General features: G+C 40.5%; 2 protein-coding genes and 1 long non-coding RNA gene across 7 annotated transcripts; 1 reads left to right on the forward strand and 2 right to left on the reverse strand.

Annotated features, from left to right (window-relative positions):
- The first annotated feature begins 4,443 nt into the window (after positions 1 to 4,443).
- Positions 4,444 to 31,868, forward strand: LOC141563749 (CYFIP-related Rac1 interactor A-like). Of its 2 annotated transcripts, none has more exons than XR_012488502.1 (12): positions 4,444 to 4,570; positions 11,929 to 12,017; positions 16,940 to 17,020; positions 22,161 to 22,282; positions 22,432 to 22,537; positions 25,687 to 25,823; positions 27,095 to 27,172; positions 27,781 to 27,897; positions 28,551 to 28,631; positions 29,635 to 29,761; positions 29,931 to 30,001; positions 31,096 to 31,868. XR_012488502.1 is itself a non-coding variant. In XM_074305243.1 (12 exons), exons 3-12 carry the CDS (start codon positions 16,951 to 16,953, stop codon positions 31,157 to 31,159), a joined length of 969 nt encoding a protein of 322 aa, XP_074161344.1. In that variant the 5' UTR covers positions 4,444 to 4,570; positions 11,929 to 12,017; positions 16,940 to 16,950; the 3' UTR covers positions 31,160 to 31,868. The 2 variants fall into 2 exon arrangements, 1 of the variants encoding a protein (XP_074161344.1); XM_074305243.1 differs by having other exon boundaries at positions 29,639 to 29,761.
- On the reverse strand, positions 29,511 to 49,732 carry LOC141563750 (uncharacterized). Its single transcript, XR_012488503.1, has 2 exons — positions 32,172 to 49,732; positions 29,511 to 31,217 (listed from the first exon to the last, which is right to left on the reverse strand). It is a non-coding gene; the product is annotated as an uncharacterized LOC141563750 (long non-coding RNA).
- Positions 49,733 to 54,263: 4,531 nt separating this feature from the next.
- On the reverse strand, positions 54,264 to 120,626 carry TRIT1 (tRNA isopentenyltransferase 1). 4 transcript variants are annotated; one of them, XM_074305245.1, is made up of 12 exons: positions 120,413 to 120,549; positions 119,169 to 119,377; positions 99,035 to 99,093; positions 85,931 to 86,073; positions 82,940 to 83,036; positions 81,704 to 81,870; positions 75,863 to 76,005; positions 66,977 to 67,088; positions 65,718 to 65,830; positions 59,578 to 59,687; positions 57,861 to 57,978; positions 54,264 to 55,363 (listed from the first exon to the last, which is right to left on the reverse strand). In XM_074305245.1, exons 4-12 carry the CDS (start codon positions 86,002 to 86,004, stop codon positions 55,242 to 55,244), a joined length of 1,056 nt encoding a protein of 351 aa, XP_074161346.1. In that variant the 5' UTR covers positions 86,005 to 86,073; positions 99,035 to 99,093; positions 119,169 to 119,377; positions 120,413 to 120,549; the 3' UTR covers positions 54,264 to 55,241. The 4 variants fall into 4 exon arrangements, 3 of the variants coding, with proteins under 3 accessions (XP_074161346.1, XP_074161347.1, XP_074161345.1); XM_074305246.1 differs by lacking the exon at positions 99,035 to 99,093 and having other exon boundaries at positions 120,413 to 120,607; XR_012488504.1 differs by lacking the exons at positions 99,035 to 99,093; positions 119,169 to 119,377 and having other exon boundaries at positions 59,567 to 59,687; positions 120,413 to 120,626.
- Positions 120,627 to 142,234: the final 21,608 nt, after the last annotated feature.

Raw genomic sequence — 142,234 nt, forward strand, 5'->3', positions numbered from 1 at the left:
ATACAGATATCAAAAGGTAAACTATGAATAAGTAAATAAAGAAATATGATTGAGATTAGAAGGCAGTACTCTAACAACGAGGAAATTGGGAAAGTCCATCGTAAGAAATGGTACCCGAGATGAGCTTTCAAGGAAACTATTTCTTTTCTTTTTTTTTTTTTTTTTTTTTTTTTTTCTTTTTCCTGAGGCTGGGGTTAAGTGACTTGCCCAGGGTCACACAGCTAGGAAGTGTTAAATGTCTGAGATCACATTTGAACTCCAGTCCTCCTGAATTCAAGGCTGGTGCTCTATCCACTGCGCCACCTAGCTGCCCCCCAAGGAAACTATTTCAACAGTTAATATTTATATTATATAATAATTGTGTAATAACAATCAAAGTTAATATTGTTTTTTGTGATTTAAGGTTTATAAGGCACCTTTATGCATCATCCTGTTTGATCATCAAATCAACTCTCAGAGGTAGGTATTATAATTTCTCCCATTTTACAGAAGAGAAAAATGAGGCTAAGAGAGGAGGAACTTGCTCAGAATCACATAGTGAATAATGTCTGAGGTGAGAGTGCATTCCAGATGGAGTGCCCAAGCAAAGGCTTGGCAATTGGAGATGGGATGTTACAGAATGGGAAAAGGGAATAGCCCAGTTTGATTGGCACATGGAGTAGGAAATGATTTCCACAGTCCTAGCTCAGGGCTCTGAGCAAAACAAATGTTTGTTGGATTATATAAGATTATAGGAGGTTCTTAGGGGGAAGGAGAAATGCTCTTCAGGGAAGGATACTTTCACTTTAGCAAATAATTTTAAATCTCTGATTATGTGCTCCATAGACAAAGCTTTTTCAGAGGTACTAACTGGGGGCAGCTCTAAAACATGGCTACTTAAGGGGCCCTGCTCAGAGAGATGCCATTTTAATTAGGAAGAGAGGGCAAATACTTGGTAATTCCAAAAACTTGGTAATCCCAAAGAATCTAGGATTTCCATTTCTGTAGATTCTCTTTCCATTTATGATGCAGAGTATGACTCTTCCCATTGGGAGCCATGAAAATATAATGGAAAGAGAGGGAAAGGCTATCCAGCCTCTGGGGAATGGCTGAACGAGCTTTGGTATATGAATGGGATGGAATAAGTTGTGTCATGAGAAATGATGAGGGGGATGGCTTCAGAGAAGCTTGGGATAAAGAGTGAAGTAAGCACAATGAGGAGAACAATTCATACAACGACAATAGTTTGAGATAAACAACTTTGGTTTTTGTTTTTGTTTTTTTACTCAATAGCATTTTATTTTTTCAAATACATGTAAAAATGGTTTTCAAATTCATTCTTGTAAGATTGTGCTCCAAACATTTTCTCCCTCACTCCCTTACCCCACCCCCTCCCCAAGATCACAAACAATCCTAAATAGGTTATACATGTGCCCTTCTAGTAAACATATTTCCATATTGGTCATGTTGTGCAAGAAAAATCAGACCAAAAGGGGAAAAAAAAAGAGACAGAAAAAGCAAACAAACAAAAAAGGTAAAAATAGTATGCTTTGATCCACCAGCGGTCTCAGTAATGCTCTCTCTGGATGTGGATGGTTTTTCCACCCCCAGTCTATTGAAAATGAGTTAGGAATTCTAATCGTCACGGTGACCAGCCACTCTTGTGATGAAACGCACTATCCATCTCCAACAGAAGGCTGATGGATAGGAAATGCAGATTGAGATTGATGTTTTTTCAGATATGACCGATGGTTTATTTTGCTTGACTATGCATATTTATTTGTTAGAATGTGTTTTCTTTTTCTTTTCTTTTTTTTTTTTTTCCAGTTGGACTGAAAGTGGAAGGGAGAGAAAGTAGGGGTTTTTTTATTAAAAAATTAGGGGCAGCCAGGTGGTGCAACACTTAACCCTTCCTGGCTGTGTGACCCTGGGCAAGTCACTTAACCCCAGCCTCAGGTGAAAAAAGAAAAATGTGAAAAGAGGATCTGGGCTCAAACCCTGCCTCCAATGTTTGGCATCTGTATGATCTTGGTCAAGCTTGCTTCTCTGTGCCTCAGTTTCTTCATCTGTACGAATACGGGGGTTGAACTGGATGGCTCTGCCGTCCCTTCCAGCTCGAGCTCTGGGATCCATCCATTCGTGTCCCTCCCATGTGATGCTTGTTTACATCATCGGAGCCATAACTAGGGCAGAGCATCTTGGTCTTTGCCCCAGGGGGCCGAATTTAGAAATCTCTAATAGTACTTGCAGTCACTTGGGGGGTGCAGAAAACAGAAGAGCTCCTACCAGCTGGGAGGCAGACATTGCTTTTTAGTCTGAACCTGTGATTTCGTCAGAGCAGAGAACTCTGCAGAAGAAAAGCTTCCACCACCAAAGCTGACTGACTGACAAGGTTCTGTGCCCGCGGAGTGGTTCAGACTCACACAGCCGGATGTGTCAGAACTTGAACTCAGGTCTTCCTAACTCTCAGGCTGCCTCTGTCCTCATACTCCCTTGTGAGTTCCTCTTAGCTGGATGGCTCAGTGGAGAGAACACCGCACTCGGAGTCAGAAAGGCGCTGCTTAACTGTGCGGCCTGGGGGAATCACTTACCCTCTCCCTACCTCAGTCTCCTCAACTGTAAAATGGGATAATACACCACCCACCCTCTAGAGTTGTGAGAATCAACTAAGATCAAAGTGCAAAGTACTTGCAAACTTTAAAATGCTATGTAAGTGTTAGCTGTCTTCTAGTCCAATCCCCTCTGTGCCCGCTGGGCCCGAAGAGTGGCCCACGACACTTCTGGGCGCTGCCCGAGCCAGATTAAAATGCAATTGGGAACGTTCTGTGGGCCTCAGCTGCTCATCTGTAAAATGGGAGATCAGACAAGATGGCCTCTGAGGTCCTGCCCACTGATGCTGTGCTCCGGGGCATGGGCCAGTGAAAGCTGCAGTGGAAGGGGCTGGATCCTTGGGGCCATCTCTCCTCTCCACCTTGGCCACTTCTGTATCTGGGCCCTTATGGAAAGGTTTCATGCAGGAGGAGCCCCCAGGGCCCGTGTTAAAGGAAGGAAGAGCTGGCAGGGGGTGCAGCCTCCGTCGGCCCCCCGGTGCTTGTAGGAGGCTGGCGTGGATTGGGGGGTCCACAAAAAGAGGGGCAGTGTGGGGGAGGGGTAGTTAAGCCTGCCGCCCGCAAAGGAGCTTTCCCCTCGGGGAGTGAGGTGGCAGGCCAGCTGGGACGCACTGGGCTTGTTCTCTCGGACCCCGCCTCCCGGTCCCCCTGGATGTGGGATTCTTAGCCCAACGTCCAGTCCCTGCTCTCTCAGGCCCCTCATGCCATAACTCTTCACACACACCCTTCCTCCTCCCCCCCGCCCTTCCTCTGGGATAGCAACAGAGGGAAGCCGAGATGAGCAGTGATTGGTTTCAGCATTGATGTAGACGGCCAAAAGCCTCTCAATTGCCTCTCTGATTGGATATCTCCATGGCAACAAAACTAGTATAGCGATGATTGGCAGAAGGGGCTGACCAATGACAACTTTCCTCCGGCCAGTCGCTGGGAAGAGGCTGAGAGATTCCTTCGGCAGACTAAGATTTCAGCTAGTGACAGGAGCCGAGGTTGGGGGCTTCACGTATCCCCACCTAGAACCATGGGTTTGGGGCGGAGGAGAGAACGCGAGACCGGGTGGTCTCTCCAGCCCAATCCCCTCGAAGGACTGAGGTCCGGAGGGGCCTTCCGCTGCCCCGGCCGGAGCGCTGACTTCCCGAAGCCCGGACACTGGGCCGGGCCCTGCAGCGGGAGTCCGAGGCTCTGTGCAGACTCTGAGAACCTGACACCCCCAGCAAACCAGAGGCGTCTCATCCAGAGGCCTCCGGAAAATCCATCCCAGGACAAAGGACGAGGGGCTGGGCGCGGGACACAATAGGTAGCGGAGTCAGGGAGACCTGAATTCGAATTCTGCGTCAGACACTTGCTAGCCACGTGACTCGGGACACGTAGCGGCCTCGGTTTCCCGTCCGTTCCCTCCCAGAGCCGAGATTAGGTGGTTTCCGTAGGGGTCTGTTAGCTTGTGTGATTATCAGTGTGATTAGGCCCTCCCCAATGAGTGCGAGGAGCGATCCCTCGTGCACATCTCTGCATCTCCCAGAGCGGGAAGCCGAGGCTCAGGGAGGTTACGGGCACGCGGGCCGGAGCGGGGACCCCCGAGCGCGCCAGCCGCCCCCACGTCTCCCGGGCCCTGGGCGCCCTCGGCACCGCGAGAGTTAAGCAGCCAGCGCCGCGGCCGGCTGTTTTGGGGAGGGGGTGGGGAGCCGCGGTCTATGGGGGGCTTTGTGAGGCGTCTTCCAGGGAGGGCAGCAGCTGCGCGCGAGGCTGCCGTCAGTGGGGAGAGGAGGGAGCCCTCTCCCTGCGCGCGGCGGGCGCTCGCTCAGCCGGCGCGCGCACACACGCGCACACACGCGCGCACACGTGCACTCACTCACACATACGCGCGCTCGGCGGCGCTGCCATTCCCAGACACTCCTAGCAGGATCTGCAGAGGGGCTGGAGGAGAGCGGCTGCAGCCTCCGTCTTCCCCGCCCGGTCCGGAGGCTGCCCATCCCCGGGACAACGCGGTGAGGGGCTCACCTTTCGCTGGGGAGGGGGGGACGGAAGCAGGGCAGGAGCCGGGAAGGGGGAGAGGGTCCCGGGCTCCGGGGGGGAGGTCTGCCGGTGCCCAAAGCTTGGGGCTGGGTGAGAAATGGGGCCGTTGGGAGCCCGGAGCTGCGGAAAATCGCTTCTCTGTTCTAGAAAGAGAAACATGCTGCTGCATCCCTGGGACTCAACATCGAGCTTTTCCATTCATGATCTGTAGCAGTCTGCCTCTCCGTCCGTCCGTCCGTCCGTGCATCCCTCTCTCCGTGCACCCATCTCTCCATCCACCCATCTCTTCCTCCGTGCATGCATCCATCTATCCGCCCACCCATCCACCTAGCCACCCACCCACTGGTCCCGCTGCTATATTTAGCTCCCTGAGACAACTCTTAGCACTTACTTGGAAGGGCTTGGCTCCGATTCACTGGGAACAGTGACCAGCCATGCTTTCTGCCCCAAGCCAAAAGAAGCTTGGTCCTACCGCAGGTCCTGAAGGTGACTGAAGGTGCATGAAGAGCTACGAGTGTCCAGAGGCAGGCAGGAAGAAGGGATGGAAGGGTGCAGGGATAAAGGATGGATAAAAGGGAGAGGGATGAGGGTGGAGGATAGAGGAATGGAGGAATGAGGGATGAAGGATGAAGGAGAGGGATAGAAAGGGGTGGAGGGATGGAGGACTGAAGGCACATAGGGATGAGGGATGGAAGGATAGAGGAGTATAAGAATAGAGGGATGAAGGGGAGGGATTGGAAGGGCGGAGGGATAGAGAAGTTAGGAAGAAGGGATGAAGAAAATGAGCATGGATGAATGAAAGAATGAGGAATGGAAGAATGAAGGGTGGAGGGATGAAGAGTAGAGGGATGATGGATGGAGGGTGGAGGGATAAGGGATGCAGTGATGGAGGGATAAAGATTGGAGGGTGGAATGTGAAGGGATAAAGGTGGATAGAGGTTGAGTCCTGCTCCAGAGGCACAGAGAAAGGGCCCTCAATCATGTCTCCCTAAAGCAGTCATCCCCAGGGGTTCTTCTGTCTCTCTCCAGTACCGGTGCTGGTTCCCCCTTCTCTCTGCCATCTAAGGCTGCGTCCTCACCCCACTGCCTGCTCTGAGCTGACATTTCAGCTACAATTCCCTTAGCTTAGAGGCCATCTGCCTACTTACTTACCTACCCATCTAGCTGTGTTTGGGCTCAGGCAAGGTCTTTCCTGGGAGTAGGAGAGGGCCCCAGCTGCGTCGAGTGACTGAGGGGTGGGAGGTGCCCAAATTCAACGGGAGCCATCCAGTCCCCACCTCCACCCAACACCTCCAGGTGGAGTCTACAGTCATAGCATTCCTCCTCGGAAGATTATCTTTACAGATTGCTAATTCCCTAGGTGTGGTGTCTGATCCTGCACCCTCAGGGGATGTTCAGGAGAAAAAAAAAAAAAAAAGAAAAAAAAAGGAATTTCTTTTGCACTTTAAGATTTATCAAGTACATTTCCCCCACAACAGCCTTGATGGGGGAGAATAGCATAAAATAGTATTATCCCATTTTACAGATAAGTAAACCAATGCTAGAATGAATGCCTCTTGCAAGTTCACCCAGCTTGGAAGTATCAGAGACAAGATTTGAACCTCAGTCTCTTGAAAGAGCAACAAAATGTACTAAAAAGAAGCTCTAGAAATCATTAGATCTTCCTGGGTTATCTCAACACTGCTATTTACTTCTGGTGTGACCTTGAACACATCACCCGACCTCTCAGAGTCTCAGTTTTCTCCTCTGTAAAATGGGAGGATGGGCTATCTAAGGACTCTTAAAATTGTGAAATCTATGACTCTAAGCCAAGGTTCTGACCATTACATGATGTCTCATCAGAAGAGGATTTATAAACCTTCAAATGCTTTAGAAAAGAGTTCTTCTCATTATTATTAGGTGGCTGAAGGAGAAGTTGCCTTTCAGCTAACCTCCTCCAGAAGGTTGCTTCCTGTCTGGAGGGGGGGTGGTCTTGGTCTCCACAGGTGGCAGAGAGGAGTCAGAGACCATCACTGTTGCCTTTTGCCCCCACAGAACAGTGATGGAAGCAGAGCTCTAGGGAGAGGCTGAGGCTGGCAAGATGAGAGACTGGAAGGTCTTTCACCCAGCCAATCTAGCCCGAGACTGGGTTCTGAGACCAAATGCCTCTTGGGAGCCCTGGGTTCCCTCTGGCATTCTCTAACAACTTTGCTCCATACTTCAGGGCAACTGAAGATTCACCCCATCTCAGATACCAGGGTCCCTATCCTCAAACTAACCCCATCTTCCACTGATTTGATCCAAGAGTCAATATTCTCAATTTCATAGTTTCTCTGGCAAAAATGAGAGGTGAACCAGGTAGACTCTAAGTTCCCTTCCAGGTCTATATTCATTATCCAAGACTGTCCTCACACTGTTCCTCTTTCCTAATGAATAGAAGGAATCTCTGACTCCAGTGACCCAGAAAAAGGACTCTCCCTACCCCGACAATGAACCAGCACAATTGGACTAGAGAGGAAAGGGTCCAAGATTGGATGTCAAGTGGCCTGATTCAAATCATGTGCAATATTGAACATGTTTCTTCCTCTTTCTGGACCTCAATATCCTATTCAATTTAAAAAAGTGGGGGAATAATCTTTGAGATTCTTTCATTTGATCAGTACAAAAGGTTTGTTTCTAATTACCCAGTATTAGAGATCCTGCCCTTCATTATATATGTCCCCTTCTCCAAACTGATAATTTCCCACTGTAACAGTCAGAAGTCTCTAACCTAAGAAACTAATCAGCTGTGTGATCTTGGGTAAATCGTTTAATCTCTGCCTCAGTTTTCTCAACTGTAAAATAGGAATAATAGCATCTATCTAGAAGGGTTGTTGTAAAGAGTATACAAGGCAATGTCTGTAAAGCACGTAACACGGTGCCTGGCATATAGTAGGAGTTATATAAATGTTTATTCTCTTTCCTGCTTTTCCTTCTTCAAACTGACTTTGGTGATGAATGACAAAAGAATGAATGAATGAATGAATGAATGAATGAAATGGGGGTGAGGTGGGGTATTGCAATATGGCATACACACATAAGTATGATGGGAGGCAGATTGTGATAGTGGCAAAGGAATGATCCTGATGAACTGCTCTAAGCAAATCTGAGGAAGATTGCAATAAGATTCTAGGATATGATTTTAAAAGGATTGTTTGTGAATCTTTGGAAAGGGAAACCATGATCACTAAGAGTCTTCATCAGGAAAAGGTCATCCCCAAATAACCACACTCCTTTTTTTTTTTTTTTTTTTTTTTTTTTAATTTTACAGGATTTGTGGAATGATTGATGAGAGAATAACATTAGATAGAGTGTATGTGGATTTCAATGTCATTTGACAAAATCTCTCATGATGGTACCTTTGTGGACAACATGGAGCAGATGGGAAACAGATGATGGTCTAATTAGGTGAACTGGAAGCTGAGTGAATGACTAGCAAAAGAAATAGTAATTAATGGGTAACAACTCACATTCATATCATGCATTAAGATTTATAAAAAAAATCCTTTCATGAGTCAGAGGGATGTTTCTCATGTGGTACTCCAGCAATGTGTCCCTTGCCTTGTGTTAGTCAATATTTTTATCAGTGACTTAGATAAAAGTATAAATGACATGTCAAATTTTCAGAGAATATTGAACTGGGAAGGGTAGCTAACTCACTGGGAGATGACTGAGTCAGGTCTAGAAATACTCAATAGGCAAGAGCAGGGAGCAGGGAGAAGAAATGTACAAATGTCAAGTCCACTTGTGGGTTTAAAAAAATCAACCACCAAGCACAGACTCACAGAGATGTGGCTAGACAGGAACTGAGAGAAAGATCAAAGAGTCCCAGTGTCCTGTAGGCAACAGGGTAACACAGCAGATAAAATTGGTAATTAAATGTAGTGGGCTACATTAATAGAGACATAGTATCCCAGATCAGGGAAATGAAAAACCTCTAGCCCTTTGTCCTAGCCAGACCCCATCTGGAGCATTAATTATTTTCCCATTCTTCACCTTTAATATGGGAATAATTAAACTTATATTATCACTCGCAAAACTGTTGTGGGAAAAGTGTTACAAAGTGTCTCAATGCACAAAGAAATTATTATTTCATTGTTATTAGAATATCAGCTTCCAAAAAGAGAGAATCTGGTCTTAACTTCTCAGTCCTCAGCCAACATAAGACTTTGCATGCAATAGGGAGTCAGTGTTTGTTATATGAATACACAATCATACTTCCTCTCCCTATGGTTAGTTAGTTATTAAGCACCTACTATGTGCCAGGCACCAAACTAAGTGGTATGAATATGAAGAAAGAAAAAAGACAATCCCTGTCTTCTAAAAGCTCCCCATCTAATGGGGAAGAGAGAGACAGACAACATGGAAATAACTATATACAAAGAAGATATGCTGAGGGCAAATTGGAAAGAATCATGAAGGGAAAGCTTCTTATAGAAGGTGGGATTTTATCTAGGTCCTGAAGAAAACCAGAAAAAAGGAGAGGAGAGGACCAAGGATTGAGGAAGCCAGAAAAACTAGGGAATGGGACAAAGATAAAGGCCCCTCACTCCAGAAAAGTTCCTTCTATGACTGACTCAGATCTATCACATGGCACCCTCCCTCACCTTCTCTACCACAAGCCCTTTCATCTACTTAGAACATCTTTGGTTCCTTCAACTGATTGTCCTGTGACCTCTTTTCCAGTCCCTTCATCGATGGAATGGAGTAAATCTGAAATCCAAGGGCTTGGGTGGAATTCTGGCTCTTCTTAATAGCGATGTGATTTGCTCTAGAATTATAAAACCCCCTTCAAACTGTAAATGTTATCTGATCCATCCTGGCGACCCTCCCCAGAACATGTTCAGGTCAATATCCCACATCGAGGTGCAAGGTGATGAGAACCTGAGATGGGGTGCTGCTCACAGGTACAGAGAGGAAGAGATGGAGACAAGAACCTTGTGGAGAAGAAATCAGATTTAGAATAGGGATTTTTTAAAAAATATTTTCCTTCAAAAAATTTTCAGCATTCATTTTTATAAAACTTTTTGTAGAACAGGGATTCTTAAGCATTTGAGAGTACTTTCCAGAATCGCATGTTTAAATCAGTGAAGGAAATTTCAGTTGGAGATTTGTGAAAATAAAGATGTCATTTTTTTCCCATCCACACAAATCTATTCATGGGCCATTTAGGTGTCTGTGGACCCCATAATGTAGAGGCTACTTGGATGATGGGAGAGGATTTGTAAAGTTGAAGAAAACGGCAGAATTAATTAGTAATCAGCCTATGACCTTTTAGTCCCCTCCCCCAAGCAGGGGCAGTAACTTTCATCTCCCGGTTTTGGCTCCCTATCAAGGCTGACCCATCCCAACCTAAATCTGGGGTGGGTGATGAAGAACCAAGGAAACTTGGCCGAGGTGACAATCTGGGGAGGAGCAGTTAAAACCTTTCTATTTTCAAGGTTCAGATTTCCCCCTCTCTGTGAAAGTTTCCCAGTTCTACACCCCAGCCCCTCAGGCGGCAGTATTCCCATAGCACAGAGTACCTTTTCAATTCCCTTGCTACATACCAAAAGAAGTAGTTTTGGAAGAGGAAAGATCATGAGACCTGGGAAGACAAGGGAAGATCCAGGACGTATGTGGATGATGGGAAGAAGGCTAATTTCATTGGCCAAGGAGGTTCCTCTACATAGAGAAAGAGAATCATTCATTAGATCCATTTTACGGAGGAGAAAAACTGAGGCTTTATGTCCCAGTTTAGAGCACTGACTCAAGGTTTTTCTAGCATTAAAAAAAAAAAAAAGTCACTCTCCTCCTTCTATGATACTTCATTATGGTATGGAGATGATCCTGGGTTCTCTTGTTCTGCTAGGGGAACCCAAGTCTAGTCAGGTCCTACCTTGCTGTAAAGACTTTTAGCTCAGGAACCAGGGTCCTGAGAGGTACCTAAGCCAAAGGCTGCTCACTGTGGGACTTAGACAACTGAAAGACACAGAGGATAGATTACTAGCTGAATGACCATGGGCAAATCATTGTCTCACTTACCTTATCTGAAAAATGGGAAGCAATTGCCTCTCAAGGATTATGTAAGGATCAATTGAGATGATGATATCTTAAAGAAATATATATGTATACATATTTATTAATATTAATATTTCATTATAGAATATATTAATAATATTAATGTATCAATAAATATTGTTAGAATATATTATGTATTATAATATGTATGGTGATTAGTTATATATTATATCATATAATAATATTAATAATAATAAGTATTATTGTTGTTAATAATCGGTGCTTCCTTCCACTGTTATTCATAAAGCTCATCTGCCAAGTCCCAAGACTGGTGCAGGTGGGGAATGCACATTCCTGAACCTCTGGAAGCCAAGTAGGGGAATAGGTCAGAAAGACCAGACCCTGGGACTCCAAGAACTTCAGAGCTGGAGGGATCTTTAGGCAACATTTTATTCTCCAACTTACCCTTTTTCTTTATCTTTTAAAATTTGCCTCTGTCTTTTGGTTTTATATCAGCGGTGTCTTCTTGTTATATCCATCTCCTTTTTCTAAGGAAAAAAAAAAAACCCAATAAACTTATCTGGCACTGTATGTGACATGGATTCCCACCTTCCTTTAAAAAAAAAATTAGGTATTGACTCAGTGACAGAGCCGGCACTAGAATCAGAATCTCAGAGTTGGACGAGACCTCAGAGGCTGTCTAATCCAGCCCATCCCCGATCAGGGATCCCCTCCTCAATATCTCTGACAAGTATTCCCCCAGCTTTTCCCATATGAGATCCCCAGAACACCTGGCCCTGGCAGATGGATGGGGGATGCCTTGGGTCTGGAAACACTCCCCATCCCCCTTCCCAGCATGGGTCCTCAGGCCAGCAGGCTTTTTAGCTCCCACGGAATATGACAGATCTTAATCTTGCCTCTATTATTTCCTAACTGTACAAGCCTGGAGGCCAGTGCTTAGTAAAGGCAAAAGAGCTTTAGAAACTACTTATGTGTGTATACATGTGAATGTACATATATGTATTGTGCATGTAGGTATATATGCACGTCGATAAATCTCTATAAATATAAATAAATGTCCCCAAAGTCTTAGTGCAGTTTTAAGCTTTAAGAATTTAAGCTATTTGATAGCTTTCAAAGTGCATTAAGACTTTTGGAACACCGTGCATGTGTATACAAATAAATATGTAATTATTTTTACACACATTATACACGTGCATATATACGTGGGTATCGTAGGGGGTGTCTGTGTGTGGACATATATAAGTGGGATGACCTGTCATGATGTCTTGCTGCTCTGCTCTTTCCCCAGCCCCCTGCCAACTGAGGAACTAGTGGATGCTGAGAATACAGCTGGATTCTCTGTCTCCGAAGTCTCTCTGTGAAGTGTCTTTCATTGAGGTAAGGTCTGAATGAGGAGCAGGCAGCAGAGCGGACTACAGGGAAGGAGGGGCCCAAGGCATGCTCTGTCTTTCCAGGGAGGGAAGTAGGAATCAGGATAGAAGAAAACAACAAATAATTTGATGTCTTAACATACACTGGGGCCCTGATATACCAGGAACAGGGGACAAAGTGGCAGGAAGAGGTGATTAGCCAAGAGGGGCAGAGACCATCCAGGAGCAGGCCCAGGGAGAAGGGCAACCAAGGGGAAAGGGACCAGCTAGGAAGAGAGACAGATTACGAGGCAGGGACTGCCCAGGAGGGTCAGAGACTGGCCAGGAGGCAGAGAAAAGCCAGGAGATATGCTGGCTCAGAGGGAGGACTGCCTAAGAGAAGAGATTAGTAAGGGGAAAGTTCAGAGATGAACTAGGAGAGCCCAGCCAGGAGACATAGAGGAGACTGGTCCAGAGGAAGAACTAACCAGGAACAAGCCCACAAAGTCAAGCGCTGAGTCTGGGTGGTAAGGGCAGAGAGCAGCCAGGTAAGAGGGGAGCCTGGAAATCAATGAGGAGGGAATACTGATTGATTAGGAATGACAGCTAGGAAGAATTACCCAGGGGCAGCTGGGTGACACAGTGGTCAGCACAACGGAGAGTTCAATCCAGCCTCAGACATTTACTAACTGGCTTAACTAGACAAGGACCTAAACTAAAATGTTTCCAAAACCATAGAAAAGAATCGTCTGAGAGGGACCAGACATAAGAAGGAACTAGGCAAGATGAAGGAATTAATAAAGCCTAAATATATTCCCCTTCCCTTAACTGCAGAGATGGAGGAAGAGACAGAATAAGCCTTCTCTAAAACTCTCATTTATGAGGGGTAGTGTGGTGCAATGGAAAGAACCCTGGGCTTGGAGTGAGAAGACCTGAGTTCCATTGTCACTTATTAGCCAAAGCATCATTAGCAAGTCATTTTAGTCTTGTGTCTTCATCTATAAAATGAGAACTTGAGTGACCCCTAAACCTCTCCTTGTTCTAACTCAAGGGATTTCAATCTTGTGTTGGAGTGCCATGGACCCCTTCAGCCTTCTGAGGGAATCTATGAATCCATTCTGAGAAAAATTTTTAAATAAATTTTATTTATTTATTTTCTAATTACTAGAGCCACACAGCTAATAAATGTCTGACGCTGGATTTGAACTCAGGTCCTCCTGGCTCCATGGCCACTGCTCTACCTACTGTAGCACCTGGTTGCCCCCAATTCTCAGAAGTTTTAAATGTACAAAATTTTAAAACTAGCACGAGAAAGGAAGCCAAATCTATTGAAATATAATGACCCAAATACTTTTTTTTTAAGTTCACAAAGCCAGGTATAAGACCCTATTCTGTATCCTATACTCATTCATTACTTTAGTTTTTCACAACAGCCCTGTGAGGGAGACCAGGAAGGGATTATTCTCCCTCCATTTTATAACTGAGGAGATTGAATTCCAATGAGAAGATGTGATTTATACAAACAGTAAATGGCAGAGCTGGTCCTCAAATTGTTTAGGCTCTGAGGAAGAAAAATCAAGATTTGGGATTGGGATTCCTTGATATCAGAGCAGCAGGCAGAAATCCAATTCTTCATTTTCTAGAGGGGAAGTTTCTGCAACCCAGAGAAGATGGTCTTGGTCCACAGTCATACAGTGGGTGAGTGGCAAGCCTAGGATTCAAAAGCAAGCAGAAAGTATACCCCAAAATTTAAGCAAAAATTTAAATTAGGGCAGAGAATCAGGCTTCTGTCTGAAATGTTAGGAATTTTCCTAACTGGGGGCCTGTAGTTATTGTGATTGTATCAGTCACTTTTGGTCTGACAGAAACTTCATAGAATAGAGGAAGGAACCACCGTGAACCTGAGAATCATCATCTTGTCCTTGGCTAAAAAGCAAGCTAATTGCCATAACTAAGTCTGGCTGGCTAAATCTCCAAGGAGAGCAAGGAGGGAAAGGATAGTCCAAGGATAGAGAAAAAAATCTACACTAAAATCTGAACTCAGAAACTTCCATTTAACATTTTATCTCAGTTTCCTCAATTGTAAAAAGGGGATAATAATAGCACCTACCTCCCAGAGTTATGAGGATCAAATGACACAATATTTATAAAGCCTTTACCACAATGATTGGCACATGGTAGTTATTTAATAATTGCTTTCCCCCCCCCTGAGGTAATTGGAGTTAAGTGACTTGCCCAGGGTCACACAGCTAGGAAGAGTTAAGTGTCTGATACCAGATTTGAACTCAGGTCCTCCTGACTTCAGGGCCTGTGCTCTACCCACTGTGCCATCTAGCTGCCCCCTAATAATTGCTTTTTTTAAAAAAAATCATTTCCTAAACCATGCCCTAAACCAAGCAGGAAATAGGAAAGGTCCGTGGGAAGCATTCAGTTCTGTTTGCCTCCAATTTTACAATCCACAGTGATCTTGGAGATCTAGTGGTTCCACAATCCCTAGTGATCCAGGAGTCTGTTGCTTCCTGGAAAGGCAGCCCACTAGCATGAGAGGAGACAGAAGGAAACCAGACCAGGATTCAAAATATTTTATCTATCATGTTTTCATGTAGATGTGGGCAATTAAAGGTGGACATATTTCTGTTTCCAGATCTTCCAGCCATTTCTTATTACCAACAGCTCCTGATGATACTGTGGACAGGTGCACATGCAGGTACACACACACACAGACACACACAGACACACACAGACACACACACACACAGACACACACACACACACACACACACACACACACACACACTTACAATTTTGCTATTCAACGTCTCACACCTGAGAGGGAGAAATAGTAACCTAGGTGTTGTTATGAGAAGTAGTAATTGTCATGAATACTAATCAACTCTCATTTGCAGTGATTTGCCACCTCCAGTGGTAATGATTTACTACTGAAAAAAAACTCATTTTCCCACAACAGCCTCAAAAGATAGAGTGTGCAAAGATTATTATTGTCCCTCTTGAAATATGAGGAAACTGAGGAAGCAGAACAGGACTGTTATCCAGTCTCTTAAGACTCCTAGCCCACGGCTCCTACCACTAAACTGTCCTGCTTCTGCAATGCTAGGAAAATCAGGAAGCTAAAGCAGAAGCTTCTCAAAGACAGGGATGTTTTTAAAACATTATTTTTCAGTTCAATTAAAATCAACAAGTATTTACTGTTGAGTTATACCAGACTCTTTGTGACCCTATTTGGGATTTTCGTGACAAGGATAGTGATTTGACATTTCCTTTTCTAAATCATTTTACAGCTTAGTAAACTGAGGTAAACAGAGATAAATATATACAAAAAATATATACAAAGAATATCTATATAAGTTACGTATACATATACATATATATTTATAAATAAGGAAACTGAGGGGTGAGCTGGAGAAGATCAAGAAAAGACCTGAACCGAGACTGGGTTTTGGATGGAACTGGGGGTTCCAAGAGATAGAAGGGAGAAGCCTGAGCCCTTCAAGTATGGGAGTCAGCCTACACAAAGGCTTGGGAAATGCAACGTTGTATTCTGGGAATAGCAAATAGGCTACATTGCTGTTATGATGGAGGGGGAGTGATGAAAAGGGATGGAACATAAGTCTAGAAAGATGGGTGGGGCAAGATGGTGAATGTTTTAAACACTGATTCTCTCCTAGAAGCCATAGGGAGTCACTGAAGTTGTTTGGTCAGTGGGATGACACAGTGAGGCCTTTATGTTCTTTGCATCTTGCACATAGTAGGTGTTTAATAAATGTAGAAATTTAAGTTCATGTTGAGAATAGGGTCACAGAATGTGGAAGGACCATCTCTCTAGTCCAGCTGTCCCATTCCATAGATGGGAAAAGATTTGCTCACCATCATATGGTGAATGATCAATGGCAGAACCAGCCCTAAATCCCAGGTTTTGGGCTTTCTGGTTCGGAGGCTCTTTTCCTTGAATCTTGAACTGCTGGATTATGAAAATGCAAAAACCGGTTTCCTATTAAAAGGACTCAGGAGGCTCTTGGAACAAGGACAGAGAGAGCAAGAGAGAGCAGAGTCCCTCTCTCAGCCCCCTTCCCCATCTCTTTCAGCCCTTACTCGGTAGCTGGAAGGAAACCCCAAGGTCCCCCTTGGGGGGACTGCTCTCTCCCTCCTGAGGGCTTTCTCCCCAAATCTCTTTGGCCCCAGGTGTCTGAGAGCCAAGGGAAGCAAGAACAGCCCAGGGGGTCTGAGGAAGAAAGGGCTGGCAGTCAGAGCTGGAGGAACCATCTCAATTCGGCCAGGAGGAAGTGGGGAGGGAGGGACCAGTCGCTGGAGGGAAGGGGGAAGAGACAGTCACACAGGAAATGCCCAGCGACTCCCTGGGCATTCAGCTTCCCTTCCCAGCAGGGCAGGCTGGTACTGGGAGCCACTCCCTCCCATCCCCAGCCCAGGGCAGGGCAGGTTGGTTCTTGGGGACACAGAAGCCCTGGGGGGTGACCCCCAAAGGGCCTGGCAGGTGGGTACAGGAGGCCAAAGCACGTAAGTCAGAGACATATAGGATTTATCACTGAAGGGACTCTGGGTGTTCTGGTCCAGCCCTTCCATTTTATAATGGGAAAGCTGAGTGACCAAAGTGACTTGCCTCAGTTCATCAGCAGAGATTCAAATATCAGAGATGATGGACCTTAGAGATGACCCTGTCCGACTCTCCTCCCTTTACATATGGGGAAACTGAGGCTGTATTACACAGGAGGTTCATGAGTGCACTAGGATACAATTACAACTCGTCTCCTGTCCAGGGCTTGGAGTTGTATCCTTGGCCCTATTATGGTAGAGTGAATGTGGTTGAAATAGGGAGTGGGATGTGGGAGTGGGGAGCATGGGGGGGCCAGGGAGGAAGAAGAGGACAGCATTGACCATGGCTGTGTCCCACTCTGTTCTGTTTTTATCCCTCAGGTGTTCGGGCCATGGGCAACCTTATAAAGGTATTGGGCAAAGATTTTGAAAACTGTCCCCACTTTTTCCTGGATTTTGAAAGTAAGTTTGAGAGGTCCCTCGGTGGGGGGAGGGAGGAGGAGAGGAATCCCAGCTGCATGGCAGGGCCTGAAGCTCTGGGGGTTTGTCCTCCTCTGCCAGGATCAGCTCGACCTGGGGCTGGTCCCTGTTTTTGAGGATCTCAGGGTTATTGGGAGGCTGACCCAAGATCTTAAGGGGAAGGCAGTCTGCAACCTCCGGATCGCTCCAATTGTTATGAGCTCATCTCTCCTGAGGAAGCTTTGGAGACAGCTCTGACAGGTCCTAGGATCCTCCATCTAGAACTTGTCTCACCCCTCCCCCATTTTACAGAGGAGGAGAGTAGTGTAAAGTAGAGAGAATGAGGAATTTACCCAGCATCCTCTAAGTAGTTAAGTGGTGGGTCTAGGATTCGAACTCAGGCCTCTTTGGTCTTTCCACTGTACCATTATGCCCTGATGGTAGTTAAGTTTGTGCTAATAATTTACAAAAGTTTCTTTTTTACCCAACTCTTCATGACCCCATTTGGGATTTTCCTGGTAAAGATACTAAACTGGCTTACAATTTCCTTCTCCAGCTCATTTTACAGATAAGGAAACTGAGGTAAACAAGGTTAAGTGACTTGCTCAGGGTCACACAGATCTGAACTCAGGTCATCCTGCCCCCTGGTCCAGAGCTTTGTCCGTTGAGCCACCTAGCTGCCTCCTACCTTTTTTCTATATTGCAGCAACTTTGTTCAAAATAAGACAAACAAAGTTGCTGAGGACTTTGGGGAGGAGAGGGACTTGGACCCCAGTACCTTGGATGCTCAGCCACCAGGTCTTTATAATACTAGAATGCTAAGGGGGGTGGGGAGATTCTGGATGTTAGCTGACGAAAGAACTGGAGAAAAACAGTCCATTCTCATCACCCATTCCCAGGATGATAACAACATGAAGACCAGATCCCTTCCTCCTCTTCTTTCTGATTCTCTCTTTTCCCCAAACTAGAGGCTAGTCAGAGTCCTGAGAGCCACAGTCTTGTGTGTGTATGGGGGGAATCAGGAAGGGACTCAAAGTGGGCAGGAGACAAAGAGGAAGAAGAAAGAAGGAACTGGGAACAAAGAAAGCAGCTGACATCACCCTGAGTCCTGCAGAGAGGTTCCCACCCCTGTCAGCCTGCTCCATCTTTCCTCCTCTTGTACATTAGACTCGCTAGCTTGTAGTATTATAGAGTTAGAGGTAGAAGGCGTCATCCAGACCAATCCCTTGTTCCACAGAGGAGGAGGCTGAAAGGGACTGAGCCAAGGTCATGAAGCCAGAGCATCTCAGAGACAGGATTACTGTATCTGAATCTTTGCCCAAGACTCTGCAGGACCTCCAGGGAAATGGGTATTCTCAGTGGCAGCAGGTCTTCATCTTTGAAGGGTGGATCTGATTCTGGGGAAGGTCCCAAAGCCATTTCTAAGCATTTTGTTTTATGCATTTAAAGTTGCATAAATTCCATTTATTTATTTATTTATATTATTTTTAAAATTAATTTTATAATTATAACATTTTTGACAGTACCTACGCATAGGTAATTTTTTTTTACAACATTATCCCTTGTACTCCCTTCTGTTCCAAATTTTTCCCCTCCTTCCCTCCACCCTCTTCCCTAAATGGCAGGCATTCCCATACATATTAAATATCTTATAGTATATTCTAGGTACAATATATATGTGCAGAACCGAATTTCGTTGTTGTTGTTGTTAAGTTGCATAAATTTTAATATAAATTTATATAAAATATTAACATTTCTATAAATACATTTTATATAAATATAATATCTATATAAATCTAAAAAATTGTCCACTAGACATACAAATCTTCCCAAAAAGGTCTCAAGACTAAATGTCAGTCCAGACAAATCAAGGCTGAGCTTTGCTTCCAACCACAGCTCTGGTTAAATAATAAAGACAAAGCCTTGGACTTTTTGTTGGAAACTCAGGGCATCAGGATTTGATAGAGCCCATGTGCTAGAAAAGGGCATCTGGTCTGACCCCAACATTGGTCAGAACTGGACACAGAAGACCAAAGAGGGGAAGGAATTTGCTCGATGTGTCACAATGAATGAAGAGCCGAGCCAAGACCAGAAACCCAGAATCAATGGAGGACTTTAACAGAACCTTCTAGTCCAGACCTCACATTTTGTAACGGTAGATTGAGAACCAGACCAGGATCTACCTGCCCAGGGACCTCCACTGAGTCAGAGGCAAAGCTGGGCTAAACCCCAGGCACCCCAGCTCCTGCCTCATGTTCTTTCCCTTTTTCCCCCTAACATGGCTTCCTCCCCCCCCCCCCACTCATTAGTTTAGCACACCCACTGCAGGGAGAGGTCAGAGCATCACAGCCAGGCTTTTAGGCCCTCCTGCCTCCTAAGGCCTCACCCAGCAATCAAGTCTTAAGGGAGAGGAAGCTAGAATAAAAGGGCTGACAGTGGGGAGCCATGGAGAAGCCCTGGCCCTGATCTCTGGCCCCCAGCCTCTGAATAAAAACAAATAACCACATATTTCCATAGCACTTTTAAGATTTACAAAGCTCTTTATTTCTTAACACCAAAAGGTAGGTAAGATAAGAGTTTTTAGCCCCATTTTACAGATGAGAAAACTAAGTCACAGAAGGAAATCACTTCCATAAATTCATACAGATTTCTTTCTTTTTAAAAAAATTTGAATTTTATTTTGGTTTTGTTTAGGATTTTTTTTGGCAAGACAATTGGGGTGAAGGGACTTGTCCAGGATCACACAGCTAGTAAGTGTTAAGTGTCTGAGGTCATACTTGAATTTGGGTCCTCCTGAGTCAAGAGCCAGGGCTCTATCCACTGTGCCATCTAGATGCTCCTTTAATTTATTTTTAATAGTATTTTATTTTTCCAAATATATGCAAAGATAGTTTTCAACATTTACCTTTGCAAAATGATCTTTCTAATGATCCAGAAGTGTGTCATTAATAACAATAACAAAAACAAGTCCCTTTTTCTTTAGCCCTTTTAAAATTTATAAAAATAATTATTTTCCCCATAACTCTGTAAGACAGAAAATACAATGGGTTTGTCCCCATTTTACAGGGTCGGAGCTGAGGCACAGTGAGGGGAAGGCAGGTCCACAATCATTGGCAAGGGCAGGACTCTGGTCTCCCTTCAGCTTCCCTCTCCAGGCTTTGGGCCAGAGCCATCCCATTTCCCCTGCTCATGGTGGGGATTTGGGGTCTTCAGGAGGGCCACAGGGAAGAAGGGGAGAAGGGAAGGCCTCTCACTGCTTCCATCTGCTGATGCCCACCGCCCTCCCAGGGCCAGGGAGAAAGTGCAGGGCATCACCCGCCACCCAGGTGAGCAGGCAGACAGATGGATCCAATGCCAGCCCCCTCAGGCCTCTGCAATGCCAGCAGCGCCCCAGAGCCACCCTGTTCAGGGCCACTTTGTAAACAGGCTCCTCAGTGCCCGGAGCCACGAAGAGGGACCCTGGGGTGGCCTTTTTGCTCCACTAAGGCAACAGCTACCAGCAGATCAAGTGCACCACTGTCAGGAGTGGCAGCTGGCCCCAGCCTCTGAATAAAAACAAAGGAGCACAGCACTTACTCCTATAGAACTTTTAAGATTTTCAAAGCTCTTTATGGCTATTTAATAGGGTCATCCTTCCTTGCAATTCCCAAATTTCCAAGCCCCTGTTTCATAGTGATGACTTTAATTGTCTTCCAACAACCTTGTGAGTGGGCAGGGACTATTATATCCTTTTCAGATGGAAAAACTGAGGCCCAGAAAGAGGAAGTGACTTGGTCACTGTGGTCCAAGTGTGGCAAGGACTCTCCCATTCCCAGATGGGGACTCTTCTCCCTTCCTGACTCTAGCTCCAGATATAGATCAGCTAGATTTTCTAGATCCAGACCAGGATTGTCTCTATCTAATTGGGAGCCAAACTAGTAGGGTGTAAGATGTTAGAGTTTGGAGGGCCCTTAAAACCCAAGATGTCAGAGCTGGGAGGGCCCTTAAAACAAGGGATGTCAGAGCTGGGAGGGCCCTTAGAACCCAGGATGTCAGAGCTGAGAGGGCCCTTAGAACCCAGGAGGTCAGAGCAGGGAGGGCCCTTAGAACCCAGGAGGTCAGAGCTGGGAGGGCCCTTAGAACCCAGGAGGTCAGAGCTGGGAGGGCCCTTAAAACAAGGGATGTCAGAGCTGGGAGGGCCCTTAAAACAAGGGATGTCAGAGCTGGGAGGGCCCTTAGAACCCGGGAGGTCAGAGATGGGAGGGCCCTTAGAACCCGGGAGGTCAGAGATGGGAGAGAAGTTAGACTACAAAGTTACAGCTGGGAAAGACCTTAGAGACCAAATAGTCCAAGCTCCTTTTTGCAAAAAAGAAAATGGAGACTCGATGGAGAAAAGGTTTATCCCACACCATGAAGCTTATCAGAACTGGGACTGGAACCCAGGTCCCCAGACCCCTAGGGCTGCATACTTTCTGCTGCCTGGCACTACCCCTGAAGAAGATTAGCCAGGGAAGATGCTATCCTTCCATGGGGAACTCTGAGTTCCTGTGGAGAGGTTCTGGATCCTTTAATTCTTCACTTAATACTCTATGTGGGAGCCTGGGAGGCAGACAACCACTTCAGGCCTCGAGGCTACTCCAGAGTGGGGAGCCAGGGTTGGGCAGGAAGTGATGATTACAGCAAGGCAGGGATGGGGGCTGAAAGCAAGGGAGGCAGACAGAGCTCAAACTGCACAGAGAGGCAGGCCAGGGCAGAAGATCCATTCCAAGCACGCAAGCTCCTTCTACCAGGAGAGATCTGTTCCATTGATGAGGTTTCCTTTCTCATTTTTGGCCACAGGCCGCAGGCAAGGACAGGGGAGGGAAGGGATGGAGCGACAGAGGTGGGGGTCTGGAAGAAATGGTTCCCTCACTTTCCGGCAAGAAGCCTCGGAGGAGGCGCTGCCCCCGTTCTTGGAAGATAAGAGCAGGGGGCTCAGCTCTGGACAGGGGGTGAGCCGCCAGGCTCCCAGAACTGCTTCCCGCCCGAGGGAGGCGTGGGAAGGCTCAGGCATGAGGGTGTCGAGAGAAGGAAGGAGGCTGGGGGGGGGCCCAGTGACTGACCTGCCGGGCCCCCCCGAGCCCAGGACCAAGACTAAGCAGCCCTTTCCGCCCGTTCCTCACAGATGCGCAGCCCACAGAAGCTGAGACGGCCGTGTGGAACCAGGTCAGCGCCGTGCTGGAGGAGGCCCAAGGCATTCTGGCGGAACTGCAGTCCTACACTGGGGCCGGCCAGGAGATTCGGGAGGTAGGGGTCTCGGGCTCCCCGCAGCCGGTCTTGGATCCGGTCGTTCAGGATGTACCCGGAGCTGATGGAGAGGGACGTCAGCTTCCTCCCATGGCGGCAGGTACCGACGGGATCAGGGCCGGCCTCAAGCTCTCCCTTTCCATCCACAGGCCATCCAAAACCCAACTGACCTCCCGCTTCAGGAGAAGGCATGGAACGCAGTGTGCCCGCTAGTGGTCAAGCTCAAGCGCTTCTACGAATTCTCCCTTCGACTGGGTAAGGGTGCCCCCCACCCCCCCAAGAGGCTGCCCCTGACCCCGAGCCCCTCTCCAAGCTGCCTTGCCCTGGCTCCCGGGCCTGCCAGTTCCTCCGAGTCACTGCCATCCCTCACTCAGCCAGCACACGGCTAAGTTGCACTAACTCCTGAACCGTGAGCTCCTTCCGGGTGCGATGCTGTGGACTGAGGAGGGGCTGGGGGTCCCAGAAAGACACAACCACACTTGAATGTGATCAAAGTCACGAGAGAGGCAAGCTCCTGCTACGGGTGGTCAGGGGGAGGGGATGTCACCACCTCAAACTCCCCAAGACCAGGGGCTCCTTCACCCCCAGCTCTGTCATTTCCCAGAGAGTGGCTTTGGGGAAGGGCGCCTCCCCCCTCTCCAAGTCTTAATATTCATCGTCTGTAGAGTGAAGGGATCGTCCCTAAAGTCCCCAATAGTTTCTAACACGAAGATCTATGAGTCCCAACTTTTTAGGGGAGAGCACAGGAAAAGGTTCCTGAGAATGTAGCTTTTGACATGAACCTCAACGGATAAAGAGAATTTCTCTGAGCACAAATGGAGTATAGGGAAAGGACTTTCCTTTTAATAACAGCAGCATTTATATGGTGCTTTTAGGTCAGCAAAGTGCTTTAGAAATTTTATCTCATTTGATTTTTCACAACAACCCTGGTAGGCAGATGCTCTTATGATTCCCCATTTTACAGTTGAAGAAACTGAGGCAAGCAGGTTAAGCGACTTGACCAGGATTACATAGCTAGTGAGTGTCTGAGGCACAATTTGAACTCAGTTCTTCCTGACTTCAACTCTATGGCTCTACCTACTGCACTACCTTGTTACCTCCATTTGAAGAACAGAATGAGTGAAAGGAAGTATATGGACAGAAAGGCCTGAAGTGTGTTTTAGGGACCGACGTGTTGTTCAATCTGACTTTCCTTTGATGGAAACCTGTTTTTTCTCTAATCATATTCTACCCTGTAAGAGACCACTCCTCCTATCATGGCACCCCACCCCCCATTACGGTCACGTGAACAGGCCATTTGTCCACTTCCCTTTCTCCTTCAAACCTTTCTCCTTTCAAAGACCTCTTTTAGCATCTCATTCTGGCAGCTGCCCTTCCTCCAGGTCAACTTTCTCAATGACTCTCTGCCCTCTCCCCCATCATTATACTTGGGACTTCAGGATTTGTTTGGACAGCTCACTGAACAATCTGAAATCCCAATTCCCCAGCCTCTTTAATCTCCTGCTCTGCCCCATTTCAGCAATATGTCTGCCAGCTTTCAGACTTGGGTCACCTCCAAGACTGAGGCCTTGGAAACTCCATTCCCATCACAGCCTCCCTTCTCCTACCTCTCTCACTCCTTGTCTCTCTGGCCTTGCCCACCTTGCTCTGATTGATTTGTCATGCTCCCATGCCTGTCTGGGCTCCACCAGCTTCCATACCTACATCACTTCTTGTGAGCTCATGTACTCTTCTTTTTTTGGGATTAAGAAGCTTTCTCTAGTTTCCCTTGGTAACCCTAACCCTCTCCAACCTCACAAATACTTCATTTACACTTCTCTAGTGTAATTATCAGAATTTTTTTCCTTTAATTTTTTTTTTTACATTTTTCTCTTTGTTCCAAATTCTTATCCTCCCACCCCATTGAGAAGACAAGCCATATAATATCCATTATACATGTGAAATCATGCAAAACATATTTTCCTATTAGTCATATTCCTCCCCAAAAGCAATACAAATAAATTAAGAAAGTCATAGATCTTTTTTGCACTCAGAGTTCATCAATTCTTTCATTTTACATCATGAATCTTTTGGAATTGTCTGAGATCATTGCATTGGTCACAGTAGCTGAGTCTCTTGTACTTGATTATCATTTGCACATTGCAGTTATTGTGACAAATGATCTCCTTGTTCTTCTCACTTCACTTTGTATCAGTTCATATAAGTCTTCCCAAGGTTTTTCTGAAACCATCCTGCTATAATTTCTTATAGCACAATCGTATAACCACAATCATCCATCACAATTTGTTCATCCTTTCTCCCAACTGATGGCCATCTCCTTCACATCCAATTCATCACCCCCACAAAAAGAACTAGTATAAATATCCTTTGTACACATATGTCATTTTCCTTTTTCTATGGTCTCTTGGGGGGATATGGATATAGCAGTGGTTTGCCAAATATTGAGTTTTATAACCCTTTGGTCATAATTCTAAATTGTTCTCCAGAATAGTTGGATAGGTTGACAACTTTACCAATAGCATTAGTGAACTTATTTCCCCTCATCCCCTCCAGTATTTCTCATTTCTGATAGGTATGAAGTAGTATCTCTACTGCCTTTCTCTAACAATGGTTTAGAGCATTTTTTCATATGACTATAGATAGCTTTGATTTTTTTTCTTCTGAAAAATGCCTGCTCACACATATCCTTTGACTATTTATCAATTGGAGAATAGCTCTTATTTTTTATCAATTTGACTCAATTCTATATACAGTATATATTTCAAAAATGAGATCTTTATTAGGGAAATTTGCTGTAATCTTTTAATATCACTTGTCTATAGTTTGCAAAATATAGTTCTGATTATCCCTTTTAATTTAGTCTATTTTTGCTTTTGCTTTGTCTAAGATCATGATTGCCACTCCGCCTTTCTAAAAAAATTCACCTAATGTTGCATATTAGCACTTTCTACATATGTATCATGTATGGGGGATAGAGTGCTAGACCTCAAGTCTAAATTTTAAATATGGGCTTAGACACTTACTAGTTGTATGACGCCGAGCAAGTCAGCTTCAGTTTCCTCATCTATAAAATGGGGCTAATAAGAGCATTTATTTTTCCAGAGTTGTAAGAATCCAACAATATGACATATGTAAAATATTTTGCAAACCTTAAAACACCATATAAACGCTAACAAATCTATATAAAAGCAAGCACAGTCCTCAAAGGGAAAGTCCATCGGCCTAGGCCCAGGGTTCTGCCCACCCCATTTGAGGCAGACGGCCTTGACAGATTTCTGCTCAGGCCCTCTAGGACCCTCCCAGGTTCCACAGGGCTTCGGAGTTGGGAGAGGGAAATAATGCCTTGGGGCTGTCAGGGCCTGACCCAGGTATGTGCTCCTTTCTCCCCACACTCCCACCTCCAGAGAACGCCCTGAGGAGCCTCCTAGAAGCCCTCACCAGCCCCCCTTACGCCCCGACGCAGCACCTAGAGAGAGAGCAAGCCCTCGCCAAGCAGTTTGCTGAAATCCTCCACTTCACGCTCAGTTTCGATGAGCTCAAGGTAACCTGATCATGGGGGAAGAAGAGGAAGAGAGGGAGGGGCAGAGTTTTCCAGATCAGGGCTTCTTCAACATTTTCTACTCGAGACCCATTTTCTCCTGAGAAATGACATCCTATGTTTTAAGGCCCTCCCAGCTCTGACCTCCTGGGCTCTAAGGCTCCTCCCAGCTCTGACCTCCTGGGCTCTAAGGCTCCTCCCAGCTCTGACCTCCTGGGCTCTAAGGCTCCTCCCAGCTCTGACCTCCTGGGCTCTAAGGCTCCTCCCAGCTCTGACCTCCTGGGCTCTAAGGGCCCTCCCAGCTCTGACCTCCTGGGCTCTAAGGCTCCTCCCAGCTCTGACCTCCTGGGCTCTAAGGGCCCTCCCAGCTCTGACCTCCTGGGCTCTAAGGGCCCTCCCAGCTCTGACCTCCCGGGTTCTAAGGGCCCTCCCAGCTCTGACCTCCTGGGCTCTAAGGCTCCTCCCAGCTCTGACCTCCTGGGCTCTAAGGCTCCTCCCAGCTCTGACCTCCTGGGCTCTAAGGGCCCTCCCAGCTCTGACCTCCTGGGCTCTAAGGCTCCTCCCAGCTCTGACCTCCTGGGCTCTAAGGGCCCTCCCAGCTCTGACCTCCTGGGCTCTAAGGCTCCTCCCAGCTCTGACCTCCTGGGTTCTAAGGGCCCTCCCAGCTCTGACATCCTGGGTTCTAAGAGCCCTCTCAGCTCTGACCTCCTGGGCTCTAAGGATCCTGCCAGCTCTGACCTCTTGGGCTCTAAGGGCCCTCCCAGCTCTGACATCCCGGGTTCTAAGATCCTTTCCAGAAACAATCACCTATGTTTGAAAGTCCCTCCTAGCTTATGTTAGATGTGATCCTCTAATACAATCTTAGATGCAAGCTTCCTGGCCCTGCCCATCTGATACCTGTTGGACACACATAATGTTTCTGCTTATTTTTCACCTTAAAAATTAGACTCTGACCTGCTGACCTCATGTATGTTCTTCACTGCCTTCTCCACTCTGGTCCCAAGCCTGTTGAGTGTTTTGTCTGAGCAAAATGGTACTTTAGCTTCTTAAACTGTGGTATGTGACTCCATATGGGGCCCCATAATTAAATGTAGGAGTTGCAAAATTACAACTGATTATCAAAAAATGTTGGCTTTGCATGCCTGTTTTACATACATTCATACCCAAGGTCATGTAAAAATTTCTCAGGAGAAAAGCAGTCATGAGTCTAGCCCTGGTCTAGGAAAGGCAGGACGAGGGCTCCAGTAGCCATTAAGGTTTCCTTTTCCTTTCAGATGACGAACCCTGCCATTCAGAATGACTTCAGTTACTATAGAAGAACTATCAGCCGAAACCGTATAAATAACTTACAGGTGAGACAGTGGGTGAGCATGGAAGGAAATGATGGAATGAGTCTTCAGGGAGCTGTCAAGCTGCTAGGAAATTCAGAGACCACCATGATGATTCTACTCTTAGCTTTGTCACTGTGTGGGGGGGTGACTTTGGATAAGTCAGTTTCCCTCCCTAGGCCTGGTGTTCTCATCTGAAAAATGAAGGAGTTGGACTAGATAATCTCCAGGCTTCTTACAGTGTTGACATTCTATGTTCCAAGGGCCCTTCCAGCTGGGAAATTGTGTTCTAAGTTTTCTTCTATCATTGACCTTTGTGTTCTAAGTCCCAGTTCAGATATTCTGTGTTCTAAGGTCCATTCAGTCCTGACATCCTGGATTCTAAAGGCCCTCCCAGCTCTGACATTCTTTGCTAGTCTAAGGCCTCTCTTAGCTCCAATGTTTTGTGGTTCTAAGTCACAAAATGAACCTTGCACTCAGCCCCTCCTTGGTTCCTTTCTCAGTCAGGGCTGGACAGAGTACCAAGGGCCGCTGAGGAGGATGGGGGTGTGGAAGTGGAGGATCTGGGTGGTTTCTCATACTTAGGCCAATTTCTCGGTTGACCTGTACCTAGCACCATTCCCTTTTTGCAGCTGGATGCTGAAAGCGAAGTCAACAATGAAATGGCCAACCGAATGTCCCTCTTCTATGCAGAAGCCACCCCCATGCTCAAGACCCTAAGCAATGCAACCACCAAGTTTGTCTCTGAGGTAAGGACTCCACTGGGGCAGCTGGAGAAATCTGCAATCTCTGTCCAAGAGGAAAGTCTCTGGAGCAGGGCAGGCCCCTAGGAAAGGCTACAGGTCCAGGGTAGGCGTGAGGGTCCCTGGGGGGAAGTGTGAGAGATTTCCCCCTAACTGTCCCTTTTTGAATAGTTTACACACACACACACACACACACACACACACCACACAACACCACACCTTCCTCATCTTTTATCTCCTTCCAATGAGGCAGCGACAGCCCATCTCTAGGGAGGAGTGAGTAGGAGTCCACTTGAGGTTACAGGACAAAATCTATAGTGGGACAAAGCAGCCAGATTTTGTGACTTTCTCCAGAGAAATGTGGGAGCACTGTGAGTAAAGGCAAAAAGGCTGGTGAGAAAGCTCCTCTGAAGTCGTCATCAGGGTGCCATTGAAGTCCCAGCTGTGCCAGGCCCCACATTAACTGCTGGGCACTCAAAACAGGGCGCTCTGGGTGCTCAAGACCTAATGGATTCATTGCTCCCTTCCGAGGAGGGATGGGCTTCTACTGAGAAGGAGCCTATCTTAGTAGACCCAGCCTCGGCAGGGGGCAACGGTGTAGTGGGAATAGGAGGGACCCAAGTCAGGAGAGTGGTGGGATCCCCCTCATCTCTTCCCAGAACAAGACACTCCCCATTGAGGACACTACAGACTGCCTGAGCACCATGGCCTGTGTCTGCCGAGTGATGCTGGAGGACGCCGTGAGTAGAGCCAGCACCTGATCTCCCTCCCCACTTCTCCAGCCTTGGTCAGCCTGCCGTGGGCGAGGCCCTCCAGGAGCCAAGAAGGAGAAGATCTTTAGTAGGGCTCCCACCCCCAAATTTGACTCTCAAGGGTCCCTAAATTTCAGACCATCTGAACTGAGTGGGACCTTAGAACCTAGAACATTAAAAAGACTTCAGAATACAGAGGTCAAGAACTGGCAGAAACCTTGAAAATCAGAGCCATACTGGTTCTGATGATCTTGTGATGACGAGAGCCATCCACACCGAGAGAGGACTACGGGAACTGAGTGTGAATCACAATTTAGCATTCTCACTCTTTTTGATGTTGTTTGCTTCCATTTTGTTTCCTTTCTCATTTTGTCCTTTTTGATTTGATTTTTCTTGAGCAGAATTTGCATGCATATATTGGATTTAATATATATTTCTACCATGTTTAACATATATTGGACTGCTTGCCATCTAGGGGAGAGCATGGGGGAAGGGAGGGAAAATTGGAACACAAGGTTTTGCAAAAGCTGATGTAGAAAAATTATCCATGCATGTGTTCCAAAAATAAAAAAAAAAAAAAAGAAGAAAAAAAAACATTAGAGCTATAAGGAATCTTAGAACCTTCACCAGGCAGTACAGCAGATCAGAGTGTTGGATCACACTAGCTGTGTGATGTTAAGTAAATCATCCTCAGGGTTCTCTTCTAGAAGACGAGGATAACAATAACCTACCTTACCCAGCTGTTGTGGTGGCCCAGTAAGATAGTGCTGAAAGCAGCATGTAAAAACTGTTCTTCCTATTAAAGTTGTTATATATAATATCATAATGTTATTACTCTCCTAGCACCTAGACTGTTAAGACAGAGAATGACTAAGAGAATATTTTAGAATTCAGAGACATTAGAACACAGGACATGGTAGAACCTAAGAGCTGGGAAATCAAGGTCGGGCCAGGGCTCCGGAGTCACCAGTCCTTGTCTCTCGGGGCACAGGGAGTACAGGAGCCGCTTCACCAACACAGAGACTCTGCTCTTCTGTATGCGCGTCATGGTGGGCGTCATCATCCTCTACGACCACGTGCACCCAGTGGGGGCCTTTGCCAAGACATCCAAAATTGACGTGAGCCCGTCTGGCCAGGGATCCCAAAGGGAGCGGGGGTGGAGGCCTCAGGGGATGCTGGGAGCAGGGGGCCCCCAACCTGAGAACCGAAGGGGAGCTTTGAGCAGTGAGTGTGGCCGGGCCTGGTCTCCCCTGCTGGGGCCTGACTGGTTGTCGCTTTCCTCCTCAGATGAAGGGCTGCATTAAAGTTCTAAAGGACCAACCTTCCAACAGCACCGAAGGGCTGCTGAATGCACTCAGGTGAGTCCTGGCCAGGCAGGCAGATGGGGCTGGGAAAGGGAATTCTCAGGAGCTCCCCTCAGGTCGTGACACTTGAGCCAACTCTTCCTTCCCCTACAACATACCTTTAGGTGCCCCCAAACTGCTGCTCCAGCATGCGGCTCTTTGTGAATCCCCATGTGCTCATTCTAGCCAATGGGCTAGTTTGTTTTTCTAGTCATCTAGAAGACATAAGCTGTTCCCAGCAAAAATATTTAATAAAACAGCAAAGATGGGGTATGATGTAGTCCCTCTCCTCTCCCCCAACAGTCCCCCCAAGAGAGGGAATAGAGATCTGGTGAAAGGGAATAGGGAGGTCCTGAGAGGCCGTGGGAGACAATGGAATGAGTGGTGGACTAAGAACCAGGACCGGGACAAGCAAGTCCACTCCCCTTCTGGGGCTGAATTTCTTCTGTCTGTAAAAATGACAGAGTTATCTTAAGGTCCCTCCCAGCTCTTGGAGGACTTTTCCCAACCTAGCAGAGAAGGAAACTGAGGCTGGTAGAAAGGGGTTTTGCCAAAGGTCACGTGCGGCTGGACTAGAAACTTCACCCCCTCTCTCCCAGACCACATGGCCTACTAGACTCTTAGAGGAGAAGCCCAGAAAAAAACCATGGAGGAGAGGCAGAGGCAGTACAAAACAGACTCCCTCCCTACAGCCTGTGGGGGAAGGAATAAGCATTTATAGAGCTCCTACTATGTACCAGGTCGGGATATCTCCTTTGATCCTCAGAACCACCCTGGGAGGGAGGGACTAGTACTGTCCTCATCTTGAGAAACTGAGGCAGAGGCCAAGTCACTTGCCCCAGATCACACAGCTGGCAGGTACCCGAAGGGAGACTTGAACTCAGATCTTCCTGACTCCTGGCACGCTACCCACCAGAGCCCCTAGTTGTCCAGAATTGATATAGAGTCTAGGGACTGATGACAAGAAGACATGAATTCTGAGGTCAGTTCTGAGGCCTCCCTTTCACATGATATTGGGCAAGGTGCTTCCTCTTTGGGCCTCAGTTTCCCTATGTGAAGAATGACCAGGCTGGACTCCAGGGCATCTCAGATCCGCGGTTTTTCCCCAGGTACACCACCAGGCACCTGAACGACGACACCACCTCCAAACAGGTCCGAGCCCTGCTGCAGTGAGGCGCTTCTGGGGAGTGGGTCTGGATTCCAAAGCCACAGACTTCATCTTGACCTTCAGCTGAGTTATAATGTTGCCATAATGTGAATATAAAAAATCATGACCATATTTCTCATTTTATAAAGGGAAAAATTTTAAAAAGCCAACACAAAAGCGGTTCACCACCACCACTACCACCACCACCACCACCTCCAGCTTCTCTTGACCGCCTCCCCTCCTGCCTGTCTCCCCCAGTCCTGATCCCACTGAACTCCAGGGGTGGACAGCCGGCCCCCACCCCTTTCCCCCATGAAGATGATATGACTAGTTTTTGCCTGCTTTTCCAGGAAACTGAGGGAAGGTGGTCTGCCGGCCTCCGCTTGGCCTTTCCCAGTTCTCCTGGACCCATGATGGTGATTTCCACGTTATAAAAGGCCTGGGTGCTCTCTCACATTTGGACTGGTACTGTCCAGGGCCTGGGCAGTGGACCTAGCAAGACTCTGGCCTTGAGGCTTTGGGACTCTGGTCTGGGCTTAAGTTGAAGTGTGTGTGGGAGGGGAAAAAAGTCTTCCTTATTAAGCCCAAGAGATGCTCATGTAAATAAGGTAAGAGAGTCCTCGATGGGGGTCAGCCTAACGATAACCAGCCTTGTCTTTAAAAACTCCTACCTGGACTCCAGGGGAAATGGTTCAGCTACATCTTTTAGATTTTTAATATAAACTATTAAAATCACTCACCTGTTGTTTTGTACATTTTTGTGTGAAATAAAATGACATTTAATCTGTTCCTATGGAATGGGGATAGCCTTTTCAAGCACATTTTCCAACAGCTATGACCCATGGAGGGACCATCCAGTGGGTTAAGAAATAGTCCCTGAGGAAGTAAAGGATTGTTCCCAAAGAGCAAAGGGGAATAGCCCTTTGTTTGAGGCGATTCATTAAGGTTGGCCTTATAAGCCAAGTTCCAGGTCAGTTCCTCTCCCATATTCATTCATACATTCCTTCCTACATTTCACAAACATTTATTATGCTTTACCTCCAAATGGCTGCCATCAAGGAAACAGTGCTTTACGGTCCTCGAAGTAATGTTCCTCCAGGTAGTACTTCAAGGAAATGATCCACTTGCTTTTTCTTTTCACGGACCCTCTTTCCCCAATGATTTTTTAATTAAAAGAATAACATGTCTTGATAAATAGCCACATTTTCTTATAGATGTTGTTCTTCTAACCCAAGTTAAAGACATAAATGTAAATGAGTACAATGCACTGATCAGTAGCCACTACTTAACTAAATTTGGTTTTATTTTCCACTGTGAAGAAAATCTTTACTTTTTTTCTCACTTCCAGTATTATCCCAGACACTTACTTGGCTGCTCATCAGTATAAAGATTCTTAATTGCCTTCATTTTAACTGTGAGAGGTTCCTGTCCTATTTATAGCTTTTTCTGCTTTCTATGCACATTTAAAAACACCATTTGAAAAAGAAAAACAACCCTGAATATTATTCAGTGATTTCCTCCCCCTGACCACTTTCTTCTCTGCTACTATTCCCCAATGAGAAAGTTTAAAAAGCAGCTCAGTTTAGAGACAGTGTGATAAATAAGATGGAGCTGTTTTTCCTTCTCAGCCAGTTATCATTTCTCGTAGTAATTCTTTCACAGATTCAGCTCCCCCCTGTCTCATGCACCTCTATCATGGGAGGCCATTTCCCATATGAGGAAGAATTTTAACCCCATTTTACAGATGAGGATATTAAGGCTCAGAAGGTTGAAGCAGACTGCCCAAAGTCACAGAGCCAATCAGTGGAGAACCTTTTCTAACTAGGCCTAGATGCTGGATTTTGTTTTATCTGGAAGTTGGGGGTGGGGAGTGCAGAGGGGATTGGTGATTGGGCTACCTCAGGAAAATAGTATGTCATATTTTACTTGTCTTAAACCTCACCAACCTTCCCTCAAAATCTAGGAAAACTCTAGACACCTCATGTGGTGTGGTGGTAACAACGCCATACTGGGAGTCAAAGGATGAGAGCTCAAGTCACAAGTCTGCCAACAGGTTGCCTTCTCTGTCACCCATTTCTTTATCTATAAAATGAGGGGGTTGGACTGGATTAATGTAAGGTTCAGTTTCATTCAGTATACATTTATTAATGTAAATCTATCAGTCAGCTGTGCACCAGACACTGTACTTGAGAATGCTGTCTTAGGGATACAAAGGCAAGAGAAGCTCTGAGGCTCACTCTCCCAAGCTCCACTAGTCCTGGAGATCCAAGTCCCCAGAGGGTGACTGCAACTTTCCTCCTCAATATTCAAGTAGATGACTAGGAAAATGTCTTTATTATGCTATAGCTCATAAGTCCCCACAGGTACTCTTTTTTTCTCCCATAGCCATATCAATTATTCAGCTAGACTTAATCCACTTTGAGAAAGCTATATTTACTAAGATGATATTATAAATAATTGGTACAAAACATCCCCTTAAGTGTCTGTGACACACTCTCCCACAAGCCCAGAAAATGGGTTCAAGGTTAAAAAGTACTTGGGGTAAAGGGTCAACTCTTAGCTTTTGACTACTGAAAAACCTTTTTTCCACCTGAAGGGTATTCATAAAGTTCTCTTTAAACACAGGTTAGGTTGCCTTTTTTTTTTTTTTTTTTTTTTTAGTTGAATAGTTTTATTTTCTATCCAACTGCTTTCTAGTTTTTCCAGATGTTGTCTTTCTAAAAATTTTTAGTATGAAATTTCTCTCTTCCCCTTTATTTCCCCCATTGAAAAAAAATTTTTTTAAAGATCAAATTTCTTTAAAAGATAAGCAAAGTTTGTCACAAACATATATAATCAAGAAAAAGATAGCTTTCTTCTTGGCTCCTTCTAGAGTCCTTGAAGCTGCTGTTTCTTATTTTCCCCTAAGCTTCTACATACTACAGTCAACTATTCCAGGGATATTACTAGAAAGTCTAAATCCTTTTGGTCATCTGAAGTACACAAATTCATCCTTTAGAAGAAGGGGAAGGAGACTAAAAGGAAAGGTTTCCTCCCTCCATTTCTTCCTTTCACTACAAACGATTCCCTTTGGGCACTTGCCTGGAATTGCTTTCTTCTGTCTTTCCATTGAAATCTCCTAGGTTCAGAATTGGTCTGCTAACTAAAACTTTTTAATTAGTAAGTCTGTTTTCTCTCTGTGTCTCCCTCTATCACTCTCCCCCCATTGAGAAAGAAAGCAAAACTGTAACAAATATGAATCATGAAATAATAAATGTCCACATTGGTCATGTTAAAAAAAAATAAAGTCTCATTCTGTGCTCTGAATCCACCTCATATAATGCAAAATCTTTAATTTCCTTAACAACGATCCCCTGGAATCATGGTAGGCCATTTTGTTGATGAGGGTTCCCAAGTTTTTCATAGTTTTTTTTTTTGTTTGTTTGTTTTTTACAATACTATTGTCATTGTTCTAATCCTCCTCACTTTATTCCGTACCAATTCATACTAAATTTCTAAGATTTCTCTGAAACCAACCTCTTTGCCATTTCTTACAACTGTATTGCATCACATTTATATCCAATAATTTGTTCGGCCATTTCCCATTTAATGGATACCCCTTTATTTTCTAATTATTTGCCAGCACAAAGAGTTGTGTTTTTGTACATCCTTAGAGTATGTATGCTTAGGACTAATCCTTTGATTTTTCCCAGAGAGCTAAGTGGTTCAATAGAGCAATAGTCCAGAGACTCTTGAATTCAAATTGGACCTCAGACACTTGACACTTACTAGTTGTATGACCCTGAGAAGTCATTATCCTTGATTGCCTTACTAAAAGAAATAACTTCTTTCCCTTTCCTTTTCTCCTTTCCCTCCTATTTCCCTATTGAATCAAATATATTTGTGTACCCACCTGTGTGTAGGTATGTAAGCATTCTTTCTTCCTTTGACCAATTCGGACGAGAAGGAAGTTCAAGTATCAACTCCTCCTCCCTCCCCGCATCCAGTTCTTTTTGGTAGACTTCTACCTGCCCACCCCAATTTTGTGACATAATTTCCTCTAATTTTCCTCTCCCTTCCCCAGCCATCTAGTATATTCCTCTCTCAGACCCTCTGATTAGTTCCCTTCTATGACTCTGATGATAGTAAGAGCCAGAGATAACAAAGGTTTCTTCTCCTCATATGAGAATGCAAAAAGTTTATACTTGTTTAGTCTCTTATGACTCCTGTGTATGCACTTCTAAAAATCCATGTAGCTCTAGTTTTTTCATCAGGAATGTTTGGAAGTCCTTTATTTCATCAAAGATTTATTTTTCCCCTTCTAAGATTCTATTCAGCTTTGTTGAATGCTATTCTTTATTGTAAGTTTATATCCTTTGCTTTTGGGAATATTGTATTGCAAGCTTTATTCTTTTTTTTTTTTTTTTTAAATAGTGGTAGCTATTAAACTCTGTGTGATCCTAACTGTGGATCCTCAGTACTTGAATTCTTTCTTTCTGGCTGCTTATAATATTAATTTGATCTAGATGGAAGCTCTGGATTTTGACTTTGATGTTCCTGGGAGTTTTCATTTTGGGTTTTCTTTCAGATAAGGTTCTTTTTATTTCCACCTTGCCCTTGAATTCTATGAGATTTATATAATTTTCTTTAAATATTTCTTGAAATTCAATACCTAGCCTTTTTGTTTTTTTCTGGTCATGGCTTTCGATGATCCTTAAATTTTTCTCCTTGAACTGTCTTCCAGGTTGCTTTTGCTTTTAGATACCTTAAATTTTCTTTTTTCCCCCCCCTTTGTTTCTTAATTTTTAAAACATTTCTTGCTGTCTTATTAAAAAGTCATTGGCTTCTATTTGTTCCATTCAAATTTTCAGGGAGTTTGTTCTAAAGCTAGGTTTTATACTTATGCCAAGATGTGAATTCCTCTTCCAATTTTTTTCTTCTATAGCTCTCATTTCTTTTCCTCTTTTTCTATTTACGCTTTCTTTTTCATTTATGGAAACCCCCCAAAATAAACAAAAAAACCCACCCAACTTTAACTTCTTATTTCATCATTTCTGAGAATTCTAGTTGAATCCATGTTTAAACTGTGTTTTGTTTGTTTGTGGGAGGTTTTTTTTGAGACTTTGCTTGTAGATATTTTAAAATAATTTTCTTTTTTCCCCTGAATATTCCTAATAGCTTTTTAGGATAGAATTGTTATTTTGTTTGTTCTAGCCTCCTTCCTGACTTAAGACTTTGTATTAGAATCTATCTCTGTGGCATATATGGAAAGAAGTGTTTGTGGGGGGGGAAACTGATCCTGCTACTGCTTTTTTTTTTTTTTTTAAACAAAGAAAGGGGGAAACATCCCTATCCTCAAGGAGGTGACATTCTAATATATAATTAGGTACAAACAAGACATATATGTGTATCTGTGGAAAGGGGGGGAGGAAGAGACAGATACTATCAGACTGAAGCTAACTGCTAAGAGGAAAGCATAAGCAGCTGGCAAAGTGGGAAAATTCTCCTGCAAAAGGTTCCATTTTGAGCTGAGTTTGAAGAAAGCCAGAGACATCAGGAAGAGACCATTCCAAGCATGGAGAACACCTAGTAGAGTAAGGAAATAGTGAATTTGCAAGGAACAAGACCTAGGTCAGTGTGGCTGGATCACAGCATGCCTTTGCTTTCTGTTTGGATAGCCCTTAACAAATATTATCTCACTGATCCTCACCAGAACCCTGGGAGGAAGGTACTATTCCGATGTCCAATTTATAGTTAAGGAAACTGAGGCAAATCAGTAAAATGACTAGCCTGGGATCACACAACTAGTAACTGCCAGAGTCTGATTTGAACTCCAAGTCTTCCCAATTCCATTTCCAAGAGCACAATTCACTGAACCACCCAGCACGAATAAATTACAAGATTGTTAGGGTAGTAAGTGGGCAAGCTATGAAAGGTTTTAAAAGGTAGGGGATTAAATGAAAGGCCTTGTGCTAAAAACAGGCAGCCTGGTGGTGCAGTAGGTAGAGCACTGGGCTTCTGGTCAGATAGATGTAAATTTAAATCCATCCTCAGATACTAATTGTTTGATCTTGGACAAATCACTTCATCTTGTTCTGTTTCCTCAGCTCTAAAATGGGGATAAGAACAGCACTTTCCTCCCCATTGTGAGAATCACAAGAAGCACTTGTAGACACCTTCCTGCCAGTCCTCCCACTTCCCAGCTGGGACATTTAAGGGCCCTCAGGCTCTCACACCCTGAGTTCTTTGATTCCAATCCCCCGTTACATAAATTGACTTGTTCCTCCCATTGGGGGCAGGGGGAAGCTGACTGGAGAAGTTCCGAGTGGTCTTAGGACAGCTGAATGAATTGTTGACTGCGTGCTATCTGCACATGTGGCTCAGGACCACCAGGGGGCAGAGTGAGCCTGTGGCACTCAACCTCCCCTTGCAGAGACCATTTCCCTTTGGAGAGCTTTGTCCGGAGCCCAGGGGCGTAAGCTACACAGCTGAGCTAGACCCGGACCACTGAGGGAAGCCAGTTCAGAAGCTTCACAGCATTCAGAGATGGAGAAGAGAGGGGCAAAAGGGGGATGCGAGGGAAAGAGACCCAGAGTCAAATCCGGGTTCTTTTCCCTGCCAAGAGCTTTGTATGGAAAGTTTTGTAGCTGAACCTCCCCCACTGACTCTCAAAGGAGATTCAGCCTTGGCAGGGACTTTAATTGGTCCAATACCATTTTACAGATGAACAAATTGAGGCCCAGAGAGCAGGGGTGATTTCCCCAGCCACACAGCTGGTGATTCTACTTCTATTGCTCATTACATCTCTCCGTTTCTTTCGGTGGGAGATCTTCAATAGCTAGGGAGTGAATTAGAAGGGTGAGGGTCCCTGAATCAGGAAGACTCAGCTTCCTGAGTTCAAATCCGGCCTAGTGTGTGAGCTTGGGGTCGTGTGAGACACAACCAAACAATTCTTTCCTTATACAAATGAAGAAACTGAAGCCCAGGGAGATTTAAGCAGTTTTGCCAGGATAGTAGCACTTGAACCTAGATCCTTTGACTCCAGAAGGGAAAAAAATTTAAGACCACTCCTATTTGTAAAGCATTTTTCAATTGTGTCTGACTCTATGACCTCACTGGGGTTTTCTTGGCAGAGATATGGCAGTAATTTTCCATTTCCTTCTCCAACTCATTTTACAGATGAGGAAACTGAGACAAACAGGGTTAAGTGGCTAACCCAATGGGGTCACCCAGCTAGTCAGTGTCTGAGGCTGAACTTGGACTCACGTCTTCCTAACTAGACTGGCCACTCTATCCATTGCCTCACCTAGCTGCTAGGTCCCTTGCTTTGGGAGGGGAAGGGACTGGGATTCCATTAGGCCATTTTTACAGATTAGGAAACTTGAGGCGCAATGAGGAGCTGTGCCCGAAGCATTGGGCATCATACAAAACTGGGGTTATATAACCCAGGTCTCTAGCACCTTCCCCAGCCCCACAAAAGATAATGAAATGGGGTGGGGAAGGGTGGGGAGCACCACCTCTTTGCCCAGGGGTGGAGGAGGAGCTGAATGAGTCCAGAGCTCTGTCAGCCCCAGCCTTAGGAAAAAAAGAGTTCCATCCCTTCCCCAGTAGCTGCCTACTCATTAAGCAGCTCCAACTTGGACTTGGCCACCCAGAGAATAGGGGCTCCCACAATGGTCTCCTCCCTCTAGGGTCCATGGGAGTCATGGGAGTCCATTTGGAGTCAAAACCCATTGTCTCCCTCAAAGAACTGGCAACCATAAAGGCTAGTGGAAAGTCTTGAATTTAGTCAGGAGTCCTGGATTTCCCTTCCCAGTTGTGTGACCCGTGGCCAATTCCCTTATCTCTCTGTGCCTGTTTCACCCATGAGATGGGGATGCTAAGCCCTTTGCACTCCTGCTTCACAGGGCAGTGGTGAGGAAAACATCTTATAAATCATGGGTTCATCAAACCTGGAAGTTCTACTACTGCTTACATATGCACTTAAATACAGAAATATAAATTTTCACTCACTGATATCTGGAGCCTGATTTTCTATTCCAAAGATCGAGACCATCGTCCATCTCTTGAGGATCAGAGTGCCATCTGCTCCGATGGCCCGCTCACACCTGAACAGGGCAGGCATACATACTCCAGATAAAGGCTTAGGGTTCTAGACATCTTTGCTGACTTTACCCCAAAATGGGAATGCTCTAGCTCTATATCTGCTTTCCCAGCAAAAACCCTGCCGTCTTCAAAATCCCTCTTACTGCTAGTATCTTCCTTTATTATTTCCAATTTACTTAAGATGCATAGTTTATTTGTATATCCTTGTTTGGATGTCTCTCTTCTTAAATTATGGGCAGGGGCCTATCTTTTTGCTCTTTTTTGAGTACCTCTAGCCTTAGCATACTTAACAAAAGTTTACTGATCTATGTTTTGGGGGCCACCACAGGGGCCTGTTAGGACCCAGAAATGCCAGTGCTGATCAGCTTCCAACAGATAGCCATTGGTAGCCAAATCAAAGGGAAGTAGTAGCTGACCTGCTGTAAGCTGCTATCTCCTTGGAGATGCCCTCAGGCCTCTGGGAAGACTGGGACAAGTGAGATTGTCTGTTCCCAGAACAGGAAATTTCCTGAGTCTTAGAACTAAAAATTAGGAATTCCATATGAAACCAAAGCATCTTTTGTCTGATTCCCCACTCCTACCTCCCGAATCAGCTCTCTCAAAGACCCCTGCTTATGGATTTTGGGGGGCAGGAAGAAATAGTATATGTGATAGGTTTACAGAGGCTTTCCTCATATAAACTGCACAAAGTAAGGAAGACAAGTAGCATTATCCCCATTTTACAGATGAGGGAGCAGGGGGACTAGAGAGGTCACATTTGGCCAAAGTCACAAAGTCTGGGCTAGTGGTGAACCCTAGTCTCTTGATTACAAGATCAAATATAGTTTACAACCACTCTCTGAAGGAGACCAGAGAAGTAATGTTATTCTCCTTTTCCAGATGGGGAAACAGCCTCAGAGAAGGAAAATGGCTTGTCCAAAATCACAACCTGGACAAAAGGGAAGTTTATCTAAGATTCAGATCCAGGTTTTCTACCTTTATTCTACCATGTGTGTACTTAGCATGTACAGAAAAACCACACCCAATGTGTATCAACTTGGATTAGGAGTTGCATAAAGGAGACTTTCTCCTTTTAGATAAAAAGCAGCTGTTGGGGTTAGCCTTCAGGTAACTCATGCCTCTTCTTGTTTTGAGTTTTAAGGCCTTGCTTCCTAGCAGCTGCCCAATTAGGGGCTAACCTCTGAACCCAATTCAGAGACTAGAAAGCCATTTATTCCACAAGTGACCTAAGAGTTTGTAACATGCCCTCCTGGCAGTTACAATTTCTAGTCTGTCCTAGGCCCAACAGAGTACCTTTGACCACTGACCTTTGCAGTGTCAACTCTACCCGGCTCATCTCTTCTGAGGCCTTCAAAGGTCTCTGGCCATGATTTCTTAAATCTATAGTTTAATAACCAGTAGCACACTCAAGAACAGCCACATGTAATCTTAAAAGCCTTTATTATACCTGCTTACATAATGCCCTGACTTGTTAACTCCTTAGTGAACACCTGGTCTGAAGACCCACGTGTTCACTACCAAACTCCTTACCTCTCAGCTACCCATCAGCTTGGCTCAGCTACCCCAGGCTAGGGAGCCAGGTTAAAGAGAGCAACTGCTGTCTGCAGTGGGCTTATAAAGGGCCTGTGAGGTCACACACACAGCCAACCAGCGAGAGAATCACCCATTACGAAGCTATCTCAATATAGCCAAGATCCCACCCACAGGGCAGTCCTATATCCATAGAGATTACTTCCAGGCCACTCAATCTCCTCTTGCGCTGTGGCGCCGCCCATTTAAAAGACCCTTACAATTCCCTTCTCTTGTTTTGTGGGAACCGCATCCTTACAAGAGTTCTTAACCATCTTTGTATTAAGAACTCCAGAGCCTTCATGTGAAACCTAAGAACCTCCCCTCAGAGTCAGACATACAATTAACTGAATAGAACACATAGGATCACAAAATCATACTGAAATGGTTATTTGAAAAAAAAAATTAAGTTCTCAGATTCCAGGTTAAGAATCCCTGCTAGAGGTGTAGTTCTGTGGTTCCTTCCAACATAGATGATCAATCAGGAAACATTTATTAAGTAACTACTTACTATGTGTGTCTAAAAGCATTAGAACAAAGGTCAGAGATTGTTCCTATCTTCAGGAAGCTTAGTCTAAAGCTGGAGACAACATTCAAACACAAGTATGCACTAAAAAAAAAAAAAAAAGGTATATACTGGATAAATAAGATAATCAATAGAGGGAAGACACTAAAATGAATGGGAATCGGGGAAAAATTTCCTTTAGAAGGTGAAATCTTAACTGTGACTGGAAGCAATCCAGGAGGAGACATGAATAGGAAATGCATTCTAAGCATGGGGACAGCAAGTGAATTTTCTGGAGTTGAAAGACTTGTTCAAGAAACAAAAAGGACACTGGTGTCAATAGTATGTGTGTGTATGTTTGTGTGAGGAGGCATGAAGGAACCAAATTATGAAGAGAATTCAATTCTCTTGAATTTAAGAGAACTTTCTATTTCGTCCTGGAGATTATGAGCCAAATCTGCATTTTAAAAATGACCTTGCCCAAAAAATTGGATTGGGGGAGAGGGTGGGTAGTAGTGAGAAAGGTTCAGCTGAGGAGATATGGAGAGAGAAGGGCAAAGATTGGTTCAGTTTTGGACAAGATGAGTTTAATATATGTACCATACATCCAGCTTGAGATGTCCAACAGGTAGCTGGAGATGTAAGACTGGAGATGTCAGGGCTGGATAAGTGGATGTGAGAATCATCAGCAGAGAAGATCACTGAATTCATAGGAGCTGATGTTACTAAGTGAAACGGTATAAAAGGAGAGAAGGCTCAGGGTGCCTCTGCTGGGCACCCACGGCTAACTAGCATGAGCTGACTGAAATTCCAGTGGGAGATTTGTGTCCAAGGATAGTCAGTAGAAACTAGGAGAGAGGAGTTTCAAGGACAAGCAGGTGATCCACAAGGTCAACAGCTACTAAGAGGTTAAAGAGAGCAAGAACTAAGAGGAGATAATAGGGACTTATGGTTGAAAAAAAAAAAAAAAAGACTGGAATTGATTTGAGGGAACAAAGTGGAGCTCCCTCCTGCAGATGGCCGCCTAATAGATGGCCCGCAAGGTACCCATTCAGAGAACTGTCCACTTGGTGAGAACCACCCTCCTTCACAGGTGAGAAAACAGACGAATTACTTTCTCAATCATATACACATCTAGTAAAGGCATCTTCTGAATTGAGAGGTCAGCTCTTGGTAGTACCTCAAAAGATGCTGGACCCTGGGCTTGGCTACAATCCTAAGGGAAGTTCTCAGCCCAGGGACCTTTCCCCATTCACATAGGGATACGTGATAAGACGGAACTAGGCTGTAAGAAAAGAGAGATGGTCAGGTGCCCAGCAAAGAATACCAGATCTAGATTCTTATACATGTGTCTCTTTATATCCAGTGCTTAGCACAGCCTCAGACATAGCAGGTTCTTAAAGTTTGCTGTGGACTGATATGGACAAGTCATTCAAGCTCTCTGGGTCTGTTTCCTGATTTGCAAAAAATGAGAAATTTGGGCTAAATGATCTCTGGAGTTCTTTCAGCTCAAAAATCTGTATTCCAATGAAATCCCAACTCAGACACTGATCAGCTGTGACCTTAGGCTCTGGGTCTGTTTCCTCATCTGTAAAATATTGGGGTGGGCTCAGAAGGCTCCCGAAGTCCCCTAAACCCCACGATCCTGTGGTGCTATGCAGTTTGGTGACCACAGGCAAGCTAGCTCCTGCAGCACCTGCCTCCATCTGCCAAGTGGGAATGATTCTTGTCTCCCCTTCCTCACAGGGTTGCTGCCAGGGAAGTGAAATGTGGCTTACTCCTATATCCTCCCGGCAGGCTCGGGCCCCATCCTAGCAGCAGAGTGGGGCCCCATCGCCACTGGGCAGAGGAGCCCGAGGGGAGGTGAGGAGGGGACAGAGGGAGGCGGAGCAGCTCTTTGTTGTTGTGGGCCGGGCCCGGAGCCAGGCACCCGCTGGGGAGGGGCTAAACCAAGCTGCACCAAGCCAGCCTCTGAATGGGAGGCTCCTGGTTTGCCGCCAAGCCCTCTGACCTCACGCCCTGGCCGGGTGAGTTCCCGCGCTTCCTCCTCTAAGCCCGCCAGCGGCTGGAGGCTGTCAGGGGGCTCTCTGGAGGCCAGCTAGGGTTCAGCTTGATGTTAAGCTCTAACACCAGACTGGCAGGCCTGCTCTAGGGTCGTGGTAGATATAGAAAGACCACCAGACTTGAGTTTGGCAGCTTGCTTGGGTGAGTCAGTTCAGAGCCTATTTCTCTATCTATACAACTAAGGGCCGGATTAGATATTCTCAGGCCCCTGGCGGCTCTAATATTCTGTTTATAAGTGGGGGGCTCTTCCCCACATCTTGGTTTCCAACTGTGGTAATGGTAGCAGCAGTGGCTTCAGGGGACAGCAAATAATCCCCTCCTGGAGGGAAGGCCAGGATGGACACCAGGGACTCCAGGTTTATGTCTTAAGCCCTGCCACTCGCTCGCTCGCTCACTCACTCACTCACTCACTCACTCTATGGCAGGCCCTTGGAGAGCCTAATGCCTTTTGGAATCTTTCTCTGTGGACAAATGGAGACAAATTACCCTTAGCCAGCTTTTGAGAGGATCATGAAATGGTGAAAGTGCTTGCAAATCAGAAATACTGTCTCTTCCCAGAAGCCTTCCTTGGTCCTCTCCTTTCCTCCCTACTTATCAGTCCCTCCAGTCTTAGCTCAAATGCACTGTTATTAGTACAGCCTTAGAAATGACTCCAAGGTTATCTCATTTTGCAAAGAAGGAACTGAGGTCCAAGTTGGTCCAGTCATTTGTCTTGAGGTCATGCAAGAATTGCAGAGCTTGGACTTGAATCCAAATCTAACCCCAGAATCCTATGAATAATGAGTTTTAAACTTATCTTTTCTAGGAATTGCACAAACGCTCAGCACACAGCAGATTTATACTGTTATTGCACTGAATTATGAGGCTGACACACAGGATTCCAACTAATCACAACCATCATATGGAGGGAGGTGAGAGGCAGAGATCTGGAAGACAGCAAGGGTTCTTTAGGTGGAAGGAGTTAGAGCAATATGCTACCTGAGAATTTACTGTACAAATATCTAGCTGAGAATTCCAGCCGATCACTAACTAGGTATGTAACTATAGCTAAGCTCTTACCTAATCTTTTTTTTTTTTCCTCTGGGGGAAAAAGGGACACTTAACTAAGCAATTCCTAAGACTTCCTTCTAGCTTAAATCCTATGATTCTATGACTATTAGATCTGTTAGGACAAAGATGCAAGAGCAAAGAAAGCTCCACCTGTTCCCCAAATTTGGTCAACAATCCAAAGTCCTATGGCTCTGAAGCATATGGGTTCCTGAGTCCATGCCCTATCTCGGGTGTGGGAGCAGAGCGCTTGAGGTCAGTGTGTACTGTATGTTTACCCTGGTGGGGCTGGCAAACAGTACCCAAAAGGAGTGCCCTTCTCTGGAGGCCCTATCATGCATCTTACTGCCACCTAAAGGAAGTCACAGACAGGGCTGGAAGATGAAATTTGCCTGTTTACCAGCACCTGCAGATCCAGCTTCCTCCTACTGGCTGAGCCCCACCAGCAGGCAAGTCTGAGCAGAGAGAGCTGGGGCTGGGTTCCATACCTGGAAATGTCTCAGAAAACCCCTCCCAACAGCTGGACTAGATCCTCACCTGCTACATTTTTTGGCCCTGGTCCCCACTGGCTGCTTAGTCTCAGAGGCCTTGCCTCTACCTCCTCTTCTCCCTCCACCAACCCAAACTGTTAAAACAAACAAGGAAGCTATGGGTCCCTTTCTTTGCTGCTTCCCACTTTGGGGCTCTAATCTACTCTGGTTCTCTTCTGATAAAGTGGAAAGAGCACTAGATTTGCAGTCAGATGAACTGGGGTTGAATTCTGAATCTAATTACCTGGGACTTTAGGAAGGCATTTCTACTCTCTGGGTCCATTTCCTCTTATGTAGACAGTTGATTTCAGTTTAGACCTCCAGGAATGGTCTTCTAAGGAAGTCCTTCCCACTCTTGAAAAGGTGATTGTTGAAGAATCCTTTGACATCGAGTCAAAGCCTGCCTTTCGGTAACTTAGGACCATAGGATTTAGAGGAAGTAGAGTTCACCCGATTAAATCCGTTCGACTTATAGCATTCATAGCAGGTTCCAACTGACTCAAAAAACCAGTGCTCTTTCAACGACACCATTCAGGTCCTGTCATGCTTTCTGAAGCTATAGAAGACAAGCCTATGCCTACTGTCACAAGATGGTACTTGAGATTTTTGAAGACAGTGAGTGATCATTCCCTACTCCCCCAAAGTCTTTTATTATGCTTTGATACTTGTGATTTTATTCCTGTGGGTGTGATGCTTTTTCATCCTGTGTGACGACACCTGTGCTTGTTCTCCCATAAATCCTCCAGTTTGTCCTCTCCATGGGTGGGAGGACTCCTTCCTCTCTCCTGATGTTGCTTATGGGCTGGCCACTAGTAGCTCTTGCTTTTACTCCACAATATATCCACCTTTTTCTGGTCATGTATCTTCTCTTTTGATAGCTTTTATATAAACTTTGCCTCTTCATTGCCTTTTGGGCAACAACTTCTTTAAATAAACACTTTAGCATCCCATGATTCATTGCCATACCTCAACAATGGAATACTGCTGATCTGAAGAAGAGGGAACTTTCTTTGGGGAAAAAGCTTGAGGTCATTAAAAGTACCACATTGATTTTTAAGGCAAATTTGGGGAAAACTTCTTTTTCAGTTAGTTCACCCCTTTCGCTTTGATTCTGTTGTCCATCTATAACGACTACTCAAAAACACGTGAACTATTGGACTAGCTTTATGGCCTGTCCCTCCAAATGCATTTCTAGTCTGGACAATAGATGTTCTTCATTAACTTGGTTTTTCTATGTGAATGGTTAGGCCAAGCCATTTTATGTGACTACAGACCATTCAGGAAGCTCTGCAATGTTCTGGGGCTGGATGAAATTAGTACAAGGTCATATGCAAACAGGAAAACTTGGAGGACTTCACCATCTATAGGAAATCCTTCTTTCATCTGGACTCTACACTAGGTATCATCCACAACAGTAGCAAATAGCCTTGGCAAGCATCCTTTCTTTCTCTGCTGTAATATGTTTAAAGGAATAGTGCATGACTTTAACATGCATAGAGATACCTTGCTGAAGAGAGCTTTATCTTCCAGGAAGTTGGCAAAACCTTTTTTATACTTAAAAAAATACAAAAAAAGATTATTTGGGGGCAGCTAGGTAATGCTGTGGGTAGAGTACCAGCCCTGAAGTCAGGAGGACTTGAGTTCAAATCTGAACTTAGACACTTAACATTTCTGTGTGACCCTGGATAAGTCACTTAACCCCAATTGCCTCAGGGGAAAAAATTATTTTCTGAACCATCAACTCTGTGACCATAGAGATAGCTATCACTTGCCAAAGACAGCCTGTTCTTTCCTCACATATTCACCAACAATGCCTTTTGTTTTCTTTAGGAACATTTCTATTTCTTCATTGGCACAGTGAAGACTCTGATGTTCAAATGTAATAGTTTCACTGTCATGGATGGGAAGTTTAGTACCTTTTAGTCCGGCTTCATAAGTTTTTCCATTCATGACCCCTTTTTACCCAAGAAATTTTGATGTGACCTCAGGTATATAAAATATACAAATCAAACATTTACTGATAACAAATCATAATTTTGCAATCTTCCCATTGCTATGAGATGCAACTCACAGTTTAGGAAACTGGGGTCTACATCAATATTTATTCTTATCCATTTCACATTTTCTGGCATCAGCAGTTTAACTAGTAAGTCAGATTGCAGTGGCTTCAATTGTATGCTGAATTTGACATTTTTGTTTAATTTGCTATTTATATTAATCAGTGTTCTAACACACTGAGTGAACAAAAGCTACTGATTCAGAAATAATTAGTAACCAATCATTTCCTGTTTGTAAAAATGTTATGAATTCCATTTTTAAAAAGTTATTTGGCATTTGCTATGTCCAGTACCTCCTGATTCTCTTCTTAAAGAATGTAACATAGCTATGTGGACTCTATAACATATATATGCTGCCACCTCTTTATTTTTTATTCCCAAAATAATTTTGTTGGCATCCTCATGCTCATTTCATTCATGCAATGAAGTGCCAATACAGAACTTTGTGGATTGTTATTAACATCATCTTTCTATTCTTTGAATTTACAGATCAAGTTCCTCATAACAATCCTGTGAAGTAGCTAATAAAACAATGATTATTCTCATTTTAGATTAGGAAACAAATTCAAATTCAGAGAGAGGTGAAGGGAGACCAATGTGGTTTTCTAAGTCCAATGTACCAGTAGGCAACTTCAGAAGGAACCTACACTTACAACCATTCCATTCTACTTCCTATCTTCTAGCCTTTAGGATCTTGTACCCTCAAATAATCTTTTTCTCACTGAGGTATAACTCAGTTAATAGGAAAGGTAGAGGAAATCGGGGAAAGCTTCACAAAAGAAATAATACTTGTTCATTTTTGCCCTAAAAGATAAGAATCTTGCTCAAGGGGATACTGAGGCAACTCTCCCACCTCCAGGGTCTCTTCTATGAATTTTCCAATAAGATCGAATGTGAAAAGCTAGATAGGGAGGTGGTTTCCTTTGGCAGAATGCCTTTCAAACCAAAGTTGAACTAAGCCACTTTACTGTATTTAGGAAAAGAGAGACAGATGTTAGAAATGTGCTTACTGGAGTGATCAGGCTGGAAATCATAAAGCAAAACAGAAATTTGAAGAATTAATCATCATCAAGTTGGGATTCAATCACAAACTCTCTGAAGGACTTTCTAGGGGTGCACAAGCCAGGCACCAGGAGACCGGAGTTTGAAGCATTTGCTCTGCTGCTTTCCAAGTGTACTGATTGTTTCATCATGTGCCATATTTGTACCCCATGTGCTTAATACTTGTCTAGTTACTAGCTAGGTGACTGTGGGCAAGTCTAGTCCAGCTTTACATTTTATGCTCTGTAGTCAGCCATAAAACTTTAGGGCAGGAAGGGTCCAAGCCTCTCATTATGCAGGAGGCCTCAGGGACCCAGTATTGGACTCAGAATAGAGAACATAGTTTTTCTTTCTTTCCTTTTTGGCTAAGGCAATTGGGGTTAAATGACTTGCCCAGGGTCACACTAAGCTAGGTGATAAGTGTCTGAGGCCAAATTTGAACTCAGGCCCTCCTGACTTCAGGGCTGAGGCTTTATCCACTGTGCCACCTAGCTGCCCCCATAAATATACTTTTTCATAGGACTGTCATGAGCAAACTGCTTAATAGATTGTAAGGGGCACAAGAAATAAGGGGAAGTATTCTAGGACAAGTTCACCCAGGAAATAAGCTCAAACTGAAACTTGGTCTTCCTGATGGCCAATCCAATGTACTTTTCATGACATCATACTTTTTTTCTCTAAACCTCTATTTCTTCACTTATAAAACAGGGGATATAAGCAGCACAATATACTAGAGAAGCAGCTAGCTTCAAAGACTTGGGTTTCAGTCCTATGTGATATGCTGGCTGTGAAGCTGGACAAACCACTTTTTAGTGTAATGCCAGGCAGCTAAGATAATAGTTTACACTAAGGTAGCTGGTCTGCATCAGTTGTTTCCTTGAAAGATCTTTTCTGTACCAATGAAATCACAACTTCAGGGGAAAGAGGAAAGAGGGAAAAAAAGGGAGGGGTAGGGGTAAGAGGGAGAGTGAATAACACCCTGGCAAGATTGTCCCAAAGGCAGTATCCTGCCAATCACAAAACAAGAGCAGCAAGAGCCTGGATGAGTTATGAGGGAGGCATTCTGATCTCGCTCAGGCTGAATTCTCTCTTTCAGGTCACTGAAAATCTGTATCTTGTTTCCTGATGGACTTCTTCAGACAATTAAGCATTCCCCAGGGGGTGCTGTCCCCCACCTGTCAGGACCCACTTTGCTTTTCCCATCCATGCCCGAGGGAGCAGCAGATGGAACGACCTGAAGCTTTAAGCTTTCCCATTTCCCAAGCTTCCAATAGCTTCCTGCACCTCTCTCACCATTCTTAGGAGGTCATCTTCATTAAGATTATTATTGATAATTTTACAACAAGCTTCCGGGGGCTCAGTCATTAAAAGGGCTAACAGCTGTGTTCTTCAACACTTCAAGGAGATTTTTATCAAGTTGGCCACTCCCTCCACTGAGGGCGGTCACAGACACCGCTCCCCCAACCCCCCTAAGTTTTTTGATTGGCCAGAAAAAATTAATTCCCTGGTGGTTCATGCCTAGTGATGAAGCTCTCTTAAAATTAGTCTCCTCTTCAAAACCAAGCTATCCAGTCTATCAACACGCCTGTGCTTTAATTTCTCTCAGCCTGGCACAACCTTTGAGTGCCCAGGGTCTCATCCACACCACCATGAGGCCTAGGAGGATGTCGGTGAAAACCAGTTAAGTAAGGCTAAGGGAGAAAAGGCTCCAAGTGCGCGCCCCCCCCCCCCCCCAGCCCTTTCCTCTCATCCTCAGACACAGAACAGCTGAGGCTTCTTAATGAAATTCTGACGCTACGGGCGGGCTCCCAGCAGGACACTGGCCCCACCTCAGTTTCCAAAGGCCAAATCCAATCTACAGACCAAATAGTAAGGTTTCAGCTCCCTGACACTAATCCAGAGTAACTTTGGGTTTGTATCTTGCAGCTGCCATGTGTCTTCACACATGTACCCATCACTCGTTGACATGCTATCCCAGCTTGCTGCCTGCTTCATTCAAGGTGGCTAAACCAGATGAACTCTCACCTTCTGGCTTGGGAATCTTTCTCTTAGGTAGAAGCTTAAGGATAGCAGTACCATAAGCCAGCTGTTAAACTGAACTGAAAGGGGTAAGACAGCTGCATTTCTGATATTCACATTTCCCCCTCAACCCAACAGTTATTCCAAAGGGACCAGAGCAACTACTTAACAGATTCCCCTCCCATGCCCTACCTCCCCAGCTCCCAAACACTGTTCTTCCCCAATAATCCCCCCCCCCAAAAAAAGAAAACTACATTTCTTTACTACTTGCCTCACGAGTATTCTTTTCCTCTTGTCCAAGGAGTTATTTTAAAGTCAGGACGTGAATGTTTCTAAGACAAAGATGAGATAGGGAAAGGGTTGGAAATCTGAAATTCTAAGAGCTGGGTTCATATGCCAGTTCTGCCACTTGTCATGTACTCTCAAATCCCTTCCCCTTTTCTGGCCTCAGTTTCCTTTTCTGAAAACCATTTAAGACAATGACTAAAGTTTTTTCCAGTTTTAAAGCTAATAAATTTCTCAACCTCCCTACTCCCCACCCTCCCTTTTTCATTTGGACTGAGTTGAGGGAGCGTAAGTGATTATTCCAAGGTTCCCCGAGGGTCAACCCAAGTGCCCTAACTCTGGGAGCTCTGCTCTCCCACATACCACCCCTGAAGCTCAATTAAACTGTTACAAAAGGAGGGAGCTGGGCTTTCTTTCCAGAGCCAAAGTATCTGCTACATGTTTAAACAAAGCAGGCTGTCTCCACTTGGAAGGCAGGCAGAGTGTTTGGGATTGTAATTGATGGAGACATGCACAGAGCTGTACTCATAAGGTTTTCTAATTCCATTGTAATTAGTGACCTTCTTCTTGGCCAAAGCCATTTAGATAAAGTGACTGGTATGATAGGCACATAGACTCTAGCAGCCCAGATGGAAGAGCTACATTTGTCTGGGGATTCACAGACAGATGGTATTAAATAGCATTCTTTATCTTCATTCCACTCTGCAGGAACAGGCCAAAGCCGCTATCTTAAGGTCTTTCCCAGTTTGGAAATATTATGTTTTTGACTCCTGACAACTTTGTTCTCATTTGGTGAAACTGCTTCCCTTCCTTGTGGCTTCTGGAGGCAGCAAATTAAGTAGGCCCTTTGGAGGAAGAATAGTGCTAAAAAGGGATTTTCTAGAAAGCAAGATTGAGCTAGGGAATCCGAGGCAAAGACACTGCTCTCAAAGCTTCATCTTAATAGATGAGCTTGATACAGTGAAAGCAACCTCCTACAAGCTTGAGTGACTTTGGAAACAAGTAACTTCCCTATTTGAGGCTAAGCATTACACTGGGAAATATTTGGTCAGGAAGACTTGGGAGTTGGGGATCAGAAGAGGGGGAACACAAGAGTTTTTTTTTTTAAATATCTGAAACTCAAAGTTGAAAAATTAACCTTGCTTTGCTTGGGGCCAGAGGGCATAATAAAAGGGGAGAGGGGGAAGAGAGTTGAAGAGGCCAACATCGGTTGGATGTAACAGGGAGAACTATCCCAAGTGGAATGGATTAGGGTCCCCCTTCACCAGAAATCATAAGCTGACAGATTTAGAGGTGGGAAAGATTCCAAAGGTCCTCAAGTCAGACCCCTTCATTTATCAAATGAGCAAACCAAAGCCCAGGGGTCAGCACTAAGTGGTAGAGCTGTATTTGAAGTAGGCCCTCTACATCAAGCCCAGCTTTGAACTCCATCGCAGTCATTCTGAAATGGTATGTTTTAGCCACAGTCACACAATTCTATCAACAATGCAAACCTGAATCCAGAGTCTAGTCTAGGATCTCTCTCCCACCTCCTGAGAAAGCTGACACTGAACTGATAAACTGCTGCTAAAGGTTTTTCAGGCCCAAAGCTGGGAGGGTTTGGCTTTAAGAGAGGATTATTAAAACTAGTCTTTCCAGTTCTTCCACTAAAACACATTTTAAAAAGAGCTCTAAAAAGACATTAGCAATTCAAGTTAAGTCTTAGGTTCTGAATGTAAAGGCAGTGTGGCATAGCAGGCAGAACCCTGAGTTTGCTCAAGGACCCAAGTGATTCCAAAAAGCCAGGTGACCTTGGACAAGTCTCATTTATAAAACATGTGGGCTGAACTAGCTGCACTCTAAAGCCTCTGGGGAAATGGAGAGCCCGGATGCACACATGCAAGGATTGGGGATGGGGGAAGAGGGGGAGGGAGTTTGAGGGGTGAGTGCTTGGATCCCATTTTATCACCTGACTCCCAAAGACAGAGATCTGGTTTAGCAGACTAGTAGAAATTGGGGTGATGCCGAACAAGATATATGAATATGATGGAATAAGAAATGATCGTTTCAGAGACATTTGGGAAGACTTACATGAAATGAACTAGAGTGAAGTGAATATAACCAGAACAATTTGTAGCAAAACAATGATATTGTAAAGATGAAGGCAACTTTGAAACTGACCAACACAATGATCAATCATAAGGCTGGAAGATTAAACATCCTATCCAACTCTAGCCCAAGAGCTGAAAGACTCACTAGAGACTAAAGCATTTTTTTTTTCATTCTTTTGTTGAGTTGATGGGAGAGGGTAGTAGCAGCAAATAAGTAATTACTTTATTTGTAATGGATTTTGTTTTTTTGTCTTCCCAATGAGTGGAAGGAGTGAAAGAATTCAGAACTAAAAATAAAATAGAATTTTAAAAAAAGAGACCTGCCTGATCTGAAGCCAAAAGCTCTGAGTTCAAATCTTGATTTTATCATTTAACAGTTGTGTGGGCTGGGGTAATCAAAATTTTTATTGGAGAATCTTATTTGTCCTCTCTGTAAAAAAAGAATATTATCTTCAATATTGATCTCCCCAGAGGTTCAAAAGAAAAGATGCATCAAAGGCGCTTTAAGCTAAACTGCTATATAAATATCAGCAATATGAATTACACAGGAATCCCTGGAGATTCTAAAGTTAAATTACAATTCTTTCACTTTATTGTAAGTAACATAATACAATATAACATAAACATCGGGGCTATGTACCTCACAAAGTTGTTGGAAAGAAAGCACTTTGTAACCTTCAAGAATTAAAGGAATCTGAACAATTCTTTTTCTTACTGTTCACCCCCAAAACAGGAGATAAGGGAGCATGCCCAGAGCTAAATTCCCAGCCCCAAAGGACTCTTTTCTAGGTGTTCCATAAAATCCATGGGCTAGCAGTCATGATTTCACTTCACAATTTGGGAATCCTGAAATAGTTACCAAACTGGTTAGGAAAATTTAATCCATTTCTAACATGAAGAACAAGATGGGGCTGATCCAGTGATAAACTCTTCCCTCTTTCACAGAGCATGGACTTGGCTCATCCCTGACATTTAAATCTACCACTGGAGCTGAGAGAGGCATGAAAGTCTGAAATCTAGTGTCACAGCTCAATACTTGGCTTCTTTATTCTAGCACCATCTCTCAAAAACCAAGGTGGATAAAGCACTAAAAACTTCTATCAGTTAGGCCCCATTTTCTTTTTCAGCATGTCAACAAGTGAAGTGATGCATTGTTTTTTCTCTTCTCTCCACCCTTCAACAATCCTTTATTGAGCAGCCACTGGGTGCTAAGATATTTTACCGGTTCCTAGGGATACAAAGACTCAGCCTGCCTATACTCTTTATTCACCCTATGCCTCTGTATAGCCTATTTCCTGTGTCCTTAAGACAATATATTGCATTTCCCAAATGTACTCAATATGGGGAGGAACTCAACTCACTCCTGAAAGAGGTTTTAACTGGATATAACTTTGCACTTGAGCTGAACTACTGGTTCTCCTTTGCTTAAAACAAATAAAAGAAACCCCTAACCCTAGCACTCAAGGCTCCAATGTATTACTCAGAGATCCTGTTCTCATCCCGCCCTCTCCCATCTTTCTGGCTTTGCTCATACCACTCTCTCATCTGAAATGAACTCCATTCTCCCAGATTCCATCAACTGGGTGTTGATGCCTTACCTTTTCTTCAAGGCCCAACTTGGGTCCCATCTCTTCAGAAGCCTTCCTTCAGGTACCACCCCTTGTGCTGCTTATAGCACTTTGCCCAAACCTGTCCTTTGCATGTACCTCATTTTATCTCTTCAGAAAACTTTGCTAACAATGGGCTCTGTGTCCTATGTGTATTCCCTAGTACCCTCAATAGATGCTTAATAAATGTATGCTGGATGAATAAGACTTCCAATATCTGCAGAACAGAAAGTCCAGTGAACATAACTAATTTTATTCCTAAACCAATACAAACAAGAGGCTATCATATAAACTACAAACAGTTCACAACAACAATGGAAATAAACATACATGTAAACAAAAAAGAGGATTTTGCATTATCTGTAGGGCTTCCTTTATTCAATTTGTGGAGCCAGACTCTCAGTGAAATGATAAGACAACTTTTATTGGGCTACATCTCATAAGCACACATATTTGTATTTCAAGTCTTTATAGTCAAGGATCTAGGTCCTTCCCATCTAAATAATGAAACAGCTTTTAATAGGCAAAGTTTCATAAACATAAATAGCCCTAATTCCTGGCCTTTGCTTACATTTTCTTGATTGCACTGATTCCAGCCTGATTGCCATAACCATGGTCAAACATTCCCAGTTGAAATACTAGAAACTGATTTAGATGATTCAGATAACTCTATAATTAACTATAAGACACCATAGGGCCCTTATATAGTAGGCACTCAAATGTTGAATGAATGAATGCTTAAACACCCCTGATTAGGAAGTCTGAGTGTCACAATCACTTTCCTGACCAAACCTTTGATTTGGAGGTATGCAGTCTTTGGTAAAAACCAGATGCAGCTTCACAGGAGTTCCTGAAAAGCGAAGAAAACATTCTCTGTATCTTTTCAAAAAGAGAATCTCCATAGAAACAAAAACCCTTCTTCAGTCGTAATTACACCTATGCCCCTCTGCCCCTAACCCCAGCCCTCCATTACCAACCCCCCTGTGGAGGGGCCAACATGAATAGCCAGGGTTAGCAAGCCAGTCCATCTGAAGCCTTTCTGACCAAAAAGGCCCAGCAGTTCTGGAAGGACCTGCTCTTCACAGCCCCTCCCTCATGGTAGGCACTGCTTTCTGGCTGCTGAGGTCAATCAGCTTGTGACCTGGCTGGCCACCTGCTTCTCAAATGGGAAATATAATCCCTTGATCCCTCTGCCCTGGGGAACCCTTCTCATGGAGTTCTTTCATCAGGTTTGGGGAAATGGCTTTGGCTTGTCGAGGTGGCAACAGCATCAGGATCCAATTTTCTTCTTTTCTTCAGCTGGTGCAGGTGTGACTTGGATTTTGTATGTGCTGGGGACAATAGACAGAAAGAAAAATAAAAGGACCTCAATAAGATTTTCTAAAGGGTTGGAACATCCCCATCCATTTTTCCCTCTGGAAGCAACAGGGCTAACTCGAGACTTGGAGGGATGAGGGGGAAGAGAAGGGATCTGGATTCCTTACCCAAGACGAACAAGAAAAAAGTTGTCTTTCCCTATTTGTTATTTTGCTTTCATGTGGCTCCGTCAAGCCTCTTCTGAAAGATACAGGGCTCTGCTCCACCTTCCTCTTCCAGGAACATTTCAACCCTTCAGAAGGCAGGACTGCAAACTGTAGCAACCCTCCCAGCTACCAAACACAGTACTTTTCAACAATGAAAAGAGGTCATCTGTTTATGCTGGAGTACTGCAGGTTGTCTTTTCTACCCAGCCATCCTAGAACCCTTTGGCAACTATGCTGCCCCTTCTGTATTTCTCAGACTGCTTTCTGGGTCTGCCCCCCAATCTCGATTTGTATTTCAGCCAAAAGTATAGTCCTTCTTTCTGTGTCCAGCAAGCTGACCATTTAGGGCTGGAGTTCTCCAAATAAACAAAGCATCCTTGAATATACCGCAAGAATCTCCTTCTAAGGAAAAAATAGCAGTGATATGAAATCCCACTGAAAGCCTCAAATGAAAAAGTCTCAATTACCTGGTCTTACTTCAGGCCCCTATATTGAATTAGTTCAAGGAGCCACATTTTTAAAAGCCTGTGTATTATCAAAGAAAGATGATCTAAGAAGTACAAAGACATATGTTCCAGTGATCAATTTTCCTGTGCAGGTACCACAAACTGATCATTAGCAATGGTTTGAAAGAAATCTATAATGTTAAAAAAAAAAAAAAAATCAGGAAGTTCAGTTATCATCATTCTCAATACAGCCTTATGGCAAAGCACAGGGTTCTGGCTTCTCTTTCCACTGGCAACAAGAGAAGAAAGAAGGGGATCGACAGATGGTGCTATAGAATGTCTTACACAACCCACCCTCACAAAGCCTCACAAGTATGCTTCTATAAGAGAAATGGAGACAATCCCATAAGCACTTTCTGCAGGTGGTACAACTGAGTTTCTCTTTATCAGCCACATTCTCCTCTCTTCCTCCACCCCCCCCAATATGACTTGTGTAAAACCTGAATACAGCCTGTAATTAGTGATATTTTTAAGTGTAAATGTACAGATTTGGAGATCTCACTTTTAGAGGATGGTCTGTATTCAGAAGCTACTTCTATTAGCACCAATACGGTATTCTCTCTTCCCCATCAACACCACAGACCAATTACAATTGGGACTGCTACTGGCAACAGAATACCCTGCTAGACATTAGAGGGTCTGACCCCATATGGCAACTCCTGTATCTTGACAACAGAGTCTGATTTATTAAATTACCACTTAGGAGAACAAGTGACTTAGTCAAGTCAATATGAACAAAACAGAATCTAAATTTCACTATTCTCACATTTTAATAGTGGTTGTTTAATAGCAGGGGGAGGGAGAGAAGAGAGGAACACCATCTAGTAACCTTATCTATCAAAATACAGTATAAAAGAAACTGCTGTGAACCTGGAAGATTAGAGTTCAAGTCTCAGCTTTGTCTGCTACTGTGGAGCTTCGTGAGCTTTGGCAATTGACAGAATGTGTGTTCCTGGAGGGTTCACCTATTCCACTCCTCTTATTTTACAGAGAAAAAACTGAGACCCACAAGGGGGTCAAATGGCTCTCCCACAATCCAAAACAGCAAAAAGACTCATAGTGGGTTTAAATGAATTTAAGTCTTCTGGAAAGATAATAACCTGGGGTAGTACCTAGTCACACAGTATCTGTGCTAGAAGATAAGTTCTAAAGGGCATCAACGCCAAAGGACATCTCCCATTAGACAGGAATCCTCTCTAAAACAAGTTTTGAATGTTCATCCAGGCTCCAAGTGAACACTCAAATACTGAAAAACTCATTACCCCTCTCTGGATACTCAGTTTCTCCAAATGTAAATGAGATGTTTAAACTAACTTATCTCTTCTGGTTCTCTCTGACATATTATGACTATAATTTCCTTAAATTTAAAAGTCCATCTTCATGTGGAGAGATGGAACTTGAAGTATATATGGACAGTCTGGTTCAATGAGTTCAAAATGGAATTACTGCAGGTTTATAGAGTAGAATTAACTGTCCAATAAGTCTCTGTGGTCTTGTCCAGGAGCTCTGCATGAAATTACATAGAGGATATTATTAGAAGCTACTCTCTGTTCTCTCTCTATTATCTACTTCAGCTCAAACCTGAAGTGACTTTGAGTTTTATGAAATTCCAGAAGAATTAGTAGCTCTCCCAAGAAAGACTCCTTTTAATTTAATCACTCATCATTAGAACCAAAGTACAATTTTCAGAAAAGATTTCAATGAGCAAAAGCTATTGTTTTACCAAAAGTCTTCAAAAAAGACCCAAATTAAAAACCTTCCAAACCCTCTAAACCCTTCAATTCTTTTACCAGATTTACCTGCCCATTCTCGGTCCCCAATGATGATTCTATCACACAATTCACATCTGTGATGACTCCTTTTATTCTCAGTTACATCACATTGCAACCTTATGGGAATGGCTACAGGTTGCTTGCCCTGGGGAAAGCAAATCAATTTAAAAAAAAAAAATTGACATAAATTTCTATTTTATTCTCATTTCTCTAAGATAAAGCTTTAATTTCTATAGTGCTTTACAAATTATAGAATACCTTCACAATTGGTCTGTCAAAGAGGTGGTAATCTGCATATTAATTATTATCCCCATTTTACAGGTAAGGTAACAGGCTCAGAGAAAAATAAATTACCCCTAATTACACAAGCCCAGTTTGCCACTAAGAGGCAGCCTAGTAGAATAGAAAGGATACCGGGTTTTGAGTTGTAGCCCAATGTCTCCCTCTTCCTTTTCTCTAATCTTTAAAATGGGGACAGTACTTGAATTTTAGTCTTCTTGTGAACAAATCATTTTTAATCACCTTTTGAAATTTATTAAGTCTTACAAATTTTACCTAAATGTGAAGTCATTGTTCATTTATTATCCTAGGTCAGAGACATGGTGAGAGCACTGGTTCTGGCAATATTTTTACAAGTATGAAAAGTAGAGAAGCTAAAAACTAAAACAAGTCTGTTCAGAGGAAAGACAGAGGAATCTCCAAAGTAATGTTTTGCTTCCTTCTTAAATAAGAGACTTAAAGAAAACAAAGGAATGCTCTAAAACATTAATAATGGAAGAAAGCAAATGAAGACACTTTAAGGTTTCTCCTCAAAACAACCTGACTTCTAAAGATGATGAAAGACAGAGATGACCCACCTGAGAAAGGCTTAAGGAAAACAATCAAGGACTATCAGTCTCCATTACTGGAGATATAAATGAGTTCAAATGTTCTGAAAAACCATTTGGAACAATACTAGAAAAGCCCTTGACCATCCATGTTCCTTGCTGCAGTGGCACCATTAGTGGGCACAACTTGCAGTGAAATCAAAGATGGAAACAAAGACCCAATCACTACCAGAATATTCACAGCAATACTTTTTGCAGTAGCAAAGAAACTGGAGAAAAAGTGGGTTTTCATCATGGGAAAATGACTGAACAAATTGTGATATAGGACAGTCACAAAACATTAAGAGTAAGAAACAATGACTGTGAAGAATGCAAAGAAATTTTTATGAACTTTATGAGCTGATGCAGAGCAAAGCAAGCAGAATCAAAGGAATAATTTAGATAAAGGTCACAATAACATAAAGAAAAACAATTTTGAATTCTGATTAATAAAATGACTAATCTTGAAAAATTGAGAGGGAAAGGAAATAAATACTTGTTAATGTTAAAAACGAAATTAAATTTTCCTTTTCCCCAAAAAAACTTTTAAATATAAAGATCTTATTTGACTCAATAAAAATGTATGCATAAATTTTTCTGTTTTATTTAAAAAAGAAACATGCCTCCCTTCTCCAAGCAAAGAAGTGATAAGATTACAAATGCAGAATAAGACACAGCCAATTGACTGTGTTTAACAATATACTTTCTGGTTATGAGAAAAGGCTGAGAAAGGCCTTGGAAAGTAAAAACTGGAAAAGCATGGAAAGAGCAATAAAAACAAGTAAACAAAGTTTGATGCCTCAGAGGTAGGTTCAAGACAAAAGACATCTCTCCTGAGGAAAGAACCTTCTCCAGACAGTACTGCACCTGGAAGGTACCTGGATGAAGCTTCCCACAATCTGCAGAGCAGGTCCCAGAACTGACTCATCCCATTTTAAGGCATCAGTCACCTCCAAACCATAAATCGGGGGCACATTGGGTCCAGGGCCTGACAAAAAAGAGAAACTATTAGTTGACAGAATCCAAGCTCAAACTAACTTTGCTCCAAATATTCTGTAGCTTGATAACACTAAAACTTCAGACACTATTCACTGTTCAGAATCCAATTCACACCTGATGATAAACATATTACCTTGTCTCTAAGCCAAAAGGATAGTCCCAAGTGTTTTTGGTCTACTTTGGCCATCTTGACAGCAATAATAATGATTGTAAAAAAATCCAAAACAATCTGACTGACTGACAGTAGCCCCAGCTGCCTAACTCCTAAAAGGTGAAGAAGCAATTGACCAAGAAATGGGTACTGGAACTCCTCAAGAAATCTGTGACTAATATATGCACACATAGAAAGGAATGCCAACCCACCATAGCAGGAAACCTAGCATTAGCTTTTCTTTCTTTCTTTTTGCCAAAAGCAGTGTCTGGCAGAGGAAAAAACACCAGATCGGAATAAAAAGATGTGGTTTGAGTTCTAGATCCATCACTTGCTCCACACCCGACTCTATACCAGTCCTTTCCCTTTGATTTGTAGGTGTTTTTCCTGTAGCCTTAAACCAGAATATATGTAAGAAACAGTCCCTGGAAAATACTTGCGAATGCCTTTCACCACCACCTCTAAGCGATGATTCCCAAATATAAATCTTCTGTTCTGAACTGTTCCAAGTTCTAGAATTGAATTACTTAATTACAAATAGGATGCTTTTGTCTCACTGATACCTCAAATTCAGGATATCCCCAACTACCTTATTATTCATTCTCCTAAACCTATTTCTTTTAGAAGTGTCTGTGATACCACCAATGCCCCTCTCTGCTCTGGCATTAACCTTGACTTCCTCTCTTGACAGAAGTCATACTGACTCCACCATGGCAATTCCTTGCATGAATTGCAGCCACCGTCTCAACCTCAGCAAAGAGGTGTTCATCATCATCCTTTCAACTAACAGAAAGTATCATTACATTATTAAAGAATCTTCCTATCTTAAGGTATGACCCTTCCATTTATCTTTCTTATCTTTGAGGTAATTGTCTGCATAGATCTAGATGTCACTTCTGGTCAGAAACTTTCTGTTTTTTCCTACTGTCCAAGAAGCAAAGCTCATTCTCTCTGATATTTAAAGCCCTCCAGAATGTGATCTAACCTCACCTCATATTATTCTCTCTATATACTTTTAGGTACCGATTAGAATGGAACATGATTTTCCCCTAGTGCCTTGAATTTTTTTTATATCAACAGCTTTATATTTCCATTTAGCCTAGTGTCTGGGGACATAGTTTGCTGTTATTTACTTGTTTCCAACTCTTTATGACTCCATTTTGGAGTTTTCTTGCAAAGGCACTGGAGTTTTTGCTATTTCCTTCAGTTGGTTGTGAAGATGAGGAAACAGAGGCAAATTGGTTTAAGTGACTTGCCCAGGGTCACATAACAAGTAACTAACTGCCTCAGGCCAAATTTGAAGAGTCTCTGGGATTTCAAGCCCAGAACTCTTATCTATTTCCACCCCCAAACCCCCTCAATCAGAGTTAGTGCTTAATAAATGCTTACTGAGTGTCTTTTTGTTCAGGTACTTCCATAGGCCTGGAATGTCCTCCCTCTCTTTTCTTCTGTTAAATCCCTACCAATCCTTTAAATCTTGAAGTCTTACATGTCGACACTAACATGTCCTTTAACTGCACCCACTATTACCCTGTAATTCTCATAAGAAGGGTCATTAAATATCCCCTTGCACCTGGCCGAAGGCTCAGCACACAGTAGACACAATAAAAAAGGCAAACGGGACTTGGAGTGGCAGAAAGTATGCTTCCATTTTTATGATGCTAAAACCCCCTGTGCCCAGTGACGAGCAAAAGTTTAGTGCTAATGAAGATTGAGGCACCCAGCTACCATTAGGAGAGGCGGAGGCAGGCATCCTGGCACGATTCAGCTAAAGACAGGCAAAGAGCATCAAGCCCTGGACAAAAACATCAAAGGCCACAACATGCCAACGGCTGGCAGGTGCTGGCCTTTTTACTGTGCCCACCACAAAATGAGCTTCTTCAGAGAGAAGTCTGAGCTGCACCTGCCCTCCACCTGCCCTTCCAGGGAAAGGTGAGACTGGGAGGTATGGGCAGTGCCCACAGTCCACCTGGCTTGGGGTAAGCTCTGCACCTGTTTCAGGGCCACTCTACACTCTGCTCTCCTCCGAAGCCTTTGTTAGGTTTCTGTGTCTGCCCTCAGCCCCTTTCCACAAGTGCTCAGCTCCCAGCTGCTGTCAATGGCTCAGATCCAAGACTGAGCTCGGCTGGGGAAGTCCCTCTGGCTTCCTGCCAAAGCGATGTCTCCCCAGCAGAAGAGACCCAGGCCAATGGGACGGGCTCCTGGTGGGGAAGGCGGCCATGCCTCTCACTCCAGCACTGCGGGTGTTTGTGTGCAGGAGAAGCAGACGTATGACATGTTATGCCATTGGCTCCATATGCTTCTGGAGGGGGCGGGCAGTGCCAGAACTCTGTGGCTTTTCAAGATTACCAAGTTCCAACAATGAAAAGTGTTGTCTGTTAGAAAATTATTTATTTCAGGAAGGCGAGGGGTAAGAGAAACAACATTAAGGGTTTGTGACACACTCAATCTTCACCTTGGCTGAGGATCAAATTTCTCTTAAGTGGACAAGCAATGAAAGAGAGTGCCCAGTGTGCCCCTAGGGCCAAAGTCCCCCTAACTCCAGTCTGCAAAGACAGCCTCACTCACCTGGGCAGCCCCAAGGAGAGCCTCCGAGTGTGTGAGGCCCAGGTGCTCAGAGAGAAGATGCCCTGGCACCGCAGCCCTGTAGCCCAAAAAATTACATTCGTTTATGAAGACGAGGAACTCAAGCAGAGGGAAGAAGGCCCCATGCTCATTGGCAGAGTTCCTGGAGTCCAGAAGCCTGTGATCTAAGGGAGAGGTTTGTAGAGAAAGAGAGGGCGATGACAAGGAGGTGTGGTATGAAGGAGGATGTGACAAGGCAAAGAACATCCAGGCCCAAGTTCCAAGAAAGTCTAAGGGGGGAAAGCTAATGAAAGCCATGGCTGCTGGGCTGGGCCTCTAAGGAAAAGAAAGAGTGTCAAGAGATAAAAATGTATTTCCTCAGCTGTCCTTATCTGCAAAAGCAAACTCACTGCCCAAAGCCAAAGAGGTTCTTTACCCAGAAACAATCCCAGCACCCCCCCCCCCTTTTAAGGTATTTCCTAAAGAGCTGAGCTTCTTTTGGCCCCCAGCCACATTTGTTGCTCCTTCTGCCGCCACACGGATGCTGCTCAGGTAACTGAGTGCTTGGCAGGGTGCAACTACAATCTGTTGTCTGAACACCAGACTCAGAAGGCCTAGTGTCAGTGTGAATGGGGAAGGGGAAACCTACAGCAGATTCCAAAGGCTAGACAGCTTAAATTTAGTGTTTTATAATCTTACTAAGGACTGTTTCCTCTTGACTTTGAAAATTCCTTGGCAAAGAGGAAATGCTATTGGGTAAGAATGAGATATCAAGTTGTGTTTTTTTAAAGCTGATAACCAGGTATATGTTTTCCTTTGTCTTTCCTCTGCCTTTCTGCAGAATGCCCATATCTGTATCATAATGAGGCAGACCTTACCTATGAGATATTTTTTCAGAGATAACAAAGGGGAGAGAATTCCAGAGAGTGAAAATGTTTCACATGTGTATATGTCGTCTCACCTGGTCCTCAGCTATCTTGTCCATTTGACGGCTGAGGAGACAATCTCAGAGAGGTGAAGAACTGGAATGTAACATGGCTAGTAAGCCTTTGCTCCTTCCTCTTTCTGTCACCTCTGATGAGCTACCAATTGCTTTGGGCCTCAGGCTCCTCATCTATGAAATAAGGGGGTTGGATTAAATGGCCATTATGATCCCTTCAGTTATTAATCTGATTTTATGATTTCAATCCAGTTCTTCTGACTACAAATGACATCATATTTGTCTTTTAACTACTTCAATAATGGCTCTCCCATTTATCCCAGGAGACTGGAATGGTCAGCCTCCATTCCCATTTTCTCACCCAAAGTTCCAATCAAATCCCAACCAGCCCTTCCACTAGGATGCTTATTCCACAGGCAATAAAGTTCCCTTTATCCTAAGTATTTTTCTCTTCTGTGCCTTAAATTTCCTAGCTATTACCAAAACCTGGTTCTCTCCTGATGACAAACCTTCAGTATTTTCACCCTTTCCAGTACTGGCTCCCCTCGGCTCACTGGTCAAGGAATAGTCCTTATTTCCTGCTATTATTTCCAAGGTCTCTTTCCACCTCAATCACTCTATAATGTTTCCTCATTTGAGAATGATGCAATTTATTACTATTATCCAGTCAAATTTTTCACTTGAACTTTCCATTTCTGCTATTGTCTTATATGTCTTCTACCATTCATTTGTTGACAAATTCTTTAAAAAGACCATCTATATAAAGTACTTTTTCCCCTCTTATTCTTACAATATGACTTCTGAGTCGTTATTCTACCAAAACTGTATTCCAGAGGTACTGATGCTCTTTTAATTGCCAAATCTAATGTCCTTTTCTCAATCATCACTGTACTCAACTTCTCTGCAGCCTTTGCCAGTGTCATTCACCTTCTTCTTGATTTTTCTCCAAGTTTTTAGGAGTTATCTTCTGGTTTTCCTCCTACTAACAGCTCTTTGCCTGGCTCCCTCTTCAGATCATGCCCTTTTAATCAGGGTATTCCATACAGGGGTCTGTGCTGGGAGTTCTTCCCTTCTCCTACTATACAACTTGTTGATCTCATCAGCAAGCATAAATTTTAATTACCATCTGATACCAATGTTTCTCAAATCTATTTATCCTGACCCCACCTCTCTGCTACCAATCTCATCCCCTTTCAGACATGTCAAACAAGATGTTTAGTTGACATCCCAAACTCAAAATAGCCAAAACAGATTATCTCCCCCACTTCACCCTCCTTCATACCTTCCTTTCCCTTCCTCCTCAATAAACTTTGAATCCCATTGCATCTAGGATCAAAAGCAAAACACACTGCCTAACCTTCAGAAACTTTATAACCTATCCTTGCTCATACCTTTCCAGGCTTTTTAACCATGTACTTCGATTCAATGACACTGACCTCCTTTGACATTCTATTCAATCTTTCCACTCTGGGCATTTTCACTGGCTCTCCAACCTCACATTCACTTAGTGACTTCCCTGACTTCCTTTAAGCTCCAACTAAAATTCCACCTTCCACAGGATACCTTTTTCCAAGTCTTCTTAATTTTATTGCCTTCCCTCTCTTAATTATTTATCCTATACATAGGCTACTTTGTACATATTTGCTTGTATGTTGTCTTCTCCATTATTCTGTAAGTTCCCTGAGAGGAAGGACTATATTTTTGGCTCTTTTTGAATCCTTAGAACTTTGCACAGTGCCTACAGTATACAAGATTCTAAATAAATGCTTACTAAATGACTGACTGACAGCAGGAATCAGGAGACTCAAGATTTAGGTTCAAATACCAACTCTAACACTTAGTATCTACTGACTACAGAAAGTCACTAATCTCTCTGAGCCTCAGTTCTATCATCAATAAATTAGAGATAACACTTATCATATATCTATATATGTGATACACACACCTAAAAGGATTGTTGTGAGGAAAACATAAATCTTAATGTGCTTTAGAAGCAAGTTGTTACATTTCACAAAAACATCAATATCCTCAGGGATATCAATTAATTAATTAATTAATTAATTAGTATTAACAGGGCCTGTTAAACAGAGTTTTAAAACTTGGTATTGGAAAGCAGACAATGGACAGCAGAAAGGAACATCTGAGCTTTGCTATGAACCCACAGGTCCAAGGACATGACTGCTTTGACAGATTGGAGAAATGTCAAGGGCAGTGAGTCAGAGACTTTGAGGAAAGGACTTAGTTCAAAACACCAAATAGGAGGGAATTATTGCTATTAACATCTCACTCTGGGCTATCAAGCTTGTACTTGTACTATCAATTTTGACTCAAGCCTCCCTAGGATTGAATAAAAAATTTCATACCTTTTGTAAGGAGAAGGTTACTGGCTTCTGGACTGCACTGATCATTACTGATCAGGTATTCATGGAATTCTTTGAAGCCAATGGACTGAAAGATGCCATGCTGATAGTTCTGACTGGTTAAAAAAAAAAAAAAAAAAAAAAAAAAAAAGCAAAAAAAAAAAGATGAACCATCTAATTCTCTGAACTGAGATTCCCACTCCCCACCCCCCACCTTAAAAAAAAAAAATTCCTCAGAATCTCTTTCATTAGTATCACAGAAGCTAGAGTTGAAAAAGAGCTAACAGACCATCTGGTTGAACAACTGTATAGGAGATGACCTCTAAAGCAGCCTGAGAAGTAGCCAAATAGTCACTGCTATACCTAATGATAAGGACCCCACTACTTCTGGTATTTGTCCATTTTACTTCTGTACAGCATTGTCAGAATATTACTCCCTAAATCTGTCCCTCTGCAATTTCCTTTCATTGCTCTTGAAACACCCAGGAAAAAGAAGAACAAGTCTAATCCCTCTTCAAATACTTAAAGGCAGCTAACATGTCTCTCTCCCCCTCAATCTCCCAAGTATCCTCTTCTTCTGGCTGAATACCCTGAGATTCATTCAGGGAATCTTTAAATGCACAGTCTCCAATTCATTCATTAAATTGGTCACCCTTCACTCAGTCAATAATCTTCTCAAATGTGGTACCAGAACTGAAAATAATCCAGATCTGAAGAGGAAGGCTATATACCATAACCCTCTTCTGTAACGAGCTGTCGTCTCCAGAAGCTGCCAGATCGCTCTCTGGGAAGAGATCTGCTGTGTCTACTCAAATCTTTCAGACAGATTCTTCTTCCTGTAGTGAACCGTTGTCTCCAGGCAGTTGCTGTTAACTCTTGTCCTTAGAAGTGACTTCCCTTCCTGCAGAGAGCCCCGTCAGGCCTGATGCAATTCAGAGTCTTCCTTTTATCTCTGGGAGTCCTCTCTTTTATTCTCCCAGAGAATGGGCGTGGGATAATGCAAGGGCTTCTGGGAAGAACCACCCCAGCCAATGAGCTTGCCCCCTCTATCAAGTCAACCTGAGTTCTCACCTTGTAATTGTCCAGAAAACCTGAATTCTCACCTTGTCACTGTCCAGACAACCTCAGTTCTCACTTAGTAATCCTAACACTCTTCAAAGTAGACAACAGAATAAGACCGACAGAAACTAGTTTTCAGTCTGTTAACTTTGAGACACAAGTGAAAGGGAATTAAGGGCAAAATAATGAGCCTATATACTTACCAATTCTCGGCAACTTTCTCCTGATTGTAGCGTCTATGAAACTCTTTTAGCTCCTCCAAAAGTCCAGAAGCTATCATTTCATCCACCCTTTTATCCAGGCGCTGGTCTAGCACTTGAATTGAAATCAACCAACCAATAAGGTTATATTGACTTGGGATCTTCCTTCATATGATCAGTATTAAGTTCATTCAAATCAATTACATAAAATTGAACTACTAAAGATTAGAAATTCCAAGGCAGTAAGATTGTCAATGAATACCATGTTGGGCCTGGAGTCTGGAAGCTTAAATTTAATTTCAGATATTTATTAGCTGTATGATCCTGAACAAGTCACTTAACCCTTTTGGCCACTGCTTCCTCATCTATAAAATGAGGATGTTACCTCCCATGGTTGTTAGGAGGTCAAAATGAAATAATATTTATAAAATGCTTTGCAAATCTTAAAGCAATATAAAATGTTAGCTGCTATTATTATTATTTCACATTGCCACACCAGACCAAAACAGCTAGCAGAGCATAAATGCAAAAAATGATGTGCTGGCATACAGCTCTAATCATGTCAGCTGAAGAATTTCAAAAAGCATATTTTTAATTCACTGGAAGCCAAATGTATTAGTCTAAAAATTAAACCTTTTTTCTGAGATTTTTAGACACTCAGAAACTATCTAATCCAACTCCCACATTGCATATAAAGGGAAACAGTAATTTCTATTTCTGAAGTGTCTCAAGCATTTTCCTATCATTACTTCCCTCTTACAGGTAAAGACATTAAGGTACAAAAAGGTTTAATGCTTTTATCACCATACAACTAGAAGGGTTGGATTCCAAGTCTAGTGGTACTATGGTTATACCCTTACCTCTTAGAAGCTAAAGCCCAGAGGTTAAAATAACTCATCCCCAGAATACAAAAGAACAAACGACAGAGCTGGTATTCTTTGGGGACAAGTAGTTTATTTTAATTCTAAGTAAATCTATCATCCTATAACTATTTATTCATCTAATGCAAGTTATACTTCTTTTCTCCCATGATGTATTCACTCTTTTGTCATTTAATTTCATTTGCCATTCTCACCTAGATAAATTATCTCAAAGTTTCAGGATTTGTCACCTTGAGGAAGAAAGTAGTGTTAAATATCTACTATTCTATCTGATAATTGCACGATGAATAGGCAAGCCTCCATAAAGTCTTACTGAGACAACTCAATCTAGTGCAGAACTGACTCTGGACCCAAATGCAAAATGCAAGTTTTAGCACATTCTAATCCTGTCAGAAAAACTTCTGAGTATCGTTCTGGCAAAAGACAATGTCTGCTTCTTCTAGACTAACCTACTTAAGTACAGAAAAACTCTTTACCTCTGGCCACTTTGTGAAAAATTCTCTCACCACAGCAACTCAAGAAATAAAGAAAAGATTTTAAAACTTCTGCAGAGAAGGAAGTCTAGAGGCAAACACAGAAAAGCAAGACAATTTAAAAAACACACATTGTGTGTAGATGTCCATGGATTTGGGAAGGCACAAACATCATAGTACTTTAATGTAATAAAATAATATTGTGCTATAAAAAATCAACAGACATGATGAATGCTGAAAACTACCTTTGCTTATATTTGGAAAAATAGAATACTACTAAAAATTTTTTTTAAAGAAAGAAAGAAAAAAAAGAACCAACAAACATTACAGCTGCTCTCTTTGTGGTAGCAAAGAACTGGAAATTGAGGGAATGCTCATCAATTGGGGAATAACTGAATAAATTATGGTATATGAATGTAATGAAATCCTACTGTTCTATAAGAAATGAGGAGCAGGTGGATTTTAGAAAAATTTGAAAAGACATGTAAACTAATGTTGAGTGAATTGAGCAGAACTGGGAAAACATTATGCAGCAACGCTGTGGAATGATCAAGTTTCAGAGACTGCTCTTCTAAGCAATATACAATGATCCAAGACAATTTCAAAGACTTACAATGGGAAAATGCTATCCACATCCATAAAAAGAACTATGGAATCTGAATGCAAATTGAAGAATACTATTTTTACTTTTTTTGTTTTGTTTTTTTCTTTTTTGTGGTTTTCCCCTTTTGTTCTGATTTTTCTTTCACAACATGACTAATGTGGAAATCTATTTAACATGACTGACTGAACATATATAACCAGTATCAGATTGCTTGCCACCTTGAGGAGGAGAGGAAAAAAAAGAAAATCAAAAGCTTATAAAACTAAATACTAAAAATAAAACTCAAAATCTTACAAAAATTAATGTTGAAACCTATGTAGGTGTAAAATTTTATTTGAAATAAAATTTGTAGATGACATAAACCTGAGAGGAATAATCAATACTCAGGATGACAGAATCAGGATTCAAAAAGACTGATCAGCAGGTATGTTCATAAAATGAGATTTAATAATCTTTGTTAAATTTAAGGTTCAAAAAATAAAAAGACTAAATACAGAAGACATGACTAGAGGACAACTTAAGTAAAAAAGACTTAAAAGTTAATAATTCCAGCTTCAACATCAATCAGCATAATTAGGTAGCTGCCAAAAAAGCTGATCCATTCTTATTCTGCATTAAAGGACAACTGTCCAAGAAGAGGGAAGTGCCAGTCCCTACAGTATTCTGCATCAAGCAGATTATACTAGAGGGACACTGACCCTTACTCTATGCCCCAGGACACAGTCCTTTCTGATGGAAAACAATATCTTGACTGGGAGCATTTCCACTGGCTGCTGATAATTGCCCAGAACACTCTCCCTTCTGATCTCTGCCTACTGGCTTCCTTCCAATCCCAGCTAAAATCCTACTTTCTGCAACAACCCATTTTTGGTCTCCTTTGATGTTAGTGTCTTATACCTCCAATTTATCCTGTACATATTTAAGCATTTATTAAGCACTTACTATATGCTAAACACTGCTAAGCAATGAAGGCAAATACAAGTTAGACACTCCTGTTCTCAAGGAGCTGCCATTAGTCTAAGAGGAGAAATAAGCTAAAAGGAGCAAGAAGATTTGGGGGTGGGAGTGGGGGAGAGGAGGGAAGGAGAAGACAAGAAGACAAAGAGACTCAGAGCAAGGTACTGTAGAGGAAGCCTGGGAATGTAAGGAGAACAACCTAGAGAGGAATGAGAAATGGTTGGCCTGGGGGACAGTTAGATGGCACAGTGGTAGAGCACCAGCTCTGAAATCAGGAGGACCTGATGACATGTTGGTATACTTAGAGAACCCCAAAGACTCTGCTAAAAAGCTATTAGAAATAATTCAGAATTTTAGCAAAGTCGCGGGATACAAAATAAATCCACATAAATCCTCAGGATTTTTATACATTACCAACACAATCCAACAGCAAGAGATACAAAGAGAAATTCCATTCAAAATAACAGTCGATAGTATCAAATATTTGGGAATATATCTACCAAAGGAGAGTCAGGAATTATATGAGCAAAATTACAAAACACTTGCCACAAAAATAAAGTCAGACTTAAATAATTGGAAAGACATTCAGTGCTCTTGGATAGGCCGAGCGAATATAATAAAGATGACAATACTCCCCAAACTAATTTATTTATTTAGTGCTATACCAATCAGACTCCCAAGAAACTATTTTAATGACCTAGAAAAAATAACAACAAAATTCATATGGAAGAATAAAAGGTCGAGAATTGCAAGGGAACTAATGAAAAAAAAGTCAGAGGAAGGTGGTCTAAGTGTACCTGATTTAAAGCTATATTATAAAGCAACAGTCACCAAAACCATTTGGTATTGGCTAAGAAATAGACTAGTTGATCAGTGGCATAGGTTAGGTTCACAGGGCAAGATAGTGAATAAAAATAGCAATCTAATCTTTGACAAACCCAAAGATCCCAAATTTTGGGATAAGAATTCATTATTTGACAAAAACTGCTGGGAAAACTGGAAATTAGTATGGCAGAAACTAGGCATGGACCCACATTTAACACCACATACTAAGATTAGATCAAAATGGGTCCAAGATTTAGGCATAAAGAACGAAATCATAAATAAATTGGAGGAACATGGGATGGTTTACCTCTCAGACTTGTGGAGGAGGAAGGAGTTTGTGTCCAAGGGAGAACTAGAGACCATTATTGATCACAAAATAGAACATTTTGATTACACCAAATTAAAAAGTTTCTGCACAAACAAAACTAATGCAAACAAGATTAGAAGGGAAGTAACAAATTGGGAAAAAATTTTTACAGTTAAAGGTTCTGATAAAGGCCTCATCTCCAAAATATACAGAGAATTGACTTTAATTTATAAGAAATCAAGCCATTCTCCAATTGATAAATGGTCAAAGGATATGAACAGACAATTTTCAGATGATGAAATTAAAACTATTTCCACTCATATGAAAGAGTGTTCCAAATCACTATTGATCAGAGAAATGCAAATTAAGACAACTCTGAGGTATCATTACACACCTGTCAGATTGGCTAAGATGACAGGAACAAATAACGATGAATGTTGGAGGAGCTGTGGGAAAACTGGGACACTGATGCATTGTTGGTGGAGTTGTGAAAGAATCCAACCATTCTGGAGAGCAATCTGGAATTATGCCCAAAAAGTTATCAAAATGTGCATACCCTTTGACCCAGCCATACTACTACTGGGCTTATACCCCAAGGAACTACTAGAGAAGGGAAAGGGTCCTGTATGTGCCAAAATGTTTGTGGCAGCCCTTTTCATAGTGGCTAGAAGCTGGAAGATGAATGGATGTCCATCAATTGGAGAATGGTTGGGTAAACTATGGTATATGAATGTTATGGAATATTATTGTTCTATAAGAAATGACCAACAGGAGAAATACAGAGAGGCTTGGAGAGACTTACATCAACTGATGCTGAGTGAAACGAGCAGAACTAGAAGATCATTATACACTTCAACAATGATACTGTACGAGGATGTATGCTGATGGAAGTGGATTTCTTCAACATAGAGAAGAGCTAATCCAATTCCAATTGATCAATGATTGACAGAATCAGCTACATCCAGAAAAGGAACACTGGGAAATGAATGTAAACTGTTATTTTTACCTTCTGAATCCAATTCTTCCTGTGCAACAAAAAATTCGGTTCTACACACATATATTGTATCTAAATTATACTGTAATATATTTAACATATATAAGACTGCTTGCCATCTGGGGGAGGGGGTTGGGGGAGGAAGGGAAAAAATCTGAATAGAAGTAAGTACAAGGGATAATGTTGTAAAAAATTACCCATGCATATGTACTGTCAAAAAATGTTATAATTATAAAATAAAATAAAAAATTAAAAAAAAAAAAAAAAAAAAAAAAAGAAATCAGGAGGACCTGAATTCAAATGTGACCTCAGACACTTAATACTTCCTAGCTGTGTGACCTTGGGCAAGTCACTTAACCCAAACTGCCTCAGCAAGAGAGAGAGAGACAGAGACAGAGAGAGACAGAGAAAAGAAGAAAGGAAGAAAGAGAGACAGAGACAGAGACAGAGACAGAAATGGTTGGTCTGGGCACCCTTCTTAAATGGAGATTCTGCAAAGAACCAACCTAGCAGAGTCTGCAGAGGTAAAGATAATCCAATGTTGGAAGATACTCTCCATCATTAGAATATAGATTCCTTAAGGCCTTTCTTTGTATCCCCGGTGCTAGCACAGCATAAGGACTTAATATAAGCCTCCTGACTTAATGTGACAAATCAGAGCACATTTAGAGGAAGACAAGGATGGTGAAAGGAATAGAAATCATGTTATAAAAGGATTTGTTGAAAGAATTATCTTGATGATCACAAATCAAAAACAAAGGGCAGTTGATGGACAGACAGCCTGGACTCTACATACATACTGTCTACTTTTATATAGTGGCAGGCCCCACACAATCAGGATCTCAGCAGGGAGTACCCACATGGTAGGATCACTCACATACTGAAATAGCCAAGAAAGAAAAAAAATCAAGATGCATGGCCAGACCAAATTCTTCAGTCTCAGTCACAGACTTTTAACTTTCCCTAATTTCTGCCTAGTCAATTGCTAAATCTTGTCAATTCTGCCATATTAACATTTCTCACATCCTTTCTTTGGAGGCAATCAGATGAGGGGCAGAGGACAAAGAATTGAGTCTAGAGTCAGAAAGGTCTGAGTTCAAATCCAGGCTCAGATACTTATTAGCTCTGGGCAAGTCACTATACTTCTGGTTACCTGTTTTCTCATCTCTAAAATGGAGATAATTATAGCACTGACCTTCCAGCATTGTTATGAGGTTCAAATGAGATAATAACTCTGCTTAGCACAGTCCCAGGCACACAATAGATGCTTAATAAATAATATTTCTTCTCTACTCACACAGCCACTATTCAAAGTCAGATCATACTCCTTCTCAGCTGGACTATTTGATGACTTCCTAACTGGTTTTCCAGTCCCAATCACCCCCTTTTCAGTCTCTCAGACATATTAGCTTTTAATTTTTCTATAGTCTAACTTGGACCATGTCACTCCTTTGCCATGGTTTTTTCCCCCAAAATACATAGCTTTCAACATTAACCCTTGCAAAACCTTGTGTTACAAATTTTTTCCCCTTCCTTCCCCCATCCCTTCCCCTAGACAGCAAGAAATCCAATATATGTTAAACATATGCAGTTCTTCTATACATATTTCCATAAATATGCTTCTGCCATGAACTTTCAATGATTATGCATTTCTACTAGGATAAATGATGAATTTCTCAATTTGGCATTTTATACTGTGGCTTGAGTTTGCCTTTCTAGGAATAATACAAATTATGCTTATTAACACTCTCTTTTCCAGCTAAACTGACACTTGCTATTTCATGAACTCACCCTGGCCTCCCTTCTTTGTGCCTCTGCCTAAGCTACACCCCAGGTTAGAATGCACTTCCCCTCAGTTCTGCCTTTTAGAATTCCTCACTTCTTTCAATACTCAGGTCTTCTGCAACCCATAGTTTTCGGAAATTGTTCCAAACACTCTCTTTATCTTCAAATTATTACACACAATCATCTGTTTATGTGTTGTAACAACAGAATGTAAGCTCCTTGGGGGCAGGGACTTCTTTCTTTTTATATCCTTAAGGCAAGGTTCTGCACTCGAGCTTGCGCAACACACACACACACACACACACACACACACACACACACACACACACACACCTCTCTTTAAACATATAATGAGTTGGTAGGGAAGAATTGGATATCTTTATTCTCTTTTGCTGCAGAAGGCAGAACTAGGATCAGTGGTTAAAGATTACAGGACGCTAAATTCCAGCTCATATAGACATGTGTGAAGTAGTGGATTCAGAAATCCATGTCTGAATAGTGAGTCTAGCACTTACTACTTAACCTTGGCCAAGTAACAGCCTTTATAGATCTCATTATAGATCATTAGAGATCTTCTTATTTGTGAAAATCAGAGGGTTGAACCAGATGATTTAAAATTCTAAATACTAAATATACTTTTCTAATAATTAGAACTATCAACAAGTGTTCTGAGCTGCCTGATGAGGTTCTGAATAACTTTCCACTGAAGCTGGTCAAAGAGAAACTATATCATCTCTTGCAAAGAATAATGTAGAATATGATTCAGGAGTAGACTGGCCAAGACAACCTTTCAAAGTCCCTTCCTTCCACCTCTGAGATTCTCTGATTCATATCTGATAGTCACACACAAAACTACATGGTGAGCCTGGCATCATAATCTAATGTTGCCATTTGGGGCTTAAGTTTATAACAGAAATTATAAAGTTTATTTTAGAATGTTCACCATTAGAGAGCTACTTCTTTCCTTCAAATAAGCACATAATTGACATCAATTTGAAAACAGCTTTTCCTAATCTCTTCCACAACATTTTTCCTTTTGTATGGCTACTATATTTCTGGATGAGCTAAATTTGGGAATTTTCTTCTGAAAGGATCTGTACTGTCTCTCAAGCTATATACTATGTCTTTTATCTTCATCATGCTCTATTTCCTCATAGAATTTCCTTTATGTATACTGGATATCATGGTGAAAGACTACTAGATTTGGTATAAGATGATCTGAGATGCCTACTAGCCTCTTGCTTCTTTTTGACCAGAGCCACTGATGTGGAAATGAGATGGCATGATATATGTAGTGCTGAGTTATCAAATTTGGCTCCCAATAGTGTCCCAACTGATTAAAATTAGGAAACGTTTAACAAAATAAAAATACAATTCAACAAAGATAGTGTTAATTTATGTTTCATACTACAGGTACAGCTGATAGAGAGATCTGGGAGCCAGGAAAATCTGGGTTCAAGTCCTGCCTCTGATAATCATTCATCTTCTCAGTGTTCCAGGGGACTCTTTTAAGATTATCAACTGGAGAGAAGACACTTATTAACTGTATTGATGGAGGGCATTTTCTCAGCAATGAGACCACAGTCTATTCTCTTCACTTATCTAGTGAAGACCTTAAGGTCCTTTCCAGTTCTAAATACACAGCCCTACAATCTTTCCCCCCTGTACGGCCTAACTATGGTATCTGAGTTTTCACTGTGCCCTCACAATTTCAAAGTCTGCTAGCAGGTATTCACCAAGTTATCTAATTCATCTTGACCCTAACCCTTCCAGATTAACTGGGGATCCAACTAGTCTTTTCCACCAAGATCCTCCCTTCTCTGTTCCTTTATCACATCTTTCACAGGCCCCATTCTGTCTTCCTCTCCTCTTTTCATACAAAGCTGATGACTTGAACTCACTTCCCTATCACCTAGAAAATGAATTCTCCAGAATAAGGACAGAATTATTTTTCTTTTGGTCAATGGATACTGAACATATGGAAATCATGTGATATGGAATCTATATATCTCAGAGCAACACATGTTAAGAAAAATCTTTTTAAAAAGCAAATAATTCCTTACCTGCTTGATCTGCATGTAACCAGAAGATACAAGGATTAGGGAACTTCAAGGGGCCCCCTAGAGGGCCTCCACCTTCTTCTGCATGTTGACGACTGAGAAGTTCACTATGTGAGATTCCTGTTTCTTCAAACACTTGTAAACTCCTAAAACATTAAAAAAAAAAAAAAATAAAAAAATAAGATGGACACTTCCTGAAAGACCAATAGGAAACAGATGTTTAGTCTGTGTTAAAGGGCTCAGCCAAGAGGGAAGCTGTTAGAAAACTGGCAAACTTGTTCTCACAATATAATTATGACTAAATGTCTTGTTAGTACAGAAACTCAAAGCTACTCCAAAACTGCCTAAAGTTTCTAAAAAAGCAGAGAAAAAGGGTTGAGATACAACTAAGCTTTTAAATCTATTATCTCTCTCTTCTCCCACCTCCCCTCTCTCCTTTTATTTACAGATAGGCACAACTATTTATAAATCTCCTATCTCATATTCTCCCTTCTCTAAAATATCCTTTCAGATTGCTGTCCCCAAAATCTTCTTAATCCACAAGTCTACTGCTCAAAAACCTTCAATGGGTCCCTCCCTCATATTAAGTAGAAATTTCTGACCTCCAATTACCTTTCCTGTTTTCTTATATCATACTCCCCCCCAATACACTCTTCTATTTATTAACACTGGTCTCCCAGTTGTTACATGAACAAGAGTCTCCATCTCTTCACTCTAACCATTTGTTCTGGCTGTGCTCCATGCCTAGGACTTTCTCCTTCTTCCTCTCCAACTAATGATGTCTTTTAGCTTCCTTTAAGTTCCAATTAAAATACCATTTTATAAAGGAAGCCTCCCCCAGCCCAGTTACTTCCTATTTATCTTGGCTTTGCATTATCTGTTTGCACACTGTCTTTCCCATTACACTGTAAGCTTCTTGAAGGCAGGGGCTATCTTTTGCTTCTTTTTGTATTCCCATTAACTTAACATGCCTGACATAAAGTAGGTGCTTATAAAACTTTAATAATTGATTATTCAAAAACACTCCAGTGATTCAATATTATCTCTAGGGTCAAATACAAATTTGCTCGGGAATATTTACAACCTGAGTCTAATGTAAACTTTAGGCTTAGACTACTTGCAAACACAATTCCTAGCACATAGTATATGCTTAATCAATATTTTTTCATTCATTTCTTCAGTCAAACGGAATTGGCTTTTTGTTATTCTTCATATCCATCATTCTATTTCCTCCTTCTTTAGTCCTTACTCCTCTGATGTTGCCTACACTTACTATGGTAACAAGGAAGCCTGAAGACCCCTCCTCGTATTGAGGAATACCTAATGGGACCTTCATTTGTGGAAGCAACAGGTGAGCCGATCTTCACTCCTCTCTTGGTTCTGCCCTAAAACTCTAGATTTTACCACCGTCTTCTCACAAGATTCCTTTCCCCTCAACCCCTTTTTATGTTCTTTTTAGTGTTGTCTTCCTGCGTAAAAATGTAAACTCCCCAGGAGTAGGTAGTACAGTGGATAGAGCACCAGCCTTGAATCTAGGAGGACATGGATTCAGGTTCAAATCTGACCTTCAGACACTTAACACTTCCTAACTGTGTGAGCCTGGGAAGGTCACTTAACCCCAATTGCCTCTCAGCAACAAAAAAAAAAAAAAAAAAAAAAAAAAAAAAAAAGTAAGCTCCTTGAGGTACTTAGCTTAGGACAGTGCCTAATACAAGGTAAGGATTTAATAAATGCTACTAAATTTGATTGATTGCATTTTTTTGTATATAAACACTGTCCCAGATCCCCAGAAAAGAGATTGCTTATTGACTGTCTGAAAGTTTATAAAGCTTTTATCATAGAAAACCTTGAGTTAAGAATGAGAAATACTTCTTTGACACTGTCAATCTGATTGATGTTTAAGATCTCATACCTTTTCATCATCTCAGACCTGTTTCCATGACATTCTGTAAATCCCACTGAAGGAGTCTAGACACTGACCAAGCTTTCCTCTGGGTCCCTTGATATTGTAGAGATACCAGTGTTGCACAGAGGCTACTCACTGGTTCATTTTGCTCTTGTTAAAAGAGAAAATACAGTGTAGTGAAGAAGACAGTGGATTTAAGAGGTGGGAAAACCTGCATCCAAATCCCAAGCACTTACTAGGTGTTTGATCCAGCACTCACTTTAACTCTCGAGTCTATTTACTCCTCTGTAAATGAGGTCCAGACCTTTAGGGATCCTTCCAACCTCAAATCTATGATTCTGTAATTCCTTTTCCCACCCCAGGTATTATGTTCTTCAGAGCAAAGAGGCATAGAGAATAGAGTGGTGTGCCTAGTTAGGAAGAGTTGAATTTAAATCTGGCCTCAGATACTTACTAGCTATATGAACCTGGGTAAGTCACTTAATCCTGTATGCCTCAGTTTCCTCATATATAAAAATGAGCTGGAAAAGGAAATGGCAAATGATGCTAGTATCTTTGCCAACAAAACCTCCCTCCAAATTAGGTCATGAAGAATTGGGCACAACAACAATTATAACATACTTCATTTTTATAAATGTAGAAACTAGATTCAGAGAGCTAAGTAAATTGGTCATTCTTATACAGTTAAATATCAGAAGCCATGTCTTTCTGATTGCAAGTTCACTGCCTTCTACCCACCATACCATGCTGCAGCACTTTGTCACACAAAAACACAAATTTCTTCATTAGTTTGCAGACCCTTCCTGATCTGCTTCCACCCAGTCCCTCATCCCTCTGAGGATTATAGCATCTCAAATTGAAAAGAGTCTGTATCAGTCACAAGCCATTACTGACAAGTAGTCATTAAGCCTCTGCTTGAAGAACACTAGTGAATGAGAACCATTCCATTAAACCTATTGAGGCAGCATATTTCACTTTCAAAAAGCTTTGTTATAAAATGTTTTCTTAAATGAAGTAAAAGTATTTCTATTTATTCTCTCTTTCCTGCCCTTTATCCACTCTACATTTTAGGCAAATGAATTCCTAAGTATACCATGATCTTATCTTGTACTCTTCCCACTTCATACATTTTACACTGTTCCATATGCCTAGAACATACTATTTCCTCATCACCACCATTGGAATCCTTCTCTTTCTTTAAAGCTTGAAAGGCCATCTCCTCTAACATGCAGCTCTTCCTTGTGTCCCCTAACAGAAAGCCATGTTTTCTGTACCTATCAGTTATCATACTCATCTGTATGTGTACCTGTCATCTTATCCCTCCTTTAGATTTTAAGTTCCTTGAGAACAGGAACTAACTCTTTTTTCATATTTTAATCTCAAGTGACATGGTAGTTACTTAGTACATCTGTTAAAAATACATTTTGGAAAATTTATTTTATAACCAAGTTACGTTTTTCTGGATTACTTTTTCTATAGCTCAAAGGTATATTCATATGTCCACCATACTTCAAAAATATTTGAATGAATAAAGGAGATGGTTGGACAAGACAGTGAATACACATGCTCTTATATTATCATCTTCTGAATACATTAATGAAGGCAGAATCAGAAAATTCAACTTCTATAGCCATAACTCAAATCATTCAGATAACTACATTTTTGGGGCTTAAATAAAATTCCCCCCTCACCCTCTCTCTCCATTTCCTGAACCTAGTTTATTAAAAGATCTTATTATTTGTTTTCCTAGTTTCATTTATTTATTTGTTTTGTTATTAAAAGATCCTTTCAAATTAGTGATAACTGAATGAAAGACAAAGTAATACAACAGCTACCACCTCACTTGCAAAGAGATCACAATTGTTCAGATCTCCTCACAGAGCCTTCAACCTTGAAAACAATGAAAATGAAAACAAAACAGAATAAAACAAAACAAAAAACCTCTGAGCATACTTAGCCCTACCTAAAGCACTACATATATTTAATATGCTATATTAAACCAAATAATTTTTTCCCACAGAAGAGAGGCTCTAAGACCAGGTTCTGGCACAGAGCTTTACTAAATTAAGCACACAATTCAAGTAGACCTAGATAGCTTTCAGATTATAATACCAACAAACTAGAAGTGACAGGTAGACATCAAAAGCAACTATTTATCCATATAGTAAATCAAACAATACTCCTGGAAAAAAAAAATTCAATATGAAAGGAAATAAATTCTAGATTTACCATGCATATGCATAAAAGGAAGAAAGACTTTTTCACAAAGAAATCTTCTATTCTATATAACTTTTCTTCTTCTTCTTTTTTAAATACTGCTATTTTTGGAATATTTCAATAGGATAGTAGTTACTTACCAAACATACTCTGTGGACAGGCTCCACATAGCCAATGCCCAGGTTAAGAATCTCTGCTCCGGACAATGAAAACTACTCACTGTGCCCCAAATGTAAATTGCATTTTCTACCTTTCTTAATTGTTCCTTATGCTCATTTCCATCAGGAATGACCTCCCTGCAACTTATTTTCTTCAAGTATTAGATTCCCAGCCACTTTCTGAAGCCCAACTTCAATGTTATCTCTTCCTAAAAGCCTTTTCTTATACAACCCTCATAAAACTCATATCATTCTAACCATCATCTATACATTCTTTCTAAGAGGGTGGACACTGTAGTAATCTAACAACAGCTAATAGTGTTACTCCTATTAGTATGATGCTTAATTAAACATTTATTGAATTGAATTCCACCAGTGAAAATATGGTAGGTAGAACTTTAGTACAAAAAAATCTAAAAATAAGCAGTATGCATAGTAAAGTTACATGTTATTTCAACAATTACTTGATGCAGATCAAAACTAATGATATTATTTTTTTGCTCAAGAAGCGAAGGAAAGGTTTTTGAAAGATTTCTGTCCCAATAAAAGTCACAATTGTAATCTCAGAAGTGGTCATTCTCTTTCAGTTGGTATATTCACTTATATAGAGTAAAAACACAGTGCCTGAAGAGAGTGCTATGTAAGGCAACTCTCCAGTAATAAGAATATAAAATAGTAAATCTTTCCTTTTCTACCATGATGATAATATGCTATGACCTATAGTTAACGTGGTCACATACCAAAATGTCACACTGACTCTTACTCTTCAGTTTTTAGTTGGACCTGACTTTAGTTCATAATGTCCAAGGAAGTTGTGGAATTGCATGAAACCTTGTCTGGTCACCCCAATATTAGGAAGAAGATTCCCCTCAGATTCCAAATCCAACTCATTCACCACTACACACTGCTGCTTCATCCCTTAAGGAGAATTTGAATATAGAAGGTGAGCAGGCAGAAGGTTTTAAAAATTCACCTCCCACACACTCCTCTGATGTGAAAGCTGTTTAGTATAGAACCTGGTATTGCACAAATGATTGAGCAAAACAAATAAAATTCCAATGTAAATGGACTAGATGCCAGAAAGAAAAATACATGAAAACTGTTATTCAAGCAAAGATCAAATAGAAAATGAACCAAGATTACAGAGGCCCCAGGGAATTGTGCTATAGTGTACCAACAAAATAGGGCACAGCTATTTATGGGGGAGTGGTACTGAGACAATAGCCCAGGGCTCCCTAACAGGTCTATCAGGATCAACTAGTCAATCTTGAAGCATCTCTTTGAACAACTTCCATGCAATCCTCCCACTGGTCCATGGGGATTTCCACAATTCTTTCTATCCCATCCCCCAAATGACTTGCACTGTCAGCATTCCCTACTCCTGCCCCATTCTCCCCCAAAAGAGTTGTCAAAATCCAGCAAATCTGTTACAATCTTTTTTTCTTCCCCCTCCCAACTTCTATACCTGAATTTTTCTTTTGGAAAAAGTTAGGAACGGCTTTACAAGCCACAAAATTTTTCCCAGGAACTTGAAATCAGCTGGCCTTGGCTAGGACATCTCACCTGGCTACTTTGCGTTTATCATGTGGGTGCAGCTTGGCAGCCATCTCTGGGTCCACCTGGCTTAGCCGATGATGCAATTCAAAGCCATCCATTTTTTCCAATTCCATTTTTCTGTCGATCACTTTCTCTTCCTTACAGATTTCCTCTGAAGAATGAAGAGCTTTCCCCTGGGGTTACCAAAAAAATAGTTTTAAAGTGAAGACAGTCAGAAAAATAAGGAGACCTAGGACTACCCCCATCATGCCAAGGGCTTTAAACTTGACAGCACTACCTATAAACAGCAGAGCTGCTATTACATTAGAACATTCAGAAAAGCCTCACATTAGTCAAGTCCCCCCTGAGAAAGAAAAGGTTGAGATAGTTTAATAGTATCCCCGCTCCAGATTTCTAAGGCCGGCTATCAAGTGATGATTAAGCCTTTCTTATTCAGAGATCTGGTAATATCTACTCTGCTAAAGAAAATATTTAAAGGCTCCCTAAATACCTACAATATATTGTTCAAATTTCTCAGCCTGGCATTTAAGGCTGAAGTCATTCTATTTATCTAGTTCCAATTCATATTAGTTTCCCTCATTGTATATTACTCTCCACACAAATTGGTCTATGTATTGTCTGCTGAGTGCTCTATTCCCTCCCAACTCCATATTTTTTTGTTTATGGCTATATCTCATAAACAGGAGGTGTCTCTTGTTCTATCAAAATTCTACAATCTATTAAAGCCAAACTCAAATGCTACTTCTTTCAGAAGGCCTTTCTAAAGCCTAGTATGTCATGACTTTGCCTCACTTAGAGCACAGTACTTTCTGGACTTCTCTAAAGCACTCATCATATAATATTTTATTCAAGTTATTAATATATGTGCCATTATCTCCCAATAAACTATAAGAGCCACAAAGGAAGTTTCATCTAAAGATCTTAATCACTATCCAAAGTTCCACATTTTATATAGTAGGCATTATTTATTGAATTGCATTATAAAAACTACAGTAAACCTATATAAGATACTAATCTAACCTTAGGAAAGACAGTTTGCCCCACATGTCCTGCTTAGGTCAGCCAGGAGAAACTGCACACATGCAGCTGGTAGTTCCTTCAGAATATTAAATGGGAAAATGACAGCTGCTATTAATAACCAAAAAAAAAAAAAAAAAAAAAAAAAAAAAAAGACTTGTAAGGGTATACTTTCTCCTAATAAAATTCACTGTGGGAGAAAGAGGAAATCTTTAAAACACCTACCTTGGTATTGATCAGAACTTTCCAAAGCAAGGATTCAATATAATAATTAGTACCTCCCACAACAATTGGGATCTTCTCTTGAGCAAATATATCTTCAATGTTAACATTAAGAAATATAGCACCAAATCATATAATTAGAGCTTTTTTTAAAGTTGGAGGCTATGCCCACTTTTACAGAAGAGGACACAGTGAATCACAAAGCTTTTTGTTATTGTTTGCTTGCATTTTATTTTTTCTCTCCTTTTTTTTTCTTTTTTCGATCAGATTTTTCTTGTGCAATAAGATAATTGTTTAAATATATATGTATTGGATTTAATATTTATTTTTTTACCATGTTTCACATATTGGATTACCTGCCATCTAGGGGAGGGAGTGGGGGGAAAAAGGGGAAAACTGAAACTCAAGGTTTTGCAAGGGTCAATGTTGAAAAGTTATCCATGAATATATTTTGAAAATAAAATGCTTTAATTAAAAAATAAATTAATTATAATTTTAAAAAAAGAAAAGGACACAAGCCAAAAACCAGACAAATTTTAAGGTCACACCAGTTAGTAGCAGAACTTGGATTAGAATCCAGATGTCTTCACCTTGTGTCCAAGGCTTCTCCACTAAATCCTGCATCAGTATATTCTTTCTTCTTGTCTTATCTGGGAATGATGATAATAAAAAGAATTCATATTCCTCTGCTTAGGAGGCTGAAGGACAAAAGGTAAGGTACAGAGACCTTGTTCTACCAGAAGACCACAGGGGAAGTTAATCAACCTAGAACAAAATACACATTTAAGAAAGGAGTCTGAATTTTAGCACAACTACTTTATTAAACATCTTCCAATTCCCTGCTATGCAGCCAGCCTTTGCTGCCTAAACATATGCAGCTAGACAGCTCTTTTCAAAAAAAAAAAAAGACAAAAAATATATCTATTTCCTATAGAACAATAAATATCTGCTATTTGGAGTCACAGATTATTAGATATGGAAGATTTTAGAGATCATTCAAGAAGATTCATTTTAAGACCTTATTTTAAGCGGAAAATGTAAGAACTACAAGGAAGCATGACTTGCTTCAAGTTACACATGAAACCAGTATTTGGGCTGAGGCTTAAAGCCAGTTCTTGCCACTCTGAATTCTACCATCCTTATACCATACCAAGATAGAAGCATAAGGGATAACATACTAAATGTTACTAAGCAATCAGTTACTTTTAGAATCCCTCATCCAAATGAACACAAATGTGTTCTAATTCACAGAGAAAAAAAACTAGATCTACCTGGGATATTTGAATTGCTGTCTCCACAATGACTATGGAACAGGTCATTTGCTCTACAGAGTGCCTTACACCCAAAGGCACTAGATAAAGAAGTCTTTCAACACCCAGATAAAGGATTATTTATAAAGTCTTCCCAGGAATCCCTGGATAGCAAAGCCTAGAGGGTAGGCTTTCTTTTGGAGGACCACAGAAGGAAATAAGCAATCTAAAACCACACAAATGTTAAAAAGAAACAAAGGCCTCACCCAAATAAAAAGTTGTTTGTTCCAAGAGAAATTTTCCACTAACAGCATGTATCAAAGGAAAGATTAAAAAACAAAACAATAACAAAAACAAAACAAAACAAAACAAAACAAAAACAAACAAAAAAAAAACACCCCACCTCTCATCAACAACTAAAATTCTTAAAATATTCTGCTTTTAAAATTCTGAGATTAAAAAAGGAGGAGATGGAAAAGAATGCTAAGTAGGCTGCTGGTGAGACCTGTCAAGACTCTCCATGACCCCTTTTGGGGTTTACTTGGCAGAGACAGTTGAGCATTTTGCCATTCCTTTCTTCAGTTCATTTTACAGATGAGGACTTAAGCCAAACAGGGTTAGGTGATTTGCCCAAAGTCACTTAGCTGATAAGTATGTGAAGATGCATTTGATTCCTGGACAGGTGCTATTTTCTACTTCAGTGGAATGCTCACCTTCATCCAATGCTCAGGTTGGTCAGTAACTAAAGTATTCCTCCTATTGTGTTCATTTAAGTTCGGTCCCGCTGTGTGTGTGTGTGTGTGTGTGTGTGTGTGTGTGTGTGTGTGTGTGTGTGTACATATATATGTCCATATAAATAATTAACCAATTGTCCAAAAAAAAGTTGACCATGCTTTTGAATTCTTGTTACAACTCCTATTTGAAATATATCTTTCTGCACTAAAAATCCTCTGCTTAATAATATCTTAAATTTTAAAAGTACTTTATAGTTAATAAAGTGCTGTCACAGATATGAACTCATCTGATCTTTAATAGATACCATCATTCCTATTTCATCCAAAAAAATACTTTTCCAAGTGGGAAAGATTTAGAGATTCAGTCTAACTCCCTAATTTTGTAAATGAGGAAAGTGGGAACTAGAAGCAGGAAACGACAACTCCAAGGTCACATCACAATGGAGGATATTAATGTTTCTGCTCAGTTCAACTTTTTTCCATTTTATTACTTTTGGTACTTTGAAAGATAAACCCTATTTCAGCAATAACTATTTCAGAAAAGAAAGTTTGAAAAAGGCATTTAATTCATTGCATTATATTTACCTTTCTCAAACAATTCAAAAGCATTTTGTTTTGTTTGGAGCTGCGGGTGAAGAAGGGGTTAATGGGTCCTTGTAAGGGTGGTATGAAGTAAAAACAATCTTCATGAATAAACAGCTTATGTACTATTCACTACTCTGTAACTGCTCTTCTTAAAGCTTTGGGGATCTGAATGGAATCAGAAGGGGTAGCCTGCCGAGGAGGGTAAAAGGACTGCACACTGTGTTTGCATCTGAGAAATATCAATTCTTGCTTTTAGTCAAAGAAATTAGAATCATAAGGGTCTTTAGAATTTTCTAGTCCAAGACCCTATGTACTCCTGGTTCGAGATACAAGGAACTAGGAGACATTTTTTCCTGAGTCTGGTTATTGTTATCCTGCCTACCCCCACCCTCCTCCAAAACCAGCTGCCTGCTTTCTCGAAGGATATTAGGGCAGTTGCTTTGTTCCTGAAGTCCACCACAGTGTAATTCATCACAAGGGGATCCACAAAGCTGATCATATGGTGTTGGCAGAGTCTCTGTTCTTGGGGGGAGACTTTGTTGGTGATGATATTTAGACCCTCATATACCTACAGAACAGAAAATTAAAAACAGAAAATTAAATTGTCCTCTTATAATCAAATAATATAGATCAAATATCAATGAGGTGGGGGAGAAAGGGAAGGGAGGAGGCCAGAGCAGATTGGGCCTTTCTGGGTATTAAAAATTTCCACTTATATAAGACTAAGGACCAGAGATTCTTAACTGTTTTTATATCAGCAACCTTTTTGGCAAACTGACACCCTTTGGCAAAATGGACCCTTTCTCAAAATGTTTTTAAATATAAAAGAACATCAATTACACTGAAATAGTTATCAAAATATTTTTTAAAAAACAACTTTATAGACTTTCAAGTTAAGAAACTCTGCTCTAGTCAGAATGGAAGTAGACACAATAAGGATTTTTCTATCAAATTAGGACCATTAGCTCTAATGATATAAGCAGAAATGAGTTTTTAAAAGGTTTTTCAAAGATAGTATTTAAAAATACCTGATAACGAATTCTTTGTTTTGTTTATTCAGTTTATCATAAGGCAAACTTAAGGTGAAATTCTGCATTGCTAATAACTCTCCTTCAAAAATGTTGACATTTCAATTGTTTGTGAATGGTACTAAAAATTTAGTCAATTTTCAGGTACGTCTGCTTCTCTGATCTATCACTCACTTTGCCTACATTATCCCCTATATATTACTGAACCTACTAATCTGATGCTGAGATCCCAAATAATAATAATTCTTAACTCTACAATTCCTTACAATGTACTACTTTCATCAAAAACCAATAATCTCTCTGTTTTGCTAAATCTGATGGCCTATATTCTCAGGCCTTTTCCTGTTTGACCTCTCTGAAGCATTAAGGCAAAGGAAGGATGGGAAAATACTTAGGAAGCAAAGAGAGGAAATAAGCATTTATCTAGCACTTATAATGAACGTGATAAATAATCTCATTTGCTCCTCATAGCTAGTGAAAGTAGGTGCTATTACTACCAGTCCCACTTTACAGATGAGGAACTTTAAACAAATAAAGGTCAAGTGACTTGCCCAAGATGACACAGCTGTCTGAAGCTGACTCTAAGATCCTTTTATCGTGTACCTACCTGCATTAGACACACTGAACCACTCTTTCTTACATTCTCATGACACTGTTCTCTCCTGTTTCTTCTCCTAGCTGCCTGACCACTACTGAGACTCATAATGGGTACCCATTCTCACACCCCCCTCTTAGATCCTTGTTTCTGTCTCTCTCTGATCTTTTTTTTTTTTTTTTCTGATTCCATCTGTTCTAATGGGATAAATAATCAATCACCTTAGGCAGATGATTCCCATATCTATAGTCTCAGTTTCTCTATTGAACCCTAGTCCCCTTATCAGCAGCTTCCCACTAGGTATCTCTGAATGAATGTCCTAAAAGCTTTTCAAATACAACAAGCCCAATCACAGTCTTTATTTTTTCCCTCTAAGCCCTCTCCCTCATCAAAACATTTCTATTTTTCCTGAGAGTACCACTATCTTCACAACTACCTAAATTTGCAACCTTAGAATTATACTGCACTCTTTACTTTTCATCATCCCTCTTCCCATATCCAGGTGGTTCTCCAGTCTTATCCATTTACTGCACCAACATCTTTGGCATCAACCTCTTTCCATTCACAAAGTTAGTCAGCACCCTTACTTAATTTGATTCCTCACATTCTCACCTTTCAGTCTTTTCTCTCTCCAATTCTTCAAAGAAGTGCCAAAACAATTCTCATAAAGAACAAGACTAATACAATATTAGTTCTGCTTCAGAACCTTTAGTGGCTCCTTCCTGCCCTAGAAACTCGATTTGACATTTAATAGTTATCACAAAAATCTGCCTCCAACTTACATTATCAGGCTTATTTCATATTACTTACTCCTATTCACACTAGTTTACCATTATTACACTATTTCCTAAACTTATCAATCACCTCACTTCCTACCTATGTGAAATGAGACCTTTTCACTAGCAGTCCCTATGCCTAAAATGCACTCCCTCCTCACCTATGGCCTCTTGGAATTCCTAGTTCCCTTCCATGCTCAATTCATATGCCATCCGCTATTGGAAACTTTCCCTGATCATTTTAGTGTTCTGTCCTTTTTCAATTTATCCATTATTTACTTAAATTTGTTCATAGATCATATCCCTCCCACCCAGTCCCTTCCCAGCAACCTCAGGCAAGAGCTTTGGAGGGCAAAGAATGATTTTCTATTTTGTCTTATCACTAGGACCTAGCACAGGACTCTAAATAAAATAACGATTAGTACTTTTTAGGCTGGGGCACAAAGTGCTTTCTTCACAACCACTCAGCCAGATAAATAGTATGGCATTATTCCCATTTTCACAGCTAAGGAAACTGAGGCTAAGAAAAACTAACTCATTTACCCATTGTCATATAGGCTAGTGGTGTAGTCAGGCCTTGAAACCATAGCACTCCCCACCAATACAAAAAGAAACCTTTGATTTCTCTGAACTCTACTTTGAAGGTCACTTAAGCAAAAGTCTAACTACCCAAACAGGAATATCTTGTCTACTGGCTCCTTATCTGTCATTCTCACTAGTAAAAGTTCAGGTCACCCTTTTCCAGATACAGGTAAAGACATGTCTGAAAATATTTGTTAGAAAACGATTAATTCTTCAAGATACATAGTTACCTGAATAAACACAAATAACAAGTATTTCTGCAAATAGTAAAAGCTTTTCTTAGTCTACATTTTTTTTTCTTCTAAGTTTTCTAGTCAAGTAACCAAAGAAGACTAAAAACATCACTGAGATCACTCTGGTGACATCAATCACAAGAAGAACATCAACCAAGAGTTATGTCCTAAGTGTTAAGAGGTAAAAAACAAAAAGACATAACAAATTCTACTTGCAAGGAAGTTACTATTAGGATACAGCCTGATGAAGAGAGAAGACAACTACACATAAGTAAATAGAGATTAAATATAAATAAATACAGGATAGTTTGGAAAGGGGGTCCTAGCAGTTAGGGAAATCAAGGAAAGGCTTTATGCAGAAGATGTTTGGACTTCATTGGAAAGGAAAGAGAGGGATCCTCTGAGAGGTGAGAAAGGAGAACATACTAAAGACATGAAGGATGAACAATTTAAAGGCACAGAGAAGGGAGAGTAAATGTTGAGAGAAAAAAGAAACCCAACTGAGATGGCTAACAATGAAAATAACAAAGGGAGTGATGTTCCACTGAGGCTAGAAAAAGCCAGAAGCCAGATTATGAAGGTTTCGAAAACTAAAGTTTATATTTTATTCTAGGGGCAACAAGGGACCACTGGAATTGAATGAGTAGATAAATGACGGTAAAATCTGCAAGTAAGGAAAATTATTTGTATAGCAATGTGTGGAATGGACTGGATAGGAGAGGGACTTGGAGCAGAGAGCATTCACAAAACCATTAAAAATAATCTAGGTGGAGAGTACACCCTGAGCTAAGTTGAGAGAAGGGAGTTAATGATGAAAGATATTATAGAGATAGAAATGGCATGATTTGACAAACAAAAGATTATGTGAAGTGAGAGGCGGAAAAGTAAAGCATACTATGAAGATTACAAACCTGGGATACTAGAAAGATTAAGGCAACCTCTCTGGAAATACGAAGTTTAGAATAGGGGAGGGAGCTTGGAGGAAAGGGATAATGGAGTTCTATTCTGGACACTCTGAACTTTAGGTGCCTTGAAGACATTCAGTTAGAAATGACTAACAGGCAATTGGTAACAGGATTAAAGCATATGGGAAAGTGATTGTTGCTGAATACACAGTGGATGTGTGAGTCACCTTCATATTGTCCCTTGTTTGTTTCAAAGAAGACCAATGACATCACAGGGTGATGTCCTGACTTGTGTATGAACTGGATTTAAGTGAAGCAGTGTTGTGCAAAGTCATCAGCCTCATGCTCTCTTCCACAGTCATCAAAGTCCAGTGACAGAACAAACATCAGGATGACTAGCAATGACCCTAGATGAAATAGATGACAGTGTCTTTGATTTCTGACAAAGGCTGCACAGAGCATGCTTCATGGCTGCTGAAACAAACTGTTCTCATCTGCTCATTTTGTCTGGGGAAATTTTCACATGCTTGGGATAAGACATGCCCAGAATTCACCAATGGGGGCCCTCAATATATTCTAGCCCATCTGCCACGATAATTGTACCACATATCAAGATGAGTCATAATGGATACATGATTTAGACATAAAGGTATCATATTTTATGTCACATGCATAGAGAAAAGAACTCAATTCTTGGGACTTGATGCAGTTGCAAAAAGTGGCTCAGGAGAGGAGAGGATGCACAATAAAATTTAGAGCATCCAGTTCAGCAACTACTAGTCCCCAGCTCAACAGTCTCCAAGGGGAATTTGAAATCTACCAAATAAAAGAAGGATTTTAATTACAGAATAAATAGGGGCAGAAGAGAGCTTGGAGGACATCCATTTCAGGTACAGGGCATGCTCTAAGCAAGACAAGGAGATTATAGAGGGAAGGACAATAAGAGATATATGTCTACTTTGGCTGAAACAAAAGAAAATAGAATGACATAATGTTTGACAGGTCAGCTGGAATCCTAGACACAAAGTCAGGAGTTAATGTTTTATTTGTAAGTAACAGGTATTTGAAGTTTTTGGAAGGGTAATGACATGATCACAGCAGGGAACTGGTTAACATACCTGGGCAGGTTATAGGTAATGGACTGGACAGACATGTGGGACAGTCTTATTAGAATATTCCCAAAATGTTGGCAAGAAAAGATGAAGGCATTACCTAGAATTCAATAGTGCTATTTCTAAAAGCAACAGAAAAACAATATAATAAATTATTGCTGGATTTAAAATCATAAAAAGAACAAACTTCTCTAGCAGAAATAAAGTAAAAAAGTGGGAAAATAAGAAATAGAATAAGTAAAAATAGAGACAAAGCTTCAATAAGAGAAAGGTCAGATTCTAACAAGTTATCTTGTGCCTGATAGTGTTATTGCAATTTCACCATAATGAACTATGGTGTTATTTTTTCAATTATATCTTTTTTGTTGTTGGTGGGCAGTCTTTTTTTCCCATTTACTTATTTGTTTTTAATTTTCAATAGTATTTTATTTCCCAAATACATGTAAAGATAGTTTTCAACATTCATTCTTGTAAGATCTTATGTTCCAATTTTTCTCCCTCCATCTCTTACTTCCCCTCTCCCCAAGACAGCAAGCAATCCAACACGGGTTAAATTCCTTTTAAACACAGTTCCATATTTGTCATGTTGTGCCAAACAAACAAACAAACAAACAAACAAAAAACAGAATAAAAAGGAAAAACCATGAGAAAGAAAATTCTTTTCTCTTTGAATGCAGATGCCATTTTCCATCCAGAATCTATTGGAACCACTTTGAATCACTGCATTGTTGAGAAGAGTAAAGTCCATCAAAGCAAATCATCACATAATACTGTTATTACTGTGTACAATGTTCTCCTGGTTCTGCTTGCTTCACCTAGCACCAGTTCATATTATAAAACTTTCCAGGCTTTTCTGAAATCAGCCTGCTCGTCATTTCTTACAGAACAATAGTATCCCATTACATTCATGTACCATAACTTATTTAGTCATTCCCCAATTGATGGGCATCTCAGTTATATCTCTTCTAATAGACTTCAACAACTGTTCAAAAAATGCTCAGCATGAACTATACGGCTCTTTGAAAACTTTCAAAACAAAAAATGGTCGGATGAAAGACAAGTACACTAGAGAGCTGGGAATCAGGCTACTTAATAGCCATATGATCTTGGATATTTTGCTTTTCTAAGAGTCTCCTCTATAACAAGAAGGGCTTAAACTAAAAAAGGTCCCACTCATTTCTGACATTGTTTAACTTTATCCGGAAGTTAAAAAAAAAAAAAAAAAAAAAGTAAACACAATTAGAATCTCATTCTCTTTCTTCAACAGTAACTACTCCTATCTTTTTTTTATTTAACAAAAATCAAATTTTTCTCTCCCTTACACTTCTCCCCCCACTGCGGGGAAAAAAAGGATAACATCCCTGCAGCAAACAGGCATAACCAACTAAAAGAAATCCCCATGCTAATTATGTCCAAAAACCTTATGTCTCATTCTGCAGCTGAGTCTATCACTTCTATAAAGTGAATGGAATATTTTATCAGGCCTCTAGAACAGGGGACATCAAACTAAGGCTCTAGGGTCAACTCTAACAAATCCCACCAAGCCGTTTGTTTACTGTATGTCAGCTAAGAATGTACCTATTCCTGTTTTAGAATGCTGGCTGATCAGAGTTCCTCAATCTTTCAAAGGCAACTAGGTGGAACAGTGAACAGAGCACTGGGTTTGGAATTAGGAAATGTTGAGCTCAAATCTAGCATCAGAACCTTGTAATTACATAATCTTAGGTAAATCAATGAGCTTCCATTTGCCTCAGTTTCCTCAACTTTAAAATAGGAATAATAACAGTATCTACCTCAAAGTAACTGTAAAATCTTAGCACAGAGCCATACACATAGCACTTGATATAAATACTTATTCCCTTCCCTTTCCCTTTTTCCTCATTACTTCTTACAGCCCAAAGTATTACATGCATACACCACAGTTTGGTCATCACTAAATCAATGGATACAGTTCTTTTCTACTACAAAACAAGCTGCTATAAATATTTTTTGTATCTATAGGTCCTCTTCCTTTTTCTATATCTCTTTAAGTTATAGGCCTAGTAGGAGATATAGCCAGGAGGTAGTACAGTTTAGCAGTTTTGGGGTCACAGCTCCAAAATACTTTCCCAAGCTGGACCAATTCAAAGCTCCACCAACATTGCATTTAGTTTGCCTGTTTTCCTGCAGTTTATTTGTCAACTTTACTAAAAGTCCAGTGCATTTTTAAATTACACCATGATGTCATGCTGAAAGATTTCTTTAAGCTCATTTAATTTGGCTTCTTCATTTTACTGATGAGAAACGTGCCAGATTCAGACTTGTTGGGACTACTTAGTATTAAGTTCTGGGCTAGTCATTTCATTTCATCTCTCTACACCTCAGCTTCCTCATTTATAAAAATAAATATAATATTTGAACTAATAAAATTCAAAGGAAAGTAGTTTATAAACATTATATATTACAAAAATGTAAATTATTTTTTCACATACCTTCTGATGTCTATATGCTACTTCATTTTGGCATGAAGGTTCTGTGGATATTCAAAGGCTACATCAACAGTGTAGGATCTGACAGGTTTTCCCAAGCAAGAAATCAAAGGTGCCTTCTAATACAGTTTGGTGACACTTTCTGTGGCTCAGAATTTCAAATGATACCATAATCTAAATTATAGAAATTTGAACAGGCAATTTAACCACTGGAAGTGGCTGACCAGTGACTGACCATAAATTCATCAGTGCCCAGGGAAACAGACTTCAATATTATTTCCTATCAGGACATTTCTCCACTCTAACAGCACATTCAAAAGGAAATAAGAGCTACAAATGTCTATCTACCAAATGCTCCTAGAAGAGAGAGCAGCTAGAAAACATATCTATTATTATTATTCTTCATGTCTATTATCGGCTTTTTAGAGGTAGGTTAAATTTCTATATGAACATTTATCTGACTTGACTATAGGTTTAATATTTAACTGATTATGAAAATGCAGAGGGAAAAAAATTAAAGTTAATATTCTTACCCCCACCCCCAATAGTCCTAATTGTTTAATAAAAGGAATGGTTTCAATTTTTCCTGGTCTCCAAAATGTTTAAGTAATTCATAGATTGATGCAAAGAATTTGTCAGCTAAAAAAAAAAAAAAAAGCAAAAATTCACATCTTATTTCTGGAACTGTCAAACTAAAAGCTTTACAACAACAATACACAAAATCTCAAACCTTACTTAGATGTAAAACTAAACACCTGATGCTGTGATTCCTAGTCTCACTGAGAAGACTAGAAATCAGATCCCATGTTAGTTAAAAAAACAAACAAAACTTGACTCTTCAAATATATGACAATAACTATTGTCATATATTGTCATTATAAAGGAACTTTATAAAATCAACCCATAGATTTAGAACTGAGAATGGCTTAGAGGCCATCTAATCCAATAATTTCGCTCTATAAAGGAAGAGGTAAAGTTTTACTCAGATTGTAAGAAAATCAATTTCCAAGTACAATATGGGAGAAACAGTTCTAAAAAACTTTAAACAAGATTTGGAAGTACTGGGGAGCTTTCAGCTCAGTGAATCTGTGGCAGGCCAAAGAGCTGATAAGACTTAGTCCTACATTAACAGCAGCACAACTTTCAAGCCCTAAAGAAACCACAGTGTTTGCAGTTTACTCTGGTCACACCACATCTAAAGGACTGAATTTAGCTGTGAGGGCCACAGCTCAGCAAGGACAAGGATAAGTTGGAGATCATCCAGAAGAGCAACCCAGATGCTGAAAGGGCCTTGAGTCTCAACCATATGAGAATCAGTTAAAAGAATGGGCTGAAAAAGTAGCTCAGGGGGACATGACAGCTGTTGTAAAGTATTTGAAGAGCTGTTATGATGAGGACAAATTAGACTGGTCTGTTTGGTTCCAAAGAACAGAAGCAGGATAAGGTTCAAAGCCAAATTGCAGACTTTAAAGAGTAAAAAAAAAATTTTTTAAAATTTGTTTTGTTTAGTTTTTGCTTAATAGCATATTATTTTTCCAACTACACGTAAAGATAGTTTCCAACTTTAGTTTTTGTAAGATTCTGTGTTCCAAATTTTTTTCTCTCTCTATCGCTTCCTTTCTCCTGCCCCAAAACAGCAGGCAATCTGATATTGGTTATACATGTACAATCACTTTAAATATATAGGATAAAGAAGAGGGGAGAAAGAGAGAAAAAATTTGGAACACAAGATTTTACAAGGGAGAAATGTTAAAAGCTGCATATATTTTGAAAATAAAAAGCTAAAATAAAAATAATGAAAATAAATAAACAAAGAAACAAACATACAGAAAAAGGTTTTCCTGCAGAAGAGTGTTTTGTAGATGGCCTTCATGAGGGCCTCAAAAGAGATGAGAGATGAGGAATTGTCAGATCATGTATTTTGTTTTGTTTTGTTTTTTAAATGGGGAAGACGCAGATATGTTTCTAGGCAGAAGGAAGTAGTCCACTGACAGATGAATAAGCAGATATAAAAGAGAGGCCAACCTTTTGGAGTAGATGAAATGGAATGGGATCACTAGTACCAGAAGGATGAGCCTTACCAAGGAGAAAGGGCACTACTTTATGTGAAACAGGTGAAAAAGGAGATAATAGAAGGCATCTGAGTGAAATGAAAAGAGGGGAGAATAACCTCAGTTTTTTCAACAAAATATGAAACAAGTTTCTCTCAGTTGAGAAGAGGGAGGAACTGTGTAAATTTTGAGGAGGGATGAAAAGGTATAGAAGTTACTGTACTGAATGGATAGTGAATCTACTAGAAAGGTATAAAAAGATAGCCTTGCAGCAGTGAGGGCCCAGTTGAAGTTATGTAACATAAACTTATAATGTGTAGAGATTCATGATTTTTTTTTTCTACTTTGTTTAGCAGCCTAGAAACAGGAGGAAATGGAATAGATTATGGGAATAATCTAAGGCTGGGATTTGGAAGGGCAAGAAAGTGGAAAGGGCCTGAGAAAGAACTGAGGGGATAAGTGATTAGAGAAGTATCAGTAAGAACAAAGAGATTGGAGTTGTAGGAAATGGAGATGTAGAAAGACAAAGAGATTAAAGGTTGTCAAATTAGATCAATAGGATTTTAGAGCTGGAAGGGACTGACCAAGTTAATCTAGTTCTACTCTTCTGGTTTTTACAACTATGCAAATCGAGTCTCAGAAAGTTATAAGCCTTGCCCATGGCCAGACAGCTAGTCCAAGGAGCACTAGTGAGATCTGAACCCCCAGGCCCTGACTCCCATGCCAGGGCTATTTTTTTTTAATCTGTCACTCAGTATCTTTATAAATAAGCAGATAAGTAAGCAGGTCATCAAGAGCAGATTTTTTTTTTAAAGGAAGAAGTTAAGAACTATTTCCAGCACCCACAGAATGAAATCACAATTCTGTGAAGTTTTAGAATAAAAGTCTCTGCCTTTCCTCACCTATTCTAAGAAACATAAACACATATGCAAATACCAAACATTTATGAAGGGAACTTTCTGCATTAACTGCAGCTGTTCAGAGAGCCATTTGCCTTGATCCAAGGAACAAAAAAAGATAAGTCTCTGAATATGAAGAAACTAACAAACTGAGTAAATATCAGAACTAAGCCCAGATCTATATGCTGAGGCAGTCAACAGCAGAAGCAACTTTGCTATTTTAATATATTGTAGAACACTTAGTTCTACCAAAGACAAAGAGGTTCCTAAAGCAAGTTATGTTCACCCTACTTAACCTCAATTCATGTTACTTTCCCTCTCCATGAGTCTCATAATCGAGACCAGGGCTTCTTAAAACTTTTTCCATTCACAATCCCTTTTTTGCCCAAGAAATTCTTAAAGGATGCCAAGTATGTAGGCATGTAAAACAGGTATACAAACAAAACAATTACTGATAACAAATCATAATTCTGGGATCCCCATATGGGATGATAAACCACAGTTTAAAAAGCTGGGTTCTAGACAAAGTGCAGTGGATAGTGAACTACTATGACCTAGTCTCGTCACGAGCTTTCCCACCTTGTGTAGTCTCACAGGCTGCCCATCCCTCAAGCATTCCTTTTTACTACATTGTTCAGAATCACACATAGGGCCATAAGTGTCATACTTCAAACAGCCCAATTATATAATATTGATAAATCACAGATTATAGAGAAACTACTGCTTCCCTCAGTCAAGACACTCTACCTCTTTTAATGTGGTAGAGAGGAACATTATCTTTAATATCAAGTCAAATAATCAATGTATAACCCCAAACAGCCCATGAAAACCCTCAGACTTACCAAAAAGACTCTACTCTCCTGGTTATATTTATGAAGCTAATTTTTTTGGAACTTAATAGAAATTTATTTTTCCAATTAATTTCTCTATCTTACCCAGCTCTATGTTTGTTCCTAACTATTCTCTTAAGCACCATGTCAACTATCCAACTCAATAGCAAACATTTTGAACAGCCAACCCTAGGCACATCAGTAGAAAGCCCTTCAAAAATTCATTAAGGACAACTTTCCAGATCTACCAATCAATCTAGAACCAACCCAACAACCATACTACCAGTTAACCCATTAGTGTCAAAAACAATTAGAAAGAGATGCCTGATTGCCACATATTAACTTAGAAATCATAAATTAATATTATCTCTGTTGTACTATATCAATTCTTGATGTCTCATAGTCTTTAGCTTTCACTTGCCCAATTTAAAAGTTATTTAAAAAGTTGTTTTTCCTCAGCTTTTGCATTTCCTTTTTCATTTGGCCAACTGTTCTTTTTATGGATTTGTTTTCTTCAGTGGATTATTCTATCTCCTTTTCCATTTGGCCAATTCTACTTTTAAGTAGTTGTTTTTCTTTTTTTAGGCTTGCATCACTCATTTCTTTTCCCAATTTTTCTTCTACCTTTTTTATATGAAATGAACAACTCAAAGCTCTAAGTTGCAGTACAGTCACATAGGTATTAAGCAGAGGCAGGCTTCAAACTCAAATCATCAGATTCCAAATTCAGCATCTTATACACATAGCCTGCTACCCTTCAAACATGTATGCAGTGGACAATAATGAACAAAAGAGAGACCCAGATAAGTGTTTTATAAAAAAGTAAGCAAGGAACAGAAAGCTTAAGGGGAAAGCACAAGTAATATTACCCCATTTTACACATGAAAACACTGATATTTTCTAGGGACAACAATGATATACAATGATAGTAATTATCAGATTTGGGGGATATATGCCAAAGGGTAAAGAAGAGAGGAAATCTGCACCTTTGGCTTCATTTGTACATAAAACTCCTAATTCAAAAACATTTTCTAGCAATGAAGTTCTGTAAGTATATTACAACTTATAGTCTTAAAGACTTGTTTAGACAATGAAAAATTCAGTAACTTCCTCAGGATTGAATAAGTATCACTAGGAGGACTTGAATATAAGCCTTTCTAAATCCAAGTTCTTTTCCCTTATCAACTATTCAATTACCTCCAGAAAGGGCATATTAGAAAGAAGCACAAGAAATGCCATGAATATGGAAATCTTGAGTTACTTACAACTTAGGTCATATCCAATATCAAATAATTAATACTGCTGAGAAACCCTTAAAAATGCAAGGAATGTGAGAAAGTCTTAAATCAGATTAATATTCCATACTGAACATAAACTCACCCAAGGAAAAACCCTTGATCTAAGAGGTTTGGGTGGTATAGCTAGCCCCTTGCTCCCAAGCAGAGGGGGAATCTTGAGAACTCTGCTCATATAGCATCAGTGCAAGATAGCACTGAGATCAGTGTACCGTGCATCTGTAGACCTGGATTCTTCTATCAGCTCATCTCTGGCTGGCTATTTTATCTCAGTCCCTTCACTCTCAAATTCTATAATTCAAAGAAGTAGCTCTCAAATGGCTTTTATTACCAACTGAATGCTTCTCCCCAATTTTATCTAAATATCAGAGAGAGTGAAAGAGTTTAGAGGAATTGGAAGTCCAGCATGAGCAGAAGAGAAGTCACAATCCTCCTTCAAAATTCTCCTAGGAACACTTGTTCTGTGATCCTGAGAGAGGCCCTTCCCCCAAAATTAGAAACCTGGAAAAAGAATGCTGTGTCAGTATGCTGCTGAGAGTAAAACAAAGGGGTCCTTTGAAGACAGTGAAATAAAATGAACAATTAAGTTTCACTTTGTGGCCATTGCCTGTGCCTCAAGTTTGAAACATCTTTGATAATATTTGTGGCAGCTCGCCTTCTCCCCACCCCCACCATGTGCCAAGTGTGATAACAATAGAATATAATTATGCTGATGTCTATATATTTATGCTTAAAAATAAAGCAGTGCAACTCACTGGTAGTGGATAAACAGAATGGCTCTGACTTTTCCAATGGCACCCTTGGGCTACCCCACCTAAGAGAAAAGGATCACAAAAACAAAGAGTATGAGAACTGGAAGTAAACTTAGCATCTATTGAGTGGAAGTGGGATGGACGTTTTTGGCTTTTGGAGGGAGACAGGAGGTATCAAGTACAATTCCTCTGCCAGGTTTTTGAAGCCTCTGGTTCCTTTCTATGACTGTTTTTAAATAATTAAAAGACATTTCACGTAGGAGGTCAGGAAAAATAAGGATGTAATTTTTTCTTCATCCAATTTTCACACTCTTGAAATCTATCCACCAACTCCTTGGAGGTCCTTAGAGCCCAGTTCTAGTTCACTATCACTTTAAGAAAGGAAAACTCAAGACCCAGAAAGGGGAAAGAATTTCCCCAAAGACACATAATGAAGGGATGAAAGAGCTGGGCTTACAACAAGGTCTGTTGACTGCTAAATTACATGCCTTTCTACAACACAATATACTGATCAAAAGTTCATGAGATACGGAATATGTTTCATGGGAGTCAGGAAGAAGGAATCTGGCATGTTCCAGAGCAGCAGCAGAAAAAAATGTTTCAAAAGTAAGCAGGAAAAATCAATTAATCAACATATTTATGAATAGAGAATTTCATTCTTATTGAGAGACTTTTAATAACCTAAATAACCCTAAACAAGTAACTTCTTTTTTACTGGTATCAGTTTCCTCACCTGTAAAACAGAAGGGGAGAGGAAGGTTGATTAAAAAAGCCATGCAGGCTCTAATCCTACAATCACATTAAGAATGGTTAATGCATGGATGCAAGTATACCTTGTTAAGTACAAATAGATCTCTTTGAAAAGGGAGAATCCCAACTTTGTAGGCATACAGAACAGCCAGGTTTTATAAGCCAGATTTGGAGGAAAAAATATGGCTTATATTCCAACTAATACATCTATCTGTGGCCTCAAATAACCCTGGCACCATCAGTAATTTTTGTTGAACTCTCTAAGAGTGGTCTGAGAGTATATGCAGCTGTTCTGAAAACCACCAAGGAGTGTAGGAGATAAGGAGGAAGGTTCTGTTCCCAAGATCATAACTGAAAGCAAAAGCCTCAAACCCTTAGGTGGTGGCTGAGCTGCAAGCAAGCTATGGGTTTATTTCCATCTCATCAAAAAATTCTAAACTTCAGATTATGTTAAGAAAAATTTTTACATTTTTAAAAGTTTATTTTAAAATTTAAAAACCATTCTCAACTCAATAGCCAGTACAAACCAGTGACAGTGGAGTCTGCTGCCAGGAGAATACTTTTTACAAAATTCCAGACAAATCATTATCCAGTAATCCAACTGAAGATTTCCAATTTCCACTATCCTAGAAAGTGTCCTCTTTTGTGCCCTCTCCCTCCTTCCCTCTCTCCCTCTCTCTCTCTCTCTCTCTCTCTCCTTCTCCCTCTCATTTTACATACCAATTCTACATATGCCTTCTAATGTCAAACAGAATAAGTTTTTGCTCTTTCCCTTGATAACCCTTTCAATTGCCTAGGGAGAAATGAACAGTCCTCTTCAAGAAAACAATTCAATCAAGCCTCCTACAGCATAGTTTCAGGCTTTGATAAGTGGGACTCTGGACACAATCCAATTTGTTAAGGTCTTTCCTAAAACATGACACTCAGATTCCTACACAATACCTTTAGATGTGGTCTAACCAGAAAGGAGAACAATAAAATCATTACCTCTCTGGCTTGGGATTCTATATTTCTATTAATGCAGCCTAAGATCAGGCCTTAGTTTCCAAACCCTCTGAAAAATGAGAGGGTGAGACTAGACAATCTCTCTGATCTTATAATTTCTTCACTGGACAAGTCTCAAAGACTCTTCTTGCCTACACTGAATAGATCAAACTAAATCAGATTGTATTTCACTTTAGCACATATAGAATACCATGTACAAGTTTCCAGACACCTAAAATAAACTGTATACAACTAATCCTAGATCCAGATAGTCTGCTTCTATAACACTGCTGCCATTCAATTAACCCAGAATGTTCACCCTTAAAAATATAAACTCTTTCTAAATGTCTTGTGCTCTGCCCTTTTGGCCAATAATCACTTCCTTTTCCAAACAAACTATAGTACTTGAGATCTGTCTCTAATTCTCTTCCTTTAAAGTACTAAAAGAAGAGTCATAGAATACAGGCACCTCATCCCACACAATCCAAGAGCTCACACATTTTTCACACAGCAGAAGAGGCCAAGGAGCCCAGAAGCTCAGTAAAGATTAGGTGAATCAAACATGCTGTCTTTTCTCTCATTTTGTCAAGCTGTTAAAAACTCAGTCCTTTAAAAAGGACTGTCTCTACTACCTGTGGCATATGTCCCCATCACACTGCAGATGATGAGGGTCTTTACTCAGCCTTTTGTTTTCCATCCTACTAATAGGATTTTGTAATTTTCACATTCCCTTTCTCTTTCCTGGAACAAAATAGGATAAACCTGTTTCTGGTACAAAATCCTGCTTCTAGAGGATGAATCCAAGCAGACACAAAGAAAACCTAGCTTCACGATTACAACCATGATACCCAATCAGACTGCAGTGAGGAGCGAAGAATTTATCTGATGCTCTCTCCAATGCTTTCTTCAAAAACAAAGTAGACTATGCCCCAATGCAGAATGGGCTAAAAACATTGATCCTTCCTCTCTGTAGAAATCACAATGCTGCACTTGTTTATTTTCCTTAACTTACAGTTGAGAATTTGTAATATTACACCATCTTTGGATGTCTTTTGCCAAGTGCCTTCAAGTTTCTCAGTGAAGCACTTCATCTAGTTACTAAGGCCTTGAACATATACAGAGAACAAGCTCAGGATTCTTTCTGAAATACCTCAGGCATTACAAAATACCCTGAAAACCCGGCTTAGTTCCAAGCTCTGCCATTTGCCCAATTGTACAACCTCTCATTTTTCTGTGCTTCAATTTTTCCATGTGGAAAAAAGGGGGAGGGGAGGAATAACATTAACTGCTTACTACAGAAATATCAGGATGAACGAGCACATCCCCAATTCACTGATTTAATGTGAAGCATTTGGGGTTTGAGAAAAAAAAAAATTAAAGCAAAGCAACAATAGTACAATAGAAACACCAATGTTTCCCGTGCAAGGCTTTGAGAACAGATTAGAGGGCCCTTACATTTGCCCTGTCAGCTGTGCAGGAATCCACAGCTCAGCCTTGCAGGGGACCATCTGTCTTCACCCGAAAATGAGCAATGCCTCATAGACAGAGGATGTCAACTCCCCATAGAGACTGCTTATGCTGAACAAGCAGGAGACTGAAAGCCTAAATCAGAATAATTGGGTATCTGAGCTACAGTGGGGAGGGTTAGTCCAGTACTCTCTGGGCTCTGTGACTCTACTGCTTAGCTACAGAAGGATTCCATTAATAAAGGGGTCACTGTGTACCAGGCCTCATGCCTACATTATCACAACAGGTGGTCTCTGGAACCCCCTCACCCTCACATACTCCCCACCCCACCATGATTTCTACTCCAACAGCTGCCCAAACACTGCCAGCATTTGTCTGATGTTTGCAAAACCAGGACCAGGCATTTCCCATGAATGGACAGAGGGTTGGAACTTAGCCTCTATCAAATGGTACAGAATGATAAGCTGACAGAGCAAATTGTAAGGGCATTATACTCTATAAACACTCACAGAGTCACAGGATATCAGAACTGGGAGGGACCTTTGAGTCCTCATCTAAACCAATCTCATTTTACAAAGAAGTAAATGAGGGTCCAGAAAAGGGACTAGTCCAAGGTCAAACCACTAGTAAGGAGTAGAGACAAAACAAAAACACAATCCCAGGACTCTTAGTCTTGTGCTTTTTATTCTATCCCCAACCTGCCTATTCAAATCCCTGTAGGGAAAAAAAAAAAAAAAAAAAAAAAAGGACAACAAATCTCTGTAGATATAATGCACATCATTAATATGAACTTGATTAATTTGAGTATTCTCTTAATAAAGGGAAAGAAACATTGAGAAAAGAGGAAACAAGGAATCCCAGATTTTTTTGAGGGCAGGGATTGTGTCATTTTCATTTCTGTAAACTTAGCTCTCAGCAATAAACTGAAAAGTTAAAAAAAAAAAATGTGTGGAGACACACATCTGGTAGATTACATAGTTCTGTTCTACATTTTTCCAGTATCTGCTAAATTTAATTGAAGGTGCTAGAATAGGATTCATAATGACCCGAATGTGAATCCTGCCTCCAATTCATAATGACAGTGGGAATCTAAACCAATCACTTAACCACACAGCCTCAATTTCCTCATGTGTAAAATGAAACTAATAACAGCACCTACTTCACATGGGTACTATGATAATCGAATGAGAGAATATGAAATGTTTTACAAACGTTAAAGCACTGTATGAAATGTTAACCATTATTATTTTCAGTAAGACAACAAATCAAATGCCAGCAAATGTTAAGTATTAAATAACACTTTGGGAGCGCTTTCACCTCCATTTAAAGCTAAACAACATTTCACCAAAGCAAATCACAATTAAGATCCAAGAACAAAGAAGAAAAAAGAACCAAGCCTCTTATGAATCAAAATAGATGTCACAGTAAGCACTTAGACTGTACACACAGAATACTTTATTCATAGGGGACCCTTTCAAATTCTTAAGAGCCAGCTTACTCTTACTTTACACATATTCCTAATGGACTTCATTAGCTAGTTTCTAAATCCACAAAAGGATTATAAGCAGCAAATGAAGGGGAGTGAGGAAGAGAAAGAGTCAAAGTTTCCAGAAATGGTTGAGAGAACATTTGGCAGGGTTGGTGGTGTAAGGGCAGCTGAAGAGTTAATCTTGTAATACAAATGGAAGTTTGAGAGTCAATGACTGAAGTCAATAAAAATGGATAAAAGTGAACAAGATCTATGACAAGGAGGGAACAAGAAAAAGCTTACGGACAGAATCTTGGAGGGTATTTACACAGAGGGGATGGAAAGAAAAGGAACAAGTGAAGGAAATCAAAGAATGGTCAGGGAAGAGAAATAACCAAGAAAGAAGTGTTTCAGAAATCAAAGGAGAGAACATCAATAACAGATTACATTTCCCAAATAAATAAATTTCATACTTCTATTTGGCCCTGAACTCAATCTAAATTCAATTTAAACATAACTATACTAACTAAAAAAACACACAATTTACAAATGGGATGGGGGAATCAAAACATGTTCATAATACATAGCCTATTAGAACTCAGAAGTGATATACTTTAACATATTTAACATGTATTGGTCAACCTGCCATCTAGGGGAGTGGGTGGGGGGGAAGGAGGGGAAGAGTTGGAACAGGGGGTTTTGCAATTGGAAAAATTACCTATGCATATATCTTGTAAATAAAAGGCTATTTAAAAAAAAAACTCAGAAGTGATTTTGTTAAAGATGATCAGCAGAAATTACCTGTCACTATACAGTATATAGCCATAGCTAATCTGGCTGGAATGGAATGCTGATTACTGATTACACTAATACACTAATTTAGTTTTTTTCAGGGATTCAACATTTAAGGTAAAACATGGGACAAAAGACCTGGATTTGGAGTTAAGACAAAGATTAGCATCCTGGCTCTGCCCTTTATTATCCTGTGTGTTCTTAAACAAGTCTCTTAGCATCTCTAACTCTCAGTTTCCTCATCTGTAAAATGAAAAGATTGGAAGAAAAGATCTCTGGAGTTCCTTCCAACTCTATAATTATGTTCCTAAGATCAGTCAGTTATACTTGATAGAACATGGTGAGACATAAACAAGTTCATGAACTCTGATAGGGAAAAAAAAAAAATTACCTCCCTCTAATTGAAAATTATTTCCAAAAAATAAAAAAAAATTATTTCCTTCAGTTTTGAATGAAAAACCCAAATGATAGTACCTGTGATTTATCAAGAGAAATCAAATAGTTTTATCACATTACATTTGTTGCAAATAGTTCAAAATGTTTCTATTCTTCAGTACTTCAAGTCCTCCCTCCTCCCTATGAATGCATGTAATCTTCTCAATCTTCCCACCTACAGAATGGATTTCAATACAACTGGCTTCCAGATTTTATTCGTTAAAACAACCTGAGTACTGTATGAAGATGGATTCTGATGGAAGTGGATATCTTCAACATAGAGAAGAGCTAATCCAATTCCAATTGATCAATGATGGACAAAATCAGCTACATCCAGAAAAGGAACACTGGGAAATGAGTGTAAACTGTGAGCATTGTTTTTTGTTTTGTTTTGTTTTGTTTTTCTTCCCAGATTATTTTTACTTTCCGAATACAATCCTTCCTTTGCAACAACAACAACAACAGCAACAAAATTCGGTTCTGCACATATATATTGTACCTAGGATATATTATAAGATATTTAATATGTATGGGAATGCCTGCCATCTAGAGGAGGGGTTGGAGGGAAGGAGGGGAAAAATTCGGAACAGAAGGGAGTACAAGGGATAATGTTGTAAAACAAAAAAAAAAAAAAAAAAAAAAAAAATTACCTATGCATATGTACTGTCAAAGAAAATGTTATAATTATAAAAATTAATTAAAAAAAAAAACCTGAGAAGGGGTTCGGGATTCATAAGATTGAGCAGAATGTAAAAGGGGTCCATCACAAAAAAAAAAAAAAAAAGGTTAAGAACTTCTGATCTAGATTGGCTAAGATGACAGGAACAAATAATGATGAATGCTGGAGGGAATGTGGGAAAACTGGGACACTAATGCATTGTTGGTGGAGTTGTGAAAGAATCCGGCCATTCTGGAGAGCAATTTGGAACTATGCTCCAAAAGTTATCAAACTGTGCATACCCTTTGATCTAGCAGTGCTACTACTTATATCCCAAAGAAATACTAAAGAGGGGAAAGGGACCTGTATGTGCCAAAATGTTTGTGGCAGCTCTTTTCGTAGTGGCTAGAAACTGGAAGATGTCCATCAAAAATGGTTGGGTAAATTATGGTATATGAAGGCTATGGAATATTATTGCTCGGTAAGAAATGACCAGCAGGATGAATTCAGAAAGACTTGGAGAGACTTGCATGAACTGATGCTGAGTGAAATGAGCAGAACCAGAAGATCACTATATACTTCAACAACAATACTGTATGAAGATATATTCTGAGTGAAGTGGTTATCTTCAACATAAAGAAGATCCAACTCACTTCCAGTTGATTAATGATGGACAGAAACAACTACACCCAGAGAAGGAACACTGGGAAGTGAATGTAAAGTATTAGCACTATTGTCTTTCTACCCAGGTTACTTATACTTTCGGAACCTAATTCTTAACGTTCAACAAGAAAATTGGATTTACACACATATATTGTGTCTAGATTATACTCTAACACATGTAAAATGTATGGGATTGCCTGTCATCTAGGGGAGGGAATAGAGGGAGGGAGGGGAAATTTTGGAAAAATGAATACAAGGGATAATGTTATTTAAAAAAAATTGCTCATGCATATGTATTGTCAAAAAAAATTTTATAATTATAAAATTAATTGAAAAAAATTAAAATAAAATAAAATCCTAAATCCCCCAAAAAAACAAAAAACTTCTGATCTAAATTGGAAGTAGGCAAACTATAGGCAAATTAAGGATGGTTATTAAATTTTTCAAGTTTTATTGTATTTTTAAAAATATAGATATCACTCAATTCAGAGTTATACTAAATTTACAATTAGCAGGTTGTAGCTTGCAGACCCGGGTTCTAAAGGTTTTAGGGCCTGAAGTTCTTTTTAAAATCTTTAACTGGAGACAATCAGGTGGCTCTTTAAAGGATAAAGCACTGGCTAAGGGTCAGGAATTTAAATCCAGCTTCGGATATTCCCTGGTCTCTGGGCAAGTCACTTAACCCCTCAATTCCTCAACTGCAAAATGGGGGCCCTGAACTCCCAGACTTGTGAAAATCAAATGAGATAGTATTTACAAAGTGCTTATTAGTACTATGCTAGGCACACAGTAATTTAATAGATGCTTATTTCATTTTCTTCCTCTTCCATTCTTTGGAATGGATAAAAAGGGAAAGGTTAGGAAAACTGTGTTCCATAGTCAAGAAAAAAAGAATGAGAAAGGAAAAAAGATATGTTAGCTTTCAATCCATAAGCTCTCCCTAATAACAATAGCTGACATTTATTTACTCAAGGTGGTTAAGGTTTACAGCACTTGATATAAACCAATCTAATTTGAGCCTCTCAAGATGAGGAAACTTAAGTTCATAAAGGTTAAATAAAGAGTTTGTGGTCAGAGGAATTTTTTTTAAATATCTTATTTTCCCCCAATTATATGTAAAAACTATTTTAAATACCTTTTGTTTATCTTTTTTTAAAGTTCTGAGTACTAAAGTCTATCTCTTTCTCCCTCCCCACCCCTTTCCTTGAGAGAGTAAGCAATCTGATATAGGTTATACATGTACAATCATGTAAAACATTTCCATATTAGTCATTTTGTATAAGAAGACTTAAAAGAAAGAAAAACAATATGCTTCAATCTGTATTCAAACAACATCCATTCTTTCTCTGGAAATGAATAGCATTCTTCATCATGAATCCTCTGGAACTGTCTTGGGTAACTGTATTACTGAGATTAGCTAAGTCATTTATAGTTGTTTGCTGGATGATATTGCTATTACTGTTTAAAATGTTCTCCTGGTTCTGCTCACTTTTCTTTATATGGGTTCATATAAGTCTTTCAAGATTTTTCCAAAACTATCCTGTCTTTCATTTCTTATATCAAAAGAATATTCCATTATAATCATATACCACAACTTGGTCTGCCATTCTCCAATTTAGGGGCATCCTCTTCATTTCCAATTCTTAGCTACCATAAAAAGAACTGCTATAAACACTTTTGTATAAATAGGTTCTTTCCCCTTTTTAAAAAAATCTCTTTGGGATATAGACCTAGCAGAGAAAAGGAGGGAAAAACAGTCGCTGGGGGATTGGGAAGTGTAACTTCATTCATTCAATAAGCATTTTTTAAGGATTTACTATCTGTCAGGCAGTTGGTCCATGAACTTAAAGTACCAAAGATAAATAAGGCTACAGAGAAAGGCAGGGAAGGCAGTGATACTGTATCCCAAAGGCAAGTATCAAACATAAAATGTTTTAGGGCTTACAAAATGTTTCACATAGCAGAGGTGTAAGTTTTTGGCCTTGAACAATGCATGAATTTGTTTTGCTTGGGGGCAGCTAGGTGGTGCAGTGTATAGAACACCAGCCCTAAAGTCAGGAGGACCTCAGTTCAAATCTGCCCTCAGACATTTAACACTGCCTAGCTGTGTGGCCCTGGACAAATCACTTAACCCCAATTGTCTCAAAAAAAACAAAAACAAAAACAAAAAACAATTGTCTAATGAGAAACAGAAGTAGGGAAAAATAAAATAATTTTCTGTAATTGAAAAAAATTAAATTAAAAAAATTTCCCCCCAAAAAAATCCAAAGTGTTTTGCATAGCACAAATGATCTTGATAATAGTTCCATCCATGAGGTGAGCAGCAGAGATATCGCTAGCTACATTTTGCAAATGAGGAAAAGAGTTGACTTGCCATAGTCACATAGCTTATAAAAAGAGAATTTGATCTGAGCCTTTTAAACCCAGAATTCTCTGTCCACTACATCACACTGCCTCCCAAATTCTGGAACTGTTCAATAGCTTAATCCAATTGTTATTGAGCCATTTTTCAATCCTGTCTGATTCTTTATGACCCCATTTGGGGTTTTCTTGGCAAAGATATTGGCACAGTGATTTGTTATTTCCTTCTCCCAGCGCATTTTTACAGATTAAGAAGCTAAGGCAAAAAGAGTTAAATGACTTGTCCAGGGTCAAACAGCTAGTAAACTTTTGAGGGCAGATTTGAATCCACTAAGATAAGTCTCTTTGAGTCCAGACCTGTTAGGATTCTTACAAGGTGCTAAGTCAATAGAATGAATAGAGAAAATAATTATCTAATGCAGTATGATTGATCTGATCCTACAAAGAGATGTTATGGGCCAGAACTTGAAACAAGGTACTGAGTAGAACTGAGGAGACAATGATTAAATCTAATTTAGCACTGATTTAATCCTACAATAAATAATGGTTTCCTCCTGATATAATGATTGATATATACTCAGTGTGGGACATATAAGCGAGAAGCTCTCAGAACTTCAGGAGAACTTCAAGGAACTTTGGGAGAGGGCCAAGAAGAACTGCAGGAGATTCACAACTAGGATTGACTTCCAGGAGATTCACAAGCCCACCCACAAGCCCACTCTCTGGGAAGAGATTCAGAGTCCAAGATTCAGTTTCACTTCCATGTTTGTGCTGGCTGGAGACATTCAGACAAGAGCTCTGGGGAGGCAAGGAGAGAGGAAGGCCTCCAGAAAACTAGCCGAGCCCCAAGTGAAGGAGATAAGATTTTGGAAGACAATAAAGGAGTTGGACTTTAACTCCTGGAACTGAAACTAAGGCTGCCTCCAGAAGCTCCCCAAGAAAACCTGCTCCCAGAGAACGATTATATTTTAAAGAAAAGAGAACATTACATAGACCCAGCACTCTATCCACTTTAATACAAAGCTGCTTAATCTAGTAACTCTAGTCAATTTTTATTCAAGTTAACCAGATATAAATGATTTTCATACTGGGAAGAAGATCAATCTTTTGACCAAAATGCCATTTTGGTTTAAAGTTACACCACAGAATATGAGCAGAAAGCGTTAAGAATTAAAAGCATGTGTGTGTGTATATGTGTGTGTGTGTGTGTGTATATATATATATATATATATATATATATATATATATATATATATATTCCAAAGAGATTTTAAAGAAGGGAAAGGGACCTGTATGTGCAAGAATATTTGTGGCAGCCCTCATTGTGGTGGCCAGAAACTGGAAACTGAGTGGATGCCCATCAACTGGAGAATGGCTGACTAAGTTGTGGTATATGAATATTATGGAATATTATTGTTCTGTAAGAAATGACCAGCAGCATGATTTCAGAAAGGCCTGGAGAGACTTATATGAACTGATGCTGAGTGAAATAAGAAGGACCAAGAGATCATTATATACTTTAACAACAATAATATATAATGATCAATTCTGATGGACGTGGCCCTCTTCAACAATGAGATGAACCAAATCAGTTCCAATAAAGCAGTAATGAATTGAACCATCTAGACCCAGCAAAAGAACTCTGAGAGATGACTATGAAGCACTACATAGAATTCCCAATCTCTCTATTTTTGTCCATCTGCATTTTTTATTTCCTTCACAGGCTAATTGTATACTATTTCAAAGTCCAATTCTTTTTGTACAGCAAAATAACTGTTGGACATGTAAACATATATTGTATTTAACTTATACTTTAACATATTTAGTATGTTTTAGTCAACCTGCCATCTGGGGGAAGAGGTAGGGGAAAGGAGGGGAAAAGTTGGAACAAAAGGTTTTGCAATTGTCAAAGCTGAACAGAGTTCCCCTGCTCTAGATAGTCACAGTGAATCAGACCAAACTATTTTCACTGAATTAAAAATTACATAGAAACTCAAGGTATTATTAAGAGTAAATGCCAACTTTACATATATATATATAAAAATCTCTGGCATAGGAAACAACCCTAACTTGGAGTTCCATATTGTTTATGGTTTCCTCATTCTTAAAAATTCTTGCTTAAACTCTAGCTACCTCCCTATATCTTTCTTCTCTTTTATACTTAAATTCCTATTTTCCTTCAAAACTAAATGCAAATGAGTTTACTTCAAAATTTAGGTGCAAGGCTTCTGCATGAAGCACTTCCTGATCCTCTGCTACTTGTAGTCTAGTCTCCCCCCAAAATCTTACATTATTTATATGTTATCATATTATTATATTTTGTATAATATTATATTATATTATATTTTGTAAGAACTTGTACAAATGTTCTCTCCCATGGCAGTAAATTTCAGTTCACCGACTGCAAGGGAGAAGTCTTGCTAAACTATGTATAGACGGACATTAATATAATATAGTAACTGAAACTATAACATTGACATAAATGGATTCTAAACATCACTGCAATATTTGAACAAGGCCTCTTTCACCTAGTCTGTTAGCTTTTCCCCATGACTTTGTGGTCAACTACCTCAACCCTCTCTGGATATTATAAACTTTCACACTAACTATCATGCCCCCTGCTGCACCAATTCCCAGAGACATATTATTCCCAGTGTATCTTTTATTCTTCTTCTAGGCTAAATAACACAGGAATTTCTTCCAGACAAGAATATGCAGTTTTCAAAGCAATCCAAGCTATCAACAATAATAATAGCTAACACATACCACTTGCTATATGCCAGGACAGGTGCTAAATGCTTTACACTCATCTGTTTTGATCCTTCTGAGAGGTCAATGTTATTATTACAGGTTAAATCCCATTTTATCGATGAGGAAACTGAGTTGAACAGAAAATTGTGGTCTTCCTGACTCCAAGTCCAGAGCTCTATGCATTGAACCATGAAAAATGCTCCAAAACATAAAGAGAAGAATAAATTGAAGCAACTCTGGGGACCTACCTTAAATCCATCAGACTGATAAAAGTTGCAAAGAGTTTCTAGGAAATAAACACATTGTTGCACTCGATGAGGCTATGAACTAACCCATCTATTCTGGAAAACAATTTGAAACCATAAACAAAAATTCACTAAACTATGCACACCCTTTGACCCAAGACAAAACTCTATAGCTTCTCCTTTTGAAGTATCAAAGAACTGGAAACTAAATGGGTGTCCATCAATTGGGGGAAGAGACCAATTTGTACATATGAATATCAAAAAATTATTACAGCTACATAAATGATAGAACGGACTGTATCAGAGAAAACCATGAAGACATATAAAGTGATAAAGTACAGTGAGCACAATGAGAACATATACAAAAGACAAAAAAACTCTGAAAGACTTAACTCAGATAAATGTAGTGACTAACCCCTATTCCAACTAACTCACTATGAAAAACGCTATCCCTCTTCTCTCAGAGAAATGATGGAAGAAAGATGTAAAATAAGACAGAAATTTTTGGATATGGTTAATGCGGGGATGTTTTGCTTGACTGTGCATATTCATTTTTCTTTTTCAAAGGGAGAAAATGAGAGGGAAAGGGAAGACAAGATTAGGTTCTTCTTCCCCCACCTAAGAAGGGAATGGAGGAAAGGGAAGTCCAGAAGGAATGATGCTTGGCACACAGTAGGTTCTTAATAAATGCTTGCTGTCTTGATTTGACAGACAAACAGGACAGCTTTGAAAATTACATACTGAATTTATTATAGACTTAAAAAGAAAAGTAAGTGCTACCTAACAGATTTGCAGTTTCATGAATAATCTTCTGTCATTCCATATATATGGAAATGCTCATTTTATTTGGTACTTAAAGCAACTAAGAGATTGCATTCCAACCATAATTTTAAGTTCGATATAAAATATATATATATAGGCCCATTACAATTGCATCCTGGCCAACTTCAGTTGAGTCTTTGCCACTACACAATACTTTTATTCATGCCTCATTGATTCCCTACGATATACAGGTCTTCATAGCTTTAAAAAAAGAAAATGAAAAGAAAGAACTTATTTCAGACTACAGCCCCCTTTTTCTAAAATTCAATTTCCTCAATCCTCTCAAGGGAAAATTTCTAATACAAGTATTTATAACCAAGTACCACATCTTTTACCTTCTAGTTACAATCAGAAATAAAAATGTTTTTTTCAAAGGCCTTTACTGCCAAATCCAATGATTTGTTTATCTTTTCTCAGAACTCATTCTTCTTGGCTTCTTTGATACTGTTAATCAATCCAATTTTTCAATATTTTCTTTTAGTCTTCCCTAATACATCCTGCTTTTCCAGATTCCTCTTTAATCACCACTGACTGCTGTGTCTCTCATTTCAGAGATTCATTCTCCTGTTGCTTTCCAGCTATGAGTGTTCTCCAAAGAACCTTGAACTCCTTCCTTTCTCTCTTTTCTTACATTCTCTCCTTTGAAAAACTCATCCAATGGGGGAAGAGACCAATTTGTACATATGAATATGATGACTATTATTCTATTATGATAACTTCCAAATATTTATTGCCAAACTTATTAACCAAAACCTAGTACATATCTAAAATATTTCTTATGGCCAAAAACTAGGTCCCTAAAACTAAATTCCCCCTCTTTATTCCCCTGTGTATACCAATTTGACTCAAATTCAGTAGATATTGATATTAAGCATCTATTGTTTGCAAAACACCACACTGGTTGCTGGAAGAGATTAAAGTTTTAGATAATGAAGTTTAGAGTTTAGATGAGAAATAATGACACAAACATGGATACACAACTATCACGGAAGATCAGCATGTTTGAAACTGTTTAAAACAAAGTGCTTTTTAAGGAACAAAAGAAAAGATAATTACTGAAAGAGAGATCATGGAAGACTTCATGTAGTAAATGTCATTTGGATTAGGGTTTAAAGGAAAGCTAGGAATTCAGTAGACCAGCTCTAAGCTTTATTAGAACCTCAGGGAAAAGTATAGAAAGAGACCACTGATCAAAGATCACCTTTAAGAAAACCCAAAAGGAAAACTTCCAGAAACCAGAGTTCCTATATCAAGGAAAAAATAAGCACCCAGAAAGAAGCAGTTCAAGTGCTCAAGAAATCACAGATTGTCAGGATCACATTAAAACCTAGAAGCTTTTACTAAAAAGGAAAGCTCTTAAAATAGGGTATTTCAAAAGGCAAAAAAAAAAAAAAAAAAAGCACAGAAGAATGAAGGGAAGTTTTGAAAGTAATGTGGAGTGTATATATATATATTTTAAACAAAAGCAAACACATGAAATGTAGATTGTTTCAAAAGCAATCCTATTTTTACATTTTACATATAAGAAAAAATATTTAAATTCAGAATTTTTTTTAGAAAAAATTAAAAAATGTTCAAGCAGGAGGAACAGTAGGAGCAAAAGATAAGTAGACATAGCAAAAAAAAAAATATGCTTGCTTGGAAAACAGAATACTTGGAAAAGAACAAAATGAGATAAAACTGGAAAGGAAAGTTGGCATCAGACATGCAAGGGCCTTAAATATTAGGATAAGAAATTTAAACAACTTGCCAGGCAATAAGGAGCAATTAAAGATCAATTTAGAGAGGGTGACATATCTAGATCAAAGCACAAGGAGAATTAATTTAGTGGCACTGGAGATGTTAGGAAAAAAAAAAAAAAAAAAAAAAAAAAAAAAAAGCCCTGGCCCTCATGGAGCTTGCATTCTAAAAGGGGAGATAACTTGTATATCAATAGTACAGGACAATTAAAGGGAGGAACACATTTACTATCTAAGGATATGGAAAAAGCTTCTTGTAGATGTAATTCTTGATCACTGAGCTAAGTCCAGAAGGGAATGAGAGATTCTAAGATAGAAAAGGGAGGAGAGAAGCCATTCAAGTCACAGAGGCCAGTAAGTATCAAGGCACAAGGACAAGAGGAGAAATGTCACATATGAAGAAAAGTAAGAAGGCCAATTTGGCTGAACCACAGAATGCATGTAAGGAAGTAACATATAATAAAAGTACCTAGCAGGTATGAGGCCAGGTATTAAAGGACTTTAAAGAATAAAGTGAGAATGAGCCACTAGAGCAAGTTCTTAACCTTCTCTGTCACAATCCTCCCTGGAAGTTTGGTGAAGTTTATGAACTTCTTCCCTGAATGTTTTTAACTGCATAAAATGAAATGCCTACGATTACAAAAGAAATTAATTGTACTGAAATACACTTATCACTTCCAAATGAAAACTCTCAAGAACATCATAGTCAAAATTTGGAACCTACATGCCAGAAACAAAACAAAACATAAAAAGACCAAAAAAATCCTCCTAAAACTGCAATCTTCCAGAAAGAAATTCAAATACCAAGGAAGTCACAGTCAGGATTACACATGAATTAACAATCACCACTTCAAAGGAGTGGAGAGATTGGAAAATGATATTTAAAAGAAAAAAGAAGCCTACAGCCAAGATTAACTTATCTAGCAAAACTGGGTATAATCCTACAGGGGAAAAAATTAATCTTTAATGAAATAGAGAACTTTCAAGCATTTCTGACTAAAAGACAAGAGCTTAATAGATACTTTCTTGCTCGAACACAGGAATTAGGAATTAAGAGAACAATAAAAACAGACAATTTTAAGGTAATAATAAATAATAAACTATTTCCATTCAAATACAGAAGGATGATACATGTATTCCCTCAACACTTAACTGGTGACAGACAGGAAGTCCAATTTTGCAAGGTCTGAGGGTGTTTTTATTATACCTTGATCATCTTATGAAAAAAATGGAAAGAGAAAGGAAGAGGAATACTCTAGGAATGAAAGGGAAGGAAGGTTAGGAAAATTATCCTACATAAGCAGGATGAGCAAATAAGCATCTATAACAAATAAGGAAAAGAGAATAAGGGGAAATAGTTAATGCTTGATCCTCATCCTCAACTGAAATGTTCAAAAGAAAAAAGAATACATATAAACAAAACTCATTCAAAAGGATAAATAAGAGGATAGATATGAAAGAGATAATTAGAAGGTAGATTAAGGCATAGATTAGTCCTAAACAAAACAAACACTTCACTAAGGTCATACAAAATATTTACAGCTCTTTTTGAGGTAGTAAAGAATCAGAATCTGAGAGGGTATCCATAAATTGAGGAATGTATGAACAAGTTATTGGGGGCAGCTAGGTGGCACAGTGGATAGAGCACCAGCCCTGAATTCAGGAGGACCCACTCCAGTTCAAATCTGGTCTCAGACACTTAACACTTCCTAGCTGTGTGACCCTGGGCAAGTCATTTAACCCCAGCCTCAGGAAAAAAAAAAAAAAGTTATAATATTGTGATGGGATTGTTCCGGTGCTATACAAAATGATGATAGGGGTGATTTCAGGGACCACTGTTAAGACTTAAATGAAGTGAGAGCAGAACCAAAAAAAAAAAAAAAAATTTATACAAAGGCAACATTATGAGAAGGACAAACAAGTTCAAAAGAATTAGGAACCCTCAAAGGATTCAGAGACAATTTTCAGTTGAAGAAATTAAAGCTTTTTATAATCATGAAAAAATGCTCTAAATCACTATTGATTATAGAAATGCAAATTAAGACAACTCTGAGGAATCACTTCACATCTCTCAGATTAGCTTAAAAAAAAGGAAAAAACAATGATAAATGTTGGAGGAGTTGGGGAAATTGAAACAACTAATGCATTGTTGGTAGAGTTGTAAAATAACTAAACTATTCTGGAGAGCAATTTGGAACTATGCCTGAAAGGCTATAAAACTGTATGGTTTTTGATACAGCAGTCTCACTACGGGGTATATATCCCAAAGAGATCACAAAAGGAAAAGAACCCACAGGTGCAAAAATGCAAAAATGTTTGTAAGAGCCCTTTTTGTAAAAGAAACTAGAGGGGGCAGTTAGGGGGCAATTAGGGGACAGCTAGGTGGTGAAGTGGATAGAGCATCAGTCCTGAAATCAGAAGGGCCTGAGTTCAAATCTGGTCTCAGACACTTAACGCTTCCTAGCTGTGTGACCCTGGGCAAGTCACTTAACCCCAATTGCCTCAGCAAAAAAAAAAAAGAAACTAGAAATTGAGTGGATGCCCATCAGTTGGGGAATGGCTAAATAAGTTATGGCATATTAATGTAATAGAATATTTTGTTCTATAAGAACTGATAAGCAGGCTGATTTCATGATTTCAGAAAAATCTTTAAAGTTTATATGAACTGATGCTGAGTAAACTGAGCAGAACCAGGAGAACATTATATGCAATAAGAGCAACATTATATGATGAACAACTGTGATGGACACGACTCTTCTCAACAATTTGGTGATATAGGCCAATTCCAATAGTTTTAAGAATGGAAACTGCCATCTGCATCCAGAGAGAACTATGGAGACTGAATGTGGATGGAAGCATAGTATTTTCACTTTTTTTTTGTTTTTTCTTTCTTGTGGTTTTTTCCTGTGTTCTGATTTTTCTTGCACAACACAACAAATATGAGAACATTTAAAAGGATTGTACAAGTATAACATATATTGCTTACTATCTTGGAAGGAGGGGAAGGGAGGAAGGGAGAAATAATTTGGAACACAAAAATCTTACAAAAAATAAATGTTGAAAACTACTTTTACATGTATTTGGAAAAATATTATTGAGAGAAAAAAAGAAAATAATGGTATAAAATATAGAAAACTATGTCAATAGTAACCATAGCACATAAAAAGAAGGCAGTCAGCAGTGGATAGAGCACCAGCCCTGAAGTCAGGAGGACCTGAGTTCAAATTTGACCTCAGACACTTAATACTTCCTAGCTGTGTGACCCTGGGCAAGTCACTTAACCCCAACTGCCTCAGCAAAAAAAAAAAAAAAAAAAAAAAAGGAAAGCAGTCAAGGGGAACAACAGATTTAGGAGGGAAGACTTTTTATCTTTATTTGTTTTAGACAGGTTGAGTCTGAAGTTGTCAGGTAGAATGTCCTGTGAGTAATGGAGTTGTAGGCCTGGAGAAAATCATCAGTAAATCATGTGCATAGAGGAAACAGTTAAAGGCCACCTCAGGAAACAGAAGAGCAAGTCAGCTAACTTCCCTGCCTGCACCAGTTTCCGTATCTATATAAGGAGAGAGCAAGACTAAGTGATCTCAAAAGTCTCTTTCAGCTCTATGTCTAAGAACTCCTTTTGATCTTAAGCTAAATTATATGCAGTGTGTTGGCTGAGAGAAGAGGAAAAAGGGAAGAAGACAGTCAACAAGAACAGAAGAGCTGATAACCAGCAGCAAAGATGAGGATATGTACCATCAATTTGTAGTGAGTGGGTAAAGTCAGCTCAATTTCTTGCCTTTCTTCAGCAATAATCTGCAACCCAGAATTAAGAAGTAGAAGAAAAATCATAGAGTATTATTTAATCAGGAATAAGGTTTACCTGTAATACTGAAAAATCTAGAGATTAAGTACAAAGGACTCTAGGAGACCAGTCCATGAAATGTTAAAATGGAAGGTCATGAGATCAAGGCTGAAAACGAAAAGGTAAAACAGAATAAAAAAAAGTCTAAGATAAGATAGGTCAAAGCCCAGACATAGTGACGGGGGCAAAGAATAGGTTTAGTATAAAGGAATAGAAGAGATAAAAGCATATCAGGCTGCAGTTGGAGAAATTTCAATCCCTAAACTCTTGGGAGGTATGACTTCATGTGTAATCTTGCCTTCTCTATGGGTAAGGGGAGAGGAAAGGGCAGAGAATTTTGATCTGAAAATAAAAATACAATTTAGGTAAAAAAAACTTGGGCATGGTGAAATTACAAAAAGTCTTAATCATGAGCACAATATAGTACGGCTGAAATAGGGTTGAGGAAGTCACTGAAATCAAAGCATTATGTGGTCAGAGATGTTAGAGAAGTCTTCAGTATGAACTATGAAGTCTATGAGATGATAACAAGGAATTAGATAGATATTAAAGCCACTGAGAAAAAGTCATCTGGAAACTGCCAAAGACATGGATGGGGAGAAGGTAAGGTAGACAGATTGAATGGACCTGAAAAGAGAAGTCATGGAAGTACAGTAATAGAACAATATGGAAGCAGCAATGGAAGGAAGAGGAAAAGAACTGAACTCCACCAACTCTGCTTTCTATTCATGAAAACAAGCAATGGGAACAACATTCTCCAGTGGAATGGGAAAGACTAAGCTTTCCTTATTTTACCTTCCTGCTTTCTAGGTCAGTCAATGAGCATTTATTAAGTAATGACTATATTTCAAGCACTAAAGAGCTAAGATATAAAGAAAGGCAAAAAATAATCCTCTGTACCTCAGAATTCAGCCCTCTAAATGCACTGTAGGGGTTAATCTAAATCTCTGCATACATAAAATGGTTTTTGCCCTCTTTCTTCCAAAATAAAGTCTCTGGTCTACTCAAACATTTCATGTTCATATTTTTTCTTCAAGCCTTTACTCCCCATACCATAATCTCTACGCCTTCCCTCCTTTACGCGGCCTTTCCTTTTTCCTCTTAATTCCAATGGTACACCCCAAATTCTACTTGCCTATGAAACCTTCCTTCACTTACTTTTCACTTCTCTGACTTGGACAGAACTCGGTTTGCCCTTTATCACAATCCTATGTTGTCATGCTGTCAGAATCGCTTGTCTAGTCTGCCCAGTTAATGATCTCTGTGAGGTTCCAGGTCATAGCTTTCATCGGGCATATTCCAGCATCCACACGTCAACGGACTGCCTCAAATCAGCAAGTTTCCTTTCATTCTTCTATCATTTCTCGCTTTTAAAAGGACAGAGAGAACACCCAAATAAGAAAACGCTCCCTTAAGAAAAGCTTTTAATACGTTTGCTCTCTGATACCAAAAGATTTAAAAAATACAGGTCTGTGTGTCCATTCCCCTTCCACCCCAACACTCCACCTCACACGCAGAGGGTATAGGGGAGTCATTAATATTCACTGAATGCTTCTAGAACACTCTTTCTAAAAGCACCCCAGGACCTCGCATTCCTGCCCTGTATAGGGAGGAGAAAGAGACACGAATGCCCGTCATCTGAGGTGAGGAGAAAGAAGGAAAGCGGGAGATGAGGAGCAGAAAGAACCACTGATTCAGAACCACTGGGAAAGAGCTTTGGGAGCATATGGTCCCATTCCTTCAATGTAACTCAACCAATAGGACTACACGGAAGGCTCCGAGTTCTGTGCTGGATCTACTGACGGACACAAGCGACTTCCCGAGGACAGCTGGTGTGGCTGGTCCGAGTCACCCTCTGCTCTAACTCGGGTTCTGTTGGGGCGCTCTGCGGTGCGCACGGTCGGGGTGAGGCAAGGAAACGACGCGGGGCACGGCGGGCAGGAAAAAAAGGGGGGGTTCGGGGAAGAATGACAGAGAAGGCTGGAAGGGAGAAGAGGAAGGGAGGGAGGGAGGGAGGGAGGGAGAAGAGGGAGGGAGGAAGGAGAGAAGGGAGGAAGGAAGAAAGGAAGGAGGGAAGGAAAGAGGGAAGGAAGGGAGGGAGGGAGGAAGGAGGGGGAGGGGAAAGAGGAGAAAGAGAAAAGAGAAAAGGATAGAGAAGGAGGAAAGGGGGAGGGGAGGCAGCGGGGAGAGAACGGGGACGGGCCTGCAGAGGAGGCTGCCCCGGACTCGGAGACGCCGGCGGGGGCTGCGGGAAGAAGGGGCTGAAGGACGGGTGCACGCCGCGCAAGGTGCCCGGCGCGGACATCTCAGGGGCCACACGGAGCCGGCCTCCTTCCCCTCTCCGGCCTCCCGCCATCCCGGACCTCCTCGCTCTCCCCTCATCCCCGGCCCGGCCGCGTTACCTGCATGGAATCGGCGCTGACGATCTCGCCGCCAAGCCGCTGACCCAGCTGCAGCGCCAGCTTGGACTTGCCAGTGCCCGTGGCCCCCAGAATCACCACGAGCGGCAGGGACCCCCGCAGGCCTCGGGCCCTAGGCCCGGCCCGCGCCGCGTTAGCAGCCGCCATGACCGCGGCCGCCATCCACACCGGAACCACTGCCGCGGCCGCGGGGGGAAGAGTGCCTGTCGCAAGCATCGCGAGAGCACGCTCGCAGCGCGCGCGCGCAGGGCGGCATCCCCATGGTGACCACGGTGTGGGAGTGAGAGAGGGCGGAGCCTGAAGAGCCGGGGCCTGGGGCGGGCGAGGGTGACTCAGACTGTTCCAAGCAGGTGGAGAAAAAAAGGAAGGGAGGAGTAGCTACAGAAGGCAAAGGTAAAAGGAAAGAGAACCCACATAAGGTCAAAGCTGGAAGGGACGCTACAGATGTCCGAATGAGGAAGGGAGGGTAATAAATGCTTTTATTTTTTTAAAGCATTTATTAAGCACCTACTGCGTGCCAAGCACTGTGCTAAACCTCTCCAATCATCTCACTTGATTTTCACAACGGCCCTGGGAGGTAGGTGCTCTTTAAATTATTCCCATTTCTCGGACGAGAAAACTGAGGCAGAAGTGAAGTCACACACAGCTAGGAAATGTCTGAAGCTGAATTTGAACTCAAGTCTTCTAGGCACCAAGTTCATCAACCCTATTTACAGCTCCTCCTAATCTCCCACCTGGCAGCTGAGGAAAGAAAGGTAGAAACACTGACCACTAGGTAACAGTCTCTCCCAGGTCTTCTGAATCCATTCGGGGACTTTCTCCCCAGGAGATCTGCTGCCTCCGGAACATTAAGAGATAAGGTCTCTTCGGGCCTCATTTTCCTCATCTGTCTAGTAGGGATGATGGTTTCGCTGTGAAGCCTTGTAGTACACTGCTGTGTCCGGTGAGAGAACGGTGCCTGGCACAGAGTAGGCGCTTAATAAATGCTGTTTCATCCCCCTTCCCTGGAGGATCCCCAAGGACTGCACCAGGGCCAGGAAGGCATCAGCGTTATCCCTTAATATCTCCTGAGGAAAAAAACTTCTTCAGGACTGGGAGCTGTCCAACGGGGTGTCTCAGGTCTTCCCAGCAGATACTGTAGCACTCACAGGATGCATCTCCAAGGCAATCTAATCTTCCTTGATTTCCAGAAGAAGAAACCGAGGGCCAGAGAGCCTCAGTCACCTACAACCTGCCTTCTGGAGCCGCCTACTATAACCCAGACTTCCATTAGACCTCCACTCCTGCCCCCACGAGTGCCCACTGTGCTGGCTGGCTCACACAAGAAACTGGAGAAAGTAGTATTAGATCATTCAGCAACTTCCTAAGGAAGAAAGAGGTGGCCCAGTCAGCACTACACACCTCTCAGATTGGCTAAGATGATAGTAAAAAATGTGACGAATATTGGAGGGGATGTGGGAAAACTGGGACACTGCTGCATTGTTGGTGGAGTTGTGAACGGATCCAACCATTCTGGAGAGCAGTTTGGAACTATGCCCAAAGGGCTATCAAACTGTGCATACCCTTTGACCCAGCAGTGCTACTACTGGGCTTATATCCCAAAGAAATACTAAAGAGCGGAAAGAGACCTATATGTGCCAAAATGTTCGTGGCAGCTCTTTTCGTAGTATCCAGAAACTGGAAACTGAGAGGATGTCCATTAGTTGGGGAATGTCTGAATAAGTTATGGGATATGAATGTTATGGAATATTATTGTTCTGTAAGAAACGATCAGCAGGATGATTTCAGAAAGACCTGGAGAGACTGACATGAACCGATGCTGAGTGAATTGAGTAGAACTAAGAGAACATCGTACACAACAACAATGGAGCTATTCTGATGGACAGGGCTCCTTTCAACAATGAGGTGATACAGACCAGTTCCAATGGACTTGTGATGGAGAGAGCCATCTGCACCCAGAGAGAGAACTGTGGGGACTGAGGGTGGATCACAACATAGTGTTTTCACTTTTTTGTTGTTTGCTTGCTTTTTGTTTTCTTTCTTGTTTTTTTTTCTTTTTTGATCTGATTTTCTTATGCATGATAATTATGGAAATATGTATAGAAGAACTGTACATGTTTAACATATATTGGATTACTTGTTGTCTGGAGGAGGGGGTAGGAGAAAGGGAAAGAAAATTTGGAACACAAGGTTTTACAAGGATGAATGTTGAAAACTATGCTATTGTTTTGAAAATAAAAACAAAGATGGTATCCTATCACTATTGCCCCAGGAGATTGATCTTCTCTGGTAGTTTCCAGCTGGTCTGGATTAGACTAAAAAAGTCTTTCCTGATTGGTGCAGCACTAGGCCTGGAAACAAGATGAGTTTAAATTTAAACTGTATTAATCTGGGCACATCACTTAACCCCAATTTGCCTCTGTTTCTCATATGTAAAATGGAGACACACTAGAGAAGGAAATGACAAACCCAGTATATTATTTTTGCCAAGAAAACCCTGTGGGCATGTCCCTGGGTCATGTAGAATCAGATACAATTAAACAATGAAAGAACAGTTGACTGGCTGAGAGTGACTGATTTGACTGACAGATTGCCCTGGACTATGCAGGAGCCCTCAGGGACAGTTTCTTGTACTTTCTTCTCCTTCATTCTTGATATTACCTATGTAGATATTCCTTAGGATAGAGGAAGATTCCAAATTACCCACATCTCATCCTATGGTACTGTCCATATCATTCCACAAATTATTCAAAGAAGAGCTTGGAAACCTGTGTCTGGTCCAGGAATTTTTAATTATTTTTGGTTTGACCCTTTAGCAACCTGTCTAGCAAAGCTTATGAAATATTTCTCAGAATAAAGTTTTTAGCTGTATAAAATTAATTACATGGGGTCAAGAAGAAACTAATTTATTGTATACAGTTTTCAAAATATTTATTTTTAAAAATATCCCATGATTTCAGGAAAACCTGGGAAATCATTTATGAACTGATATAAAATGAAGTAAGTAAAACTAGAAAATTGTACATAATGACAATGCTATTGTATAATTATCAATTTAGAAAGACTTAGCTAATCTGATTAGGACAGTGGTCCAAGACAACTCGAAAGGACACATGATGAAAAATGTTATTTAACTGCAGAGAGAGGACAGATAACTCTTGAGTATAGATCAAAGAATAATTTTTTCACTTTATTTTTCTTGGATTTTTTGGTATATGTTTTCTTTTGCAACATGGCTAATATGGCTATATGTTTTGTATTAATTAACATACATAATCAATATCATATTACTTGCCTTTTCAAAGGAGTGGGGAAGGGGCAGGAGGGAGAAAGAATTTGGAATTCAAAATTTTTTCAAATGAATGTTAACTATGAAGACTGAATGTAAATCAAAGCATAGTGTTTCATCTTTTGTTGTTGTTTGCTTGTTTTTTTACCTTGTGTTTTTTTCTCTTTTATCTAGTTTTTCTTGTACAATATGACAAATATGGAAATATGTTTAAAAGAATTTCCTGGGCAGCTAGGTGGTGCAGTGGAGAGAGCACCAGCCCTGAAGTTAGGAGGCTCTGAGTTCAAATTTTACCTCAGACACTTAACACTTCCTAGCTGTGTAACCCTGGGTAAGTCATTTAATCCCAGCCTCAAAAAAAAAAAAAAATGAATGTTGAAAACTATCTTTGCATGTATTTGGAAAAATAAAATATTATTGAAAAAAATGTTAACTATATCAAATTGCTTAAAGTCTTAGGGAGAGAGGAGCATAGGGAGGAAGAGAGAATTTCAAACTCAAAAATTTTTAATTGAATACCAAAATTGTTTTTATATACAATTGAGAAAATAAAACATTTTAAAACTCAATGTTAAAATTTCATGTTATTAAGAAATATTTTATTAAATAAATTAAAATGTCTCAAATAATTTTAAAAGAACTCAGATAATAAAATACATATACATATACATCCTGGATTAAAAACCCTTCTTCTGGATCACTCAACATTTTGCAGGAACCATTGCAACACTGGAGCTATACATGTGGAGCTAACCCCTTGCTGTCATGTGAATGGCTCACTTTCTTATCTGATTTCCTCCTGCTGAATGGTTCTGTCCTGTTTTGATGAATGCTACCTCCCTAAATCCTTTACAATCCAGTGCAACAGAGATGGGGGGAGGGGGGTAGAATTGTAACATGCTCTCCTGGCAGTTACAATTACTAGTCTGTCCTAGGCCCAACAGAGTACCTTTGACCACTGACCTTTGCAGTGTCAACTCTACCCGGCTCATCTTCTCTGAGGCCTTCAAAGGTCTCTGGCCATGATTTCTTGAATCTATAGTTTAATAACCAGTAGCACACTCAAGAACAGCCATGTGTAATCTTAAAAGCCTTTATTATACTTACTCACATAATGCCCTGATTTACTGCCCTGACTTGTTAATTTCTTAGTGAACCTGGTCTGAAGACCCACGTGTTCACTACCAAACAACTTACCTCTTGGCTATCCATCAGCTTGGCTCAGCTACCCCAGGCTAGAGAGCCAGGTTAAAGAGAGTGACTGCTGTCTGCAGTGGGCTTATAAAGGGCTTGTGAGATCACACACACAGCCAACCAGCGAGAGCCATCACCCATTACGAAGCTATCTCAATATGGCCAGGATCCCACCCACAGGGCAGTCCTATATCCATAGAGATTATTTCTGGGCTACTCAATCTCTTGTTGCACTGTGGACCGCCCATTTAAAGGACCCTTACAATTCCCTTCTCTTGTTTTTTGGGAACCGCATCCTTACATGGAATGATGGTGGAGTTGACAATGGAAGGAAGTACAAGATAAGTTCATACTCATCATGTTTATACTGATACTGACACTGATTTAATTTCATTCCATGAATGCTCACCTTTTTTTTTTTAATCATCCCTTTCCAGTTTTTATAACGAGTCTTCCTTTGCCAAATATCTTATTCAGATGCCTCATTATTACTTGAGGACCATGTTAGAAGAGCATGGGCTTTAGAAGGTTCTTTCATGCTGGACTGGCTTCATGTGTAACCCCAAAGATGATGGCCAGCAGACAAACTTATGGAAAGACTCAGAAGCAGCAAGTTTATCATTGGTGATTAACAGTGGCAATTCATGGCAATTCATGAAATGAAGAGAAATATAAAATGGCCCACACTCCTGTGTAGCTCCTTTCCCACTCCTGCAATATCAATAGTAAAATTGAAGAAAGGGGACAGAAGTGATTAAGAATGCAGCTACTTTCAGACCAATCATGAACAATTTAGTTCTTGATATTCTGAGTGTGAGATACTTTCCCAATGACCAATGAGTTTATGTATTCACAGAAGTAAATTGTATCACTATTGACCATTTTGCCAAAAATAGAAGCAGAAGATATAAATAAGTTGCAGACAAAATTAAGGACAGTTCAAACATTCTCCTTAGAGAGTCAATTATTCCACAGTTTTATTAGGCATTCAAAGGCAAAATAAAACATCATTCCCCAAATCACCATAAATTATAAGGAAATCCTACTGAGAACTCAATAAGACTGTCCAAATTAAACATATTCATTAATGCTCAGTGACTTAAGCACAATGGTGGACATAGAGGAAGACAGTGAAAAATATATTAGGGAAAAACATCAAAAATTAGGAGGACATAATATTGTAAGTTATATGGTTGCTTCACACCTTTTAAAGAAAACAAAGAGAGAGACAGAGACCAAGAGAGAAACAGAAACATACACACACACACACACACACACACACACACACACACACACACACAGAAAGAGAGAGAGAGAAAGAGGGGAGAGAGAAAGAGACAGAGACGGACAGACAGACAGACAGACAAAGAGAGAAAGAGAGCATGTGATCAGAAGGCATTAAGCCTTACAAGTATCAGTATCCTCAAGAATGGGCTTAATTCTCTTTTTACAGATCGGAAAAGACTAGTTAACTCTTTGGGAATATTTTCCAATTTTTTGTATATACTAAACATTAAATTGTTAGAACAAAGATAAAAATCAACACTGAATCAGACAAATCTGCTTCTCTCTGATATATTTAGGTAAAGTGTTAACCCTGAAAAATGGGAAAGTGATAAAGGAACAAACATCAATAGAGACTCTTTATTTCTTATAGAGATTTAACTGATCTAAAACAAACACAATTGAGATGCTCAGGCAGGCAAACTACCTCAGCCAGGCAAATATTTCGTCTCCTTATCAAACAGAAAGAAGCAAAAGGAACACCTGTTTGGAATATAAACTATTTTATAAATATTATAAATAATATTATAATTTATGGAGAAAAATGTCACAAGGTTATGAAATCATAAAACAGTAAAAAGTAGCAGACAGAAATATGAATTTTTTTACCCAGGTTGGCAGGAGACACAAAATCAAAAGAGCATTTGAAGATGAAATTAGACATAACAAAACAAACATGCAAAAAATGACTACTATCTGTCAGTACTTCTATAAATTATTTTCTTCATCAGTGACAATAGAGGTACTGCATAAGGATTATAATATCGCAATCCCCAATGAGAAGCATGGGGAATTGGAAATAGCATCAAAGATACAAAGATCAGAAAAGCAGCTGGACTAAACAAAACATAGACAAAGGAGATGGGGGAAGCCCAATTTTGAGGTCAATTAAAGGGGGCAATTCCCAATGTATTTGAAAGAGATACTGAACAACTGATGGGGAAAAAAATCAGATCGTATTATTAGGGGAGAGAGGGAAGGCAATCAAGAGAACATTATTCAATACTGCTCCATATGCCTGATTTCTCACCTCTACAGCATCTTTATGAGAATGCCCTGTACACACACCAAATATATCCTTGCTCCAAGCATGAGAAAGAAACAAGCAGGCTTTTGCAAATGATATTCTACAATCTTTACAATCACACAATTGACCAAAAGATGGAATGAATTTAATATCCTTGCTCTTTGTGAATTGGCAATGTGAATCAATAAAGCAAAATATACCCTTAAAAGTTCTCCTTCAACAAGATATTTCCATGGATATATTAAAATCACCAACCAAGATTGATTAAAACAACCAAGATCATTTTGTTTAATGATCCTCTGTTGATATCAAGTGAAGCCTAGAATAATGTTTGCCACTATGATGGTGGATGTATAGCACAAAATTAAGGTGGAAGAAGAATCTGTTATAGGTGGTGAGGTGTTCCATCTATTTGTGGATGATGTCATACTGATTTCAGAAAGCTTTAGAGTAAGGCAAATATTCTCAGCAATACTATTATCCATGACTACTCTGAAGGACTTATAATGAAAAATTCTAAGCACACCCAGAGAAAGAATGGATTGTGTCTGACTACAGATTGAAACTTTCTCTGTCTGTGTGTGTGTGCGTATGTCTGTATCTCTCTTTCTCTTTCCTTTATTTTTCTTGAGGGATTTTTAAAGGAGGAGATCCATGTTTTCTTTCACAACATGATTTTTTATGGAAATGCTTTGCATAACTTCACCTGTGCTTTCTTAATAAGAGATGAGAGTAGGGATAAAGGAAAGAATGTGGAACTCAAAGCTTAAAAAAAATATAAAAATTGTCTTAAATACCTGAGGGAAAATAAAAATATTTAAAATTTTTTTAAAATCAGGAATAGAGTGAGGCAGAACCTGCCAAATGAGATTCACAATGAGACAGATGAAATCAGCTTCACAATCCATACAGGAAAAACCAAATGGATAAAGAATTCTTGCTGTCCAGAATGTAATATGTAGGCACATAGACTGAGCCTGTTGAGTCCACACTTTCATTATATAACTCATAGATAGATTCTGTAAATGGACTGTGGGATGGGCCCAGAATTAAATGGGAAAAAGATAGCAGACTGGGGTATATTTGAAAAAAATGTGCAGAACCCTGTTCTCCTTGAACAAAGCCTCATCTTTTTAATATCAGTATTTTTCTAGTGATAAGATTGCGAATCATGGAAAAGTACAACCAATCTCTCAAGTTTTGGGGGTTTTGGGGGGGAGAAATACAGATATATATTTGTATGTGTGTATACAATCTATATTTTGTGTATATATTATATATGTATACACGCATATATCTTTATATATCTATATCCATATATACTTATGAACTAGATCTATGGACTGACTATCTAACTGAATGTCCTAGTTTGGCAATAACCATTCTTCATTTAGTTTTTCTACCATGGAAAGTTAAGTTGAACTCTTTTGAGGCATAGTACATCATATTAAGAACTTAAGAAAGCTCTAGTATTTTGGGATTTGATATAGTTAGCACAGTATTATCTGCAAAAAAGAAGCTTTATAGAACTTCATTAATAGAGAATTTCTCTTCTATTTGGACTTTACACCTAATTATTATTTTTTAAATAATAGCTTTTTTTCAAAATATATGCAAAGATAGTTTTCAACATCACCCTTGCACAACTTTATGTTCCAATTTTTTCCTCCCTGCTTTACTTCTACCTCCTCCCCTAGATAGCAAGTAATCCAATACAGGTTAAATATGTGCAGTTCTTCTATACATATTTCCACATTTATCATGCTGCACAAGAAAAGTCAGATCAAAAAGGGAAAAAATGAAAAAGAAAAAAAACAGGCAAACAACAAAAAAGGTGAAAATATGTTGTTGTGCTATACTTTCAGTCTCCACAGTCCTTTTCTTGGATACAGATGGCTCTCTACATAATTGCAGCTAGTTGTTTAAAAAAATCACAAAATCTCATATTTGAAAGAGATTTAGAAGTTAATCAGCATTTATTAAGCACCTATGTGCCTAGGCACTGAAGATACAAAGAAAGGGAAAAGAGTTCTAGTTCTCAAGGAGCTCACAGTGTAAAGGGAAAGATATCATGCCAATATCTATGTATACAGGATAAATTGGGAGGTCTCCCAGAGGGAGGACTAGGAAAGGTTTTGGGTCTTTAACTGAGACTTGAAAAAATCCAGGGAAGCCAGGAGGGAGAGATGAGAAGGAAAGTGTTCCAGAGCTGGAGAACAGCCAGTGAAAATGCTCCAAGTTGAGAGATGGCTTTTGCAAATGATATTCAACAACAGATCACATCTTTATAATCACATAATTGACCAAGAATGCCATGAATTCAAGATCTTTTTTTCTTTGAGAATTGGTGATGTAAATGCATGTGAATCACTAGAGCAACATGCATCCTTAAAAGGAGGCCATTTCCCTGGCCTACAGAACATATGAAGAGAGTGAAAAAGTAGAAGAAGACCAGGAAGGGGATGGGCAGATTTTGTAGGGCTTTAAAAACCAAACAGAATTTTATATTTGATTAAGAGACTAGAGATTATTGAAAGGGAGGATGATTAGACATTTGAAGATTGATCAACTTGAATAGAAAGGACTTGAGGTTAGATATATCAACCATCAGGCTACTGTAATAACAAAAGCATAAAAGAATAAGGGCTTGTCCCAGAGTGCTTGTAGGGTCTGAGGAGAAAAGAAGGCATTTATTTTTTCTTATGCCTGATTTCTGATGCCTGTAGAGGTGATATTTGTTAATGACTGTAGCCCTAATATCCAATCTGCTTGAAGATTCTTACAATAAGAGAAACTCTTAGTTTCTTAGCAGCCTGTTTCACTTTGGGACAGCCCCAATTGTTTGAAGATCTTTCCAGCCATAAAGCCAAAATATGCATTTCTGTAGCTTCCACTCCTCTGCGTTCTGTTGTTTGGCCAGAACAAAACAAACATAATCTCCTTCCCCAAGAGAACCCTTCAAATAACTGAGCTCTTCCGACTTTTATTCTTCTCCAATTTAAATCTCCCCACTTCTTTCAACCAATCTTCTTTTTGCACTGATGTCGTGTCTTTCCCATCCTGACCCCTAACCATCACTGTCACTTTCTATTTTGTCAATGCCATTCCTAAAATGTGGGACCTCTAAACTGATTACAAGACTCTGGAGATGGTCTGAGAAGAGAGAAGAGTGGAAAGACTTCCCGTGACCTTCCTTGTCCTGGACACCATGGCTCCATCTGTGTTGCCTTAGATTGTGCTACCTTCTGGGCCACCAAGAATACAGAAGGATTCAGAGGGAAAAAAGAGGAGGGGGTGGAGGAGGAGTGCCCGGATGGATGGATTTCCAGGAGCATAGGCAGAATCGCAGACACTCAGAGATGAATGAGAGCCTTTCCAAGCCACTTTGATGAACACTGGAGTAATGGCCCTAATTAACACTTAGGGACTCAGCCTAAGGCATCCTGCTGCCTGTCTCCACTTGCACTGAAAAGCATTATTTGAAGAACAGACGTTTTGCTGGCCCCTTGTCCCTTCAGTATCTCTTTCCTCACTACAGTTCTTCCCACAAGCTTCTATCCAGCCACAATTTCTCATGTTAGTGGCACATGCCTGGGGCTGAATTTAAAATGGAGACCTGAACTTTTCTGAGGGTATTGTCACTATGACAACCGCTCAGAAAGACAGAAGGGCCCGAGGAAATAATGCAGATGGGGAGAATGGGGAACAAGGGGGACTATTTTCATAATGACAATTTGACCAGGACAACAGAAGACCCTCCCTCATTGAAGGGAGGGGGAAGAGAAAAACTAGAGATGGAAAGGGATTGCCCAGGCAACAGAGCAGGTGACTGTTGCCATAGGAACCAGAGGGGAGGGGGGCAAAGAAAGGATGGGAAAACTGTTACCACCGAGCCTGGGAGAGAGAGAGGATGGTTACCAAGGCAACTAGGCAGGAAGGAATGCAAAAAGGGGACTCCTACCACAGCAACAGAAACAGAAATTGCTTTTACCCAGGCAACACAAGACTGTCACTATAGCAACAGAGAGAGCTCAGATCCTAGAGACCATGGGGAGAATTTATCACTGACTGCTTAGCAGAGAGACTCTGCAATCAGCGCAGAGCATGTGGTTTAAGGGATGTTGTACACGAACCAGGAGAATAGAGGGAGACCGCAGAGCTTTTGTTACTTGTCCTTCTAAAATGTAGAGTAATACAGCATTAAGGTCAAAGCCAGAAGACATAGGTTCGAATTCTGGCACTGTCTGCCACTAATTAGCTATTCGTCTTGCCTTCTCTGGGCTTCCTTTTCTTCATCTATACAATGGAGTTGGATTTGATGATCTCTAAGACCTCTCTGACAGTCAAAATTTTTTTAAAGGTTTTTTCCCAGAACTAACATTTCATGTTCTAAGTCCTTCCCTGCTCTCTAATATTCTGGGTTCTAAGGGTCCTCCCCAATTCTGACATTCTGGATTCTAAGGACCTTCCTAGCTCTGACATTCTGTGTTTTAACAGCCCTCCCGGCTCTGACAGGATATGTTCTAAGGTCTCTGCCAGCCCTGATATTCTGGGTTCTAAGGCTCCTCCCAATTCTGACATTCTGTGTTTTAAGAGCTCTCCCATCTCTGATAGCCTATGTTCTAAGGCCTCTTATTGTTCTGATGTTTTATGTTCTAAGATCTCTCCCAGCTTTGACATTCTGTATTCCAAGGGCCCTCCCAATTCTGACATTTTGGATTCTCTCTCCTAGCTCTGAAATTTTATGTTCTAAGACCTCCCCTGCTCTAATATTCTGTGTTCTAAAGTCCTTCCTTGTTCTGTCATTCTCTGTTTTAGGGGCCCTCCTAACTCAGACAATTTATGTTTTAAGGTCCTTCCAATTCTGACAGTCTATGTTCAAATGTCCTCAGTTCTGACAATTTATATTCTGACTTCCCTTAAGCTCTGACATTCTGTGAAAAGGAACAAGATGTTCTGAGAAAAATCACTTGGAGCAGTTCAACCTGTATCCTCAATTTTACACATTTCCCCTAAGTGACATTCTGGGAATTAACAATCTAACTCTGAGTTACATAGAAGATAAATTTGTAAATACTAATACCTTGAAATAGTGTATCTGGGAGTATTGTTTATAGAAAATGGGGGAATAGGGACATCCCATCCACCGTTGGTAACTTTTTAAAAAGATATTTAAACACAAAGTAGAAAGTAGGCCTTGATACTTTGTTTTCCACAGTATCTACAGGAGGGATGTGTGCTTGGGGGGGGGGGGCAGAAAGAGAAGGGAAAGTCAACTTTTCTGTTTTGGTAAAAGGCCATCCTGTCTCTATTTCTTCTTGCAAGAGTGAAATCAGGTAGGAAGGGGTTTACTGGCTCAAATCCTATGGACCATGCTTTTCTATTTAGGAAAATGAAGATTGGGGCAGATGGTGAAGTGGTTAGAACATTGACCCTGGAGTCAGGGAAGCCTGAATTCAAATCCAGCCTCAGACACTTAACAATTCCTAGCTGTGTGATTTTGGGCAAGTCACTTAACTCTAGTTGCCATACACACACACACACACACACACACAGAGAGAGAGAGAGGGGGGGGGGGAGAGAGAAAGAGAGAGAGAGAGAGAGAGAGAGAGAAGGAGAAAGAGAAAGAGAGAGAGAGAGAGAGAGAGAGAGAGAGAGAGAGAGAGAGAGAGAGAGAGAGAGAGAGAGAGAGAGAGAGAGAGAGAGAGAGAGAGAGAGAGAGAGAGAGAGAGAGAGAGAGAGAGAGAGAGAGAGAGAGAGAGAATGAGAATAAAAACCATAGGAGAGAAAAGTTACACAGAAATCAGAAGGCCTAGATGTGAATTCTGGAACTACCCTTTTCTGGAATCTAGACACATTGCTTCCCATGCTTGGGTCTCAGTTTCCACAGATATAAAATGAGGGAGTTAGATAAGGTCCATTCCAGAAATAAGTCCTATGACCTTAAGGTAGAGTGAGAGATGTAATAAGGAGAGACATTAATCATTAATTATTAATTAATTAAGACATTAATCAGAATAATTACTCACAGTTACAGTATGTTAAAGTTTGTTTTCTTATTTGATCTTCACCACTCTGTTAGATAGGTACTGATTATTTCTATTTTGTAGATGAGACTGAAGTTTAAAGAGGCCAAGTGACCTGAATCACATGCCTAATAAGTGACTGAGCTAGGATTTGAATCCTGATTCCAAGTCTGGAATTCTACCTATTAGCCTGCTTGCTTAGGTCCTGGCATTGTCTTCTATATACACACATTCTATAAATGGGAAGTGGATTGGTGTTAACATTCTCTTTGGGTATCACTCATTTTATGTTTACTGTAAATAGACAATGCTGTTACCTGCGTCTGAGGATTCACTAATCAAGGAGAATGGGAAGGATATTTGGGAGTGAGGGATACTCTGAAGCTTTTCTTCACCAGTAAAAATCATAACTTATCTATATGATTCTTATGCCTGCCTTCCATCGAGCCTTCACAGAAGATCCACCAGCTGTTGTGTCCCCCTGGCTTATTGACTATTTCATGGAAACCAGTGAGGCAATCTGGCTAGCCTTCTGTTCCTTTTCTCTTCCAAGAGGAGCATCCCATCATCCCCTTTTCCAATCATACCTGTGCTTTGAAGATGTCTTTTATGCTATCCCTTGTCAAATAACAGAATCTCAAAGCTGGGAGGGAGCTTGGAGAGCATCCCAGTATTGCATTTCTCTGAACAAGAGACCCCTGTAACCATAACATCCACAACCCACTCCCCATTCTGGGACCAGCTCTTATTATTAGGAGTTTTCCCGTTATGCTAAGCCCAAATTTATTTCAATACAAATACTACGCATTATTTTTCATCCTATTTTCAGGGTCCAAACAGAACAAGTCTGTCTGATTTAAGGGTTCTTAACCTTTCTGTGTCCTAGACTGCTCTAGCAAACTGGTAAAGCCTAGAGACCCCTCCCAAAATAAGATATTTAAATGACTAAAACAAAATGCATAGGATTACAAAGGAAAGCAATTATATGGAGATAGGTATCTTTTTTTTTTTTTTTTTTTTAAAGTTCACAGATCCCTGCTTAATAACATGGCTTAATTCCTCTCCCACAGGACAGCTCTTAAAATACTTTAGTGACAGTTATATCTTCCCTACATTTTCTATTTTTGAGGATGAGCAATCCCAGTCCCTTCAGACAATCCTCATGTGGCATAATGTCTCAGCCTCTTGCTTGCCTTGCTCTGAATTCTCTCCAGTTCATTAATATTCTTCCTAAAAAACACAAGAATTGAGTACAGTACTTGTCCTAATAGAGTGGAACTAGTAATTCTGCAGTCCAGAGGATAGTATAAGGCTTATCACCTTCACAGTCCTGGGCAGAGGACAATGTTAGCCTTGTCACCTTCCTAGACAAGGGTAAGATAAAGCAGAGTTGTTACTTCCCTCACTGTAAAAACATAGTGATTAATTTTGTTGATTGTCTAGACTTAAGAGCCAGTTGTTAAACATTTACCCAGGCATTCCTGTCCTTAAGACTTGACCCTTTGCCCAGTTAACTCATTGAACTAGATTTAACCCAGAGATCTAGACTGCCAAGATTTTTTAAAATTCTAACTCTGTTATCCATTGTATGGATCATCACAGTTTGGAGTCATCTGCAAATTGGATTAGAATGAACAAAATTCAGGTCAAATACAATGAACTATGCAATTGGAGGCAATTGGGGTTGAGTGATTTGCCCAGGGTTACCTAGCTAGGAAGTGTTAAGTCTCTGAGGTTACATTTAAACTCAGGTCCTCCTGACTTGAGGGTTGATGCTCTATCTACTCTGCCACCTATCTGTCCCTATCCTTTTTTTTGAAGAGAATCAATGCCAAGTGATATCTTGACTTGTTTCTGAAGTGGATTTAAGTGAGGGAGAGTTGCACAAAATCACCAGACTCATTCTCTCTTTTAGAGCCATGGAGAAATCCAGGGTTAGGACAAAAGTCAAGATGACTGTCGATGGCCTGGGATGCAGGGAATATCTGACCAAGCTCTAAGCATGGCACAGCAGCACAGCACCTGCTTCAGTGATCTTCATGGCCAATGGAACAAATTGTTCTCATCCTCCTATTCACATGCTTGGGACAGACATCTCCCTAATTCACTTATGGGTTTGAGGCATGTTGGTTACTCTCAATCTGGCTTAGAACATCTACTGACAGTTTGCTAAGGGATAGAGGCTGCACATGCTTTAACTTCTTGGAGCTAGAGAGTCAGACAGACATGTCTTATATAGAAACATATTAATCTCATATCAGTTTAAAAATGGAATATGCTAAAAAAATTGGGAAGTGTAATGTACTATCATCAAAATTACTCTATTAGGCTGCTTTACAGAACTGTTTTAGGGTCATGATCTTTGTTTTTGATATGTTTCTTGGAAAGAGTATGTTGTATGAAAACAGAATGTATTGATACATTTTTTTAAAATGTACTTTCTTTTGCAGAGATGGGGGACTATGGGTATAGAATATTGCATTTACATCCAGAAGCAATTGATGGATTGTTTGGTTTTATGGAATGTTTTTTTTCTCTTAATCTTTGTTATAAGTATGGATAGAATGAGAAGAGATATGTCTGAATAATATATAGCAATAAAAAGCAACAAAAATATCAAAGGATACCCCTACAGATAAGATTTTTTAAGATATATAGTAAAGTTTTTTAAGTCACTTTATGCTGAACAGATGTTATCTATAACTGATATAAGATGTTTTTGATACAAATGTGTATAATTTCACACACATACACACACAAAACCTTAAGTAAACATACCATCTATCTCTTTATCCATGTCACTGATAACATTGTGAGCTAGCACAAAGCCAGGCACAGATCCCTGGGGAACTCCACTAGGGACTTCTTTCCAAGTTTGCACTGAATCCTTAATTGCAATTGGGGCAGGGATGAGAGAGAGACAATGGCTAAACATATTGTTGCCTTCCTCACTTGTCTCTGTCTTGTGTAAAGAATAGCACAGGAGAGGTTTTGTCAGTTGTTTCACCAAAAGCTGTACTTTGGTACTCTTCCTCTTCCCATTGGAACTCCAACTCTCTCTCCTGGGATTCTGGACTCTGAGAGATGAACTTTCTATTCACCTCACCTGGAATCGGGCCACCATGTTATTTCCCAGACATCTCCAAACCATTCAGCCCTTGACTGGCCAGACTTTCAACACTAGTAGCCTATATGTGTTTTCTTCCCTTATTAGAATGTAAAACTCTCACAGTATTTGGTTTTTGTACCATTCTTACCACTTAGTAAATGCTAATGAATCTTTTTTCATTCATTTATTCATGAAAAATATATCTACAGCATGTCCCTTGTTGAATCATCTTAGCCCCTTGTGTCCAGAAAAATAACATCAAATAGCCTTCATGAAAACACATGGCCTCTAGTAAGCATTTACCTCTTTTTTTTTCTATATGTTCCCTAACTATCCCTTTCATAATAATCGCTAGAATTTTGCCAGAATCAGGAACTGAAGTCAAGGTTACAGACCTCGAATTTTCAGGGTGTACTTTCTTCCTGTTTTTGAAAACCAGGACACTATCCTACCTTCTCCAGGCCTATGAATGGCACCTCTCCCATTCTCTAAGATCTTTCCATGATTACTGACAGTGGCTCAGTAATCACATCCTCCAGCTCTTTCAGCACCTGAGATATAGTTCATCTGGATCTGGTGACTTGAATTTATCATGGACAGCAAGTGTTCTCTTACAGTCTCCCTACTTAACTTGAATTTCAACCTCCTAGTAACCATTTTTACACTGTTCTTTCCAGTCAAAGGACCATTTTCCTTGGAAAACAGAAGCAGAGTATGAATTCTGCCTTCTCATCCGGCCCATATGAGATCTGGTCATTTCACTTCTTTTCTTTTCTTTGATACAGCTTAAAACAACAACTATTTGTTAGCTTAGTTTTTCTTTCTTGTAGGTTTTTTCCCCCTTTGGTCTGATTTTTCTTGCACAGCATGACAAATGTGAAAATGTGTTTACAAAAATTGTATATGTATAGCCTACACTTGATTGCTTGCTGTCACATTGTGGAGAAAAGAGGTAGAGAAAGAGAGAAAAAATTTGGAAAACAAAATCTTGCAGAAATGAATGTTGAGAGTGATCTTTCTATATATTTGGAAAAATAAAATACTATTGAGAAAAAAATACCACCAAGTACCCCTCACTGTTGACCTCAGCTTTCCCCAGGCACCTCTTCAGCTCAGTGTCAGAACCTTCCTGACACTGTTCTCATGGGACCATTTCTTTTGTCCTTTGAGTCATCTCCAAATTGTAGCTTTCTTAAGTTATAGTATCAAGGGCTAGAAGGATAATTTGAAAAAAATAGAGCACAGAGGAGGCAAAGTCTGAGTAATGCAGTGAGAACTTTAGAATAGTTAGGAAGAGAACAGAAACAAGGGAGGCTGCAATGGAACGAAGGTCCATTTTGTCTACTTTGCAACTTCTCATATGCCCCTGAAAACTATCTGCTGCTGCCTTTAGCTTGCGGATGATTGAAACACACTCTAATAATGTACTTGAATCAGTGAAACCTATGTAGCTGTCTGGGGAGAATGTATTCCCTCCCTTCCCTATCTTTTTTTTTTTCCCCCAGCACAACACTGCTATATGACTTCATTTGGCCACTCACTAGAAATCAGTTAAGATTTAAGCCAATAGTGATTAAGCACCTGCTGTGTGCAAATCCCTCTGCTAAGCAGCAGGTAGAGAGGAGGTGAAAAGTTTCTGTGAGATTCAGTCCTTTCTAGAGGAGCTTAGGCTAACAGGGGGAGAGAGGAAAAGTATGGAGGCTCTACTTTATACAAATTTTTCTGGCATTTAATCCTAATTGTTTTGTTAAATATTAGGTTGTACCACTACACCAATATTTGGCTTTCTTCTCTTCCCTCCTAAATGAGGCACCAGAGGATTTAGAGGTAGAAAGAGACCTTTCCTCACTTGTCATTCCTTCACTTGTAAAATCAGAATAAAGCTGGTACTTCTCAGCAATGATCAGAAGTGCACTTGGTATACCTTCAAGAAAAAGCAAGTAATTAATATTTTAGCCCATCCCCTAATTCTATATGGGAAAACTGAGTCACATAAAATAAGAATGGGTAGGATGGGGATTCTGAGCCACAAGTCTGCAGATTCCAAACCTGGCACTCTTTCCACACCACAGAGATTGAGGAGGTTCCTTTCCTGTAACTTTTTCATCTGGGATCTATGAACTTTATTACAAATATTTTTGATAACTGTATTTCAATAGAACTGATTTTCTTTATAATACTATGTTTTATTTTTTACATTTAAAAATATTCTGAGAAAGGGTACATAGGTTTAATAGATTCTCATGACATAGAAAAGGATAATCCATATTCAACACTGGTGATTCCTATGAAGCTCTGCTCTACCGAGTCTCCTCCCCTGTGGGTTTTAGTCCATTTCCATGGTTTTAGCTCTCATTGCTAGCTGATGAACTGAATCTCTTGTTCCTAAACTTTTGGTCTCTATCTCCATCTCCCTGATGGGCACACCACTTGGATATCCCACTGTCGCCTCATGAATCTGTGTCAGGATTGATGGTTCTTCCAGAAGGGTAGCTCATAGCCCATCCACATTTCACCCTCTGTGAATCTTGTTTACTTCTCCATCAATTCCCTATGGGGGGTCCCCACTGGACTGGGGTTGAAAGAGTTTCCTCTAAATCTCTGGACATTGTATCCAGGGGCAGTTTATCTCAGTATATAACCAGCTTGTTAATCCTTTCACAGTCATGATGATATCTGATATGTACACCCCAATCTGAATTCAAATCCAGTCTCAGACACCTACTGGCCCTGGGCAAGTCACTTAACCTGCATTTGCCTCAGTTCTTCATTTAAAAAATGGGAACACACTTTAGAATGAAAAGACAAACCACTCCAGTATCTTTGCCAAGAAAACCCCATGGAGAAGTCTAAGCGGTGACAATAAGTGAGACAGGACTGAACAACAATTACATCAAGCACAAGCACTTAACCAATAATGTGGCTCTGGACAAATCCCTTAATGCCTCCCGAGATTTTTTCTTCCCTGTAAAATAGTGATGATAATAATGATAATACCTGTAACATCAGGGCTGTTGTGAAAATCAAGTGAGATAATGCATGTCAAGTACTATATAAAGGTGAGCTATTATTAATTCTTAGGTTAGGAAATGTGATATTACATGACTCAAAGCCATGTGTTCTCTCCTCACTGGCCTTGGTGAAAGAGAGAGAAAACACTGAGTATGGTCTTAGAGAGTGAGGTGCCTGCATTTCTTCCACTTCCTGGCTTTCACCAGGATTTTATGCCAGTGTTTACTGTTCTTAACCTACTAGTTTATTTACCTTCTCTTTTTTATGGAGGAATAGCATATCAAAGAGCCGTTATAAGAACAAAAATTAGCTTGTGGCCAGAAATACAATTGATTGCTTTTCCTGGACTTTCCTAAACAAAGTGAGCATTGAAATAAAAAGGCACCCGTGCCTAGAATTGTACTCTGGGGCCAAAGCAACTAATTTTCTGATTGTAAAAGGACTTTTGTCTTGACATTGATAACGCTTTCCAGGCTGTTTAGAAGGGACCTTTAAACTCCAACTCTTTATCATGGGAGAGAGGAATGTCCTTCCCCCTCCCTCCTACTACCTTTTGAACACAAGGTCTGGCATCAATTACCCCAGTCTTTTCGGGGCCATTTTTAGTTTTTTGACCTCAGAGGATGTGCCTGAGGTAAGTGAAATGTATTCCCTTCCCAAAGAATTAACTGCAAAAGACATCCTCCCCCAAAAAAGCATAACCCAAGCCCTTTTCTCCATAAAGAGTTCCTTCTTCCTTTGGCTGCAGTTTCTTAAAATGTTCCTCTAATAATTCTACTCCAGGCAAAACTAGGTCTGCAGCCACTTAGATGTATTAGCCAGAAAATCAGACACAAACTTTATTTTTAGTGATTCCGCAAAAGTCCCAAGAGTACAAACGGGCTTACCTGGCTCTTTTCAGACAAAAGTGCAGGGAGAAATCTGCAGAAATGAGTTCATGGGACAATAATGACACTGTACACTTATGGCAAAGCTGACTTTGAGAATGAGATCTTATTGGCTTCTCACAGCAATCCAGGGAGGTGAGTGCCTCAATCAAAGAAGGGGAATCAGCATCCGATGGATGAAGTGATTCGTTTCTCAAAGCCCAAGTAGGTGCTTATAAGGGTGGCCGAATTGAACTGACCACACTGACATCGCCACTGTGGGACTTGAAGGTTAGAAATCAGACACAAGATCCAGTCTGGTTCTTTTCAGAGGAAGGTGGGGAGGAATTTGTACAAACCAGTTCACGAGACAATAATAACACCTGACATGAATGTAGCCCTTCAAGGATGAGAAAGCCTTACTTACCTTTACCTTAGCTGACCTCATTTGCTTTTCACAATTCAGGAAGGTGGATACTAGATAGGATTATCCTCAGTTTTCTTTTGTTTTGGCCTGAATTTGTGATTTCAATGGTGTAGAAATTCCATTCACCAGTACAAACGGGCAACTGGATTGCAACTTCGGTCTTCAGGCCAGAGGATCATATAGCCAGTATATATCAGAGACAGACATTAATTATTAGATGACCCTCAAACTCAATGTACCCAAAAGAGAACTCATGATCTGTCTCCCTAAACTCATCCATGTTTCAGTTACTGAGCTTTGAATCTTCATAACATCTTTGACCCTCCCATTCATTTGCTCATTTCCAATCAGTTGCCAAATACTGTTGTTTCCATGTCCCACACCTCTCTCCATAGCACGTCTCCTCTCCATTCACACAGCCACCACCCTGGGTCACACTGTCATCACTTGTCCTGGCCTAGCCCCTGGATTATTGGCAACAGACTTCTGCTTGGTTTCCTAGCCTCAAACCTACTTCAATTCATGTCTATATAGTCCTAGTCCTAAAGCACAGGTTAGCCACATCCCCCTCCACCTCCTCCCTTTCCCCTCAGACAATAAACTTCAGTGGCTCCCTATGACCTCTGGCACCAAATATAAACAGCTATGTTTGGAATTTAAAGCTCTTCACTATCTGGCCCCATCTTCTCTTTCCAGACTTATTACACTGTGCATCTTGGAGTTTCTTGCTTGCTATTCCTCACACACAGTATTCTCTCTAGCCAAGGTTCTTCCTCTGATATCTGGAATATCCCTTTTCCTACCTGGATATTGAGGAATCCCTAACTTCCTTATGATTCAACTCAAGCACCACCTTCGCCAGGGAGATTTTCCCCTTAACTGTCTGCTTTGACTAGATTTTTTTATATCTCTCTATGTACACACATCAGCATTTCCCTCAGTAGAACATAAGTTTCTTAGAGGCAGGAACTGTTGTGCTTGTCTTGTTACCACCGCCCCTAGAGATGCAGAGAGGGCACATACTAAGTGTTAACTGAGGCTGGAACTCAACCCCCAGAGTCAAGCTGCCTCTCATGCCCATCTTCTGGATAAGAAAACAGGCCACCGGGAGTTAAGTGCCTTGTTCTCTGAAGAAGGATTTGTTGAACTGAATTGTCCATAGCTTCAGGTAGGGTGGGCTGAGTGTGGCGTTAGAACCAGGTCTCTCAAGACACCATACACTGTAGCTCTGTGCTCTTTCCTTTGTATCACACACAGGCTGTCACTGCTCACCTAGATGCTTGGGGCATTCCCCAAACACCTTCTCCATTCCCTTGGGAGATCAGGTCTTTCCCATTAGGCAAAGTCTTGTGTTCTCAACTCTCTCCCCTCACATGAACTTGGCAAGCCCTAAGGGTTAGACTGTCCACTGTGGGGCCTGGAAAATGGCAAAGAACTTTGAGCTCCAAGGTCTCCACTGGGAGCTGTGATTCAAGAGAAGAAAGTGATAAGGGGAGAGCCCCCAACAATCCCAGCCTTATTTCACTAAGGGCTGGCTGATAAAGCAGCAGCTGGATCGAGTGGCAGCAGT

Source organism: Sminthopsis crassicaudata, chromosome 3, assembly GCF_048593235.1.
Source record: "Sminthopsis crassicaudata isolate SCR6 chromosome 3, ASM4859323v1, whole genome shotgun sequence".
In the NCBI taxonomy this organism is placed as follows: domain Eukaryota; kingdom Metazoa; phylum Chordata; class Mammalia; order Dasyuromorphia; family Dasyuridae; genus Sminthopsis; species Sminthopsis crassicaudata.

What these genes read in the sequence shown, in the direction of transcription:
- LOC141563749 (XM_074305243.1), top strand. Translation starts at nt 16,951, where the DNA reads ATGGGCAACCTTATAAAGGTATTGGGCAAAGATTTTGAAAACTGTCCC. An exon ending in CGAATTCTCCCTTCGACTGG is followed by an intron (nt 22,538 to 25,686) that starts GTAAGGGTGCCC and finishes TCCCACCTCCAG; the next exon opens with AGAACGCCCTGAGGAGCCTC. An exon ending in ACCGTATAAATAACTTACAG is followed by an intron (nt 27,173 to 27,780) that starts GTGAGACAGTGG and finishes CCCTTTTTGCAG; the next exon opens with CTGGATGCTGAAAGCGAAGT.
- TRIT1 (XM_074305244.1), bottom strand. Translation starts at nt 120,592, where the DNA reads ATGGCGGCCGCGGTCATGGCGGCTGCTAACGCGGCGCGGGCCGGGCCT. An exon ending in GGAACAAAGCAACTGCCCTA is followed by an intron (nt 83,039 to 85,932) that starts ATATCCTTCGAG and finishes CTTAATGTTAAC; the next exon opens with ATTGAAGATATATTTGCTCA. An exon ending in GATAAACGCAAAGTAGCCAG is followed by an intron (nt 76,006 to 81,703) that starts GTGAGATGTCCT and finishes TTAATGTTTTAG; the next exon opens with GAGTTTACAAGTGTTTGAAG.